The sequence below is a fragment of the Lichenostomus cassidix genome, chromosome 1, assembly GCF_008360975.1.
Source record: "Lichenostomus cassidix isolate B80296 chromosome 1, HeHo_3.0, whole genome shotgun sequence".
Classification (NCBI taxonomy): Eukaryota; Metazoa; Chordata; class Aves; order Passeriformes; family Meliphagidae; genus Lichenostomus; species Lichenostomus cassidix.
In genome coordinates this window covers 90,291,030-90,411,109 of record NC_139479.1, presented here as the reverse complement: position 1 = coordinate 90,411,109, position 120,080 = coordinate 90,291,030, and the positions used below count along the sequence as shown (strand labels likewise).

General features: G+C 47.1%; 2 protein-coding genes across 3 annotated transcripts; one reads left to right on the top strand and one right to left on the bottom strand.

The window, feature by feature from the left end:
* The first annotated feature begins 3,076 nt into the window (after window positions 1-3,076).
* VANGL1 (VANGL planar cell polarity protein 1) lies at window positions 3,077-48,824 on the top strand. Of its 2 annotated transcripts, none has more exons than XM_085070539.1 (8): window positions 3,077-3,207; window positions 11,124-11,415; window positions 13,139-13,265; window positions 16,472-17,079; window positions 36,434-36,567; window positions 39,917-40,049; window positions 41,959-42,193; window positions 43,405-48,824. In XM_085070539.1, the coding sequence occupies exons 2-8, from the start codon at window positions 11,333-11,335 to the stop codon at window positions 43,663-43,665; spliced, it is 1,581 nt and encodes a 526-aa protein (XP_084926665.1). In that variant the 5' UTR covers window positions 3,077-3,207; window positions 11,124-11,332; the 3' UTR covers window positions 43,666-48,824. The 2 variants fall into 2 exon arrangements, with proteins under 2 accessions (XP_084926665.1, XP_084926675.1); XM_085070549.1 differs by lacking the exon at window positions 3,077-3,207 and adding an exon at window positions 8,888-10,321.
* A 9,235-nt stretch (window positions 48,825-58,059) lies between these two features.
* CASQ2 (calsequestrin 2) lies at window positions 58,060-90,162 on the bottom strand. Its single transcript, XM_085070526.1, has 11 exons — window positions 89,692-90,162; window positions 75,640-75,724; window positions 74,151-74,251; window positions 73,081-73,192; window positions 71,629-71,702; window positions 71,031-71,161; window positions 66,490-66,535; window positions 63,720-63,774; window positions 62,943-63,043; window positions 62,466-62,540; window positions 58,060-58,744 (listed from the first exon to the last, which is right to left on the bottom strand). Exons 1-11 carry the CDS (start codon window positions 89,923-89,925, stop codon window positions 58,535-58,537), a joined length of 1,224 nt encoding a protein of 407 aa, XP_084926652.1. The 5' UTR covers window positions 89,926-90,162; the 3' UTR covers window positions 58,060-58,534.
* Between the last annotated feature and the right edge of the window lie 29,918 nt (window positions 90,163-120,080).

Here is a 120,080-nt window from a genome sequence, read left to right as displayed (position 1 = left end):
GGATTTTTTAGCTTTGAGAAGAGGTTTCAGAGTGGAATTGATATGTGTAAATGTGTATCAACATGTATAAATACCAGTTGGAAGGGAGTGAAAAAGTGGAGCCAAACTCAGTGGGATCTTGTGAAAGGAAAAGAGGGAACAGGTGCAAACTGATTTAGATGAAATTGCATTTAAACGTGAGAAGAAAATCCATTTTTACTATGCACGTGTTGAACACTGGCACAGGTTGCCCAGGGAGGCTGTGGGCTCTCTGTCTTTGGGGATGTTCAAAACCCTGGCTGGCACAGCCCCAGGCAACTTGCTTTAGTTGGCCCTGTTCTGAATAGGGAGACTGGACCTCCAGAAGTCCATTCCAACTGAAACAATTATCCTGTGAATCTATGAGACCATCCTGGGTACCTTAAAAAAAAAAAAAACAAACCTCTAATCAACTCAACTATTTACCTATTCAGTAGTGTACAGGAGCACAGCACTTCACAAATTTCTGAACTGTGACCTTACTACACAAGGTAGTTCAACTCATATGAAACGTTTCCTCATGTCTCAGAGATTTAAACAGATGATGAGAGATAAGCATGTAAGAGTGCCTCAGAATCTGCCCCCAAGCCCATCTTCAGTGTATTCCTCCTTTGCTAGTGTTCTGTGTGACCCAGTTGGGTGTGAGGGGGTTTCACTGCTGGGTCTAGCAGGTATCTGCACCAGGTCTGGGCAGGGCATGGGTGCTGGTCCTCACTGAGGTCTGTATACATCCCTCACTCAGATCTCTTAGTAGTCTCAGAAAGGAGACTACTAAGAGATCTAAGTGAGGGATGTTGTCCTAGGTTGCAATATTGATGTAGTTAAGTATTCTATTACCACCAGCTGTGGGCCATTAGCTGCTATCACCCACTCCGGATGACAGGCAATGGGCCATCCGTTAGCTATTATCACTTGCTAATGACCCACCCCGCATGACAGGCAATGGGCCATCAGGGACCCACCGTGTGACTCATGAACTTATCTCATCCCATTGTGAGATGCTCTGCCGAAGAGGGAAGAGCCAGGTGTTCCCACCTGGATATAACCTGGCCCTGGAACTGCCTGAGCTAGCCCTGTCTACTGGGTTCCCAGAGGACCAGAGCTACCACTGGATCTTCAGCTGGAGACTAGACCTTCCCAGGATCACCGCTTCAACTGGACTACTTCAGTTGGACTGCTACTACCACCCTAACAGGGTGTTAGGTTGTATCTGACTTTGTCAGTGCTTTTCCTTGTATTATTTCACTTATTTTTAATTTCAATCTTGACTTGTGATCTCCCACTGGTTTGTTTTCAAACCAAGACAGATGTATACAGATGTGGGGTACTGCAACAAGTCCTGCTGCTCTAAACCATCAAATGAGTACTGAGAAATCCTCTAAATCTTCTTGAGCAGCTGCCAGGGCAACATAGTATGAAAAGAAATAGAGTTAGCAGAGTTTCTTTGTTGCTTTCAAAGAAGTCTAGTTAAAGACCTTTGATAAAGGCCTCTTGTTGATGTTTTCCCCTGAGTTTCCATAGCCTTTCAGCCTTTCAAGGCTTTTCATAGCTCTTCATTTCCCCCACACAGCATAGGTAAAACCTTGCTCCTTGTACTGATTCTCTCCCCTGCCCCAGATGAGTGTCCTGCATAAGCTCGAGCCTGTTGTCTTTTGTTAGCTTGAGCAGGGAGAAAGTGAGCCCATGGAGAGCCCTTAGCAGGCAGTGAGACTGAGGCAGGCTTTCAGCAGGGTGTCAGACACTTTTCAGGGCAGAGACAGTCCCTGGAATGCAGCAGAGTTCTCGGGCCTTGGGCAAGTTTAGACACATGTTGATGCATAATACAAGATGGAGCCTATCAGTTGATATCAGACTCTTCCAGTCAGTCACAGGGCTGGGTAAGCATGTATGCCATGCAAAATAGGAGGTAATGTAACTACCAAATCAGAGTGAAATGGAAAGGTTTCTTGTCATTCCTGGTTGGCTGTTCCGTTGTGAAGTCATTCTGTGGGGTATGGGTGTTGAGTAGGGGGCAAGCACCACAAATATAACTGTGGCATCATTTTGGAAAAAGGGAGTGAAGGCGAAGTGGAGGGGAAAAATAAAAGATGCCATCTACAGAAGCCACAATAATGCAAAACATAAATTAATCTAACTAATCTGACATACACTAATCTAACATACGCTAACTATCTAATAGGAATAACTTCAGTTTCTTCGGCATTTGTTCCATTTGTGACCTGGGCCATTCCTGAGCAGTTCATAGCTCAGGACTGGAATCTAGGAGGTCTAGATTTTCTTCATACATTCCCAGTTGCTAGCTCATTGTATGTCCTGAAAACTTCAGTATTTTTAAAGGGTAAGACAACCCAAAGGTGAAATGAAATAGGAGCAACATTTACATGTAGAAAAAGTGACTTGCACTGATACAGAACTCTCCTGTTTCCTTCCCACCTGCCCAGAGCAAGCGGTGCAAGGAATTTGGTGCCCAAGGCAGCTTCAGGCAAACCAGGCCCTTCTCCCTGGGCGGCAGGAGGTCTTTCCTCATGGCAGTCCTCTTGTGACCAGGAGCGAAGGGCACTGCAGCTGCAGGCTTTCGGTGGAGGAACAGATCAAGCTGTCCCGAAAGCGAGGCGTTACAGTGCCTGGCAATACACTTAGCCTTGCGATGGGATAGCTCCAAGGGGGCTGATCTTTCTCCTGGAGGAGAGGGTGACTGCACAAGGCCAGCGAGGAGCATGGCTGGGTGAAGGGGAGGCAGAGCGTCGAAAGAGCTGCGGGGCTCTGGGGGCAGGGAGGGGGGCGATGGGGAAAGCGGCGGCAGGAGATGTGAAGGGGCGTTTGTAAGCCCCGAGGTGCACAGGAGGCTGAACTACGGCCAGAGGTTCAAGCGTCAAATCAGGCTTCGGGGCTAAACAGCGAGTCCCCCGGGTACGGCTGCGGCAGGCCCGGCTATGGCGGGGATCAGGGGCCTGAGTCCCCGTGGGCGTGAGGGCGGCCGCTTGCCGGGCGGGGAAGCCTCGCCCCGGGGCGGTGGCTCCGGCGGGGGAGGGCCGGGCTGCGGGGCGGTGCCGGGCACAGGAAGCGGAAAGCGGCGGCGGCAGCGGCAGCAGCGACGGCGGCCGCCGCCGGGGAAGGTGGCGGGGAGCGGCGCGGCGGCGGAGGGTCGGATCGGTGCCGGCAGCGGCATGGGACGGCCGCGGGAGGGAGGTGAGTCCGTCCGTCTGTCCGTGCGGCGACGGGCGCGGTGCGGGGGGCAAAGCCGCTGCTCCCACCACGCCCTCCCGCCGCCGGGACCCCGGAGCCGGGGCGGCGGGAGCAGCGGTGTGGCAGCTCCCGGCTGCCGTGGCTGGCCGCAGGGCCGGTGCCCGGCCGGGCGGTGCGGCCGAGAGCCCCGCTGGCTGCGGTGTGCCCGATGCGGGGCCAGCCCGCCGCGTCCCGCTCCCCTGCCCGGCGCTTTCCGGGCTGCGCGCTGCTCCCCGTGCCTGGGCGGAGATGGAAGGCGGGCGAGGGCCTCCCTCCTGCCGGCCGGCTCTGCCCTGCCCGCCGCGAGGCTGCGGGGCGGCGGGTCCGCGATCTCGGCATCCCGGGATAAGCCCGTCGGTGCCGGCCAGGGCCGCGGGCTCAGCCCCGCAGGGCGGGCAGCGCTCTGGCTGCCGAGCCTCGCCTTGCCACCGCTGGGCTGTTCGTGCGAGAGGCTCCACGGTGCTGTGAGTGCTGAGCTGGTGGTGCCTTGCTGCCCACGCCGTGAGAAACAAGCTGCTCTGTGTCCGGGCTCATCCCGCTGGGCAGCGCGGGAGGGGGAGCGCAAGTGACGGGCAGGAGAGCTGCTGCGGAATAACAAAAGGGGTTTGGGTTTTGTTCAGAACATTGTCAAGGTGGTGGACTAACTCTGTTATGCCGAGGGTTGAACTGTTCGAATTGCGGAATCTGTGAGAGCATAAGTGACTTGATGGCAGGGTTTTCGATCTGGGGAGGCAGGCTGGGCCATTCTATGGCTGTGTGAAGCAGTGGGATTTTTTTGGCCGTGTGTTTTTCAGTAATGAGCTGCCCACAAGATCTTTGCACCTATAAAGCATTAAGAAATCAAGTCGTGCTGGCTGGAAGTGCAAATTAGGATGTTATGGAGTATATTCTGTGATATCACTGCCTGTGAGCTCATCCTGACTTGGAGGAGGAGGGTTGTGGAGGAGAGAGCAATGCTTTGCCACCTTTGAAAAGCTTCATTTTGGCCATGCTTGGCTCTTTTCCCCCACTGGGGTTTGGCTGCTTAACTGGCCGCAGCTACGAGGCCAATGTTGGCTCTGTGATCACTTCAGTTGTTAATTTTGAAAAATAAATGTGAATAGAGTCTTGTAGAAAGCCTCCGTTAAAAATGTTCCCTATAGCTGAAATTTTGGAACAATTCCAGGCTGTATTGGAACCAGCCAGGCAAATAAATATCTAACTGCTCACAGTCACTGACCAGTAGCTTCCAGTCATTGCTTCTTGCCTTTGGTTTTTGGTTAGTAGTGGCAGTTGTTCCTGGTGGCTGTTGCCTTATGGATATGTGCACCTGGATAGAGCTTACTGGCATTGGGAGACTGGGATACAGTACTAGGAAAACACTGCCAAATGACTGCAGTTGTCCTAGAAAAACTGCATGTTGTGGTCGTGTTATTGTTGTTGTTGTAGCCTGCCTTCCTTACACCCCTACCTTACGCCTCTTGAGCCAAGGCAAAGGATGGTATCAGAAATGTGGCTTTGCTGCTACAGGGCTTGTTGTGCTGTGTGGGGACCAGAGAGGCAGACCTGAGTGGAGAACTGTGATGTTCTGCTGGTGGGAAACAGTAAGTTCATGTTTCTCCATATCTGGTACCACCAGTCAAAAGAAGAAAGTTTTCACATGGGTTCACTATCTTAGAGCATCTTTTCATTTCTCATTAGCCTGTACTTCAGAATTTTCTGACTTGGATCAAATTAAAAATCACTGGTTGACCCCAGGGGTCAACACCTTTGCCCTCTCTCCTTGCAAGGACAGAATGGCATTGGACTTGTACAGCTTTGAGTAGGAGGGAGATAGAGACAGACTGCATTCTGTGGAGTCCCACTGTGCTGTGTACTGGGATTTGTTCAGGGTTTGTAGGCTTCTCTTTCATTCTGAGTTTAAATAGAAAACGCTGGCAGATATGCAGCATCCTAAAGGAGCAGGTGCTCTTTCAGTAGAGAAACCTTTTGTGGTTCATACCTTGTAATGCTAACTCAGTATCTCTAGGTGCTATGGCTAAAAGTAAATATTGAAAGTGAGGTACAGGTGCTCCCTGCTGGGAAAGGCAGAGTCAGAAGTGTCTTGTGAGGCTCTTTTCGCTGTTTGTTATAGTACAGCTTTAAATGTCAGTATGGAAAGCTGTTCCTGTGCTCAGTCCCAGGTGTTTTGGTGTCATGAGGGTGAGGCCACAATGCCTTGTACCACACTGCATGGCTCTGGGGTTGAGGTGCACTGGAAGATCTGGCAGCACAGGAGAGATGTATGACTGAGGAAGCACAAGCTTTCACCAGTCTGACAGGATGGCACCGAGGTGTAATTTGCATGATAGTCTTGAATGCTCATTGTGCTTCAGAAACGTGGACAGCAGAGATGCGACTCTTGGAGTGGGCAAAGGACATCCTGCAGGGAAGGGCTTCATGGAATGGGCCCCATCTAGAGAGCTTCCAGCTGTGTAACGAGGCTGGGGGTTACTGCTTGGAAACACTGCTGGCTTGGGTGGTGGTGTTTTTGCCTGGGTATTTCTCTTGTCAATTGAAACAGTATTGCTCTGCTTTCAGACCTGTGTTGTTGTGTGTTCTGATTAAACAGTCCTCTCATTGCTTCAATGAACCAAGTGGCTTTTCGTTCTGAAATATCCATGTCATGGACTAATGGTTTTCAGCTTTGGGGCTGGAAATTCCAGCGGATCTATGAAATCTTTTTAAGGAGCCTCTGAGAAGCAAAAGAAAAGAGACCTATTGCTAGAGGGCTTGGATTTGCTGACTAGTGAACAATTTTTTCTTTTTTTTTTTTTTTTTTTTAGAGTGAGTGGCTTGCAAATGAAGAGCCACCACCATAGAGTAAAAGCCCTGGTTTATTTATATATATTGAAGGCCAAAGTTGACCTTATTTAATGACGTGCAAAAATAAATAAAAATATTTTGGAAAAACCTTACTTCCCAAAGTTAGTTGGCCGTTAAAACTGAAAGTCTTGGCTCTGTGAGTAGATTAGCATGGGTGAACTTCTGTACTTACAGATCAAGTTGCTGGACTGGGGCCTGCTCAGGAAATTCAAAAGCAAGAGGTTCCTGTGGCATTGCTCATAGGTCTTACTATGTCTGCAGTTGAACATAGCAAGTTACGCAACTCCTCGTTTTCCTGAAAGTGAATAATGGGAATGTGCTGCAGCAGTGCTGTGCAGCCAAGCTTATGCCAGAGTTGGAAAGGCTTCCTCACTGCTCAGCCGTCTTCTAATTGTTTTTGCTTTTGAATCCTCAGCGCTTGAGGTTCAGAGTGTTTAATTTGCAAAGCTCTTCGTTTCACTAAACGAAGGAGAAGAAGATTTCTCAGTGCGATAGCTCGTGGGCATCCATTACCCCATAGACAGCTGGTGCTGTTTAACAAGTGAGGCTGACAGTGGTTGGAGACGAATTGTGCACACATCCTCACGGACACTTGTGGCTGCTTGTGCTCCAGATGGCACTTCCAAATACATACAGTTTCATCAACTGACTGGTAAATCAACTCTTAATTGATTGCAAGTTTTAAACAGAGTAAGATTGAAACTGTACAAAGATCTCAAAGATGAGCTGCTCTGGAGTTGTTTGCCTCAACTTCACAGGGGAAAATCCATCGGGAAGGCATGGCATGTAAAAGAGAGCTGTTGTTTGCGTTTGCCCTCTTTGATTTAAAGATGTAACTTGCTCTTTTAAATTTCTCTTGGGCTGGGAGCCAAACTGCGCTCCCTTGAAGACGATCACAAAGCAAACTTCATTGGAAATAGGACTGGGCTTCCAGCGTGGAAAATAGCAATTCAAAAGAACTCTTCTTGAGATTTATGAGCTTATGAAAAGAGGGAGTTACAATGAGTCGCATAGCTGTGTAGAAACTGTAATTACAGTGATCTCTGCGGTATTCAGGGGTGGCTACATTTCTTCACTGTCATGCAGGATGCAGCAGTCCTCCTTGCTAGGACAGGGTTCTAAAATTTCCTTTGGGATGCCCTTACCGTTGTTTACTATCTAGTACTTGGCTTCTTTCTGTCATCGGTGAGTAAGGGAAAGGCAGAGTGAGAGTACTGGCCCTACTGGTAGCAAAGTTCTGGGTGTACAGTTTATACAATTGTCGTGGTGGAGCAGAGAGAGGCATTCCCATCTCCTCTCTAGCTGTTCGTTTGTGCTGCTATTCACCCTGGTGTTGGTTTTGATGTTTTGGGCTGTGCTGTGAACTAGGTCACGGAAAGGATCCAAGACAAAAGCGTGGCAGGGGGGAGAAAAGGGATTTTTTGTTTTGTTTTCCAGCAGTGCTGTTTGCTTGCTGAGAATTGTGTTGACACAACCGAGAGTGGTGAGCCGTGGTGCGGAGGTGGAAGCTACTTACACCAGCTTTCTTGTCAGCGCTGAAATACACTGCAACTGTACCCTCAGGCCAAAAGAGCTTTGTTTCACTCAGGGCCAGAAGCTCTGCAAACAGACCATGCCTTCAGCAGAGCCCTGCGAGATGTAGTGATCTTTTGTGAAGCCATTTCATTGGAGTCTGAATCCATGCCTTTCTTGTGAAGGGGTGAGGCCCCAAGTGATGGGGCTGCTGCTTTAAGCAGAACAGTTGTCTTTGCCCAGAGGGGAAGGATAGGAATCATCATTAACAGTGATTTAGCAGTGGAGGTGTGAAAAGACTGTGCTTAGTTTGGATATGGTGTTGCGAAGGACACACAAGGAACTTGTCTTCTCTAGCTCTGCTCAGGCTCTAGCTGTGGGCACTGTTGGGGTGGTGGCTAATCCAGCGTTGAGTTCTGTCTATGCCATTGAAGGAACTCAAACCCAGAGATGTAGTTTAGCATGTTAGTTGTGTTTCAGTGCCATCCTTACCTCTTCCAAAGTGGTTTCAGAAGCTTTTCTGGGGTGAGGCTGTTCTGCCTTGCAGCTGTAAAATATACCAGTAGGTGGGTAACCTGCTTGGCTTGGCTGTGAGGGGTGTGTGTTGGGACTGTGCTCCTCCCTCCTTGACTGGGAGTGGTGTCTAACTAGCAAACCAGGCTGCCCTTTGTTGGGCAAATCTAGGAAGCCTTCTTGACAATCAGCCTCGATAGGGCACCAGGCAAAGCCAGAGGTCTTCTGCTTTTTCCAGCTGAGGTTGGGCAGATAAATTTGGTTCCTGACAGTGTTTTAAGTGCCTTGACAGGAAGATCTATTGAGCCACTGGTGTGCTCTGCAGTTGGGAAAGGAGGAGATGCATAGTCCCTGACTTCATCATAGAGTCGTTTAGGTTGGAAAATACCTCTAAGATTAGTACTGCTTTTGATGGTGATCCAGGAGACTTGATGTTTTCTGGGGGCCGCCTTGTTGACTTTTCACAGAGCTGTGTCAAAACCGTTGCTCTTGCTTACACAGAAAAGGAAAGTTGGCGTGATCCAGCCTGCCCTGACGTTCCTGTGTTGGTCTTTTCATGAGTTTGCCTTCTCTGCCTGGTGCTTCACTCACCATCAAATGGGCACTGCTTGTTCATGCTTCCTGCCCAGGCAGCCTGTGCTGCCTATTTCCATAGCAGCCTCTACCTGCAAAAATGTACCCAGGTGCCTCCAGAGAAGTGTGATCCTGTGCTGGTGGGATGGAGCTCCAGCTCTATTCCTGGAGGAATAGAAGACAAGCTCTATTCCTGGTCCCTGTCTCAGCTCTGGTTCGTTTACCTGGGATTCGGGGGAAAATTCTTTTATGTGGTTAGAGGAAAAGGGTGAGAGTTTATACTTTCCTAGAGGGCTAGGAAAAATACATAACCCTTACTGATGTATGCCAGCAGCTCTCCTTGCTTTTCCTATTCCTGTAATGCAGTGGAATGTGTCTGTGAAGGTAGTGGTTGTTTCCAAAGGGACTCCAGTAACATCTCCAACCATGGTTTGTCACCTTTTGTTCAACTGAGGGTGTTTCTGGTCCGTGGTGCCTAATGACTGTAAAGTCCTGTGTAGCCATCTCCTCACAGTGCTTTTTGAATGTAGGGGGGTCATGGCCTCACCCCCATTTATCAGAGGAAGACAAACACAGAGGAAGGATTTTTCTGTGGTTGCCTAGCAGGACAGTAGAGGTAAAAATCAGCTTTAATGAGTCACAGGCTATTGCTGGAGCTGTAAGCTACAGGCTGTGTGCAAATCTAGGGAGTTAACGAGTGTTAACATCACGTCCTGGGCTGGGGGATTTTTATTCTTGTTACAGTAATGATGCCATTTTCCAAACTGTGCTGTGCCTTGGCTTTATATTTTACTGTATTTAAATCCATCCTCATTCCTTTCCTCCTGAAAATGGGCCTTTTGATCCCATCCTTATTTGTCCTTTCTGTATTTTCTGATGCCTTTAATTTTCTCGAGGCACAGTATCCCCTTAGAGCTTGGGAGTCCTGTGCACAAAAGGTCCCTATGCCTTCTGCTTTCCAAGAGCCCTGGAAAGCCCAAGTGTTGTGCAAATACCTTCTGCTCTCGATGCAGTGGGGGTGCTTCTTTACTTCATTGCAGATTGTACCACCAGCCAAGGAGCCCTGTGGGGAAGAGGCTTCATTCTTTGGCACAGCTTGCATGTGGTAGCGTTCTCTGCTCTGTTATGAGCTTTTCTGGAGGTGTTAGTGGAGGAATCTTACTGGCAAGAATGGTTGGCCAAAGTGCAATTTCTGTTGTTGTCCCTCTGTCTTTGGGGAAGGAGAGGCCTGAAAGCAGTGGTTGCCTGTTTTATTGCTGACAGCTTTGAAAACTGCTGTGAGCAGAAAATAACGGAGGGATCTAATTTAATTTTGAAGTGGTCTTTTGCCCACACTGAAAGCACAGCATGGCTTTAGTCCTGTGTTGGCTGGAGGCAGCAGTTGCCTGGGCAGAAGACACATGAGAGTGCTCCTGTGTGCCAGGGGAGTGCTGGGCTGTGCCAAGGTATCTCTGTCCATAGCTGCCACCCTTCCCTCTTCCCTATTTGCATGCATTTCCCCAAACCAGTGATTAACTCCTTAACTTCCCTTCTCTCCATTTCTCTTCACGCCTAATGCAGGATGTGGGTTTGGAAAGTGGAAAGGTGTCTACCCTTCCTTCCCACACGCTTCAGGGGTTTTGACATGTTACTGTTGGTAATTGTTCTGATGTTGCCCTGCTCCTGTTCCAAAAAACATGACCCTCTTCTGCCCTTTACAGATGTGATTTAAGCTACTGTTCCAAATGGAAGTACTTTGTAAGTAGTGTTGGCCCACATAAGCTAGATGTGATCTCTAATTGACTCTCCCCAGTGTTATTAGTATGTGTATATATAGAGATGCTTTTTAATAAAATGGAATTCTTTGAGGCCCAAATTAGCTTCTGGAGGCAAAGGTTACAAAGAGAGGGAGGTGTTCACGGTGCCATTGATTGTATAGTAAGTAATGCCTGTATAATGGGCACACCTTGCAGTTGTGAAAACAAAGCAGGTTCAGGCATGGTGGGCTTATTCTCTCCAGCATTTCTCCTAGGAAAGTTGCCCTTACCCCCAGCCCTTCCCCCTGTAAATAAGCTATAGTGCTGCTGTTTTGAACCCGGGGTTATTTGGACTGTGTGTCACACAGGACAAGAGAAGTGGTGTCAAAGCTGAGCCTGGTCCTTTTTCTGTGGGTGAATTTTGGTATCTAAGGCTGCTGTGCCTTCTCCAAGTCACTGTCTTTACCAGGTGACCTACACTGTCTCTTCCAGATTTTTAGATGAATTGGCTAGACTCTGCAAAACAGATGCATTGAGTTCATTTAAAGCTCTTCAAATGCATTTATTTCACTAGATCAGAAAGAGAGGTATTGACCCGGGCAGGCTTGATGAGTGGTGATATGAGGCAAGAGTGAGGGAATTCCTGCACTGATGTCTTGCTTTGCTGAGAGTGCACATCCATGCCTGTTTCTCCTTTCTTAGGTCGATCGTGAGGAGCCAAGCACCCTCCCTCCCCTCCCCTCTCATCAAATTCCTTTTAAGTGAAGCTCACACAGTCTCTGAGGACCAGATCTCACCGATGACTGGGAAGCAAAGAGTACCCAGGAAAGCACTTTTACCACGGACTCCACCTCAGGAGCACCAGGAACTCATCTTCTAAATAAAATCTGTGCCCCTTCCGTGCAGACCTGATGTCTGCTGCAATGGATACAGAGTCAACATATTCGGGATACTCCCACTACTCAGGTCACTCCAAAAAAGCTCACAGACAAGGGTAAGGAAATGTTTATTTTTAATTACTTACTGCTCTAAGTTAGGACATGTCCTATGGGAAAAAGACTGTAAGCCAGGATAAAAACAGTGGGCCCACGTCTCTGGAGGAGATACACGTGGAGAGTCTTCATGGGGAACACAGTGAGGAGACTTGAAGCTGCTAATTCAGTGATATTCAACCTGTTGGATGTATGCTGGGGCTATGTATGCCCAAAAAGATTTAAATAGTGCCAGCAGAAAGAAAAGATCACCTAACTTCCCTCCTAAAGAGAGAGTAATGAGTGCAATATCTGGGGAGAAGATGTGTTAGACTCCTGAACTGATAATTGCTAGTTGTCTTCTGATGCCATGTTTTTATTCTATAATAATAAGGTTTCCTGCCTCTCCCCACCCTCCTCCAGGCTACTCTGTTAGTGGTGTTGGGTTTTTTTAAAATAGAATTTGAGTGGTACTTGAGTCGGCAACAAGTCCTTTATCAGCGTTGATTGGATTAGAAGTTAGGCTTTTCTGAACTTGAATAGCAAGTCCTCTCTGTTGTGGTAGTTCAACAGCCTGAAAACCCATCTGCTCTGAAACTTCTGATTATTTGGAAACTTTTTTTTTTTTTCCCTGCATCATCCTTAGTTTGACATATAAAATGTGTGCCACTTAGTGTTTGCAACTTATTACTGAGCTGGTCCAAAATAATTTTGCAATTCGGAAGTAATTATGCTGTGGGGTTGGAAAAAGAATTCTTCCATGAAGTCTCTTTGCTCACAGTCCAGTTATTGAGTAAAACATCTCTTGTTTGCCTTTTTTTCCCTTCTTTAGCATCCAACCCCCAATGCAGATTGCCCTTTTAAACTTAGAATGCTGCGTGGAAAGATGCCTTCCGAGTTCCAAAAACAACATAAAAATCCTAAAGCCCTTAAATTGGAAAAAGTGTCATCATCCCATGAAACCTTTGGGCTTTGGTAATTCCCAGAGAGAGGCAGAGCTGGGATACTCATGAAGTTTAAGCCAGTCCCTGAGCGCAGCGAGGGTTTCCAGTGCAAAGGCTGCTTTCCTGTCCATGTGGGAAGGGGGAGGAAAACATTGGTGAGGAGATTGGTAGGGCTTAATTCATCTTGAGACTTTCTCAGATGAGAAGCTGTGAGGTCTGCAAGGGTATTCTGGAAATAAAGACTGGCCCTGTACCCTTGATGTTCTTGCTTTCTTTGTGAGAGGTTAACTTGAGGTTATTAACCAGTGGAAATGAACTTCACCAATTGTCCTACAGCGTTAAGGTCAGAGATGACAAGACTCTGCTTTGCAGGAACTGAAGCTGTATTGATTAATTCCTTGTATTAACTGTGCATGTCCCTGGGAGAACTCTGTGGACCAGTAAATCCCATGTGGAATTGCCAGTTTGGAGAACACAGACTTCCCTTTGGAGCACAGCACTGATGGAAGCTGTTTTAAGAGAGCATGAGGTGATGGGCATGGATCCCTGTCCTCCCCTCTCCTCTCACTGCAGGGGTGGTCTGTCCCTGCCTCCAGGCTGTTGGCCTCCCTTGGCAATGTCCCTTTCTACCTCCTCCAAAGCTTCTTTTATCACAGCCTGAGTCTGTGTTGATCAAGAGATGGACAAGCTTGACTGATCTAATGCTTGGGGCACCTGTTTCAGGTAGAGGTGCGGCACATTTCAGACCCTGCTCTGGAAAGCAGCTGCTAACATTGTTCTCCTCCTCCTCTCTTTGAAAAAGGAGCCGGGACAGACACAAATCTCCCCGAAGCAAAGATGGCAGTCGGTCTGAGAAGTCTGTCACCATCCAGACACCTCCTGCAGAGCCACTGCTTGGGAATGACGCCTCTCGGGCGGAGGAGGGCCAGGTAAGGATGGTGTGAAAACAAACATGGAGCGTGGAGCAGAGCATGTGACTTACTGGCTCATGAGTAGGAAGAAAGAATTGCTTGCATGCTGTTTAGTAAAGAATCATGAGTTATGGGTATCTTTATTTGTGCATACAGCCAAGGTCTCAGTCATTGCTGTCTTGTTCTGAGAGTGTTATTTTTGACAGCACCAGTGAGGATGTGGCAACTCTTTGGGCACTAATTTGGCTCTTTCTCTAGAGTGTCATCTGCCAAACTCTATAGAAACATCTGTTTCTATCATCTCACTGTGCATTATTCGGGCCAACCCTTTCACCTGTATGTGTGTTTTAGTTTTTAAGCAGGATTTGCTCCAGGTAATAATGTAAAGTGCATTAGCACCAGGATTCCAGTAGAGAAAGGAGTCAGATGTAAAACTGGTGTGAAATAGCTGTGGAGGAGGGTGAACTCAGAGAAAGCTAGTACATTAACAATGGATTAAGTAAAAACTAGAATAATGCTGCATTTGTATTATACCTAAGATGGATCCAGTGTTCTCTCTGTTCTAGCAGGTGATACGAAGGTGCATATTCATTTTCAAAGAATGGCTGATGCTGCAAGACATTCATAGAATTCAGGATGCTTCAGTACCTCCTGGGCTGGATTTGGAGTTTGTTAATCCTTGGCTGTGGGGCTCCACTTCTGCCTTTGGGAAAAAAAAAATATCAGTGTCCAGTTTTGAGCCAAACTGTGTATGGTGGTACTTGTAACAGTATTCATAGAGCTACTGATGTGCTCATTTCATGTCCTGTAATTTAGTATTTTGTAATCCGATGCTTGTTTTCATGAGTCCCAGCTATTACTTCAAATAGTTCAAAGGGTGCTGGTGAATTCTTAAGTCCTTGTTTTCATGCAGACCTGCTCAGGTAAAGCCAAAGCTAAATAAGTTGATGTGTGAGCCAGACTTTTCTCCTGGGGAGCTGAGTGTCCTCAGTTAGGTCGAACAACCATGTACCACTAGAGATTTAGCCTTGTATTTCCTCTCCTGTGAGGAAAGGCTGAGAGAGGTGGGGTTGTTCATCCTGGAGAAGAGAAGGCTCTGAGGTGACCTTATTTTGTGGTCTTTCAGTATCTGAAAGGAGCCTACAAGGGAGCCAGAGAGGGACTTTTTACAAAGGCATGTAGCGGTAGGACAGGGGGAAATGGTGTTAAACTGAAAGAGAGTAGGTGTAGATTGGATATTAGGAATAAATTATTTGCTGTGAGTGTGGTGAGGCATTGGAACCGATTGCTCAGAGAGGTTGTGGATGCCCTTTCCCTGGAAGTGTTCAAGGCCAGGCTGGATGGGGCTTTGAGCAGCTTGGTCTGGTGGAAGGTATCCCTGCCCATGGCAGAAGGGTTGCAACTGGATGATCTTTGAAGTCCTTTTTAACCCAGAGCATTCTCTGAGTCTGTGGTTTCCATAAAATTGCACTTTTTTTTTTCATTAGGCTGTAGTCCTCTTTTCAAAGTGGAAAGAGTTGTGAGGGGTAGACTGTGACTAGGGTTGCCTGTTGTCTTCTGGGATGTAGCCTTAAGCTGCTCTGGTGTTCCTGTCCCTTCTCTTTTCTGCACAATTTTGCAGGCCATCAAATGGAGGAAACTGTGCAGAACTCTTTTATGCATAAACATAGAATAGTTGAAATGCTTAAATTGATTTACTGGAGAAGCTGTTAAAGAGGGAAATATGGTAGGAATATGCTGCCTTTCATGACATGCTACAATGTAGATATCTCTTCTGCAGCCCCTGCTTTGGTGAGAAGTGACTCAAAAAAACCCTCATATTAATTCAAGATGCTGACTGTTCGTGGCTGGTCTGTCTCAAAATCCTACTGCTCTAGGCATGGGAGGTATTCATGTCTTGGAGTGTATTAGAAGTTAAATCCCTTGAGTTGGGAGTTGTTCAAAGCAGTTGTGCTGCCTCAGTCTACTCCTTTCCCAAGAGCTCTTTCCTCTAGCTCTTAAAAATAAGTAAATAAAGGTTTAAAATTATGCCTGTCTCTTTAAAATAGATTGTTTCGGTCAGCCTGTACAGTTGGAAAAGTCTGAGGGAAGTTGTAAATCCTGTTAATGACACAGGCTGCAGGAAGATATTCTCAGAAAAAAAGCAAAAATGTGGTTCTGAATGAGCATAGCAGCTACAAAGGTGTCAGGTGCCAAGCAGCAGGGCACATGCATTGCCACTCTTTGGCATGCATTTGTGGGAAGCATTGGGAGCCTTCATGTGCATGAGTCACTCCAGCAGCAGCTGTGAGTCAAATCCTTACGTGTCAGTGTAACTCTTTGGCTGTGCCAGCACCTGGAAGGAGCAGTTGGAGGCATTACAGCATGGGAGAACCAATGCAGATCTTCTCTGATGTTAGCTAGGGAAGAAATGAGACTTTCAGAACATGTAATGTAATCTGGAACTTGCCTATATGGTGACTGTGTTTCAGGTAATCCTCTTTGTGAATAAGTAGCTTCTTGCAATGGCCTGGATTGTAATACCAGAGCTACTTGGCAATGTAGGATCCTCTAAACTTAAAAGCCCCATATCTGAAAATATCCTCTGTGATCACCTGTAATGTGTTGGCTTAACTAAACTTTTATTAGATTGTCAGCTACTGAGGGCAGTGCTGCTGTAGAGGAGAATAAAAGACAATGAAGTGGAGGAACTTGCTGGAGGTGTGGTTGCTTCTGTTACAGATGGAAAAATAATGTGTGAACATGTTTTTGATTGTGTAATAACAACGACTGGCTTGAAACACCGAAATGAAAATTTCCCTTCCAGGTGCTTTTGTGGTGCAGTTGCACTGCAGAATCTGTGGGCTGGAAGAACGCTAGTCCTTGCCCTGGACATGGGAACTGGTGATTACTACAGTTTCCAAGACTTATGTCATATTACTCGTTAAATGTGCTGGAAGAAGAACCTCTGGGGGTACAGTGAGTGGCACAGCAAGCTGAGCTACCTGCTCTGCAGTTGTGGGCTTTTAGCAGCTAATGTTTATAGTCACTGGTTTGGACAAGTTGCTGTTGTTTCTAAGCCTTTGCTAATTGTTAGGGTTGATTATTCACAGTGGTGAAGGTGTTGCTATATATTTTTTTCTGGGACTTAAGGCTGTCATAGTGATCTTTCCAGGCAAGAAAAACAGAACATCTGGAAGGTTGATTGTTTCAATGTTATTTCTGTTTATCTCTTCGTGCTTCAGGATGACAACTGGGGTGAGACCACGACAGCAATCACAGGCACCTCCGAGCACAGTATTTCCCAGGAGGACATTGCCCGGATCAGTAAGGATCTGGAAGACAGCGTTGGGTTGGACTGCAAACGTTACCTGGGCTTAACAGTGGCAGCTGTTCTCGGACTCCTAGTCTTCCTTACCCCCATTGCCTTCATTCTGTTACCCCAGATCCTGTGGCGAGATGATCTGGAGCCGTGTGGTACTGTCTGTGAGGGATTGTTCATCTCTGTGGCGTTTAAACTCCTCATTCTCCTCATTGGGACCTGGGCTCTTTTTTTCCGCCAACCCAAGGCAGATCTCCCGAGGGTGTTTGTGTTTCGGGCCCTTCTGCTGGTCCTCATATTCCTCTTTGTGTTTTCCTACTGGCTCTTCTACGGCGTTCGCATCTTGGACTCGAAGGACACCAACTACCAGGGGATAGTGCAGTATGCAGTGTCTCTGGTGGATGCCCTGCTCTTCATCCACTACCTGGCCATTGTGCTGCTGGAGCTGCGGCAGCTGCAGCCCATGTTCACCGTCAAGGTGGTTCGCTCCACGGACGGAGAGTCGCGATACTACAGCTTGGGACACCTGAGGTAGGTACAAGCCCTTGGAGTCCTTACCTGTCTGGTGTGGATAAGTGTGGCTCTGCTGTGGCATGAAGCAGCAACTGCTTTTGAGTGTGTGATATTGCTGGTTTCTGAGTCTTCCCCCAGAAGATTCCTAGAGTCACTCCAAATTACCAAACTGAACCTCTTTGTTCCCTCTGTGAGTGTGGGAGAGGCTGACCCTGCCTCAGAGGAGTCCTGTGCATTTCAGTAAATGAAAAAGCTGATGTCACAACTTTGGGATGGTCGTTGGGTGACACCTGAGGAGATCTTTAAGATCCTTCTCTGGGCTTCTTGCCCTGTCTCCTTACTGGGGGGAAGTGGAGAGTCCTCCTTGTGTAGCTGGGGCTGGCTTGTGTGTTTTGTTTGTAAGGGCCAGGTGCTGCTTTGGGAGCATCAGAACCCTGACAGCATGGCAGACTGTGTGGCAGGGGCTGAAGGTTTTGTAGCATGATGCTCTTTTTGCCATTAGTATGGATCAGTTTGCTGGTTTAGATGTATCTGGGAGTATCTGTGTATGACACATGCATGCTGCTTCCATGTTCCTGCTGGCAGTATTCCCTCAGCAACAGTTCAAAAAAGGACAGGTGTCTGAATTGCCTTAGTTCCTGTGTCCTGCGAAGGTCTCCAGAAATCCCTTAGTTCCTGTGTCCTGTGAAGCTAGCAGCTGAGCTCTGGAGATGATTCCCCAGGCTGACTGTGCACTTAAACATCTGTTCAGCTTATCCTGTCCAGACCCCAATGGCATGTGTATCTGTGGCAGATGAAGAGATTAGCATCTGCTGGTTTAAGTGGATGTAGGAACAGCCTCCTGCAGCCGTTAGCTTAGCGATGGAATTGCTTTGAAGCAGATTTAGTGGCTGAAGCTCTCAAGTCTGGGTGTTTTCTCCTGGATGTTTTTTCTAGTTTAATAGAAGAACTTGAGGCCTGTTGGGTGAACTAGGTCGGGGCTCTGCTGTGTTTTCCTTCTCTGTAAAATGTGAAGGGGAGAGCCCCTCTTCTGTAAGGGAAGTGCACCCATTGACTTAATTAAATGTCTGTTTCAGGATTTTTAAAAAATTAACTAATATCTGTTGGTTTTCTTGTAAAGTCAATTTTTTTTTTAACTTAATTGCTCTGTGGTCAATGATCCAGCATAGCCTATAACAGGGCAGAGATGGAAATATGACTACCAAAGTTTCTCTGTGTCACAGAATTGTGCCTTGAGGTGTGATGAGGCAGTTCAATCATAAGTGAATTCTGCAGAGAAAGTTTGATACACGTCTGTATTTACCCATATATACACACACAGCATGCAGATTTGGTTTCAGAGAGTTTGCTTGGTGGTAGATTGTGGGTTTGTGTTCAGAGGAATTGAGATTCTACACTTGCCAAAGTCTGCATGTCTAAATTGTCATTGAAGGCAAAGAATTTGCTTGAGAATCAAAGCCTAAATATTTAATAGTGCATGTGTTAAGAGCAGTGTTTTCTCCAATTCTTTCTTTGCAGCAGGGTTTTGAAATGCCTTGGGTGATGCTAAGGCAGCAGAGAGTTGTAAAACTTAGGGTGAAATCTGAGATGTGTGAAAACTTGTAACTTCTCGTTTGTTGGCAAGCTGATTTCAGTTTTGTTTGGTGCATTGAATCTAAGCCATGCAGCACATAGATACTTCAGTGTCTTGTGGTACAGAAGCGTGTCATCAGGTGTGTCTGATAGTGCTACACAAGTGTTGCTTTTTCCTTAGTTTGACAGTTGAGTATAATGTGTATTGACATGTGTTTTGAAACTTGAGTGTCTTTCCATATTTACTGCTGCAAAGGTAAAACTGTAGGTTTGATCAGGGGCCAGGTGTCTCCCAGATAAGGAAGAGTTTATCCTGTCTGTGTGTTACTTGTGTGTAAATGATAAGAGCTTCTGATCTTGATAAAGAGTGTGGTTCCAATGTGACAAACAGTGTAAAAAGTGAATGTAGTTAATATCTTTTTCAGCTTCTAAGGGTTTTGGATTGTGAGATGTTTGTGAAACATGAAAAAAAACTTTTGATCATCTTCATAGCATAATTTTGCAATTTTCATGAAGGTCTTATGCTTGATGGTGAAATGTAGGTCAGGGTCACAAGATGCTGTCTTCTACCTCTGGTTGACTCTCTGGCTGAGGCATGGGGCTGGAATGGGAAGTCTGTTGATGAAGGGAAATTGTGAAGACATGCAAAGACAGTCTGGATTTCAGAAGACTGGCGAAACAGCCTTGTGGGTGTGCTGGAGAGGTGGTTCTAACTATGATGGAGTAGGTATGTACCACTTGCTGCTGTCTTGGGGCTCTGTTTGCCACTGTGCACTTTTAAAGGGGTGTTGGAGAGGTTCTGAGCTGCCACCTGGAAGGAAGCAGCATGCTTTAACAGGTATAGCAATCTGACTGTCTCCTGAAATCAAAACCTTTTGTCTCTTTATGCTCTCAAATATCTTAAAAGTTTTGATCACTAACATTGAGCCTGTCTTCTTCAGCAGTTTAGTGTGCTCTGGAGAAGCTGGTGGTGAGAAGGGACTTGAGACTTCTTATATTGTTCAGTGTTACTTCTTGGAGTAGCTCTGGCTTTTTTCTTTGCTGCAAAATTGTTGATATCACCCTTTCTAATCCAAGATGGAAGCTTTCCAATACTAGGTCTTTTCTGGTGAGGCAGAGGGAGCTGCTATGTAAGTATGAGAACATGTTTTCTGGGGGAGAAGGGAAGAAAACAATAGCTCAGCCGCCCTTCTGGCAAACCATGTTTTTGTGAGGCAGGGTGCAGACAGGATTTTCCACCCTCCTTGGCTCCAAATGCAGTAAAGAAGTTGAAAGTGCTGACTTAGGTATTCCACTCCACCCCTGAGAGCCCTAGGTCCAGGAGGGTAAGCATATTTGGGAGTAGTTCCCCAAATTCATATTATAATCAGCCTATTAATAGGCTGGCTTGGTCCCACCCCCAGCACTTTGGCTATAACTTTTCTTCTGAGAGACTTGATTGCCAAAACGAACATTCCCTTTGGCATTGATTCAGGAGCTCAGAGGGGGAAGGTAAAAATTAAATAGGAGTCTCAATGAGTGTGGTGCCAAGTCTCAGCTCACTGCCTGCTCTGCTGCTCCTGGTAGGGAGGGTTGCCACGCAGGGCAAATGCTTTCTGGTCGTGTGTGTGGTGAAGTGCAGGAAGCAGTAGAGATGCAGGAAAGGTCAAGCCTGGGAAAATGTGAGAGGTTGCGTGGGAATGCTGGTGAGACTTGAAAGCAGCAATAAAGGGAAGCAAAGGTGGGGGAGCACAAGAGTAGATAACTTTTCAGTTGAAAGGCTGATGCTTTTGTGAGTGGAGGCTTGGATTTGCAGATGAGGCTTTGGTTTGTCCCTATAGATAGGGATGCTGATGACACCTGTCATCCACAGCTCAGTACTGTCTTTATGGCTCAGAAACTGTGTAGGAAGGATCTTGTTGGAGAAACCCCTCCTTTTCAGTAGTTAGGGTGCTAAACATATCGCCTTCCTCTCTGGTGAATACTCCTTCCCCACCTTGGAGCTTTGCTAGTGTAGACAGCTCAAGAAAATGAATGGCTTGTAGTACATGTGATAATTACTGATCTTTCACATAGACTGAGTGCTGGGCTGCAGTGTAGTCTTGGTTTTCTGAGGTTAGAAATGTTTGAGAGTGGGTGCTTCTCCGCCCTTTTGCTCCTCCTTGCTGCAGGTATATGAGGAGCAGGGCTGTGATAGTTTGTCTAGTGTTGGGCTGTTGAAAGTAGTAGGAGTTTCAGTCTTTTCTGTCGGTCATGGTTTAACCCCAGCTGGCAAGTAAGTACCACACAACCCCTCACTCACTTCTCCCCACCTTGCTCCATAGGATGGGGATAAGAATCAGAAAAAACATAAAATCTGTGGATTGAGATAAGAACAGTTTAATATTTTAAGTAATGTAAAGTACAATACTAATTATAATAACAGCAATAGTAGTAATTGTAATGAAGAGGCAAGAGAGAGGGAAGTAAAACCCAAGGAAGGCAAGTGATGCTCAATACAGTTGCTCTCCACCCACTGACTGATGCCCAGCCCGTTCCCAAGCAGTAATTGGTGGCTCCTGGCCAGCTGTCCTCAGTTGATACATTGAGCATGATGTTCTGTGGTATGGAATATCCCTTTGGCCAGTTTGGGTCAGCCGTCCTGGCCGTGCTCCCTCCCAGCTTCTTGTGCAACTCCTCACTGAATGGGCAGAGCAGGGGAAACTGAAAAGTCCTCAACTTAGGGTAAGCAATACTTAGCAACAACCCAAACACCAGTGTACTAGGAAGAAAAGTAGTGCAATCCCAGAGAAAACCAGGACACTGTCCTTTCTGGCGTGGGCTTGCCTTTATGAGCGAGCTGGTGGGGAAGCCTGTGAACACCTTTGGAATCAAGGTTCAGGTTTTGCAGATGGCTGTGAGCAGGTCAGTGTTCTCCTGTCAATCTGATCAAGAGAAGCTTAGTATTCTGAAATAGCAGTTCTGTAGCGTAAAAATGTACTTCAGCATTCTCTGTACCTGTTACCCATCTCCATTTGCATGGATGTTTGCTGAACTGTGGTTGAAAAATTCAGGAAGGGAACAGCTGTTCATCAAAACAAGTACCTGCCTCTGAAAAACCTGTACTTTCCCTGCAGGAATTATCAATACCTTAGTGAGAAAGCTGGTGGCTTGCACACACTCACAAAAGAAAGTAGATGCAGACATGTTCTGTGGAAGGGGAACTCATTCAGCCTGTCTCCCAGCTGCTTTGGGTATTTATTTGGCCTGTTGCTTATAAAGCTGATCTCTAGGTTGTCAGTATTTACTGATTAATCTGATGAGTCCTCTCTTGTCAGGCATCCCTTGGTGCCACTGGTACTTGATTGACTGCTGAGGGAGTGTGTGGAGGGCTAAGGAGTGGGAAAAGGCTTCTCCATATTCCAGTCTGCATTTGTGAGCCTTGACATCTGATCTTGTTGCTCAAATTTGCCTCCCCATATCAAGGGTGAATTTTTTCTGATGAAGAGCACTAGGTCAAGATTTGAACTGTACAGAGTGCTCTTGCCTGGAATTGTGTCAACACTTACACTGTTCTGAAATCTTTCTACTCCTAAAAGGAAAGCTTCCATGGAATATAGACACATTGGTTTCTGTTTCTAGCATGGTTGTAAGCATGGGTTTAGGCAGCTGTATCTCTTCCCTGAGCTGCTGAAATCTTGCTGGTTTCTGGTGAAGGAGCTTCACAATGTGTGTCTAACTGCATTTTGTTTATGGTGTGACTGATCCCACACATACACTTCTGGGATATTTCTGTTTCCAGCAGGTTACTCAGGAGTGTCACTGCAGAACAAGCATTGGTGCACCATAGTGCAGTGCTTACTTGTCCATCTAAATCCTGGTGGAGACACTCCAGGCTTCTCCTTCTGCCCTGTGTGCAGTTTGGTTGGTCTGTGTTCCCAGGGACTTGAGGAATTGCAACTGACCCTCCTTTCTCCTTGGGGTTTCTTCAGCCTCACCATCTTTTGTAGTGATGCACTCTGATGAAAGAGATTGAGCTGTTGAGTTTTTACCTTGTTCTGTGGCAAAACATATTATTAACTGCCCTCCTGCTTTGATTGCAAGAACTTGCTAGAACAGCATGTTCCACAGACTTTGCAGACCAGCTCTGTTGCCAGAGCCTCCAGCCTGTGTGAAATTAGCCTTGTTCTTGAATATATTTTCCCCGTCTTCAAATCGGTAGAAGGCATCCTGGTGCCCATTTGTGTTTCTCCTGTCCCTCACAGGTGTGATGAGCACCACAATTGATCAGTCTCCCCTCCCAATAAGTTCTGGGATAGCCTGCAAAATGGCTGTTAAGTGCATCTGCAAGTGTGAAGCTCCTGGGGAAACTGAGGGGTCACCTCCAGAGCAGCTTCTTTAGCACTGAGAGGTGTCAGACTTGTGACCCCCCAACGCAGTGTCTCTCTGGCAGCACTTCACAAAACTGGGTGTTTACAGCCACCTTTTTGCAACTCTGCAACTTCTTGCAACTCATCTGGGTTGCTTTTCCATGCTCCCATTCCTGAGCTTGCTGAGCTCTGTGTTCACAGTGGGCAGTTGAACATCATTAGCACCTTTCAAACACCCCACGGTCATGGAGCAGGGAGGGAAGCTCTGACTTGTGGACGAATGGGAAGAGACTTTCAGCCACATTCTTAACCATTTTTAGTCAGAGCCATACCTTTGCCTGTGTCTGCTGCCTCGCCTCTGGAGGATGGTGCTACAGAGATATGATTGCTCTAGCCAGGAGGGTACCCGTGCAATTGCAGAAGGGAATTTTCCAGTAGCCTCTAAAAAAATAAAAAAGTGCCGTTCCCTGCTGAGTCGGGAGCAGTCTCCTTTGATGTTCCAGATGAGTTATGGGAATGGTGCCTTGTTCTGTTTTACAAGGGCCTGTTTGGTGGTGCGAGGGGTGCGTTGCCAGCAAAGTTCAGCTAGGACTTAAGTCATGGGTCAAAGCAGCACCTCATTAAGAGGCTGCTTGTTCGTGACAGAAGTGAGCAGCAAGCTCCAGGAATGCCAGGTACTCCTCATTAGAGGTGAGGGGAAAGTCTAGGATGGACCATAAGTATCTGACCACATGCACAACTTGTCTGGGAGTTTCTGATGTGGTAAAGTCTGTCTCCAAAGCCTGGGAGGGCTGTGCTTTTCTGAAAGGAGCATGTTTTCCTAGGCTCTTACCTTTCTGCATGCACTTTCCAGATTTTACATATGGAGCTGCTTCTCGCTTTGATAAAGAGAGCTCAGGGAACTAAAGTGCCCACATCTTTCTACCCTTTTCTCCTCCCTTCCTTGCTCTTGATCTCTGATCACCCCCAGCACCCCAAGTGCACCCACCACCTCTCCTGTCCTCACCAGGAGGAGCATGAGCTGAGTGTACCAGACCCCAGGCCAGGTACCAGTTGTATTTGTGCTCCTGCAGATGCACCAGGCAGCAAGGGTGAGCGGCGCAGGCTGATTGTTATACCCTGCAGCAGTCTTGCATTTTTTGAATACTTAATGCTTTAAAAGTTTACGTGCCTGCTTGTAGGTGAAGTGCCTGCTGTCAATTATTAACCCACCTGGCCAGTACAGTATTACTTGCTCCCTGATGAGGAGCTGCTTGGCTTCATCTCTCTGAAAGAGATGGTGTGGAGGAAATGCCATTGGGTTCATCTGCAGGGATTTCCTTTCTTGATGGCTTGTCTTTCAAAACCAACAGTACCCAGAAGTACAAGAACGGTATGCACTCCAGCCTACCCTGTACTTAGGGGGTTTGTAATGGAATTTCTGTTTCCCGCTGTCCGTGCCCTCTGAAGTGCCTGTGTGTACCACCCACAGAGACAGATGGCCTCCCTAAGCTGCTGAACAAATTTTGTGGCTGTGAAGGTACTTTTATCTTAGAATGCTTAAAAAAAAAAATCCACCCTCTCAACCTTTAACATTTGTTTCTTGTGGTGAATGATGAAATATTCTGCAAAGACGTGAGCTGTGTGCCCTTTGGAGGAAAAGAAGAGGCTTACTTCTTGTTAAGAGGACAAGGAATTGTGAGTTTACAGTTCTCACATGGCACAACAAGTAATGTCCAAGAAATATGAAAGCTAATTCCTGACTCCACCCTGAAGAAGTAAGGAAAAGCTAACAGGGAGCTGTGTGGTAGTAAAAGAAATTTTTTTAATTATTTGTTTTTTAATGGCTATAAAACTGAGGGCAATATTTTCACTTTTAACTTGATTCCCCCTCTAGTAGATGCTTAAATGAACTTCAGTGCTTAAATTTCTTTTGTGCAGTTTAGGTCAAGTGGGGACATCAGCTGACAGTGTGGGGAGAGCTATTCCCTGGCTGACAGGAAAACAGATTCCTGGCACAGCAGTAGGGACCTTGGCTGTGGTTGGGGAGCTTCAGGCTGCTGACTCTGGCTTGCACTGCTCAAGTCGTGGTAGAGGGTCATCTGCATCCTTGCTGGGGCAGGATTTTTTCTCTCAGCTTAGGACTACAGGTCATGTCCCTGTGGCCCCAGAGTAAGTTGTTTGTAGGTTGCTGAGTGCTGGTAATAAAAGGAGGTAGTTTTTGCTTGTGCAAAGCTTGCTGGGGTGGAGCTTTGTGAGGGATGCTGTGCAGGGAGGACTGGACCGTAGTTTGAGAGCTGATACCTCTCTGTGTGCAAAGGTCTGCTAGTGGCTAACATGGGTGCTGCTTTCTCAGGTCTGCATAGGTGTGCAGGAGGGTAACATTCCCAGGTGTTTACAGAGAAATCGTAGCAAAAAGTAAAGCTGCACTCTTGACTCATTCAAAGTCTTGGCACATTAATCCCATCCCTTCCTGGGGGTCAAATAAGAGATGGTCCTCTTTTCTGAGAAAGCAGCCTACCAGGCAGTTGTGGGATCAAGAGCTGAATGCTGATGTTTCATGGCTGCAGCATCTAAATGTGAAGTCCTATTACAGCACTGGAGTTTTGCTGCCAGCTGAAGCTTTGAACACGTTGTCTCTGTTTCCTTGGAATTAAAGTTATATTTCTTAGCTTTGACTTAAAAAACCACCCTTAATCAGCAACTAACCCCTTCTCCCGCCCTCAAAAGAGCTACTAACAAAAAGCCCCACCCTTAGTTACTTCATAACTATTAATGTAGCTTGAAGAATTCCTTGGCTAAAGACTGGCCTTATTTGAATTTAAATTATCTTGTGAAAATGCAGACTCTTATAAACTTCTTGCCATACCTGCCAGTTCCTGCATATACTTTTTTTTTTCGTTTGAGGCTCAGTCTAATCAGAGGCATAGCATGCATGTATATTGGGAAGAGGAAGTGTGCATCACTGTTGTGGATTTTGCTGCTCCCAGGAACTGGAAATGGTGATCCAGGGTCTCATATGTTGCTGACTTCTGCAGGGTTGCTATATGCTTGAGCAGGTCACAAGCTTGAGTTGGAGGCTGACGGGTGCTGTGTAGCTCAGGGCTTGGGGATGTCTGGTATTTCATCCCTCGTGTCTGCACTAAGTGCCTGTTTCACCCTTGCTTGCAGGGTAAGCTCGTGATGTAGCTCCTGGCTCCTGTGTTCAGAAGGTAAAGCACACCTTGGTATTGTTCTGTCCCCCTGGCTTGTTTGAAACTCCCTAAATCCTAAATACAATCTCAAGTGTGTAGAAACTTTTGAAAGAAGTTATGCCTCCCTCCGAAATACTCAGTACACTCCTCAATTACATAAATGTTTGATCATAGTTCCACATCACTTCTTAAGCTAATGCTGAAAAAAAAAACCAAAAACCATCCTATCAGCAGCCTGATCCTTCCTCACCCCTCCCAAAGAAATATTGTCTAGTTGCACAGGGATGCAGTGGTGGAATTGTGGAACTGGAAATTTATATCTCTATTACCCATGTAGCTTTGCAGCTTGTGTGTGTATTTTTCTTCCTGGATCATTTTACTCAGCTTAATTTCTGCTATCTTCTTAACTGTCCTGGTGTTCAGTGATTACAAAGGCTCATGGTGGCAGAGGAAAGGTGTTACGGGACTGAGGGAAAGATGCAGGAGAGAATTCTCTCATGACTGCTGACTGATACTCAACTTGCCATCAACCAGGACCCCCAGATCCCTTTCCATGGCTCTGCTTTCCAGTGTATCTTCCCCAGTCTGTCCATACATCCAGGGTTGCCCCATCCCAGGTGCAGAATCTGTCACTTTCCCTTGTTAAACTTCATATGGTTGGTAATTGCCCAGGCCTGTAATTTGTCCAGGTCTCTCTGCAGGGCCTCCCTGCCTTCAAGGGCATCAACAGCTCTTCCCAGTTTTGTATTGTCTGCGAACTTCCTTGGTATCCTTTCCAGTCCTGTGTCCAAGTCCTTTATGAAGATGTTGAAGAGCACAGGGCTGAAGATGGAGCTGTGTGGAACCCCAGTAGTGAGAGGTCCCCAGTCTGATGTCACCCCAGTCACTGTCACCCTTTGTGCCTGACCTGTGAGCCAGTTTCTCACCCATCACATGATGTGTTAATCCAGCCGAATGCTGGACATCTTGTCCAGCAGGATCCTGTGAGAGACAGTATCAAAAGCTGTACTGAAATCCAAAATCATTACACCAGCTGGCTTCCCTTGATCAACTAGGTGGGTTACCTTGTCATAAAAGGAAATGAGGTTTGATAAGCAGGACTTTCCTCTCATGTGCTGGCTCTGAGTGATGACTGTGTTGTCTTTCAGGTATTTTTCAATACCTCCCAGAATAATCTTCTCCATCGCTTCACCAGGCACTGAAATGGCATTTGACAGGCCTGTAGTTTCTGGGATCCTTCTTCTTGCCCTTTATGAAAACTGGGACAATGACTGCTCAAAAATCAAGAGTGGCTTTGCAATGACATCAGCCAGCTCTTTGAGGAGTATTGGATGAATCCCATCAGGCCCCATGGATTCCTGCAGTCTGCAGGAGCCCTCCTTGGTGGTGCAGGGCTCTGTCTGCAAAAGTCTTCTCCTCTGCTCAGCTTGAAGAAAGGAGAGCCTCCAGTCCTTGCTTTTCCTCCCCAGTCCAGCTGACCTACAGGGGACCAGCCTTGGCCCAAGCATGACGGATTGGTCTTGAGCACCTCAGATTCAGAGCTGGACATGGTGCACTAATGGGTGGCAGATTACTGCTGTGGACTTGGTTTAGAGTTGTATCTCCAGCTGTGAGACTGGACTCTGTAAATTATTATCTTGAGCCATGCAGGTCTCCTTCCACAGGGCTCATTGGCCTCAATAATCTGCTCAGCTGTGCAAATGTTAACTGTAAGGTTCACTTCAGCAGTGTCCCTGACTCTCTCAAACTGGTCACGGGTCTGTGTTGAATTGGGTATGGACAAGTGGATCCTCTTGGTCTGCTGGCAGCTGGATGCAGCACCCACAGTGCCTGGGAAAGCCAGCTTGCCCCTGCTCTGTTGGCACTCGTGTCTTTCTGGTGTGCCTGTGTCTACCATGCCATGCGGGTTTAGGGGGAAAGCTCAGCAGGAGCTTCTAGCCCTTCACCTTTTCACTTAAGTTGTCCCCTTTGTGTTCTTCTCTCACTGCTTTCCTTCCCAAACTGCCTATTTGCTCAAAAGATGAAGAAAGCCTTTCACAGCTTTACTTCAGTGTGAGCAGATGATAGCTGGTGGTTTGTTAGTGGGTTTTTTCTCATGAACAAGCAAGATCGTATTCTCATTAGCTCCCGTGAGGATACCCACCACTTTGCAAAACCATGGCATGGAGACAAATGCTTAGTGTGCTAGCAGTGCATTTGGAAAACCCCTTTCTGAGCTCTAGCTGCTGGATCCAGTAGCTACTGCTCTCCAGGTCCAGTGAAAATACTAGTGGCTGCTGAGGGTGCTGGGTTGGGCTCGAGGTGTGGATGTCTGGCCAGGTGTTGTTTTGGTTCGCTGTAGGTGTCTGGGACATGGCAGATAGGTGGCAGGGCATGGGCAGCTCCTTTGCCTCGCCTCTTTCCTGTCTGTGTTGCAGCAGACCCTGGAGCAATGAGATGCTGGTAGCAAATGTTCTCTTTCTGTTTGATGAGAACGTAGCACCTTTGCCTGTTGGAATGTGTTGTATGGGATCAAAGGGAAGTGGGTGTCTAGTTTGAGAGCTCTTGGGGCATCTGCATGTGGTTATTGGTGTCTGAGGAACTGGCTGAAATGCAGCCCAAGCTGTGAGTGCCTGAAAGCTGCTGTTGTGCCGTGGCTTATCCATGATCTGTACCATTTGGAGTTAGTGGTTCTGCTAAGTATCTGCATGAGGAGTAAGTGCTTGACAACCTCCCCACACACACTGTTCACCTCTCCAAGGGGGTCTTGGCGTAAGAGCATGTGGGCAGTTTGCTTTGGAGCCTGCTCTCCTAGCAGCTGGATTCCTCCTCCTGCTGAGGGAGAAGTTTGTTGCACCACATGTTCAGGCTTTCACAAGCTGCTCTTTCAGAGGCAGCTCCAGAAGCTGCTCTTGTATGCTCACCCATCCCAATGGATGGGCTGAGGCAGTTGGGGCCATGTGGCTTTGCCACAAGTTTAACTCCCTTTTGCTGTTCTGTGAGGGGCTGGAAGGTAGCCTTTGCAGTTGTCTAGGCTGACCTGCTGCAATAAGGCCTAGAAGTGTATACAGGCAACCTGGAAAAAAGCTTAGGCTCAGCAAGGGATTGAATCTTTCTTTTCTTTCGTATAGAGTCCTCTGCCTCCCATAGGAAGCTCTTATGGTGTGCTGGAACCTTTATTGTTTCTAAAACTCATGTTAGACTGTTACAGCTTATTTCATTTACTGTCTGTTAAATATGACGTTGGAGGTAACAAGTGTCCTTATGATCTTTGTCTCGACACTGTATACTTCGAAATGAAATGTTCACTGTGTTACTGAGGAAGAGAAACGTGGTGCTGTCACAGCATCTGGCCTCAACACAGTGATTGTCCTTTCCTGGTCATATCATATTATTGGGCCTTTTGGATCACTCTTTAAATGAGAGGGTTGTGCTTTCCTTCTCTTCCTCCTCACTCTGTATTACCAGTACTGTCTTGGGTTTTTTTCCTGGTCTGTTATGCTAGCTGCCACCTTCAGCTGTTGGAAGTGGAAGGAAGGGCAGTGCAGCTGTTGGGAAAGCATTCATAAAATTTTAAGGTTCTCCCAATAAAGGTGACTGGGGAAAACATTCAGGCTGTGTGCTGGTCCCCTAAAGACCAGTTAACTTCCTGAGGTGTCAGGCTTGGAAGTTTCTCAGAAGGAGAACTGCAGTGGGAGCATGCCATTGGGTTTACTGGGGTTTTATAGCTGCTGGCTAAAACATAGGGCTCTGTACTTCTGTAGCAGCATCTTTTTAGTACTGGCCTGGGAGTATTTTTATATGGTTCACCAGGAAAGCGTAAATAAGTAGCTTGTTTGGGTTGTATGATGTAAAGGAGTTGATTTCTCCCCAGCCCCTAAGTTTTGTCATACCCTCCTGTGTAATACTGTTTTTTAACAATACTCACAGCTTCTCTTCAAAATGAAAAGGTTCAAATGTAACAGCAACATTAGTAGTAGAATTGCAGGGGTCTTTCTCTTTTTCAATTGCACTGGAGGGTTTTGACTAGGCTGCTTTTGAGGTTTGAGGAAAACAAACCAAAAAACCCAACCTGAAAATGAATCCCTCTCCTCTCTCATTCAGAAAATGTTCATGTTGAAATCCCTTCTACATCAGCAGTGAACTGTTGCATTTCTCAGCTGGTGTGTTGATTCTGATTTTTGTCTCGCAAAACAAGAGACTTTGTGGAGTGTCTGTTGGGGAGCACCGACTCTTGGACTGCACAGGGTTGATCTGCAGTTAGAAACTGGGCTGATGCTCTCCTTAAATTTACAACAGTCATGTGTTGTTCAGATGTCCAGTGTTGTATATTGATGGGAACACACTTTATATTCCTGTTCTTTCATTTTAATTCTTTTTAAGAAGGCTGTGAGGGAAGAGATGGAGATGGGCCACTGCAAAACTGTGGGCCAAACCTTGTGTATGTTTGGGTTCCATATAAATTGCACTGGATGGATGTTCTCTTCCTTAGGGGCAGCAGCAGTGCTGCCATCACAGTGACAACCTGCTGCTACAATAAGCTTTTCTTCCCTTCCCTGATGAAGGCTTGACCTTGCAAATTCTTTTCCCTGCTTCACCAAATGCCAGAAGTTGGGTATCTAAAACAAACTTGCTGTGTCTTGGTTGCCTGGTGCCTGTTCCAGGGAGGGTGAGGATTGCGCTTGCCTGCCTTAGCCAAGCAGAGATCTCAGCTGTGGTTGTCTGACAAGAAAATGTGGTTTTCCTGTTCCTAGGGGCTGCGGTCCTGTTCTCTTGACTATACCAAACTGAAAGGCTCTTATAGTTATGATGATCAAAAGGCATTTTTCTGCTCTGCCTGTTTGGCCACAGCTGCTGAAGAAGTTCCTTGGGCTTGGCATCTCTGGTGGGTCTCTGTTTGCTGGAGAGGACAAAACCGTAGCCAAGGCGTTTGTGCTTCTGCCAGCACTGCAAAGTGCTTCTGCACAACCTTGGTCCTTCTGTGAGCCTTGCTGCAAGGTGTTGCTTGGGAAGGCCAGTGAGTACTGAATCCCTTGGGTCCTGCCAGCTCAAGGCCCCAGCCATGGTGTGGCACTGCTGCCCAGGGTCATCTATCTGGGCAGCCTGTGATGGCCTCACCTGTAGCTATGACAGGCAGAGCAGGGAGGATGGTGGAAGTCCCTTCTGCAATGACTTTCAGCAGGAGTGTTGGTGTGGGAAGCATTTTGACTTCAGTTGTCTATTTCCAGTTTCATTTCTGGTTCTGGTGACTTTGCTCTGGGAGAACAGTCTCACATGGGGAAGGATTAGGAGGCCCTAGCTTTGTGGCAGTGCTCTGATGAAAGTATGAGAAAGGGAAAAAAGGGATTTTTCTGGGAGGGGAGATGTGATTGTAGGTGAAGGGAAGGTGGAGAAGTCCTCTGAGCCTGTTGGGTGTGAGCTGACAGCACTGCTAGAGAGTAAGAAGTGCTGTGGATGAGCAGCTCAGTGCTCCAGGAGACCTCAGCATCTCTTGCAGAAAACCTCAGCATCTCGATGCAATTGTAGGCTGGAGACATGTGGTAAGGCAAAGCTGGCTCTCCTTGGAAGGTGGCTTTGTGCCATCTTTTCTTAGCTTTTCTTTGAGGTGCCAAACCTCCCAATTGGCTGTGGCAAGTGCTTTATGTGCCCAGAGACCTAGGCTTGTTTTGATACTTGTGTCTGTTTTGAAGAGTGTTTAAAAAATGTTGTTTGGAGGAGAGGAGTCTGTGCTGGGAACCATTTGATTAAATAACCCCAGGCTTCCTCAGCCCTCAATTAACACAGCAGTCATCAAACCTCTGACTATCCCTGTGTATTTTAGGTGTGTGTGGCTCACTCTAAACCCTGATGCTGCAAGATCTGCATCCATAGCAAGAATGCTCTGGTAGCAAACAGCTCAGCTCTTTCTGGATGTGTACACAGATCTGTTGCAAAAGTACAGGGCACTCCTCTGCCCTCAATGATTCCCAGTGTTTAGCTGATGTTTGGTATAGTACCATGACAGGCTACATTTCTAGCTTAGCAGGAAAGCACAAAACTGCTAAACCCATGTGAGTGACAGGTGCATAGAGGTGTGGCTTCAGTTTTAAATCTTTTTCTTTCCTCCTTATTTTTTATTTTCATCAACCCTTCCCCACCACTTCATAAAACTCAAAACCCTTTTCCTAGAAACCACCAGTGTTCACAGCCAGTATTTTGATGATATAAACAGGCATCTTTCCTTGTGCTTTGCTTCAGTATAGTACTGGCTTGTTTTCCTAGAAATCCACTAAAATAAAGCCAATTTCAGTACTGGGGTCGTTGTGTCCTAAGAGGCAAACACAAAGTCAAAATGGCCTCTGAGGCCAGTGTATGGCAAGACTGCAAATATTCAAATCTTTTGTATCAGCAAATACTCAGGCAAAACTGCTCCTGACTTACCCTTTTGAGAGAAAAAAATAGTTGCTACCTTTGTGTCACATAGTCCCCTCCTCCACTTGCTTGGATGCCCTGTAAAAGTTAATTCATTACTGTTAGTAAAGGGCTCTGCATTTCTCTGCTGCCAAATGCCACTGAGGTACCCTTGATTCTGCTGGGTCTGCTTGTTTGCTTTCCCTCTTGGCAGCATGCTGTGACATGGCCTTCTTCTGGGGAGTAAAGATAATTATAAGAAAAAAGCAACCCTCCAACTACACAAAATGCAAAGCAACAAAGCACAGAGCCTCGCTGACACTGCCTGTTTGCAGTAGGCAGCTGGATTGTGCAAGAGGTTTTCCTCTCATGCCTTAAGTTTTGAATCTGAACTGTTGCATGGAAATGCTTTTTGTGTCCTGGTTTTTGTACTCTGCCCATGGTGGGGGTGGAGGGAGGTGGGGTTAGAACTAGATGATCTTTAAGGTCCTTTCTAACCCAAACCTTTCTGTGATTATTTCTGTGTTTCTGTGATACTCTTTTTCTGCGTTCTGATGGTTTGCTACAATGCCTGAAACATTTTGGGCTGCCAGATCGTCTTGGTGGGACATGAGAAGAATCCTCACTCTGACCTCTTTCATAGAGGCGATTAAGCACCGAAACGTTCAGTTCGTTTTCTTCCTGCCCCTCCCCATTCTTTCAAAGCGCTGAACAAAAGGAGAGCCTCAGCTCAGCTTGCTGAAATGCGGGGTGAATGAATGCAGTGACCGACATGGTGCTGAACTCTTCCCGAGACAGCGCTGCGAGGACGCTGCCTCTCCAAACGTGGCCTCCAGGAAGGCTGCCAGTTTCCATTCCCTTTGGAGCTGACATGTGGGTGGAGAGGCAGCTTCCTGCAGCCTCTCCACCTTGCTCGAAAGGCACACAGGGTCTGCCCTGCAGTGGGAAGCCCAGGAAGCCTGGATTTCTACTGGGAGCCAGCAAACTTCCCAAAATACAAAAGTGTTTTGCTTTGCTCGCACTGATTCCTCTGGGCTGCTCTGGATGCTCCCATTCCTGCGGTTGCCCTCCTCCTAGCGTGTGGTGTTGCACAAGAAATTGGGTGCCCTTGTGCCGTGCTTGGGGTGCTGTGCCTGCTCAGGGTGGTTCTGGTTGCTTTGCAGATCCCGTGTGGGGCAGGGCTGGCTGTCCTGTGCTGGGCAGGGTGAGGCTTCCCCTTGATGTGGGTGAAGAGCTTGAGCAACAGAGCCCAGGAGGCTCTGATTCAGCCTTCTCCTCGCTCTTGCAAATTATTGTGACCCTTCTAATTTACTTGTCTGCAGCTTCTCTCTAATTTTTTTGTGTTCCTGGAACAGAGAATTTGAAGAGTTGTAGTTGTAGCTGTCTTCCTAACCTGCCATGCTTAGGATGGACTATATGGGAGACAGAAATGGGCTGGTAGAAATTGAAGAAACTTGTGTTTAATTACATATCCCAGAGTGCAGACCCTTTGTGTGATTGGGGTATCTCACGTGTGGGTCTGAGCCTGTATTGCATTTGCATCAGCAACAAATAACCTGGGCTTTAATTTTCAAGGCAATGATAGTCGCTTGTTGCAATGCAAAAGCTTTGTTGTGTTTGGATTTTGGGTGCACGTGCCAATGAATTGGTGAGGAAGGTTATTTAATGAGGGGATGGAAGGGGTGTTAGGTGGGGAAAGCTGGCATCCTGATGATAATGCTGTCAGTGGGGTCCAGGGAAAATGTGTGTGTATAAAAATAAATTATTCTGTGCTGTGGAGCATTGTGTTTTGTCCTAATAGAGCTAATCGGTCAGTGGAGCTCCCAGACATTTCCCTCTGCTGGGATGGAAGTTTCAATGCTGTTTGAAACAAGTACAGTGTATTAGCAGAGAATAACTGTTCATTTTTATCTTCCTGTTTTTAGTTGGTCCTAGTTTTCCAAGCATTTTTGGGATGTGTTTTGAGATGAAACTCTGTGATGGAGTTTTATCATCCGGAGAAGCAGACATGGAAAAATTTGATCATGTTTGAATGCAGTCAGAAGGGGGAATTTGTGCTGCTGCCACATGATTACTTTTATGAAATTTTGTTTATAGGCTGCAGCAAATTTACAGCAGAAGTCAGAAGTGTGGCAGGGAGAAAGAAACCAGCTTTGGAGAAAGAAACCAGCTTTTACCTGTCCTGTGTCAGCATCTACGTGTGTCTGGCAGTGGGTCAGTCTGTACTACTCCATCAAAGGAGAATTGTTTCCTTGGTTAACTAGTGGCTTTTTATCACATATCAATAGCTGCGTGCTTAAGTGCAGTTGCTTTTACCAAACCTAAGGTGAGGACATTTGAAGGAGTGGCACCTGAAAGGCAAAGCTTTTTGTTAAGACGCTCTTCCTGGATGCAAAAGACCCACCAAACAATCCTAAAGATTGAACTTGCTTCAAAAGCTAAAATCATCATCTTAAAGGCACACATCTAATAAAATAAATGCCAGTGTACCATAATACTGACTGGTTAAGCTACACAGTGAACAAGTCTGGGTTTGTTCTTCTTTCTCAGAATCCATTGAATGGGCTGGCATCTGTACTTAATTCACTGATCAGTGGGAGCGTGGCAGCTGTAGAATGAGCATGGTGGTGTGTGTGTGTGTTTAAATTACTGGGGTGTGATGCAGAAGTTTAATATTAGCACAAAGCACAGGAAAATTTAAACTGCTCCCCCGGGAACACACGCTGAATCTGTGGTGGCGCTGAGAACTGAATTTAGAGCTTAATTTGTTAATGTTTTATTTTCCCACGTTACCATCCGTGTAATGTTTTCTTCCTATGTTGTACCATGTGTGAGAATACTTTGTTGCTTTCCTTAGGAGAGACCTTGTTGGTAAGTGCGACCTTTCCAATTAACTGGCAGCAAATGTGTTAGCAGTTACACTTGATTTTGAACCCACAAAAATTATTTTAAGTGTGGGTCCTTGGCAAACTCCGTTTGGCTGAACGGGTGATCTTGGTGATTTGCTGAGTGCTGCTTCCAGCCGGATGCTACACTGAGGCACAGAGCCAGAGCAGCATGGAGAGAGCTGTGTCCTGCTCTCTCATTTTTAAACACCATAGCTCGAGCTTGTTTTGAAATGCTGCCCTGTTTGTTGGTAACAGTGCCTACAGACATCTCTCTCTCCGTTGTCAAAATGATCGCAAATGAAGATACCTCTGGGTTGAGCCTTTCCTGCTGCTGGCGCGTGTGCTTGTTTTGCTCCCATGTGTCATCGTTTAATGTAGAGGCATCCCTTCAAAGGGATGGAGGGAGTGTCACTGCTCCTCATTCTGTCCCTAGCCAGGGATTTAACAAGCAATACTGAGGTAATCCTGTCTCTGCCAGCCGTACTCCTCAGGCAGCGATCTTATCTTGCTGTGAAAGCTGGAGAGATCACACTCTTGTCAGTGCTGGGATGGAGCAGGTCTGAGGAGCTGCGAGATGTGGCTGGAAATGACTCTGAAGGAAAAGCATCCATCCTGAGCTGGTGCCTCCATCCAGGCTGGCCAGCTACAGCAAAACCCGTGTGGTGTTCTGGTCTTCAGCCTGAGCAAGGTGTCTGCAGCACAGTGATTGTACTGCTGAGGTGGGCTGAGCTCTTGCTCTGTAGTTTCCCGTGCTGCAGGCAGCCTAGTGCTTCACTTTGTGCTGCCCTTGTTTAGGGATTTCCTGTCATCCTCCTACTGAGCTGAGGGCAGAGACACTTATCTTGCATCTCAAATGAAATTTCAGGTCCTAGAGAGAGTAATTAGTATTCTGTGTATTGCACAGTTCTGTAGGCGTTACAACCCTGTTCCAAATAATATCACTATTCTTCTTTTTCTTTTTTAATTAATATTTCATGGAAACAAGAGAGCTTGTTTCAGTCTGAGGGAGTTTGTCTTGTTTTGTTTTTTCTTCTTTCCCCAGCATCCAGCGAGCTGCACTGGTGGTTCTGGAAAATTACTACCGAGATTTCACAGTCTACAACCCAGCCTTGTTAACAGCCTCCAAATCCCGAGCAGCCAAGCACATGGCTGGCCTGAAAGTCTACAATGTTGATGGTAGGTGAGGTGAAATGTAGTCTCTGAGACTGGTTGGGATGGGGAAGGGCTGGGTTGGCTTTATGCTTTGTTATGCATACATTCTCACCTTCTTGCTTTGCCAAATCCTTGTCTCTTGCTGGAAATCTTCCTAACAGTCCTGAGTTTGCCAGTTCCAGATGACTTTACAGATGTGTTTAGCCCACAATAAGGCTTTTGTCTTTGCCAGGTGAAATGGCCACGTTTTGGGTCGGGCTTAATTGTCACGTGGCTTGACAAACACTTCTCAGCACCACTGCTTGTTTTAAGCAGCCTGTGCTTTTTGTCACCCTTGGGTCATCTCCTTAGTTGTCATAGTACAATAAGCACAACTTTTAACCTAAATGAGTTCCCCAGTCGTTTATTGTGCTGCATTCACATACAGCCTTCAGGAAAGTGAGGGAGCCACAGTACAAGCAGCAGTTGCTGATGAAAGTGATGCTCATCAGCCTGCAGCCTCAGCGCTAAATGAGCGATTTCTGGCTCACCCGTGGCCATGGAAATTCAGAGACAGATAATGATCCCCGTTGAGCTTTGCCGTTCTGCAAACCGTTTTTAAGCTTTGGGGCGTTAAAAAAGCCTTTGGGAGGATGGATGGATGGAAGGAAGGAAGGAAGGATGGATATGTGTATGCTTAAAGCAGTGAAACTCAGCTTAATCATTTGACACTCTTAAACCCCATCAATGAAAGCCAGGCTTGATAAGCAGGGTGTTCCTAGCAGCCTTTATAAAAGTGCACGTTCCTTTGGAAGAGCTGAAGTTGGCAAAGCTTTTATGGCAAAGGGTGGCTGAAGTTCTGTAACAAAATGTGGTAAAGGCATGTCTTGCCTGTGAGTCTGTTAATATTGAAGGGCTCTGAGAGCTGGAAAGATGGGACTAAAGAGACTTAGCTGGACAGGGTGGCTCTGTGTGCATGGTGTGGAGACTGAAATATGAAGAATATCTGTCATATGGAAAACTATGAGATGATTGTTTTGTTTTCAGCAAAGTTTCAGTGCCTTATGGGTGTGGAGTGTTTTGTTTTCATTTTCCCTTTTTGGTTTGTTTGTTTGTTTGGATTTTTTTCATTTTTTGGTCAGCTTCAAAGGCCTTATCCTAAAAGTTTCTCCAACCTCATGCAGCACTCCTGAGTCCATAAAATTAATCGGACGTTTAGATCCTTACAGTGAGATATTCCCATCCTGACAGAGGAAGGGGAAAGTGAGGGAAGGGGAAAGACGAGGTTGCCCATCGTGTGTCCTTTGCTGCCTGGAGTGATGCTCTTGGTTGAGTTGTGTTGTGTTGTAGAGGGGAAGCAAACAGACATGCAAAGAGAAATGCTCTGTGTTCTTCTACAGGTGAAATCATCCATTCCAGCTGCTCCCTCTCAGTGAGGCCTGGGGTATGGAAGCTGAGGGCTTCCTGATCCCAGAGGTGTCTGCACACCATTCAAACCCCACAGCCTGCCAGGCTGGCTGCAGGATGTGCCATTCTGGTTTCTAGCTGGCTTGTCTTCTCCTGCACTGCAGTACCTCTTCAGCAGTTGGCATGCTGTCTTTTCCTGCAGCACCTGCAGGGACAGTGGGACTCCCAAGCTCAGAGGAAAGATTGTCAGTCTGGTAGTGTGAGTTGCTTAGAAGCTGCTAGCTCATGAGACTTTGTTAGAAGAGAAGGAACCAGAAGCAAGCTGCAGATGTGGCTGGCAAGCCTTTCCAAGTGTCAGTCTTGTGATCCTGCCAGGGCTTGGAAACTCCTGCCTCCCCTTCTGGGGCAGTACCAGTTGCCTGGGCTGTTCCTTGTGCAATGCTGCTGCCTTTGTGGACATGGAAATCTCAGGCTTAGAGTAATGTCCTTGAGAAGATTCTGTCCATTTGACAAAGCAGAGTGTAGTTCTGGCTGCAGCTTACCCTGGCAGCCTGACAGTCTCTTATACCCTTCTTGTAAAAAGACAGTAATGCTATTAAGGCAGCCTAATTTGTTGACAACTTTTGTATTTGATACTGCAGCAGCCAGGAAAGAAAAACATACTGCTGTAATCTCTCTTATGCAGACTGGGGAGGTTCACCTTCAAAACCAGGATTTTCATCGCCAGGCATAGTCAACAAGGCAAATTACAGATGTAACCCAAATTTGGGAGCTAGTGTCTCCCTTGAGTCATATCCTCCATTTCAAGGCTGTCAAACAAAGTCTGAGATGTTTAGACCCTTAAGAAGGTATTTGTGTGAGTGCTTGTTCTTCCCACTGCTGAGTTTCAGGCTTCTGTCTTGGAATCTGGTTTGGGCTTTTTAGGAAAAAAAGCGTTGCCATTGCATGACAGAACAATTTCTGAGTGTGTCTGTGCAATTGATTTGCCTTAACCACTGCCAGTGGAGAGTGTGGGTTTTTGTGTGGGCAGTTTGGCACAAAAGCAGCTCTTGGTGGCTTGGAGGCAATCCTAGACTACCAGTTCTCTCTGGGTAGACCCACCTCTTCCCTCTATCTGGATAGAAGGGTTCATAAGCTCTTCTGCAGCAACCTTTTTTCCCTCTCCCTACCAGAAAAGCCAGAGCTGAGGGGTTCATGGGAGATTTGCAGAACCTAGTGCTGTATTTTAAGTTCACTAGTTAAGGTCTTGGAGTAGAGAGCTCTGTCGACTGGCTGGGTGTTACAGAGCAGATTACAGCTTCCCTGTTTGTGTGGCTGTGCAGGATCTGGTAACAGCAGCAGAAGCTCTGATGGCAGGTGCTGCTCAGAGTGCCGTGAGAAGCTACTGCACTTATAGACCCCAGCCCACCCTGTTGTGGGACTGCTGCTCTGACAGCATCTGCCCTTCTGGGAAACCCTATGCTTTGTCTGAAGTTGACCCTGCTGCCCCTGTCCTGTGTTTCCTTCCTGCGAATAACAGTCTGGAGTTTGGCTTTCATTTATTCATCTCCACGTCTCATTACGTTCTTGTGTTTGTCTCTCTCCTCTTTCCAACTTCTCACTTTTTGTGCTCTCACACTGTCTTGATGCTGAAATGTGGTATGTTCCAGCTGCCCTTGCCTTCAAACTGAAAGCATATATCCTGGGGGGTAAGTCGCATCCTTGGCATGTTCACCTCACTCTGCCTTTGTGTATGTTTCGTGAGACCCTCCATCCCAACTAACTTCCCTCGTCCTTGTGCCAGAATGCCCTCTCTAAGCCTGTGCTGCCTTGCAGGGTTTCTACCAGCACTCCTGAGGTCCGGGGAAGGGTGGTAGCTCTGGCTGGGAAGGCTGGAGCCCCAGAGCACAGCGTGTGACAGATGCCGCGGGGTGCCGGTCTGTCCCAGCCCTGGCCCTGTGGCAGTAACACCTCCTTTGTCTCCTCTGTGCCCATCCTCGCCCTGCAGGCCCAGGGAACAACGCGGCAGGGCAGTCCCGGGCCATGATCGCGGCTGCCGCCCGGCGCAGGGACTCCAGCCACAATGAGCTCTACTATGAGGAGGCTGACCACGAGCGCCGCGTCAAGAAACGCCGGGCGAGGTAAAGCCGTGCTGTCCTGGGTGCTGCTGCTTGGTTCTGTGGGGCTTGCCCAGCCTGGTGGATGCCCCCGGCCCACCCTGAAGGGCTGGCTGTAAATCTGTCACAGGGAAGAAGCTTATGAAACCCAGATGCATAAGGGATGTGACAGCTTGCAACTGGAATTATATGAAGCGCATGCATGCAGCTGAGCTCATGTATGTGAGGCAGATAAGCTAATGTAATGGTGTGGATTAGGGAACAGTCCAGCGCTTGACAAGTCTGTAGTTACTTGCTGTAGGAAATCCCATTATTTTCACCCATGCCCAGGCTTGTCAGCTGAAGTAATTCAGGGATGGGATCAGTGGAGTGCTTGGTGTTGCCTGTTGATGGGTGAGGAGACTATTTGTGTTTCCAGGCTAATAAAAGGGACAGTTTGACTGTCTTCCAATGAATTGAGGAGGAAAGACTTGAGCACAAGCAGTTACATTTTATTTTGGAACACTGATATGTCTTCTGCCAGGCTGCAGAGTTGATGCTTTGTTGAGGTGACCCAAGACAGTGCCTCTCTTTGCTCAGGAGCCTAACTGCAGCCTGTAGTTAGCATACCTAACAGTTTGAGGCAAGTTGCTTATGGCAGGCACCCCTGAACTGATCTGTATTTGGAAGGAATGTGTCATAACTGGAAGGAGCTGGCTTGTTTTGAGTTTTCTTTTGGCAGTTTGTTTCACGGGGAAAGTGCTGTCACAACATCCCCTCCTTGCCTGCTTCAGTCTGACCTATGCTCTACAGCCTGTCTTTTAGGCTCTCTTCCAGCCTGAGAGCAATAGGAACTTACACTTTCCCTTCTGTGAAGTGTAGCATCCTAACTTGGGCACATCTCCCCTGCTTGCTGAGTTTGGTTAGAACAGCTGCTTAGTCAGAGGGAAACAATCAGTCACTAGATAAGGCCAGATGTTTAAGGCCTGGAGTTTAGAAACTGACTTTCACCCCCACCTCCCCCATGTCAAATTAAACAGATTGGGCAAGGGTCAGGGCTTCTCATGTTGTTCCTTTTGTATAGTCTGCATGCAGGATGCTTTACCTCTGCTGTGGTGAGGCAGCTGCCCCTGGCTTTAAGATGCATTGGATATTGAGATTATTGTGGACAATCATTGGTGACTTCAGTGAAAATTAAGTGTGAAACAAGTCCTGTCTGAAGGGGCAAAAAAGTTCTGTTGGGTGACTCCTCTATTATTGGTTTTTTTCTCACTAACTGCAGCATAGCCCCTCACTTGCAAGTCAGCCCAGTAGTAAGTAACGAGTGTTATAAGGCATCTGTTCCCCTTTTATGGTGTTGTCTTGGTGTTTGCTCACCTGTGCCAACACAGGAGTGGTTTGCAGAGGATGTCTCCAGCTGCAGTGTTAGGAGTGAAGATGGAGGGCAGTTTTCACGTTTGTTGTTCAGTTGAGGGGTACAGGGCAGTCATTGAGCTCTGCACCCAGCTGGTGCAGATGGGAGCAGACTGCAGCTTGTGAGCACAGATGTGTCCTGGGTCATGCCTGAGTGTGGTCAGCCTCCCCCTGAGTGCTTGCCTGTCCTGTGTGCTGGGACTGTTGTACTCAGACACGCACTGAACACAAGGGCAGCTGTGGCTTGCTTGAGTCATGTAGCTGATGTTTATGATGTGCTGGCAGAACCAAGTGCAGTGCTCAGGGCTTTACAGTCTTAATCCTGGTTTATGGCCCTCAGTTGTTGGATGGCTCGGGCAAGGAAGGAAAATCTGCTGTCTACCCCTCAGACTCTCAGTAGAGAAGATTTTGCGTAAATTGGCGGCAGGCAGTGACTCAATGGCAGATGGGCTTGTAAATCCTGACTCCAGGCTCTGCCTTAACCACAGACCCATCCTGGATTCTTGTTATGACTCTTACTGTCCTGATTTTCCTTCTGCAGGCTTGTGGTTGCAGTAGAAGAGGCTTTCACTCACATCAAGCGCCTCCAGGCAGAGGAACAGCAGAAAGCTCCAGGAGAGATGATGGACCCCCGAGAAGCAGCCCAGGCAATCTTCCCCTCCATGGCAAGAGCTCTGCAGAAGTACCTTCGCACCACCCGCCAGCAGCAGTACCACAGCATGGAGAGCATCTTGCAACACTTGTCCTTCTGCATCACCAACAACATGACACCAAAGGTAGTGCTTTCTCTAACCCTGCTGCAGGAGGGAGGGAGAAGGGGATGGCACATCTGGGTGTGCAAGCGGAGCAGAAAGTTGTTAGGGAGGTGAGTGAGGGCTTTTGTAGTTGCTCCCTGGGAATTGGCCAGCGCAGTGTAGGTTGCATCAGGTCTCAAAGGGAAGTAATATTTCCACTGCACCATCTTCTGTCTCTTTTTATCTGGAAGTGCCTGTGAGACAATTGTTATTATATTCAATTCAGCAAAGGGAATACTAAATAAATGTTTGAAATGGTGGCTTTGAGTCACAGGAAGTTTTCCCAGCTGGCTTGTGGTAGCAGCATGATGCAGGTGGCAACCTGCAAAGGATCTTTTTTGTTTTTCTGCCCCCTCTGCCTTGCTGCATTTTGGACTAATTATTGCCTAAATCTGTCTCTCTGACAGTGTTTCTAATTTGTGAGCTGTTTGGTCAAATACCAGTTTGCTGCTTCGTGCCCATACTGTGACTGTTGACTTGCAGACACAGGGAGGGACTGAATGATAAGGGAAACAGGTCACAATTCCCCTCCCACTCCCTACCTTCCCCTCTAAGAACACTCCACAGTCCTAGGGAAGGGTTATTCCTGGACATTCACCCAGGACTTAATGCAGTAAAGGCAGAAATGCTGTCAAGATCTGGGGCTTAGCACTCTCTTACTGTGAGCCACCTGGGACCTTGCCCAGGTATGCAAGGTTGCCATCAAGATTTCAGAGGAGACTTTAAAACACAAGCAATGTCAAATGCCATTTTGCATTCTACATTCAGCTTTGCAGCTTCGGGCTGAAAACATGGAAACATCTGTTTACCACCTTGGCTTGGCCTGAAGGAGAGAATCAGCCATCCTATCCGACCGTCTGGGACTGCAGTTTTGGGATGGGTTATGGAGCTGGTAGGGAAGAAATGACCTCTGCTCTACTGAACTGCTGCCAGATGGCTGTGCTGATGTCAGAAGTCAGGGCTATAACTTTGCAAGCTTGCTGGGATGGTCTGGAAAAGGATCTCCTTTCATTTGTGTCTACTCCTGGGGTCTGAAAAGCTGGGAGGGACTGGGGAGAAGATGTCTTCTGAAGCGTGAAAGCTGAAACAATTTGCAGCACGGCAAGCCCATGCTCGCGGAGCCGTATTTGGGGATGGTAAGGGAGCAGGGCGAGCTGTGGGGCTGGTGCTAACGTGTGTCCCGCTCTTGGCAGGCATTCCTGGAGCGTTACCTCAACCCAGGCCCAACCCTCCAGTATGACAGGGATCGCTGGTTCTCCAAGCAGTGGACACTGGTCAGCGAGGAAGCGGTCACAAGCGGGTTACAAGACGGCGTCGTGTTTGTCCTCAAGTGCTTGGACTTCAGCCTTGTTGTTAATGTGAAAAAAATCCCCTTCATCAAACTCTCAGAAGAGTTCATAGACCCTAAATCTCATAAATTTGTCCTCCGCTTACAGTCTGAGACTTCAGTCTAAGGGATTTTGAGGGTGGGTTGTTGGGAGATTTTTATTTTTTTTTTTTTTTTCAATATCGTGCTTTTGGGTTTAATTTCCCCAATGCTGACTGAAACTGGCAGATGTTGGACCAGTAATATTTGACCATCTGCACTTTATTTGGAAAGGGGAGGGGGGAGTTGGGATATCTTATCTAGAAAGAAGTATCTTAAGAGGCAACAGGGTGACTTGGCTCAGTTAGCTCAGCCTTGGAGACAGAACAGATTTTTTTCTTTCCCCCTCTTTCCAGGCATCCTGTAAATCTCATGCTCTTTCTCTGCATGGCTGCAGCGTCAGAGTTGTTGTTGGAGCTCTGCCTTACACCACGCACGCCTGCGCCCTTGAGTCTCTGCTTTGCCCTCTGTGGCTGCTCCTGAGGGCTCACTGCTCACCTCTCCCTTACAGAGACCTCCTGGCACAGGGTGCCACAGTCCCTGCTCACTCGGGGAGGAGGGGATATCAAAGGGTGGGGAGGTGAGGGGACTTTTATTCTTTATTCTTCTTCTCTTCCTCTTCACGTGCCTCTTCTGTCAGTGCTGGACCTGTATGGGCATAAAAAGGGATGGTTTCACTCTCTGTGAAGTTGCTTGTCTTGAACCGGATAAGCCCATTTGCAGCTCTTAAATTTTTTTTTTCAATGCTTGTTAGTGAAATTGTTCTTCGTGTCACAGCTCCCTGTTATCTCTCACTTGCTTCCCTCTGTCCTGCTTGTCCACATCTTTCTCAGGCACTCCCAAGGCTTCCTGTTTCTGTCCTCTTCTGTCTGGCTTTCTGAATGTGTTTTTCCAGGCTCTGCCGCTTCCTTTTGCACCTGCAAGGGCTGCGTATTTGCACTGGGACAGGGTCAATAAGTAGCTGGCTCCTCCTCAGATAAATCACAGACCCTCCCTATGTCTGACAGCCTCTTTGAGGGGAAAGGGGTGCAGGCAGGAATGTGCCCCTCCCTCTAGCCAGTTTCACGTTCGTCTGGAGAAAAGACTGGCAAAAACACTTCCCTCCTTCAGGAGAGGAGCCAGGGAAAGGCTGACCTCTGCCACATTCACTTGCTCTTGGAGAGCTGTTGTGCTCTGGAAACACTGCAGTGAGTCCTTCCTCACTGTACGCCTTCAGCTGTAGCTAAGAAATACCAAACAATGCCTGAATGTTGAAAATCTGCCTGCCTTTCTTGGCCTTGCTGTACTGCAGGAGTTTCTGCTCAGTGCTGGGATCTGCTTCTGAGAGGTGCAGTTTTGTTTGTAAGGCTGTCTTTGCCCACCAGTGCAGCTTTCACGTGTGAATTTAGTGTCACCTGAGTTTGGAAGGTTTGTTTTTAACGGTGAGCCTGCTTTGGTGTCAGAAGTCTGATTGCCAGCACAGAGCATGGAGTGACTGGAGCCAGCTGCAAGGCTGGCAGCAACTTGCCTTCAGCCAGGTCCCTCGAGATCCATGTGAATGTAAATGATCAATTCATTCTGCTCACTCTTTTGCCATGCAAATATCCCTTATCGGGCAGGATCTGGCCTGCCCTCCAAATGGATGTCTTAACCAAGAAGGCCCTGATTCCAGCAGTGTGTAAGTCAGTGCCTTTCATTGCCAGCCTGCACAGTCTTCTGAGGAGGGCTGTGACAGCCCCTCCTGTCCCTTTTGGCCTTTCCCAGCCCTTCCCACGGCAGGTGTGGGCTGGCTGGTGCCCACCACAAGCTGGTGGGAGGGAGCAGCCACCTTAAACAGGGATGCTGGGGACAGGGCAGGAGGGTCCATCCTCTTCCAGCTTCAGCAGCAGCAGAGATGCATGTCTGACAGCACCTGTGGATAGTTCTCTTGGGATCAAGGGAGCACCCTGGTGAGTGAGGGTCCAAAGTGATGATTCCCCATCCAAGTGACACCTGCAGTTTCCTATACCTTTCTTACAGGCACGTGGTAGTCTCCTGGATGTTTTTTAGGCTGTGTAATGTGCCAGACGTGGTTGTAAAGAAACAGGATGGCACAGCACATCATGCCCTTTGCCCTTAAAGGATAGGAAGTAGGCAGTGTTTTCACCTCTCTAAACTCAGTGTTGGGGTTTTTTTGCAGATCAGGCTTTCTGGTAGTCTGTGGGGGGCCTCCCTTATTGACTGTGGCCTTTGCAGTATTTTACTTTGAAAAAATAGGTTTGTTTATTCCTTAGAAAAAGAAAAAAAGGAAGGAGAACATAGTATCTTACACTTGGCTCTCCTGAAGATGCCTGCACCTGGCTTTTATGGTGTGCATAACCAGCAGGGTGGGAGAGACTGGGAGTAGCTTGGGAGACTGTGGAGCACTTAATACCTGTGTGGAGGCTACTGCCTGTGGCTGAATTGGCTCATTTCTGTGAAGCCAGAACAAGAACCTCCTGCCGAGGGCTTGGGTGTGCCATGTATGGGAGAGCACCTTGTCACAGGCACATCTGCAAAACTTTTTTACTTTCCCAGGATTTCCTTCCCCTTTCCTTTTCCCTGCCCCACGAGGAGGGGTTGTCTGACAGTATCTGCTCAGGAAACTCATGTCTTAATTTTCTTAAATCCTTTAACACATGGAGAACCAGATGGAAGTGGTGTGTGCTCGATCTGGGTCTGCTTCTTCGTCTTTGTGCTGTGGTTCAACACTGCCTTTTCTGCCTGCTGCCAAAAAGGACACTGTCAACAGGGGCCAAGTCCTACATTAAATGCTCTTCCCTGTGTCAGCAGCGTGAATTCTTTGCCTGATGAAATCTGAAGGAGAAAACTCTCTCAAATGGTCTCGTTAGAGATGCAACCTGCTTAGAGGTGAGGACAGACTGAAAGTGGAATCACGATTCCTGAATATTCCCTGTTCTGGTATTTTTAGTGACATTTTTCAGGGTCTCTCTTGCTTCCCTTCTCCATGCAAAATCAGGGGACCACTATCATACCTACCTCACTGGGGTGTTGTGAGGCTAAACTCAACTTGCTTTCAAGTGCTTTGAGATCCACAGTTGGATCTGTGGCATCTGTAGGAATTCAAACTCTGTAAAAAATACTGAGCGGTGAGTGCAGACTGGTTTGTTTAACTCTGTTTATAGCCAGCTAATGAGTAAGAATGGAGTCATAGGGAACGCAGCTCTGATCCAATTCCTGCAGCCCTTACTTCTGCCAAGCTTGCCAAGAGCTGAGCATAAATACAACTTGTAGAGTTTGCCAGCCAAGTGCAGGCTGTTCCTCCGAATGCCTCTCCTATCCTGCACTGTCTCCTTGCACATATTTTCCTTCTTCTCTCCCATTCTGGATGTTTGTACCTGGTTGGGAATTGTGGGGGTTTTATTAGAATTCAAGTGGTCTTTTAAGACAACCCTGTTTGTGATGAAGTGGTTGGTGTCCCCTTCGGAGATGATCCTTGCACTGGAAGCTGAACCATTTGATAGGGTGCTGTGCTGCCCAGCCAGGAGTGGTGGTGCCCCACTCCTCTCTTCCATGTTGGCACGTTTCCTGTAACTCAAGTATGCTGCTCAGATACTTTAAAGGCTTTGGTTTTTTGCTCTCAGATTTGTTACAGCGTAAATCCAAAGCCATGCTGAGATCTTGCAAAACCAGATGCAGCTGAGACTTTCAAGTATTCTAGAGCAGATGGAAATGGCTGTGGGTTTCCACAAAGGCTGGCTTTCTCTTTCATGGCTATAAAGTGAAAGATCCTGATTTCTTGCAGCTTCCAGGAGTAGAGGGGCAGATACTACTCTAAACACTTTGCCAGTCCTGTGACTAGGCATGGGCAGATGTTGTCACATCTGTTAGCCTCTCATTGCCATGTGGCTTCAGCCATGGCTGCAGACTCTGTGAGGCTGCCCTGGGTCTTAGTGTCCTTTCCCACACCTGGAAGCCAAGCAGGCATCACTCTTGGAAGTGCTGAAGAAAAAAAACTGGAAAGATCCATAACTTGCTAAACATGGAAACCTATTCAAGCCAATTTTATCTTGCTCGTCAAAACTTGTAATTCTGCCCTTTTCAAAGGTGAAACAAAAGTCTTGCAGCAATGCTGTAGTCTGGTCCCAAGCTGGCTCCTCACTTGGGCTCAGTGCTGCCCAGCCGTGTGAGAGCTGCTCACAAAACATGTGTGCAGGTGTTTTCTCGTTCAGCTTGTGTGTGTCTGTGTGCTTTTCCCCCTCTAGGTGTGCACATTTTACGTGTCTGAAGCCTCAAGCCAGACTTGGTGGCTCAGTGTTTCAGCTGTCGTTAAGAAGGAAGTGCTCTTGGAATTGAGCTGGTATTAGAAAACAAACAAAAAGAAGTAAAACCCCCAGATTTCTGTTCTAAAAGAGATGGCTTTGGGCCATGTGGTCTCCTACAGGAGTGTGCATCCTCCTGCTTTCAGGCTGCTGCCTCCCATCGCTGATGACCAAAAGTTGTCATTTCCAACAGCTGTGAGCAGTGCAGATCGCTGTGGGACAGTCCCCAGCCGGGTCCCAGCCATGCCAGCAGTACAGCTGGTGCTATCCACCCCTCTGCATCCCTCCCAGAGACTGCATTTTTATCCCTGTAGCACATGGAACCCTGTGGGCAGCAGGCAGCCGGCACTGCCCTGGATGTGCTCTGCCCGGGGAGGGAAGGGATCCCTCCTTCCCTCTGGCTGCTTCCTGGGCACCTCTCACCAGCACTAATGATGCTTGGGGGAATCTGCTGTGTGCACAGTGGGGAGATGCTGTGGCCACTACCTGAACAGGCATAACTGTGAAGGAATTTTACACTCTTCTGTGCCTGTTTCTTTGATTCAGCATTATTGTGTCTTGGGGAAGGGGGTGGGAGCAAAATGCCCTTCCCCCACCCTCCTTTATCACTGTGTAATACTTTTTCTACACACACTGTGTATAGTAAGAAGGGTTTTGCCAAGGTTTTCTAATTAATAGACACTAACCAGCATTTCTTTCTTTTTTCTCTTCTTTGCACATGTGACTTTAACTGCAATGGTACATGGTCTTTCTGTTCTTTTCTAATTGTGAACTTAAGTAAGCAAATTCCTGGTGTCTGTGACATTAATGCACTGTGGGTTTAGCCTTGTAAATTGTTCTGTTCCAAGCTGGGTTCTCTTAAGTTATAGCTGGATGGGGTTTTGTTGTTTTTTAAACTGAAACATAAAACCGTTTTACACTTTGCATATTTTGTACAGTAAAATTCTGGAAATAAACTGAAACCAGATTTGATTGTCCCACTCCTTTCTCTTACCCTTTCAGACAAAAAGCTCTTCTGCTTTTCAAGCATTCCTCAGCTGTGGGCAGAAGGGGCCCTGCAAACATGTGGTTTAGCTTTTTTGTGGTTTAGCTTGTCTTTTTGTCACCCTCATTTCTAGGCCTTTCTGGTCTGCCCTGCCACAGTAAAATGCAAACTCATTTATCATTCCTGAAGGAAGACTGGTAGGTGACTGCTTTGAACACCTGAAATCTCAAATGATGGGGAGCAAATGCAGCTGGGGAGGAGGGGGGATGCATGACTGGAGTGGGAACAGGTTTTTCTGCCTCCTGTGTTCTCATAGTTTGCACACAAATTATGAAGTGCAGGATTCATTGCCGAGTTCCTTATTTGGCTCTGGTGAGGAGGAGTGGCGAGAGGCAGAAAAGCCAGTGCTCCTTGTTTGTGTGGATGCAAACCTGTGCTCTGCTAAAAAAAAGGTGCAGGGATCTCACCTCAACAGCATCTCCGGGTGTGGCTTTCCCCACCATCACTTTCCATCTCCAGCACACTTGGAAAGATGAAGCAGCTGTGCCCAAGGAAGTGTGGGTGCAGCTCTTTTGTCTAGATGTTCTTGGGTGTCCACTCTTCAGGCAAGGGGGAATACCTGGCCTCACAGCTGTGCCCAGCTCAGCACATCTCCTTGGTGCCTTCAACTGCTGGAAAAATCCACAGGATGCTGCTCTTTAGTGAAAAAGAATGCAGCAGTTGTGGAGATAAGCAGCACAGACATAAATGCCTGTGGAGAGAAACAGCCACATGTGTAATTCTCTGCTTGTGGGGAGACAGATGTGTTTGGGCGAGAGAGAGCTGAACTAAGGCCTGGGAGGAAGCAGGAAGGGTGGGATTGGGGTGTGCTCTGTTCTGCCTCCTGCCCTCCCTTGATCTCTGCTTTTGATCTGTCCCCTCATCCTGCTGGTGCTTTGGCAGTGCCCAGCCCCAGGCTGTTTGCAGGTCAGCGCCCAGAGGTGGCCAGAGAAAGGCAAGAGCACTGCTGCTGCCCTGCAGAGCCTGAAATAGGGGTGCAGCTATTGCTGGTCCCATCCTGCCTCTCAGAGGAGGACCTGACATGCTGGACTGGAGCTGTGTAGGTAAAGGCTCTGTGGGAGTCAGCCACAGGTGTGTCATGGGAAGGTGTAAGCAGCAGGAATTTGGCATAAACAAGACACTGGGCTTGTCAGCCTCGTTCCAGGCTCTTAGCCTTCAGAGCTGTGTCTTTACATGTGAGTTCAGCACACTGTTTCATTTCTGGGGTAGTGCTGATACCAAATCAACACCTGACTCCTGCCGTTCGTGGTGCTTTCTGTCCTGCTGTGGAAGCTGATGGAAGGAACAGGCTTTGCTAGAGGGACTGGTTCCCTTGGCCTTTGCCCAGAGCTCAGCTATCTGAATCATAAAGGGCTGTGGTATGTAGCTCAGCAGAAATTAGAGCTGAGGGAGCTGATCTGGTTTGGCCAAGTCTTTTCACTGAAGTTGCACAGACCTTTGAGGTGTGATGGAGCCTCAGGTGCAACGCTGGGTTAAGTAGTACTGACCTAAACCTCTGACAGAAAGGAGATGGAGGATTTTACTGGAAAAAAACCCCAACATTTGGAGCGACCTGGCGTCCTGAACCAGAGGTAAGCACCTTTTGTCTGAGGGACATAATGGACTTGAGGAGGAGATACTTCTCCTGCAGTGTCCTTGACCATGTGGGCATAAGACACTGGCTGCCCTGGGACAGCACAGCAACAACCACTGCTGTGGGCATTTGTTGTTTGAGCTGTGGCTTAATTCATAAGAAGATCAGTTGGTACCAGGCCTCACAGCTATGGACAGTCAGAAAAAAACAGCTGTGGGGAATGAAGTGGGGATCTGTGGGGTAGAGGCCACATGCAGTCAGGGCATAACAAACAGGGTAAGAAAGAGATTTATCACCTTAGCAACTGCCTCCAGAGCCTCGCTTGAAGCACTAGCAGCACCTCACCATGGGATATGGTTAGCTAAATTAATAGTTCAGTGAGGCATCTGGCTGTGGAGGTCAGCAGGGCTTCAAACCCCAAACCAGCTTCTCCTAGTGCAATGAAGTGGCTCTGCTGTCCCAGATACACACTCCTGGGAAGTACAGGAGGGGTTGAACTCCAGGGCTTCCAGGGGGTCCTGGATCCCAGGGCAGGTGGGGTAGGTGCAAGGGGAAGGGGATTTCTCAGCAGGACATGGTGTCTCACAACAGTGTGCTGGAAGGGAAGGTGTACGGGGAGTTGACCAAGCAGGGTGCTTTGATTTGTCTTTCAACAGCACTCCAGAGTTTATGTTGGATTGGGAAGGCAGGTTTGGGTTACAGTCCTTTCCGGTACTGACAGATAATCCACTGGGGCCAGGGCATCCATTCCCTTTTCATGTGTGCATCCAGGGGCTGCTGGCTCAGGAGGTGCTGAGGGAAAAGAGAGCACTGAGCATAACGTGTCTGCGGAAGCAGGGATGGTGAAGTGAGGTGATGGCATGTGCATCAACCATTATCTATGAACAAGGTTACCTGAGTTGCTTTGAAAAGCTGTAACAAGTTTTACAGCCCTGCTGTGAGCTAGTTTATGCTGGCACGTTGCTAGTAAAATGGGGAGTACCTCAAATGGGAGGAAAGCTGTTTTCCTGTTTGTCCCCATCTCCCTGTCCCTCTCCATAATAAACTTTGAAAATGTTGTGTCTTGTCTAGGTTTCCCCCCTTCCCCAACTACTGCTCACATAGTCTGAGTTCAGGTTGGGGTGTGCTGCAAGACTGCCAGCCTACCCCAAAGCCCTGAGCTGATCTTCCCTTCCTCCAGAATCTGGGGACCTGAATGAAGACTTCTGTACAGGACTTAGGGCTTGCCCTGGTTCCAGCTCGGTTAATGAGGATAACCTGGGGACCCCAGAAGCTCTGCCACAGTGGTGCTGCTGCCTGTTGGCCTCCCAAAGGCCGTGGGTCCTGCCCACAGGAGAGGGAGAGCAGGTGTTTGCTGCAGGGACCACAGCCAAGACACAGGGAACAATCATTCTTTGGGCTCTGCGTGGGCAGCACTAAATACAGTTTCAAAGAGGAAGGAGGAAGATAACTTTTACCTTGTGGATGTGCATTTGGGGTAGTCCCATGCATCCACTTTGCTTATGTATCAAAATATGGAGCAAGAAGCAAAGCCTCAAGAGAGACAGGAACACAAGGCACTGTGAAATCAGTGTAGGAGACCTTAGAGATTAGGGTGTGGGTTTTCCCTCCAGCATCCTTAGAAACATGAAGGCACAGAGATTTAAAAAAACTGAGACACCACAAATTGCTCTAGGCATGAAGCTACTCTGTAAATTGAAACATTTTAAGTCTCTTTCAAAGGAAAAATCAGGCTTACAATTATTTAAACATCTAGTCTTGGTTGTCTTTCCTTTTTCCTTTTTCTTATTATTTAAAAAGGTAGCATGAAGGAAAAGTGAACGCATGGGAAGAAGGGAGTTCTTGACAAAACACATTTGATTCAGCCTCTTTGAAAGTTTTAAGAGACATTCAGAATGTTATAGCTCTTTGGACCTCTCCAGCACAAGTCAGATGCTGTGGGCATGCTTTAAAAGAGGGAACAGGAAGGAGCTGATTATATCTGGGCCACAGATGTGAAACAGATCTGAAAACCTTTTAGGTTCTATTTTGTAAAAGCTCATTCTTGAGTACTCATAATACCAGATCCTACAGTTGATTATAATTTTGCTTGGTAAGTGGTTGTGAGAAACTGGTTTAGTAATTCAGTAACTAGACTGTGGGAAGCTGTGCACATTCCTTCAGCAACTTCATTTTGTGGTGATTAAAGTGTTCCCAAACATTTAGCTACTTTTATTGTTCCATAACCTCTCTCTTTGTCACTAGCAGGAGCAGGACTTTGAATGTTGAATTGAACTTTAAAGCAAAAATCAAAATCTGACACCAGGCAAATTTCAGGGCTGCTCTCATCAAACATGACTTTATTTTTTACCTGTGTTACTGAGGGAAGGACCTGATTCAAGCTGGGCTTTCTCCAAATCCAAAAGCAGATGAGGTTGCCCATGGCTATTTAAGTGATTTACCACCCACGAGCAAGGGAGGGCTCAGTCAGGACAGCCACTGGTGGCTTTCTGGCTGCTGCTGAGTATGGGATACTCCCTCCAGCAAGCCCATCTTATTTAACCCTCGAGGCTTATTTCTTGTATGTGAAGCCTGGCACCTGTCTTCTGCTCAGGTGGTGTAGAGCTGTGATTGCTGGTGGCACTGGGTGTTACTGGTCTCTTCCCACAGTGACAGCAGTCAGGGCTTGGTTGCAGGGTGATGGTTTCTCACCTAGATTTTGGGACAGTGGGAAAAGATGTCCACCAAAAATTTCTGGTACTTCTGCTCAAGCTTCTGAAATAGCTTTTCCTTGAGCATGTCCCTCCTGTCCCCCTCAAAATAAAAGCCAGTCACAGCCATGTCTGGGCATCGTTCTCCTCAGAAATGCAATGTTGTCCCTCCTCGTGTTCACAGTTGTGGGGATCCAGCACAGCCAGCTCGTGACAGTGGTGTGGGGGAGGCTGCTGCCTCCCTGGGCTGAGATGAGCACAGGCAGGAGGGGCAGGGAAGGGCTCTGTCCTTCAGTGACCCTCAGTACCATATGCTGTGCAGGTGTGTCGAGGAGAAGAGGAAAACAGACTACACAGAAATGGAGAGAGAAAATAAACTAGGGCAGCCAGCGAGGGTCAGAAGAGTAGTAAGTCAGGAGGCATGAAAAGAAGGTGGAAAAGGTGTTTTCTTGATTTCCATAGCATTAAGGACACTGCCCTTTGAATGCTTTGCCGATCCCCTTCATCACAGGGGCTTGGCAAGAGAAAGCACAAGGGGGGAGCAAGGCACCGGAAGGATCTTTGCTTCCATCCCAAAGGCAGTTTGTAATCTGATTCCTAAAATGGCTCTTCAAGCTGCAAGAAAGCTCTGTAGCTTGTTTTTTTTCTCTTTAAATAGCTTAGCACCTTTTAAACCTGGCAGAGTGCTCTGGGAGCTGGGCCAAGACTCTGCCCTGGACCCTGCCCCATGGTCCCCATTGTCATTAGATGTCATCTTCTGCCCAAGAGGTGTGAGAAGCCATCCCTAGGCTGTCCCCCAAGGGTGCTAACCATCCAAGGGTTGCTTTGCTAGAGGTCAGTGGCACAGGGGTGTGGGGAGAAGGCAGAGGATGCTGCAGTGCAGTGGGTTGACAGAGTCTTGGATCTCAGGTAGGATGCTGTCCTGCTGGCACAGCCTCGTTACCCAGGTCAATTATCCTTCCTGCTATTTCCAGTTTCTAGCAGTTGCTCTTGCACTGCATGGCATAGATATCCCTGGGGTGTAAAACAGCCAGAAGGCAGTGAGTGAGTTTTGTCTCAGAGGACTGGGGTGCTTCTTGCCTGTTTGCCTGTTCCTCCTCTTCAGCCCCCCAAGTCCATTCACTGGTGTGCTACTCGCTGTGTGTGGGACTTCCTCAAAGCCAAAGCTTTGCTGCAGTGGAGAGAAATCCAGATGCAATCTTGGCCTGTATTCACAAGACTGTAAATAAGTGGCAGCTGGGAAGTGATATGTTCCTGTCTAATTATTTTCCTGGGAATAAAAGGTGATGTTTTTTGTTTGGTCTCTGTAATGAATCAATCATTTCTTTAGGTATGATGTGCAGACAGACATGGAGAAGCAGCCGGTGTCCTCAGCCCTGTGTTCATGTTGGTGTCTGGCTGAGCAGCTTCACTCTGGGATGGGAAGCAGCTGAGGTCTCTGGTTTCACTGTGGGGCCATTTCTCTCCCGAGAGAGACAGGAGACTCATCACTCCTCAGAAACATCACAAAAACTGCTGACCCTGAAAACATGGAGTAATCTGCAATTTCCAGACTACCTCCCTTGTCTTCTCCCCCTGCAGCTGTTTCCTAAATGGTTGACATAAACTCAGAGCAGTTTTGGGTTCACAGAGCCTCTATATCAGTGACTGCTGCAAAGGCAGAAACTTTCTCCTCCCTGCTGCAGTATGAGAGCTGCAGTGTGTTGCTCCTGGTGGGTTTCCCTCTCCCTTGGTTGCTCATGAGCAGCACAGGAAGGGCTGTGGTTCAGCACCCCAAACAAATCCTTGGGCTGTGGCCTCCAGCCCTGTGTCTGGGAGGAGATGCTGCATGACTTGGTGCTCCTGCCACACATCATGTCCTCGCTGTCACTGGGGACTGATAAGACCAGGTTTTGGAGTGCTTCGGGTACTTACTTGACAGTGGTGGGTTAATGGTCAGGCTCAATGATCTTAGGGAGTCTTTTCCAATCAAAATTATTGAATGATTCTATGAAGAAACTGATCACCTTGAAACACATGCAGCTGGATGAGGATAAAATACAATTCCTGTCTTTATGTGAATTAAGAATGTCTAGTTAACATGCTGGAGAAAAAAACTACTTGTGAAGAGAGACGTGCTTGTTAAACACTCAGTGCTGCCCACGTACACTTTTTTTTTCAAAATAAAAGGTTTTTTTGCAGATTCCTCACCCAAATGTGCTGACCTTTTGCTTCTCAGTGTAGAGTGGGCAGGGTTAGGCTGACTTTGCTCCTCAGGGCCACCAGTGCCTTTCAAATGCCAGTTGCTCCTACTTGTGCCAGAGGAGCCCAGGAGTGCCTGGGCTCCTGTGTGTCATCCCCATACCGTTCTCTTACCCACCCCTGCAAGGAAAACACTCAAATTTAAGCTGCCATCTCCTTCCCAAGGGGCATTGTGTCATTCAGCAGCCTGGTGATTAGGATCCTGGGGCAGAGGAGGTGTTAGGGGTACATGGGAAAGGCTTTGCTGCCCACCCATCCTCATGGCTGCAATCCTTCCTCTGCTGCAATGCTTTCCTAACTTTTTATGTGCTTATCCCAAAAGCTGACCATAAACAGTTCCTGTTTGTGGGCAAAGACAACGAGGAGAACTGTAATGGCAGAGTGAGGGAGGAGAGAAAGGGCAGCCCCATCCCTGGCACCGTGAAGGAGTGGCAGCTGTAGGATTAGCTCTTTCTTGCATAACTCGAGGGAAACTTTCCATAAACCACTGGAACCACTCCCCAGTATGAGTTCAGCCTCTACACATCTCCATTATTTATTTCTTTTCCCCCTAGAGGTCTTTTGCTTTGAAGTGTTTAAGTGCCTGTGAAACACCTGTGCACTTGAACATGTCCCCAGTGCTGTTTGCAGGGTCTGCCTGGGTAATCTGTGCCTCAGAGCACCCAGAGTGGGGCACTTCAGAACAGAGGGGCATCCACAGTGTGAGAGGAGAAGGCAGAAAGCACCCAGACGATTGGCATGTCTGGAGATTGTGCTGGTTAGGAAGGGCAGTAGAGCAATTTTTCATTATTCTCCATGCTTGGAGTGACGGATGTGGAGGCACACGGCCAGTGCAGGCTGTTGCCTTACACAGAGTGAAACTGTGTGTTTTTCTCCTGGGAACAGACCAAAGGTAAAGATAAGCCAGTACTTTTCTCAGGTCAGTAGGGGTCCCTAAATCACAGCCCAGGAGACTACTAGAGGGCTAGCTCTGCTTTTTCTTGCTCCTTACCAGTGTGCATGGATGAGACCTTGAGTCCTGCTTGCTCCCTCTCTGAGCTGGGGTCTTCCAGCAAACCTCTTGAGGAAAAAGCAGAAGGAGAATGCTGAGCACCCTGTTGGCCAGCAGAGAGTGGGGTGTGAGTGAAAGAGAGGATGGGATCTGAGGGCACACTGAATTTCAAGACTTTTGGAAGTTGTTCATCACCCCAGAGCAACCAGGGGAATGGTCTCCCCAAACAAACTTGATTCATCTTCCAGACAATGCTTATGCATCATAAGGGAAGCAAGAAAGGGCAAATGGTTGACCTGAGGGCTTTGCTGCCTTGTCTATTCTTCTAACAGGCTGTGTCTGAAAAGCACCTGTTGAGTGTTTGATGCTCAACAAGGAGCTAACTTGGCCTGCAGTCATTTACCATGTCAGCACAGTGCTCATTCATGTGCACAGAGACAGAGAGATATTCAGCTATGTGTTGTTCATACTGGCACTTTCCACCAAGGGGATATGGCACACATGGCAACATATCAATAATTCAGCTTTTTATGCCAGTAGTTTCAAATTTCTATTTCAGCTAATGTAGAGAGCATCGAAGAAACTGATAAACAGGCAGGGAAAAAAAAAATCTATAAAATCTTGCTTTGCAGTTCATCTGATAAAGGAAATATATAGTGTGTAAACCTTGTTTCTCATCAGGCTGTTTCACATTTGTGTAACGAGCTCTGATTCTTCTGTCCCTCACACTGTTATTTCCTCTCACATCATGTTCCTCTGTCCTAAGCCAGTATAAGGATGGTCAGAACAATGTTTTTTGTTTGTAGCAAGAGAGGAGATATGTACACTACCTACGCTAACAACTCTGAGCAACTGGAGAACATCTTTATAAATGTATTTATAAAGATAAAACCCTCTCCAAACTCTCCATTCATTGCACTATTGCTAAACCTAAGAAGCTAAGACAATTGAAATCTGCTGGCATGGGAAAGCAGGCAGACCTAATGCTGCCACAGTGACCTGCACATGGATGGTGCTGCACTCTCCAGGACTGTGTTACAGACCCTTAGCTGTGTGAGTGACCCCCTTGACTGCAAACTGAGTCTCCAAGCAGGGAGTAACTGTGCAACTAAATACTCAGAAGCCAAACAGCTTGAATGCATCTGCTGCTCATTCCCCAATGCACCTCATCCACTATCTAATATGTTTGATGGATATGTTCCCTCCCAAAGTCTTGATCATGGGAAAAGATGCTACACAGGCTTTGGGTGAAGAGTCAGCTAAAGATGGAAGGTCATGGGGAATAGGAGTGCTTCAGGGTGGTTCCCTATGGATGTTTCTATTGGCTTGGCTCAGTGCCATGATCTTTAAACTCAGTGAATTGGGCTCAGAGCTGGATCAGCCTGTCCAGCAGATTGTGAGCTTTGACGTCTCACATCAGGCAATGACCCCAGCTCTGGCCTGAGCTTTCAAGAAAAGAGCTTCAGACAGAGGCCACGGTGTTTGGTTTTGCACTGCACTGCCAGACAAGAATCTCCTGTCGTTATGTGGAGTCACTGAAAACTTTAATAGCATCCCTATAACCTCCCTCCCCTCCCAAAGCATTTGGCTGCTCTTAGCATGTTACAGAGTAGCTATGGACTCCCGCAGCAGAACTTGCAGGATTGAGTGGTCTTGGCAGAGTAGCTGCAAAGGGCATTGTGTTTAATAAAAGGGCTAAACTTTACAGTTAGGGTTTTCCCTATGTCTTGAAGTGATATTTGGTCTTTGGATGTTAAGTGCTGGGCTGATGAACACAGAAAATACAAACCGGCTCCCTGCGTCGCTCTGGCAGCAAGCAGGCAGGCACTTTTCTCCTGCCCTGGGACACTCGGGGCAGATTCCCTGCAGATTCCTGCTGTCCTTACTTGGGAGGCATGATTTGCAGCGGTGCTGGGTGCCTGCAGGTGCTGCCCTCCGCAGGGGCAATCCCGGTGGCTCAGCACCGCTGGGAATCAGGCGAGGGGGTCCCGGCAAGGGCGAGGGCAGGGGGAGCGGGGCAGGGGGGAAGGAGGAGCAGCGGTGCTTGCTGATGCTCAAACTTAGGTCTTCCGATGGAGGGACCTGCCGCAGGGCGAGGGCTCTCGGGGCCCACAAGTCAAACTGCACAGAGGCACAGTTAGTCATCGTCATCGTCGTCATCGTCATCATCATCGTCATCATCATCATCGTCGTCATCGTCGTCATCGTCGTCGTCATCGTCATCTTCATCGTCATCATCATCTTCGGTGTTTATCTTCCCAGAAAGCACATCCTCTATCCAGTCCTCCAGCTCCTCGGCTGTGGGCAGGTCATCATCATCTCTGATGTCCATCCAGACGCTGTCAGCCTGCAGGGACAGGGGATGGGGGATTAGCTGCCCTTGGGGACACAGGGAAGAGACAAAGTACATGGCTGTTGTGGGGGTGAGGGTTGGACCACGGGATGCAGGGATGGTGGCAGCATTAGCTGCCTCTCTGCTACAGCCTGTGGGCAGCTCAGCCAGAGTGTCTGCCCGAGCTTTGGGACCACCATGTCCCCCCAAAGTGCTGCTGTGTCTGCCCAGGGGCAGTGGGACTGGTCAGCAGGTTTGCAGTGTGGTGCTGTGTGCCCTGGGGAGATGTGTGCCTGCTGTCTATACCTGTGAGCAGGAGTGCTGCTCACCTGATGCATCCCTCACTCCATCTGGACAGTCCTGGAGACTCCAAGTCTACGTAAAGAGATATCAAAGAGACCTCTGCCAGCACCCACTGCACTGCCCTGGCTCACAGGACATCACCATGTTTCCCTCCCATCCAGAGACCTTCTGGCACCTCTTTCTGGAACCTTTACAACCCTCTGTCAAAACCCTTTCTCCCCAACCTTTTACAGTCACCTTTGCCTCAGGACCTTGCTCTGGACTCTCTGTGTGAGATAATGGTTCCTGCTCTTGGAAGAGCCTTTCCTCAGATCATCTCAGCCACGCTCCCATGCATCTCTTCTGAGGAATGGTGAGAAACACAAATGCCCTGGACTGCAGGTGCCCCTGCTCTTTCCCTCCAGCTCTCTGCATTACTTCCATAAACCAGAGGGGATGGGGGAATTCAGCAAGAAGACAATGACTAAGTTGTGGCTGTTACCCAGGGATGGAAAGCACAGCTTAGATGGTCTCTGAGACCTGGAAATGAAAGTTTTTCTCTCTACTTTGCTATGGGTTCCTTGGGTAAATGCCTGGAAAAACGCCTTTCACTGTCTCTCCTCCAGGATCAAAGCCTCCTATTTTGCAGAGGAGCTGTGATGTTATCTTATTAAGCATTTGATGTTGCAGAAGCAAGTGATCTTCACATATCAGAAGATAACTACCAGCTTTGGCAAATGCATCCAACTTCTTTCCCCTAATGTGGTACCTAATTCTCTTTGGTTTATGGCTTGCTAAAAAGCCAGACCAACTTCTGTTCAAGGAAAGCTGTGTCTCTCATCATAATTTAGGATAATTTTCATCCTAAATCACCAAAACTGCAATTAAAAAAGCCATGGAGAGGCATGCACCTCTTGCTTCATTCAAATTTTCGTGTCCTTAACCTCAGGACTGTTCGTGCGGCAAAAAGTGACACTTTTAAATAATGGGAAGAGGAGTGGCAACATTTCACCTCAAGAAGGTGCTGTGCAAATAAAGCAGAGATATTTTGCAGGGCATCATGGCCCTAGTCCTGAGCCACAGCCACCACAATGTGATGAGCCAGCTGGGGCTGCTGGGAGCTCTGGTGTTTGCATTGGCAGGTTTTTACAGAAGTGATGGGGTCACAGGGGTTATGTCCACTGAAGCCAAGAGTGGTGTTTATTTTCACTCCGTTGTGTAAGCCCCACTTTGTACCTGTGTAACTTGGCTGAATGCAGTGATGTAACACTGAAATAACAAAATGAGCTCAGTGTTTGTTTTAGATATCACCCAACAACCTAGAACTTTCTTAAATCTCTCTAGAGAAATAAAAAAAGGACTTAAGAGGAATGAAATAAAACCTGCAAATACTATAATCAACAACCTGGAACATTTACTATGTCAAAGCCAGATAATGCATGAGTTTTTACAGGTCTCTGAGTGACTGCTGAATAATAAGGCATAAGTTCTTACCTAATTCTGCTTTCCATATGATTCTCATGTTGCTGACAATGCTACATCCATAAATTTCCACTGATTGCTGTTTAGTGTAGCTTTGCCACGACTTAAACATGACCAGTCACAGTAAATGTAATGAAGGGAGATACATGTAATAAGGGCAAAAGACTGGAAGACTTGGGCTCTCCTTCTGGGTTATCCATTCATTTCTCTTATGATCTTAGGTGACAGATGCTATTTTGGCCCTTTTCCCTTTTGTCTCTCCCTTAACAATTCTGCTAAGAAGCTTTAACTCACTGGGTCCTCACTCTCCTGGTATCTCCCCCATGGTCTGGTGGAGTACTGCCCTATTACAGGCAAAAAGCTCACATCCAGCCAGGGCTGAAACTACTCTGTGACTCCCAAGTCGGCCTCTCAACCCCCTAAATGGGATGGGAAAGATCCAGGGGCTCTGCTTTCTTCATGAAACCATTGCTTTGCCTTCCTCATCACGTCTCCTATGTTATGGTCTTGCAGCATCTCTTTTAACAGGAGGCACAACTGTCCAAAACACCCTTGCTGTCCCTCTTTTTCTGGGGTGACACAGGTGAGAGGATGTGGAGGCTGGAAGCAAAGTCAGTGTTGAGCCAAACCAGCATCCAGCCCTGCACACTCATCCCAACTCACAGTCCCTTGCTGCTCTCTTCTAATGAAACATCAGATTCACTTATGACTCAAATTTCAAACACAAAGTCAAGCACCAATTCACAAACACTTCTGTGGTGGAGAGATCTCTACTTCCAGAGACACTTATATACCCACACAGGTTCATTTTGAAGGGGTTAAAACAAACAGCCAGCACTTAAACATTAAAAGTAAACTAAGGTAATAGGTGAGCCAGGCAGGAACACACTGCATTACGGGCTCTCTGATCATCTGGACTGTTATTGTGAGAAAGAGGAAAGAATGGTTTCTCTCTGTGTCAGGGTGGTGAAGCATATCACACTGCACTCAGTAGCTGTCCCGAGATCTCCGCTGGTGAGGGTCAGATGGATCCCTCTGGGCAACACAGGATCAGTCCCATGGCTTGCTGGCTTGAAGATAACCACAGTGAAAACCAGAGAGTTGTCCCCATAGCACAGCTGTGGGTGCTGTAGGTGCTGTAGGTGCTGCTACTCCCTCAGCTGGGCCAAAGTAGCCTCTGACTTTGCAGGGCTCTCTCTGCAGCTGCTGCCTGTGGGAAGCTGTGGAAACCTTCACTGCCAGCAGGTGTGGGGCAGGCAGGTCTCCTCTTCCCACACAAATCGCCCCAGCACTCCCTGCACAGCGGTGGCTGAGGGGGAGGAGGGCCTGGATGAATCCCAGTGCACCCTCCTCACCACAGCAGGATCACTCCATTACCAATTTATGCTGCACTTCTCTTAAAGCTGTGTATTTATTTAGCTTTTTTCAAGCTGTGCAGTTTCTCCCTGTCATCTGCTGGGGACCATCTTTCCCTCCTACACTCAAGCTGTGCCCTTTTGCTTCTGCAGAAAAAACAACTTCCCTTTTCTCCTCCTCCCTTAAGCATGGCTTTCTTTTCCCTGTACACACACTTTTCCTCCACAAAGCCACAAAGCTGTTGGAGCAGGGAATAGACAAAGGTGCGTGCTGTGGATCGAGGTGGAAATGTGAGACCTTGAAACCAAAGCTGGGCAAAGGCCTGAATCCCAGGCCACAGAGGCCGGTCCTGTCCTCAGCAGACGTGGTTTGTGTGTGATTTGTCAGCAGAAACACTCAGATCAAAGCCCTCAAGCCCAACCTTGGAGATGTCAGACACCCTGTGGCAGGTGTTACAAACCCCTGGTAAGATCTTCCTATTTTTTCCCCAGGGAAAAAGCCTGTTCTACCTGCACTTAACAGCAGAAATCCCACTGACTCTAGCAGACCTCAGGTCCCACCCTTTCTAGCACCCTAATTTTGGGATGGCTGGGTTTTCTGGGCACAGGCTACTCACGTCCGTGACGTTCACCACCCCGATCTGTGGTCTGAACAGGTCGATCTTGAAGGTCTTCTCCCAGTAAGTGATGAGCTGCAGGAGTGAGACACAAAGCTCAGACAGGGGTGCTTGCAAGGCCCCGTTGCATGAGCTCAGCCAGCTGGGCTGTGGAGCAAGGAATGTGCATCCATGCGTGCGCGGGAGAGAGGGGAGGCTGAAGGGAAGCTGGGGCTGCCGCACATGGCAAAGGAAAGTGCCAACTCCGGGGCTGTTCCCAAGACAACGCCTTCTTGAGGCAGACCCAAACAAGCAGCAGCTTTCAGGGAGATGGCCTGTGGTCCAGTTTCCCATCCTCGCCTGTCCCACATTCCCTGGGGCAATTCCTCCACTCGTGTGAGTGCACACACACTCCCCCCACACCCTCACACCCACCCCATCCCTGAATTAAACCTGAATTAAACCCTGAATTAAAGGCAAAGAGCCTCTGCCACTCACCAGGGGAAAGTCGTCAGGGTCAATCCAGACAATGCTCAGGTCGGGATTGTCAGTGTTGTCCCTGGCAACCTGCTTCAGGATTTCCAGGAACTCAAAGCCATCTGAAATGATATATGAAGCACTGCAACTCTCCTGCAGACGCACAGGCACTTTTTGCTTGTGGGGTTTCCAGCTTCCCTGGCTCCCCTGTGCACATAGGAGTTGTTTATAGTTCTCATTAAAATGCTGTCTCCCAGCGCTTTCTTTTGATAATAAGGCTTTTAATTTCAAGCATCCTCCTCGGGTATTGAAATTAGTTACACATGAATTAAGCCCCGTAATCCTTCCGTGGAGTGGAACAATGTCACTATTTTCTTGTAGTGAGGGAGGAACTGAGCCCCCAAGAGGCCACAGCTTTCCCATTTGCTGATGGCTCTGAGAAGCACTGATGCCACGGTTTTTCAGAAGTTGGTGGCCTCGGGTTTCCCACATTCCTATCCCACACCCACCTCTCAGCACTTTCCCCGAGCCACACAGCTAGATGGACGCAGACTTAGGGAGCAAATCCTGGTACTGGGGTGGAGGGAATGGCTGTTTTCTTCCCAGGCAATCATTTATATCCAAAATTTGAGTCCTGGCTAGCACACATGCTAGCATAAATGCCCAGAAGCATCCCAGCTCCCATCCCAGCAGGCTGGGGTTTCCCATCCTGCTAGGCTCCACAATGTAAACAAAGCATGTGAAAATACACCTTCTTGAAGGATGGAGAGTCACACAGGGAAGAAAATGGTCTCCTACCTGGGTCATCTTCCTCAGCAAAGGCTACGATGTGGATACCCTCCATGTCATCCTCCTGGAAACAACACAACAATTACTGACAGGCTGGGGAAGGCAGACAGAGTCTGGGTGGTTGCTGGAGACAAGGAGCAGTGGGATGCCCTCAAAAAGGACAATTGCAAAGGGGGGTTTGACTAGAACCCCACTGAGACACCAGAAATGGGAGCTGAGGTAACGCTGAGTCATGAAGGTATTAGGTGCTGAACAGGGTGGTTTGGGTAGGGCTGCTGAAACTCTTCAGATAAAAATGAAATGGGGACCATGATGGCAATAGCGAGGGAGCTTCTGATGGTGTGAGGAGAAAGCTTCTCTGCAGAAAAGGTCAAGTGCTCTCTAGCATGAGAACAGAGGATCCTCCTTCATGCCTGAGGCCAGCCACCCTCATAAATGTTCAGCTCCCAGGAGACGGTTTACAGGGAAATAAATATCTGCCACCATGCTCAGCCCCAAAACATGCTCCTTTGGGGCCAGAAAGGGAGGTTTTCTCACAATATGAGAGGCAAGGTGACTCATTTGGGCCCCTTTTGGGAGGTGAAGGGTCTCTGCTTTAGGTGAGGATCTCTGTGAGCAGTGAAGGAAATTGAGTGGGGGGCTTATTCCAGGGCTCCAACGAGTGGAGGACAGCAATTACAGCCTGGTGGATTACTTTTCTCCACGAAACACGTGAGTAATGATATTGGCAAAGGCCAATGGATCTGCTGGCCGGTTCATCATCCGCCTGCTATGAATGTCATCTCTGAATTATCCTATGGATCGGTTTCGCCTTCCTCACCCGCTGTCGGTCCCTGTTTCCATTTCAATTGGTTTCAATGCAAAAAAAAATTCCCATCTAAATGCTAATTTCTTTTCCCTTCTGAGCCCAGAGGTGACAAAGCCACCATCAAAAAATGAAAGGGGAAAAAACCCCTGAAAGATTAAGTGGAAAACATTATCTTTAAAAACAATAGCGGATGCTGAGCCTTTGTGGACGTCTTCAGGGAATATGTTTTCACCGGGACATTCTAGTCAGATTTACTTGGGATTCAGACCACTTACAGCAGGCAAAATTTATGCTGTTGCTTTTTCTTCATATTTGCCAGCAGCACTGTCAGACAGCAACATAAAAAGTATGTATCTATATGCCATATATAATTATATGTGTATACCTATATAATACAGCTCTATTCTGGCCTACAAGGCAGCAAATAAAACTGGACTAACTCCAGTGAAGGCACTGAGGATGTTGTGAACTTGCAGCAAATCCAGCCCCCTGTCTTCTGTAGGTAGGAGTCCACTGCTAGCAGCAGAGGTAAGATCTGTATTCCCAGGCTGCTGGTTGAGCAGCACCTGTGCATTCCCACTTTTCCTGAGGCTGCTTTAGAATATGTTCAGTACGAAAGCAAAACCACTGCATGTGAAATCTGGGTCTAACTGAAGCTCCATTAATAACCTTGGAGGGGCTTCAGTGGATCTTGGAAGCTGTGTTCTATACAGAATCTGTATTTCAAAACAAAATGAAAAGCCATTGTGCCTAAGTGACTCATAACTCCTGGTTCAGTTTTATTACCTCGTGCCTTGCTGTATTAAAGACTCCCAAGGTTTTTTCCACTTTGGAGTCCTGCAGCGTTTCATGTTACACAGCCAAGAAGGGCAGCATCTGAATGCTGTTACAAATGTGTTGAGCCTTTTGGAAGAATGACTGCATCTTCCTTGGTGTCTGTAAAGCACCTGTTCAGCTTTGTTTTTCAGCATTCACTCGAGGGCCCCTGACTAGCTTTTACATCATATTCATTCACAGTGAAGGGATATTTTTTACACTCAATTTTTCTTTCATTTTCACCCTTCTCTTCTTCCTCACCCCTGCAGACTGTGAGAGTCTTCTGTGTGTGATAGGGGCCAAAATGCTGGTTAATTCTTCACAGCTCCTGATTTGCAGCTTGCTTGCACCCTGAGAAGTGCAATCAAGGCACAGTCTACTTTGAAATCTATGTAATTAACTGTACTGCCTGCCTTCACTTGCATTTTGAATTGCACAACTGCTCTGGTACTTTTACAAGGACCTATAGTGACATGATGAGAGAGAATGGCTTTAAATTTAAAGAGGGTAGACTTAGGTGGGATATTAGGAAGCAATTCTTTACTGTGAGTGTGATGAGACTCTGGAACAGAGAAGGTGAAGAGAAGCTGTGGATGCCCCAGTCCCTGGAAGTGTTCAGGGCCAGGTCAGATGGGGCTTTGAGCAACCTGGTCCAGTGGAGATGCCCCTGCCACAGCAGGGGGGTGGAACTAGATGATCTCTAAGGTCCCTTTAGAGATCCAAACCAGTCTATGGTGCTGTGAGTTTCCGTGGGACATCTGCACAATCTCTGTAGCTCACCCAGCAAGCAGGCCATGGAAATCACCCCACCCCAGCACTGATGTCCCTTAGCTGAGATGGAGCATCCTTGGACAGGATCACTACACAGTCCCAACACCAGCCTCACCCACTGCTTAGCTTTCCCTCTTCCCTTTGTGGGGCAAGCAGGAGCCAGCCCAGCTATCCACAGCTGTTGAGCAAAGCATCTGAGCACCCTGTTTCAACTCAGGCACTAGGCATCACAGCCAAGGCTTTCCCTTTTTTCCAGGAGAGAGAAAGTAGCCTTGCAAGGAAGAAAAGATGATGTTTTGCCCAGGCAGAGGCTGGAGCCCTTGAGCAGCAGTTTCTTGTTGGAAGCTGGCAGGGGACACAATGCTTCCCACCACATGTGCTTACCCACGTCTCAAACATGTCCTCTGGGCGCAGCTTCCTCAAGGTGGCCCTGAAAGGAAGACAGAAAGGCTCTTTGAGGACAAATCCAGCACTGCCACACATTATGGAAAAAGTCACCATGGCACGTTTGGCTGGTGGCTGGAGTCAGCCATCACATTTTGAATGCAAGCACGAGGGCACTGTAGGTCAACTTATGTCTTTATTTATGGTGATAAAACCCTGCCCCTGGCCCCACTGGAGTCACTGCAGCCACTATTCCTCCTTGGGAAGATGAGTTGCCTCTCTGTGCTGGGATGTGCTGATGAATTAGCCCCTCACATGCCAGCCAGCTCTGTCTGTGCTGAGAGCACGAGGTGACCCATTCACTTCTGCCTTGCAGTCCCTGGGATATTCCTAATGGGCTCTGTCCCCCCTTTCTCCTGCTTTCACCCCAGCATAATTTCAACACAGAAATCCTTCCCACCTCTACTGAAGCAAAGACAGAATAAACTCTGGGAAGATTTAGATCCTAACCACTGTTGACAAGAAAATTTAAACCCTAAGACTGGTGAAAGCAAATTTTTTGAGAAGTATTTCATAAAGGATAAAAGATTAAAAGCATATATTTTCAGACACATCTCTATCAGGAAGTCTGTCAGAGAGCCTGGCAGGCCGAGAGCTGACTGGGGTGTTAGAGGGGCACCCAAGGAACACAGGGCCATGGCAGACAAGCACAAGTCATACTTTGCACATCTGCTAGCTGTGGCATCAGCTGTTCAGGACCCCAGCAGAGCAAGTCTCCCTGACTGACCTGCCCCAGGACCTGCTGCAAAGAGAAGTGTCAGTCTATAAAGTTTCAGAACAGATTTGTAGAAGGAGTGGCAGCCTGTCGCCAGAACCTGGTGGAATAAGTGAGATGTGTAACCTGTTGCTTGAGTTTGCCTCACCACCAGAGCCATGGAAACAAGAAGGATTTTTTAGAGGTTCCTAAAGGACCTGAGGAGCCACAGAACTGAGCTGCAGTTAGATCAGAGGAGGGGATTCTCCTGTGGATTAATAACATTGAAGGTAGGGATGAATGATCAGTTTTCATGACAGAGGGAATGAACCAATTAAGATTCACACCATATTCTTTGGTGTGATCATATGCATAACATATTCTCACACAATCTGAAAAGGATAGGAAATAGGAATATTGCAGCATTTGCTTATCATATCCAATTCTTTGGCAACCAACAAAAGCCTCACTATGAGTTGATACAGAGGACCTCCTGAGACTTGAGTGTCTGCATGATACAGACATTCAGCAAGTAACACTTGCAGAAAACCAACCTTGATTCTACACGTGCAGCAATGGGTTCTAAATTAGCTGTAATTAATTGTTGGCTCTCATGAAAGGGGCCCAGGTGTCACAAATCAAGAAAGCATCAGCTCCAACTGAAGAAGGCAAAAAGAGGATTACAAACAGTTGGGAAATGGCTGAGGAGTAGAACATACATTATGGCAGAGGACAGCTACACTGCCAGCCTCCACAGGGAATGTATGGGTAGTTCTGGTCATCCCATCATGGAGATTACATGGACAACTGAAAAATGCACTTGGAAACATGGCAGTGGGGAGTGAAGGTATGGAATAATCTCTATTTGATGAAGATTAAATAGAAAAGCATTTATCTTGTGAAAGTAGCAATTGAAGAGGGATTTGGCAGGTATTCTAAAAAATTTGGAATGGTAAAGAAAAAGTGAATATCTTAGAATATGGCCAATATGCACAGAATATGCACAGGCTGTTCACTTAAAAGTTGGACTTGATGATCCTTGTGGGTCCCTTCCAACTCAGAATATTCTGTGATTCTCTCCCTACATATTACCTTAAGTATTAATCATTGTTCCTCTTAAGACAAGAGTTGGTAGGTATTATTAGGTGGGTTGGTAGGTAATTATTAGGTAGCAGGTATAAACTAAACAAATAAGAATGGTCTTTTGATGAAATGCATACTGCTGAACTCATTACAATTTGGTACTTTCAGTATCAAAATAGAACTAAGGTGGAAACAACTATAGAAATTGAAGAAATAGCCACTAAACACAAGATCAGGGATACAATTTTTGAACCAGCAAGTCTCTCATTGTTGATGGTCCAAAACTAGGATTACATCAGGTGAATGCACATAATGAATTTAGGCTTGTACTTGGCTTTTAAGACACTTTCCCCTCTATTCTCTGGGGGAAGCTCTTGGAGAAATGAAACTCAGTGGGAAGGAGCTGACCCCACCCACGTATAATGATTGCTGTGTTGTTACTCTGGGTACTTTTCTTTTTGTGTTGGAGGGAGTGAGGGAAGTGGGCTTTGGTTAGCATAAGTGAGAGAGAACACAATTCAGCCCCCGTGTTGCTACACCATACTTGAAGAGAAGTGGGGCTGCAACCCCAGCATTTTGCACATGAAAGAGGAATCAGCCCTGAGGTCTGTACCATGCAATTTGTGTTTGTGCAACTGAGAGCAAAATCTGGGCTGAGTCCTTGGAGTGGCAGTGGCCACCATGCCCAGATGGACACCCATCTGTGCAGCCTTGGACAAGTCACTCTGTGCTGCTGAGCACTGTCTTCCTGACCTTCTGTGGAGAGGATGAACTTTCCCATCACAGCCTGCAGCTGCCCAGGGAATCCTCAGCTGAGAGGCTGTGCCTGAGCTCCTCCTGGGCTTCAGCTCCTGTCTCGAGGCTGCAAAGAAAGCTCAGCAAATCCCAACTTCTGTGCAGGGCTGGAGGAAGTGGTAGTGAAGCCTGCCTGGGCACAGTAGTGGGAAAGCTGATTTTGGAAGGGCTGTTGAAGGCATGCCAAAGAGTCTGGATAGAGCTGACCAGTGGTAGCTTTTCCCAGTGATGTGATGGGGTTCCTTCAGTGGGATAGAGAGATGGCAGTGGGGCTTTGCCCCATATCTGTGTGAAGGGGAGGAGGCCAGTGGTCCTCTATTCCTTCCTTCAGGGAATATCCTGCTGAGCTGTCTATAGGGAACTGGCACATAGCAGCTGCTGAGGTTGCTTCATTTTAATCCACAGATCATCTCCTTGTCTGACTAATTCCAGCCTGTGGCTTTAGGTCCTTTACTGGTGGCAAGGCAGGATGAAGCGCTTCTGCTCTGAGAAGCTCGGCATTAACTACTGGGGACATATTGCTGTCACTTCAGGCTTCTTCCCCTGCCATGGCAGCACCTTGGCAGGTTTGGGATTTCAGATATATGATTTTATGGACTCCATTTAATTATTTTCTGAGCTTTGGTGCTTGCAAAATACATGGCTCACCCCCTTGCTTCTACCAAGTACCACAAAATGTCATGAAATATGTGAGACCTTGGGGCATTCCACTGCAATTTTGTGCTGATGAAGAGTTTGCCTTATTAGGCTAGCATTTAGATGGTTGAGTTTAATCAGCCTTCTGATGCTATGGCTTGACAGAAAGAGTTTGGGGAGAAAAAAATGGGAAGGACTAAGGTCAAGAAGCTCAGGAGGCCTGCAAAGTGAATTGCAGGTACACAGAAGATAGACAAGCCCTTCATATTTCAGAAAAATCAGAGAACTGTTTCTGGTGAGTCTCGCATTCTGAAGATGATCTCCTGTCTGTGTGAACCCAGACCTACAGCTGAGGCTGGTTTGAGATCCCCCTCTATATAGATGGCCCTACTTTCCTCAGACTCATCTGGTCCCTTGATTGTCTGCTGGGAGATGCAGTTGCAGTGGCAGCAGGTAGCCTGTGTCACTCCTGAGAGGTGTCTTTAAGGGTGTAAAAATACAGCACCTCCTGGGTAGTTTTGCCTTTATACTTAACCCTATGCTTTTACACAGGATCTGCCTCTCTGGTGACTTCCTGACTATTTTGGTAGCTGAGTCCCTAAACAACTGTGCAATAACCCTGATTGCAAAAAGCACGAGCATCCACAGCTCCTGCTGAGTTGATCAAACACTGTAGGTGCTCATCGCCATCCCCACATGAGGCTCAACACAGCCACAACAGCTGTGGTGTCTTCTCTGTGCCTATGGTCAGCAGGAGCCTCCTACTCCTTAGTGGTTCCTGTGAGCTTGGTGTGAGCTCAGAGCCTGCCTCCAGACATATCTGACATCAGGAGAGCCACACACCCATCAGTGAAGCTGTTTTCAGGAAGGAGGTGACTGGATAGGATTTGGATTTGGCTTGAGGGGCCATGGAGAGGATTATCTTCTCTACAGACCTAAATTAAAAGTATGTGTAATTAGGGCAAGGATTCCACTCTACACTGCCTAGAAGTCTCTGCTTTTTGAGTGAGGACTAACCAGGGAGGAGGAAGAGCAGGAAGAGGGAAGCTCTGTTATCACAACTCCATTGTGGTGAACTCTGATTGCTGTGCAGATACTTGCACTTCTGGGAGTAGGAAAAAACCAGCCACAATTTCAAACCTAGGTGAGCAAATCATCAAAAGGTGGTCATCATCCGAGTTTTTTTGAGGGTGATGCCCTAGAGAGGTAAGGTCATGATGATAGACACCTTTATCCACCTCCCTTGTCCAGGAGCATCCTGTATGCTACATACCTCCTGTGCTCTCTCACAAAATCCACCAGCTCCTCTTCTGAGTAAGGCTTATCAGGGATGTGAACAGGCTCATCCATAAAGGGTTCATAGAAGTCCACCTCATTCATCTTTAGGCCTAGCTTCTTGGCAACCTGTTGCAGGGCAGACAGTCACAAGTGAGGGAGCCTGATGTGCCTCTGCCTACCCAGAGTCTTTGCTGGTGGCAGGGCTGAGATCATGGCACTTGCTCTCTCTCTCTCTCGGAGCATGCACTCCCAGGGGTGGCCCACAAAAGAGAGTGGAACTTTCCTTGTTTAAACCCCCCCCGATGCCCCCTACACTACTGGTGTCAAACACTGGGACAGAGCAAGGCCAGAGTCAAGGCCCTGCAGACCTAGAGGGGCTGGTTTCCAAACCCATATCAGGGTCTGCCTCCATCCTGCAGAATTGGCTTTTTATCTTGCGACAGGGCCAAAACATCGATGTGGACACCAACACAAAATCTAGAAACACTGAAAATGAGAAGCCAAAACCAGACAATAAACCTGGGAACCTCCTGAGCTCTTGGGAAACAGGTGGTGGCATATGTGAGCTCCCATGGAGGTCAGTGGATGCTTACCCCTTTGTCAAAGGTGGCAAAGAACTTGACGTATGGCTGGAATTGTTCAGCGGCTTCTTCAAATGACTTGAAATCTGGAAGGAGAAAAGGGGAATGAAGAAGGTATTTCACAGAGAGCTGACCACACTCTGATCAGCCCAGAAGGTATGGAAGGGGAAGAGCAAATATAAATTACTGCAAGCTCCATCAGATGACAGCCCAGTGTTTTTTCCACTCTTCCAGGATTTACAAAGAAGGATGATTTCATGTGGAGCGACATGCTGTGCAGCCCCACAGTGTTCAGAAAAGCTGCAGAGCCCAGCGTGGCACACTTAACTGGGGCTGAAATTAGCAGCCCTGTGAAGCAGGTCCAGTTGTAGTTCAGCCTCGGAAACACATGGAGTTGCTCCAGCAGTAATGATTCCTGCCATTCCCTAAACAGTAACCAAGTGTGATTAGACATGCTTCCCCTGCTGCAGGAGGATGAGGCAGGAACCAGGTAGGTTTTTGCTGTAATTGCTGTCAGGTCCTCCTGAACCTCAGGGGTCTGGAAAGATGATCTCAGCCTAGCAGGAGATTTTACAACAGACATTTCTCACCTTACTTTCAAGTAGTTATTACTATTATTATTAGGGTCACAGCCCTGCCCAAGCTGCTCTGCAGCCCAAATTGAGAAAGCTGAAGAGGTGAGAGGTGGGTGGGCTGTTGCATTGCAGCAAACCTGGTGATGCCTTGCTTGTTCTTGTAAGAATACCTTCTTTCTGCTAAAGGCAGGACATGCCAAGGTAGGGTGGCGCACTGCCTGGGGAGCAGGGGGAACATTTAGGGCTGGCAGAGGACATTGCAGGGCTTGACAGGGAAATTCTCAGGTGAGGATTTCTCTAGACTTGTGAAAGCTGGGTTTGCCCGGAGTGGTCCCTGAGTTGCACATCCCTCAGGGTGTGGGACCATCCTCTTCCCAGTCTTGGAGATCAGCAAGGAGGAGCAGGTCAGTGCCACTGCCAGGCTACCCCAAAGGGCTTTGCTTACTGCTGCTTTATATTCACCAAGCTAGTATTTAATGTGTGTCCCTATTTCCCTTTACCTCCCCCCTTGCCTCCCTCCTTCTTTGATCCTTTGGGCTCACTGCTCTCAAGAAGGGCACTTTGCTCCTTTTAGCTGCTCTCTCAGTGTAACTGTAACCTCAGCTGATTTTTGGGTGAGGTAAACTTACTTTTCTACCAGAGCCCCTGGATTATGGCCCTCTTCTCTTGCCAGCAGCCACCTTGCAGAAGGGTCAAGGTGGAGGAATGGGCTCATGCAGTGCACCAGTGAAAACTTGCCTGCAAACACATTCATCCTCCAGCAATTTTCCACGCTGTCACAGCCTGCCATACACCACAACACCCTTCATGTTCATGCAGAACAACCAGTGCTCGGCCCCCAGAGCTCCCAGGCAGGCTCCAAGCCCCACGAGGAACACGTTTATCTTACGTTCTGAGTCTTCTCCCTTGAAGTAGCCAATGAGTTTGATTTCGTCGTCGATCTGGTCGAAGGCCTGAAGCTCCAGCTTGCTGTTTATGACCTCCACGGGGTCTTCTAGCAACTGCCATGACAAATGCATGTGGTAACGCAGTGATTTGCAGCACCAACCTATGCCTGGCAGGGTGTGTCACAAGCAGCCTAAGCGGGGAGAAAGAGGTCACCCAATTTCTCTGCTGTTGGAAACCCTACTTAGTGCTCTCTGCCTTAATGTGAGGAGCCAAGAGAAGTGGGTCACCTTCAGAGGGACATGTTAGTAGGTTCACTGCAGAGGTGGAAGCGTCGAGAGGGAGGCTGATAGAGGACTGGGTAACCCAAATGGATGCTGAGGGACATACTGTGATGAGAGGTAAGGGATAGCAATTGCAGCTGGCATTAGGGAGGCTGAGAAGAAGGATTTCTTTTGCGTTCAGGCTCAAAGGTGAGTACATCATTGTGCCCATGCACAAAAAGAGCATTTCGTTCTAGGGCCTTGATCTCCTCTCACTCATGGCAGTGCAATCTGGGGAGTTCACTGATGATACAGTATGTTATATGTGTCTAGGAATGGGCAAATAGTTTGCAACACAAGCCTTTTTCAATGCACTGAGCTCCTTTTAGTTGCTCTGTGAGTATCCTACTTCTTGGGTATTCTTTGTTTAAAAATACCTCTTCTTTATAAAGAAAAAAAAAGCATGCAATATTTTGCAAAAGGCAAAGTGTTTGCACACAAGCTTGCCCACTGAGGTGGGTGACCAGCAGGCAGTCATGTGGGATTGTTGCTTACTTCCAAATACTCCATAAACAGGAAAGAGGACTGGATGTCTCTAAGATGTACTGGGTAGTGGCATGTAAGGGTATCAGCTTTTCTGGGAACTCATGGTCAGACAAGTATTGGGGAAGATGTCAAATGCCATCTCTACCAGTGAACAGCAAACAGGGATGAAATTTCAAACAAAGATACACTCATTTTTTAGCAAACTGAGTATTTGCAAAGTCTTCTCTGAGAGGTTTTATCTAGCTCTGAGCTTATCCGTGCTTACATCCAAGAGGAATTCCACCAAGACATCTGCGGACAGCTCCCCATCAAATTCAATCAACCGCTCATCCTTAAAGACATAGAGACTTCCCTCTTCAAGCAAGCCTGAAAGAAGAGAGGAAACCATTTGTGGTTAACCTGTCATTAAAAGCATGTTTAGTGCAGAGTGTCTTGCTTGTTATCCCAGTAATTCCTCCTGGGAAAATGCAATTGGCAGTTCACTGTGTTGGTCTATTTAGAAACAACTTGAGCAATACCCTGACGGGTGTTTCATGAGACAAGGGACAGACTTCAGCAAGAGCTGGTGCTGACTTCTTCCCAGATGGTAAAGTTTTCATTCAGGTCATAGTTTGGTCTCAGCTGGAAAAATTCTGCACCAGGAACTTGTTTCAACTTGGCTGTCTATCTTGCAATAAATACTGGGCTCTAACTGACAGCTCAGATTTTAACAACCTGTCACTATATGGAAAATGGATTTTGATTTGGGTTGTGCTCACTGTCCAGAGAAGGCTGAACTATGTGAACGTCACCAGTGACCTGAAAGTGAGCTTCAAACTGTCTGAGGCTTAGCTGGCCTTGGCAAAAGGGTTAGAAACCAATGATAGAGATGCCACAGACTGCAGGGTGACAGATTTCAATGCTGTATCACTGGACTGAGGGCTGAGTGCCACAGAACCTTGTTGGAGGCTCCAAAATCAACAGCACTGGCCTCCTGCAATGCAGGGTACCACTGGCCAAGGTGGTTGGTATTTTGTTCCTTCTTGGAGAGGCAGAAGCTCTTGTCTTTAGTTTAGCTCCCATGACTGCTCACAGCCTCTAATTGAGGGAAGAAAATTAGAATCCAGAATGCTTAAACATTAGGTTTAGTGGTATATTTGTGTACTGTTGTATTAATGGGACACAGTATTTCCATATTACTTTGTGGGCTAAAATATGAAGGGACTGCCAGCCCCTGGAAGGCAGCTGTGTCCAGGGGTGGGCAATGCAGCAGCCTTCCACCTTTAGAGCTGGTTTCTTCTTTTGCTCTGGGGAACAAGCTGGAGTGATGGGCACCTGGCTGCCTGGTGACATTTGGGGGACTGTGTGATTTCCCCATATGTTCTGGTTCTGCACTGCTGTGTCAGTCCTGTCTCTGTGTAGGAAGAGCATTAAGTTACTCCATGGCACCTATTTACTGTTTCTGTACAGAAAGCTGTGAAGTTACATCCTGTCATCATTACAGCATGAATTGCCTTTCTTTTTCACTTGGTTTGGTTTGGTTTGGTAGACAGACCCTTTTCCTGGAAGGGTCTTGGCTCATCTCTCTCATCCTCACTCCCACCCCTCGGCTAGATCCTGCCCATGTTGCCGTGGGCAGATGGTCAGTGTGCAAGTGCCACCATCATCCTCCTCCCTGGTAACAAGGATTTGGCTGTCCTCTATGGGGTTGTCTGTTGGACATCACTTCCACAGTCTCTCCAAGGTCTTCCAGAGATATCAGACCCAAGACTCACCTAACTTTTTGGCAAGTTTGGCATCCTTCTTGGAGTCCACCATCCCAAAGCCAATGCTCCTGGGTTCCAGGACCTGAGCTGCCAGCTGTGGGAGGAACCAGAGAGCCCAACATTAGCAGCATTAACACCACAGGGTAGCTAAAGGGCAGAATGCCCTGCTAGCATAACATGACAGACACAAGTGACCCATATTCTGCTTTTGAGCAGCACCAATGGCTTGTGTCACATGCTGCCTCTCTGCTGAGATAACCCAGAGGTCACAAGGGTTGGGTTTCCTCCCATTGTGTTGCAGCAGGGAGCTTGCTGGCACTGCCAGGTGCTGTTCACTGCTGTTTGACACTGGCCTCAGCCTGACTGATCTGGGGACACCAAAGCAGTGGGGATGGCTGGAAGAAAGTCCTGTGCCACCAACACAAAGCAAAACCTGTTTTCTCTGTGGTGCCTTGGCATCCTCCTGCAGGGGAGTGTGACATGTGGACACCACAGACATTTTAACTCTTGGAAGTGCATGGTGCCAGGCAGCAGTGGGTGCAGGATGCTGCAGCAACATGCTTTCTTCATGCATGTGATGGGGTGGCCAAAGCAGGCTCCTTGTCCTATGAAAGGCTTGAAGTCATGCCTCTTGCCCAGGCTTCAGTAACCCCCCAAATCCTGGTCCCCTATTTTTGCAAAAGAAATGCATCTAAGCCCAACCATGCTCATGTTCACCTTCTTGCAGCTTTGCAAAACCAGTGCAAAAGAAGTTTGCAAAACCAGTGCACCCTGTTCCCACCATTTTTGATGAAGGGGCCTCTTGAAGATATCGAGTTCCTGCCTGTTTTGTGAAAATAGATATGTGAGGAAAGGAGAGACGCTCTGCAAGGGCCCTGTGGTGGGAGCGACCCTGGGTGAGACCCTGTGAATTCCAAATTGGCTCCTAGAGATGCAGTGACCCTGGTAAATGGATCCACTTATGCACTGGATGACTGACAGCGCCACCACAAGCATGCTAGAGACCCTACAAGGCAGTAAAGATGCTCTGAGAACCACCAAGCAGCTGCAAGAGCCTCCTCCTCCTCCTCCTCCCTCTCCCTTCCTGCTCCACAAATGCCTCTGATGCTGATGATCTTCTTGCTGTTCCTCCTCCCAGCCCTGCCGGATGGCGGGGGATGATGGAGATGAGGGGTCAGGAGCCTTTGGGGCAGGAATGTCCCTATTAGGGCACAGCTGTCAGTGCTTGGCATCAGGAGGCCGGAGTGGGGCAGAAGAAAAGCTATGGCCAGAGAGATGGTGGGCTGATTTATGAGGAGGCTCCCCCTCCCAGCTCGTTTTGGCTCCCTTCCCCAGACTCAAAGCCAGCTTGAATGTCACCCAGCAGTGCTGCCACTGTGGCCACGTGGCCCCATGGCTCCCCTGCTATAAATAGCTTCTTCCTGTGCCAGGCTGCCATGAGAGTGAGAGGTGATTAGAGGCATTGGGGAGCAAAAGCAGTGGGGCAGCCACCTTGCCTGTGCAGTGGGGTGTCATGGGCCCAGCCAGCTCCCTGTGCTGTCAGCCCACAGCCTGGCCCTGCAATTCTGGGGGATGGTGCCAGGCACCCTGGCGATCAGGGCTCACAGACCTTGCTTGAGCAAAGGGGAGAGATGGACAATGTAGTTGTTTTCTCCCTTCTACCAATTACACAACCTCAGGCCTGTCCCAAAGCCCTACAGACCACCAACGACCACAGCATTGCTGCAACCTTGATCGCCCTGTTGTCTTTAGGGGCAAATGCCACCACGGGAGGCAAAAGGAGTGCTTGTATTACACAGGAAACAGAGGTCTCAATGCTCTTTCCTTGCTCTTTGCCAGTGCTTTGAAATGAAGGTAAGGCTGCCTGTTCAGGGCTTGTGCTTTCAAAGGACACTGCCTGAAAGGGGCAGAGCACTGGTTAGTGTTTGCACATCCATAGATAAGGCTGATAAGGCACTGCTCTGCTCTGGCATCCCATCTGCTGGCTCAGGCCACCTTAGAGCACCTGAGAGCAGCTGGTACCCCATATTGCAATGAGATGGACACCTCTTGTGAGCTCTCTGGACATCTGCAAGTGAGCGGTGGTAAGAGAGGCGACTTTCTGTTTCCCATTAGGGGGATCTGCCATGACTGGACAAAGGGATGGATCCTGTAGGGTCATCAGCTTTCTGGGACATTGTCAGCATGTCCCTGCTTGATGGTGGTTGTGCACACCAGCAAGAGGCTCCTCAGAGTGCCCACTTGAGAATCTGGCAGCTCTGTGACCAGAGGAAAACACAGGAAGTCCAAGGGAAGAAGACTTGTTCAGTCATGTCCAGTCCAGTCCATACTTGATTTGGTTATTTACAGCTATATCAGGCATGTGCCACACAAAGTCAGGGCAATTTAAGCCCCATAGTTCCTGACTCCTGCACACAGGAGATGGTTAGAGTTTCTTGTGGGTGTTTGAAGGTCAGAAAAGTGCAGAAAAGCTGCAACACCTGCTACAGACAAGTGGTTGGATGTGAGCAGGGATGTTTGCAAGAGAGGAGGCATTGATCAGGCGTCATGTGTGTCAGCATGCAGCGTGGACAAGTTAGCTCTTCAGAGGGGTGTGGATGCAGTTGAGTAGCTGCGAGCATGGAAGCTTGCTGGAAAAGAGTAAATGCGCCAAGAAAATGTGGGTGATGTGATGAAAACCTCTTTGTGGGAGGCTGGGAGTGCTCAGCAGTCAAAAATGATCTCAGTAATGCTGGAGGTGTGCCTGCTGGTGTGACAGGGCTTGTGTAGCTGTGTCTAGCAAGACTGTCTCCTGGAGGTGTAGGTATGGTGGGTATGAATGTTTGGAAGTGTTCCTCTGAAGAGGCTCATCCCCAGGGATGTGCAACAATTTGGACATATAGGGGAGTGCTTGGTGTGGTGTGTGATGTGCCTGATGGGACAGAGCTGGGAGCTCAGCAGGCAGCCTGCCTCCTGTGCTGGGACCTTCGTGCCAATGAGACGAGCAGTACAGCCTGTGCTCATCCCCAGAGCAGGGTCTCACAACAGGGAACTCTTTGTGCAACATGAGACTCTTGGGAGCCCTTCCCACTGTGGCAGAGCTTGCAGGGAGGAGACTTTGCAGAGTGTTTATGGTGGTTTTTGCAAGTGCAAGCTATGCAGGGCCTGAGCATTGCTCCTGACCTTGCTTTCCCTGCTTTCCACTGTAGCAGGTGAGTCTGACCCATGCATAGGTGACGATATAGTCCCACACCTATATTTGAACTCCAAAAGGCAGCAAAATATGGAGTATGCCAGAGGCACAGCAATTTGGCTAATTGCCCCCTACTCATTACAGTATCAAGCATTTATATATCCCCTTACAGTATTTTCTGGTTCCATAGTGCTAGTGGGATTTGAATGCAGATAATGTTTCTAATCTTGACAATCCTCTTGGCTCAGGACCTTGGGACAGAGGTATCTGTAATCTAAGAGCACAGCCCCTCCTCCTCCTGCCTTTAAATTCATATTGCTCCAAGTCTTGGCCAGCTAGAGCCTTTGCCTTTGTGTCAGCCTCTATCTCTATAGCATGTAATTTAGCCTCAACAGCTGCATGGGGACGTGGAGGGTAGAAACTGCCCTGGAAGAACTGGACCTAACTGATCATGCAGTCCCTGAGGTAGATTTGGCCAGGCAGAATTGGCTGAGAGCATGAGCAAGGAGCCCAGTAGCTTGTAATCTCACGTCCCATGCACATTTTGCAGCCTCATTCTCTTGTGCATGAAACCTTTGCAACGCATACTTTTTACCCATAGGATCCCAAGCTATAGCCTGTGCAGCGCTGGGAAAAGGAGGTGTGAGTTTGGCAGCAATCCTCCTCCTTTCTCCCATATCCCTCAGGTAATAACCGTACTTGAATTTGGGTAAATGTGAGGGAGTGAATGGCCCTTTGGGATGTGTGAGAGGTCCAGCCCAAAGTGAAGCTTGAGTACCAAGTCCACAAGAAGCCTTGAATGGTGTCAGCAGGTACAGGCACTCTGAATAATGGGTATGGAAAGACACAACTCCCTGCCTAACACCTCAGCTTCACACCCACTATACCTATCTGAGCCTAGGTGTGATGCTGGGAAGATCTGGGAGATTTAAGAAGTCCCATATGGTCATCCTGAATTCCTAGGTTATACAGCAGCAGCCATGTCACTGTCTTCCTAACCATGCTCCTATTCCAGCTGCAGACAGCACTGATTGTGCCAAACCTTGCATTTGGTGTCAGTTTTGCTGCTAAATGGCAGACAAAATCCCTCAGAGAGGGTTAAAAATGGGGGTGGAGGGATGACTGTCTCAGCATGGTGAATTTTCATTGTGAAGTGACATTATGGCATTCTGGCCTGCATTTTCTTCCCACTTCTCTAGCACCTGCCCACAGAGAGTAAGGCTCATCTTCCCCAGCTGCTCAGGCTGGGAGGAAGGGGGCTGGGGGCATTTGAGTGTCTCTGAAAGCCATCACAAGTAAACTTCTCTTAACCAGAGGGAGCTTTCTCTTTTGCTGTTTAGCAGTGGAGAAAGAACAAAACTCCAGCAATGCAGGGAGAAGAGCAGCAGGAGATGATGAGGAAAAGTCCCTCAAGCAATCTACACTTCTCTGCTTCTTGTCTCTTACTCGCTTTAATGTTGCAGTTGATAGTGGTGGTCAGAACCTGGTTGATGAAATTATGATGATTTTTATATGGCAAAATGTTAGGGTTTTATTTTCATAAACAGCAGGAGGAGATGGCAAGCATTTAGTGTATTCCCCCAAAAGTTTTGAATCCTTATGCAGGACTCCCACCTGCACCCCATAGTTGGTTTCTGTGTTGTTTGAGACATCGGGCATTTTCTTGGAGAGCTGAGAGTGTTATTTCTCTTTCCAAAAGCTGTGCTGTCCCCACTAGCACCCCCTTGCATACCACACTAGTTATGTCTTAGGTTCTTCCATAATTCAGGCTGTCCTGAAGCACTGTGATTATCAAAGAGCAGGGCCAGAAGCATGCTGAACAGCTGCCACTAGAAAAGTCACTCTGCTGGCAGTGCAGACTGAAGGAGAATGCATTGGTCGCACCTCACCACACTTTTCCACCACCTGAGCTGCTTGGAGAGGCTGAACCTCCCCTCCTAGGGATCACTGCTCCTTGGACTAAAAGGCAAGTGCCCAAATACAGAACACCAAAAGGTCACTCCCTCAGAGCTGGCTTTCACAGGTAATGCTTCAAAAATGCTGCCCTGGAGCTTTAATTGTTGCACAGCCGCTCAGCGGGGTCAGACATACGGCAGCGTGCTCTTTGGCTGCCTCCCTAAAGGTTTCACATAGTTAAGGCTGTATTTTTATCTGCTCCTGGCATCCCTAATTTTAGCAAGCTGTAAGCCAAAGCACAGCCTCCGCAGCCGTGAGCTAACCGAGGCTGGTGCCCGTGCCACCGAGCACCCATGGGTGCAGGGGCCACCTGCCACTGCTCCCAGCCAGTCCCCGCTGGCACTACATCACAGATGTTTTGACAACTCAGCTGTGCAGCTTGCACGTCAAGGGCAGACAGGGACGTGTGTGTATGTTTGTGTGTGTGTTTGTGTGTGTACTACCCTCAGGTTTGGGGTCTGGGACTGGGCAAGGGCCACCCTCCTAAGCTGCCCTTTCCAAAACAGAGACTGATGGTATCATTTGGGGGCTGTCCCTGACAAAAGTGAGGCCGTCGCTGCCTGGTTCTCTTTCTGGCCTCAGAAAGGCTGCTTTGGAATGGAAGGCTGGATGTTGCTGTGAAGTCCTTGCAGGGCAGATAGCTGGGTGCTTTCAGTGGGTGCTGGAGGAGGGAGGCACGCTTGGTATTCAGCCTGTTCACCTACACATGCCCATATCATTCCTACGCCTCTGGCTCTCAGAAACAAGCCAGATTTCTCCACTTTCTGACCAAGTGGGTGTAAATCAGCACCTCTGAAATCCCGGAGAGTCCAGGATGCTGCAGGCAAGAGCTGGGAGCTCCCATCCTGCATCCACAGGAAGGATCAGTGAGACAGGGCTCTGGGGTAACAGAGTGGTCCTTGAGGCAAGAAAGACCTTTTCCCCAAGGAACGAGCAGAGAGAAATAAGAACTGAAGAAAGCTTTAAATATACACAGCCCTCCTTGCACAGGGTCCGAGGTGTCAGAGGTCTGCTAGCTGATGGCAATGTCTCCTGCCAGGCTGACAGGGTTCCCAGAAAAAGAACATATCATGTACAGCAGCTGGCCTTCACCGGAGCTGTGTCAGAGAGCATGCAGGAATGAGCACCATCAGCACTGCTCAGGAGGGAGTGCTGACCCTCTGGGGCGCTGGGGAGGGGAGGAGTGACTGCCTGGGAATTGAGTTCTTGGTCGCTGCTTGCTCTATTTTCTTGGACAAGTTTTTTTTTCTCATGTAAGTAGGTAAATCCCAATGTGCAAAGGAGAAAAAAAAAAAAGGAGAACTTGGACCTTGCTAAGTCACTTCTTTCTGAGTCTGTGGATTTTGTGCCTGGTTGCCTGTTATTTAGGGACAGAGGCTGCAAAAGGACATCTTTGGTCATCAGACTCAGAATCCTGTCATTCAATCTCTGTCACAAAGCAGTCAGTGTCCATTTAAAACTCATTGGACTGTTCTCCCCTTCCTCCTCTGGTGATTAGGGACTTTGTAGTTCCAGACTTGTTTTATTCATAGCCCATTTGTCCTTAGGCTTTGTGCTTAAATAGCTCTTCTCCCTCCCGGTTGTTTAAAAAGAATTATCATATCCCCTTTCCATTCTTCCCACATATGAAGCTCAGGCATGAAGGAAGGGCAGTCATGGACTTTGATTAGTTTGGTTTTAGATGAAGGGCACTGGCAGATCAGGCTCTGGAGTAAGGTCAGGGTGGGCGAGCATGGTGTGGCCACTCATACCCAGTCTGCCTTGCAGAGCAACAGCTGCCCCAGCCTGTGGTCAGCTCCTGAGAAATGTCAAGGTCTGGGGCAGAGAACACGAAATGGTAACTACAAACACCACACATACCCACTGAGTAGGCCAGTGCAAGCTCAAGCTAACCCTTCTTGGGCCTCCCCCTCAGGATAAGGCCAAGAAAAATATTCTCCATTGTGACATTGGTGAGACACTCTAACAGGTTGCCCCGAGAAAATGTGGATGCCTCATCCCTGGAAGTGTTCAAGACCAGGCTGGAAGGGCCTTTGGGCAACCTGGTGTGATGACCCGCCCCTAAGAGGACGTCACACCTGGTCTAGGGGAAGGTGTCCCTGCCCATGGCAGGAGGGTTGGAACTAGGTGATCTCTAAGGTCCCTTCAAATCCAAACCATTCTGCTTTTCTATGAAAGGCACCTTATTATACAAGAGTGAGACCCTGCCTCCTGAGAACCAGCTCAGCAAGAAGGCACTGGGAACCCTTGCTGTCACTTTTAGGGGAACCTGACTAGCATGGCATGAGGGCCAAGACCAAAGGGGATGGACTTTTCAAGATTTTTGCTCTATTGCATTTCTGAAGGGAGGAGTGACTCAGAAAGAGTCTCCATGCAGTTCAGGGTCTTGCACAGAAATGGTCTCAAATTGCACAAGGGGAAGTTTAGATTGGATATTAGGAAAAATTCCTTCATTGAAACAGTGGTCAAAACTTGGGATTGCTGCTCTGGGAAGTGGTGGAATCACCATCCCTGGAAGTATCTAAAAGACAGCTTCATGAGGCACTCAGAGATATGATTTAGTGGGGGGCTGTGCTGGCTTAATGGTTGGACTTGATCTTAGAGGTGTTTTCCAATCTAAATGATTCCATGATTCTTTGGCACCTACAGAGATTGTCTGCAACAGCTGGACTGTGATAAGAGCTCCACACTTCAGGGCCAAGAACGGCCACAAAACCTGAGCAGACTTGGCTTTGCACTCTATCAGCAAAGTGAGCCCAAGCTCACAGGGGTCTGCCATGTCTCCAAGTGATGTTTACATTCTTTAGATCCTGGGATTGCAGCTGGTCTCTGCTCTAAGAACTGATGTCTGTACAATCCTCTCAAATCATAATTTAGCAGATGAGAAAGGTGCCCTTCAAAGTGCAGTTATGGCACTGAAAGTGGGGTCTAATGCTAGATGCTGCTCATGCAGCCAGTCCAAAGTCACCACTGGGAACAGACAGGGGGACTTCAAAGAAAGAAACATGGCAACAGTAGGTAATTCAGCCTTGGAAATTATTTTTGCTACTGTTGTACAGGAAGATCAAGGCACGTGGCTGTCCCTGGATGTCAGGGTGCCCATCTGTGAAACAGAGAGCTTTCTTTAACTTGTTTTTGTGACGGGCATATCAGTGAGTGAAATCCCTCTGGGTGCTACTGCTAAAAATCAGTGCTCTGCTGGCTGTTGATGATTTGAGACCTACTTATGTGGCCTCAAAGGCCAAAGTAATCAATGCACACTTTTTCCTTTTCCTTCCGCCCTTCCCTCTTTCTTTTGCATTAAAACACCCCTTTTATTACAGGTATGTAAAAAGCTCTTGCACTCTAATCTTCTGCACATACCTATCCAGCCAGGTGACCCTCATCTCTCACCTTGAGGGATTGTTCTGTAGGGACCCAGAGAACTTAGTTTCTGTGACACTCATTGAACATGTCTTGTATATCCATATTTATACACATGCCTCGACACTAAATGTGTTGAGACACTGTCCCACAAACATGGCCATTTTCAAAGAAAAAGTCTGAAATCTGAGTTTGTGAAACAAACATAAAAGGGTGCTTAAAGAAAGGGTGTGGGTTTATATTTCTATTTTTACTAATATTTTATATCTTAAAAATAATTTATATTTATATAAAATAGTGATGGGGATGAATCAGAATCTTGTCTCCTGGTCCCTATGGATTTTTGGGATAAACTATACAGACCTAAACTGGTAAAACTTTATTCTATGTTGCATCAGAAGCACAGAGAGACTTTTTGCTCTGTATTACATGGCTCTGAATTCTCATGGAAATATCTGCTCTCAAAAAGTCCAAGACCATATGGGTGAAATTACTCTCAAACCAGCTGATCTTGTATTACTTCTTCCATCCTGAGCTGGAAGCTGCAGTACTTTCAGCACTTGGAAATAAATTAATTGGAAAGTTAAGCTGACACACAGTTTAATCCTTCCATTTTACTGGACTCAGAATCTTTCTTTCCCTTTCGCATCACGGGGAGAGTTTCCATGTGTTACAGAATTGGCCAAATATGTTAAAGAGTTTCACTTTGTTCTGCCATTCATTGCTAGAGGCTGGACTGATCCTCGACCTCATCTGAAGAGGAGAGTACCACATCTCTCATCTCTTACCTGGGTTGTGCTAGGGCAGTTCTTCACGAACTTTCAGTCTGGGGGCACTGTTGCACTGAAGGGACTAAAATATCTGGGCTTGATGAGCCTCTCTTTTTTAGGGATATTACACATGCACACAGATGGCAAGGGTAGAACGGCAGGGGAGCCAGGACTGAGGGAGTTTCAGCAGAAAGAGGATACTGGACTGCATTTCAGGCAGCCTGCTGTGGTAGTGAGAACACCTCAGCTGCTGGAGAGAGCTTCTCAAGTGCAAAAAGAAATCCCCTAACACCAATGCTTATTTATTCTTGCTACAAGATTCTTAGAGACAGGGGCTGGCCTGCTGGAAGGCCAAATTCCCTATTTAGGAGATTCAGAGGGGAGAAAGTCTGAGAAGTGATGGTATGAGACAGGGTGAAATATGGTAGGGGGATAGAGAGGAAAAGTAGAACAGGTATTTCTCAGCTTCACTGCTTTGATATTTTCCCCTTTTAACCCTTCTTCATTGAAGTAGGGACCCTTTAAAACAAGTCACTTATTCTTTTACTTGTCTGTTAAATAATTATTGTGACTGCTAGGCTGTTTCATCTTCTTCACTGTGCTCACCTCATGGAGCATGCAGAGTTCTTGTAAACATCACCACAGGGTAGGAACAGCTACTGTTATCTCTGGGACTGCCTGGTTCAAGCTCTGAATTGTCCTGTATGGAGGCTTCTCCCTACTCAAGATGCAGGTGCTTTCCAGTAACCAGTGGTGCAGAGTGGAGTCATAGGAGAAAGGTACACAAAGGAAAGGAAACCTTTAACCTGAGCTGCCAAACAGCCTGTGCTCATGATATATCTGCCCTAGATTGTTTTAGGACAGTCCTTCCCCAGCTCTTTTCCATTCTAGCCAGAAAGCAGTGGGCATCTCCAATCATCCCTTTGGCTATTTTTCCTGACCCAACAGCCCCCCTCTTTCCCATGTGGACCTGAGGGGCTGGCACTGCCACCCTTGGAGCTGTTGTCATGAACAAACAATGGTCCAAAGAAGCTGCTTTTGCTCCCAGAGAGGTCCAATTGTCCCTGGACCCTGTTGTTACCAGGTGGCAGCCAGCAGTGTAGGTAGCAAGAGCTGTCAGGGCTGCTTCATAAGGGTCTTCATTTTCATTTCCCTTTTAAACCGGAAAGTGACCCTGGGCTGTGTGGGAATCTGTTGATCTAGTACACCTGGATACAGGGAGCTGAAAACCCCATGTTCTCTGTCAAATGCAATATCAGCTTAATGATGTCATCCCTTTTCTTGTGATACTGGGAGTGCACTCTCAGCTTTCAACAGTGTCAGTCAGTCCTAAATGCTGGTCTTTTTTCTTGGGAAGGATATTTTTCCTATCCTGTCACTTCTCAGTCTGCTGTTCATAGCTTATGGTTTGGTAAAGTCCTTAAATAAGTGCTTAATTTTACTTATGTGCTGTCAGGTTTTCCGTTTGATTTCCTAAGTATATGAGAGCCTTGTGATTATCTCTTCTCTCTCCCCTCAGGTCTGTCTATCAGCTACTTCCCCTAGTGAGCTTTCTATCGATTGGCCCTGTTCAACCAAATTTTCCAGAGTCAGTGATCTCAAACATAATAAAGCTATTGTAAGTTTTGTGAAGAGCAGGGACTTGGAAGGGAAAAGGCTGAAGTGCCCTGAAAGAAGGAAATGTTGCCACATGAGGCTCAACCCCCAAGGGACACCAAAGGACTCAGTTAAGAGAGAACTTCATGTGCTCTTCACTCCAGGGAGAGGCCCCAGTAAGAGCTTGTTACTGATGAGCTACATATTTCAAGGAAACCATGGTGGATCTCTCTTGCTCTTTTTTTTAGTGTCTAAGGTAATTCTTCATGTCTTTGATCTTTGGAATTGTACATTTTTTATAAGGTACATGTGAGAGAAGCAGAAAGGGTGGGCTATTTGGGGGTTTTCTGGACTCAACATTCACTTAAGTCCATGTGCCCACCCACGCATGCCCATGAGACAATCTGGTGTAACAACCCTTAACCACCAGCTCAGACCTTTGCTTTGCTCCAACCTGCCTGTGTGTTGGATGGAGGCTCACTGTTATTCCTGAAGATGGAGACTGATGACATTGTATGGAAAGAGGCTAAGGACACAATATATTACCAGGCTGTGAAAGCAGAATGTCTCAATGCAGGGAGAAAATTGTTGGTAAAGTAATATCTAAAAACATGAGGTGCTCCAGAAAGGAGCATCTTATCACAGGCAGCACCCTATGCTAGGAACTTCCCAAGCCAGCTGGCAGGGAATAGTGGGGGCTGGAGTATTTATCTCTTAGATACCTCATTTCAGGTATAAAGGACCTTCAGCACTCAAAGTTCTGATCCCTCTACTGAAATTAGATATGTCAAACCTTCCTGAGTGAACTTTTCTCAGGTTTGGCTGGAAGGAGAGCCCTGTCCCTGCTCCTGTGCCTACAGAGCAGCTTGCTACTCCAAGTACTTGCTCAAATTACAGGAGAGCTGGATTCAGCTGCTGACTGCTTCCAGGGATACTGATCCCAGGCAGTTCATCTGGCAGGTGAACAGCTCCACATCTCAGCCAAGGAGCCACTACAGACATTTCTTTCCTTCTCCCTTTGCTGGTGAACATGCAGTGAAGTCCGGCAGCCGAATGAGCTCCGGCAGGGAAAATTGAGAGTGACCCCTATGGCACAGCACGTTATGGCTTGAGGTGAGGGCATTGAACACTGTTACAAGAAGGAGCAGGTTACAACCTGGCTTGCCCACTCCTTTCATGGTTGAGTTAGTACAGAAATTGGGAGCACTAGCACCATGCTGGGCTGTGTCCTATGCAGAATAGGACATATCCTATCTTCTCTGTTGCCTTCTGAGACCCTCTCCCCCTCTGATTCCCTTTGGGTGACAGAGGCAAAGAAGTGCTCAGTCTGCAGATTTTTCTTGTGCTTGGGCTGTCAGATTGCTGCTGCTGCAGTTCCCAGTCCAGGGGAGGGACTATTCTGAAACTGTGAGACATGAACTGAATCAGCACTGCAAGTGCTTTGGAAATTTTGAGGTCAAAGCCACAAGTGCCAGTTGATGTGTGGCACAGTTAGCTGGTAGCTGAGGATTAGAGGACTGGAGCACTACAATTATGTAAAGTCTGCTGCAGATCTAGTCCTCAGTCTCCTGCCCAAGGTCACATAAGAAGTCCATAGCAGAGAGCAATTGGAAAACAAATAAATCACCAGAATCCTAAGCTAATGTACTCATGGCTGAATCCAATCCTGGAAAAGAAAAGCTTAAAGCCAGATTGTATTGCAGATGTCACACCCTTGATATGGGTCATTGTTAGCATGGCTAAAGGTGTTGTGGGGACTCAAACTGATGGTAGACATCAGACCGTATGTCTACCATCATGGAAATAAAAAATAAAATAAATAGAATAATGGAAACATAGAATAGCATGGGTTGGAAGGCATCATAAAGATTATCTAGTTCCAAGTCCCTGCCATGGACATGGACACCTTCCACTATGCCAGGTTGCCCAGTACTCCATTCAACATGGCCTTGAACATTTCCAGGGATGGGACATACTTCTGTCAGGTTTCTATAAATATGGATCTAGTAACTGTTTGACACATATCAAGCACAAAATAGCTATCCTATTCAATAGAACTGTGATTATACTACCAAAAATACTCAGTTTAGCTGGAGTTCAAGCATTACTTTTTTCTTTTCTTTGCTGGATGTTATTTGATCACTCACCTGCAGAAAGTAACTGCTGCCTGACAGCTGAGTAAAATTTGGTTAGTTTTTAAATTTTTCTTTCTGGCAGTCATCAGGCTTGCTGAGGAGGTCAGCAGACCTTGAGCTTGACACTGGACTTTTTTGGGTCCTAGCCCTCAGCAGGAGTATTTTCTTATTCACATTTGCTACGCTCTCAGGGGTGCAATGCATTTTCTCTCTAGATTAGATAAATAAAGCTAAAATGTTTTTTTCTGCAACTCACACTTTCTTTCCAAATGTGACTTTTAGTTAAGAGGGAATATTTGCATGCCCTTGGTAGAAAATGTGCACCTAACAATCCAGGCTTGCAGCTGTATGATTCCCTAGATTACAGCTACACTACAAGAAAGAATGCTACGAATCTACATTGTCACTTTAGCCATGATTTATTTTACTGAGGATTAATGAATCATTCGTTCACCAAAGAATTAACAACACTCTTTTTCCAGCACAGAAGTGAATGGTTGCATTAACAAGCAGCTATAGACTGATTCCAAGCAGGCAACCAAGTGTCAGAAAAACAAAAAGGGATTTAATGCTGCACCAACAGGGAGCTTTTGAGATGGGGAGCTAGGACACCCATTTGCTGCACAGCTTGATAAGGTTTCTTGGCTGACTGCTCCTAGTGGCATAAAAAATGGGACTGAGTCCAGAATACAAGTGCAAATACTGGCTTGCACAGAATGAGAAAGGATCAAAAAATTTCAAGCTACAGACTCAGGTGCTGAGATTTGGGAAAGCTCAGCTGAGCTGAATTCATGTTGCTGAGGTGCACAAGGTTACTCACTATTGCCTGGGTTTCTGACAGACAATCCAGAAAAACTATTTCCCAGCAAACTGAGAAGAGCACCAAAGAGGCTTTCTCCTGGGCTTTGCAGAATTCAGGCAGGGGCTAACTGAAATCCAACTAAACAAACTTTTGGATACTCAGCCCCCCCGCATGAGACCATTTGGCTCTCCTGTCCTGTGGCTCCTCTCCACGACTCCGAGCAGTGCTGTGGTACTGACCCCGACTGGGACATGCAGCGGCACTTACCTCCAGGACCAACTCTGTCATCTGGAACTGCTTCTGGGAGACCTTGTCAGAGCCCACAGGCTCGTGGAAGAGCAGGCAGAGCATGTCATACTTCTTCAATGCCTGCTTGTAATTCTTCTCGTTCAGGTCGATCACTCGATCTTTTCCATCGTAAGTGGGGAAATTCAGTCCCTCTTCTGCCTTGCAGCAGAAAAGCAGGTAAAAACCTGCCAGGATCCAGCAAATTGCCTTCATAGGGGCACCCTTGGAGTGCAGCAAAGGATGGGTAAATGCCCCCTCTTTCTTAATTTGAGAAGAGGGGGAGACCAAAGGCTTCAGGTGAAGTTTGAACTAAGTTTCCCAGTTTCTGTAAGTTTCTCTCTGCTGCTTTCCTAGTGTTCAGCCCAAACACTGCAAGGCTGGTGGGGAGCAGCAAACTTTGCTGTCCTGTACTCACAACAAAGAGAGAGACAGACAGGAGAAGCTGTCAGGCCAAGCCCTGGATACCTTACATAGCTGTGTCCAGCTCCCGTGTCATTAGGAACTCCATTTTTAGGAAGCAGTTGTTTCAGGCTAAAAATAAACCCTGCAATGAATAAAAAGGACAGATATGACACCATTGAGGGACTTGCTGGCACTCTGCATCATCTGAGAGAGAGGGAGTGGGCAAGAGGGAGGGAGTGGAAGATGTTAGTCCTGGGAATATGCAGGCAGGATTTGAGAAGGGACAGACTTCTCTCATAGAGGGAACCAAGGCACAGATTGTCCTACTGGGAATTGACAAAAATAGAAGGTATTTACTGCAATTTATAATAAGGGTATCTCTCTTTACCTCCCTTTGGGCATCACAGTGATTAGGCTTTTGATAACAGATTTCAGGTTAAACAGTTTCAGAGCCTCATCTGCACCACTTGAGGAAAAGTCCTGTTTCCTCAGCAGCAAAGGAGGTGAACGCTCCTGGGACTTCTTTCTCCTGCCTGGAGCACCATTTGAAGCTGCTTGCTGGCATTCAAGGTGCTTTCTCAAGCACATTCTCTGCTTGTAGGGCAGCAGGAGAATTGCTGGCCCTTGGACCTGTAATCCAAAAGCAGAGGGAAGCTTATGTTGCAACCTCCCATTTTCACAGCAGTTCTCAAGCCCCATACATTGCTGGCAAGTGGTTAAACCTTATTGTGTTGAGGGGTTTGAAAGGTGGGAGGCACATGCCCAAGGCAGTGTCTTGGGGCAGGAGGCAGGGCTGGAGCAGGCTTTTCACACAACCCTCCTGCATTTCCCAGCAAGCTGTCCTGCATATTCCTTCTCTTTCATGTCCCAGGAATGGTGGCCAGTTCCCCAATCTGAGGGAGCTCAGCAGCAGCTGCTGCTTTTCAGTATCACCTGCACAGCACTGCTGGGGGAGAGTGGTTCAGAGGCACAGTCCCTCCTCTGACCACGGTGTCACTTCTGACCCATGACTGGCAGCAACAGGCAGGTGGAGGCAGGCCAGCTGGCCACAAGCCAGCACCGAGGCTGGCATGGATCCACTGGAAAAGGCCTGCTGAGGGGCTGGCAAAGAAGAGCTTGATGGGGGCACGGCTCCCTCCCTCCTGCCAAAGTGATGTGCAGACAAGTGGCCTTATCAGGTCTTTTCCTTGCATGCTGCTCCATTACAGCTTTGCTCCATCCACACCAGGGAAGAGACAATTCTTAATGTCCCTTTCTAAGGCAGTCATTCCCATTTAATTTTATGTCTGGGATTATTTCAATATTTGGGGCAAAAGGTGAGCACTACTTAGCAATTGCAGAATCATAGAATCATCTAGATTGTAAAAGACAAGTGAGATCATTGAGTCCAGTCATTAACCAAACACTGCAAAGTCCACCACTAAACCATGTCCCTCAGCATCACATCTACACGTCTTTTAAATACCCAGGGATGGTGACTAGAACACTTTCCTGGGCAGATTAAACACATCTCTGGGGTGATTTAGGAGGACACATCCTTTCACTTCTATGTCAGCATGCACTTCCAGCCTGAACAGCCCACAACATACTGACTGAAACCCTCTGAGTAATAGTTTCCAAATCTGTCTTATTTCCAAAGCCTTTCCAGAAGTTCAACATTCGCTGGCAAATTAAAGTCCTAACAACAAAACCTGAGGAATCTGTGTAAAAGCTAAAGCAAGACAGCCTCCAAAATATACTTCTTAAAAGCAGCCTTCAGGGGCAGTCATTTTTAGAGGGAGAGGTAGGTCTGAATAAGCCTGATTGCTTTTAGTGGGAGACACAAGACTTGTGTCACAGTGGGTGGCAATGGCTGGTTAGGTTTATGCTGAACGTTTAGGATGCAAAACACCAAACTGAGCTTTGTGGGATGACTAGGCATACATTAGGCTGGTTGGTTGCCTTTGAAGGACCCCCATGGATCTGGGGTGCAGGAGCAGTCTTTCACTGGCATCACAATATGTTTTAATGCAGGCACACATTAGACAGGGTGTAAAAATGAAACGTTCACAGCTACTTCAAAAATTGGCTTATGAAGCTCCTGACCTCCTTTATTCTTGTAGATCTTCAGCAATTGCTCCACTTTGATATTGCTCAAGTTTTTTTTGATGTGTTTTTTCTGAAAGTCTGAATAACTTTTTAATCTGCCTAAAAATAGATATAATCCAATTATCATTTTCCTCCTCTTTTTTCTATTAAAAAAAAAGTAAGAAAAATGCTTCTTATTCACAAGAATTGATGCTTCATTAGCCCCACATGAATCTCATTTATCTGCCTGTGGCATGAGTAGCAAACATCTGTGATTGTTAGACTTCACCCCTGCATCAAAGGGAATTCCTCCAGCAGACCAACACTGGGTGCCATGGTCACCAGAGTCCATCTCTTTGTGTCTCCACTCAGAATCTCAGTGGGGCTGTTAGGGCTAAATCTAGTAGATATTCTCTGTGGTCTTCTAGCTCCAGCTGTATCTATATGAAATTCAAGACACCTTGTTCACCTAGTCAGAAGTTAAGGATGAATTCCTCAAAATCAGAACAACTGCCTCAATCACCTGAAATTCTAAATTCCAATAAACTTTAGTCAAAGCAGATGTTCTCCTTGCATCCCTGCCAATACAGATCTGAAATACTGGATTTGTGTGTTTTGGGATGTTCAGAACAGCAGTTGAATGCTTGAATCTGAGCAGAGCTGCTTTGTTTTTTCCCTGGGGAATAGCAGAGCTGGGACTGAAGCAGATGCTTCCACAACCTGACAGAGGCCATAAGTATTGTGTCTTTCTCTTCATCACCTCTCTTGGTGCTTATAGCAGCACACTAAAATGTGCTTATCTCAATCCCAGAAGAAAAACTCCTTGGAATTTCAAAGTTTGTCTCTCCACTCTCAGATAATGTTTTAAATTTGGAATTTTGGGCCAGGCTCACTGTCAAGAAAAGTACAGTGTGCAGACTCCATGCATTTGGGGAACCTGAGTTTTGTCAAAGGCCCATTTCTACAGGTTTCTGACATAAGTTTTCTCTGTATGTCAGATCCTCTGTTTCATAGGGTAGGAGCAATAGCAGTTCCCCATGGGAGGAAAGGATGAGGGGAACAAAGAAATTTCACAGACTTCTCTGTGGAACTTTGGATTTTGCACTCACCTGCTCACTGCAAATACTTTGTGCTATCTTCCCACATAGTCCAGTGTCTTCTTGATCCCATTTAACTGTTTGTGGTTTCAACACATGTGTTTCTGTGGGCAGTGTCACACGAGGGAATGATATGGTCTGAACTAAATCCTGGGACACTTGCCTTTCAGCTCAGATATCTTATTTCTTGGCAAAGCTGGCATCTGTTAGTCTCTGATATAAACTGACTGCAAGGTTCAACCTCTCAGCTCTCATTACTTAACCATTGACTCCTTCATCTATTCTGTTGCTGCATCTCTCAGTCCTGCCTCAAGAAACTAGTACAGTGCTTCTCCCCAGCTAACATCCCAGAGATGTTTCCCTGAAAACTTTCTGAGAAATGAGGTCATGGGGCTCACTGCCTGTCCACTCTGACAGGTGCCCCTGTTGTTTAAACACCTTCAGAACCGGCCCAAAACTTGAGGCAAAGAAAGAGATAAAGAGGAAATGCTTGCTGTTGGTTTATTCACTACCGTAGGCTTTCTGGGCTCATCCATCAAGCAAAATCCTAGCTCCAGGGATTTAGGTTGTAAAACCACCCCTGACATTCATTGAAGTAGGATTTTACTTTATTTCTTCCAATTTTGTGAGGATAGGTAGTAACAGGGCTCAAAAGAGTACAATCTCACCCCTTCAGTTCAGGCTTGTAGAAATGCCAGGTGGGAACATAGGATAAAAAAAAAAGAAATCTTCTTGTTGATTTTTTTCCCCTACTTGTATTATAAATTAGGGACATACACTTGGTGTTTCTCCCTCCTGGCCACTGCAGCCGCACTCCAAGCTGCTGTTCTCCTTCATTGTCCTTTCTATCTCACACAGTAAAAGAGGTCCCCAGCCACTGCTGATCCAAATGCTTCAGTGAGCCTTTTTTCCAGGATTTAGGGTTCTGCTTTAGGTAATCTCTTTTCAAGCTTCTAAGACCTTGTATGTTTTGCAAGATAGGAGTATTCCGAAAATATGCCTTTTGCCACCAGCTAGCCAAGCAAGGTCACAGCGGGTAGTAACTTGCAGCGTAGTGCTGTGACCAGGGTGGGAGCCTCAGAGACCCACTGAACCTTCCTAAAGAGACCTAGGGGAGCACTACCATCCTGAGAAAAGCTCTGCAGTGTAAGAAAACCTAGTTCTCTCTCTCTTCTCTTCAGCCCTGAGAGGCGATAAGTCCATCATGGTGCTTTATATTGCTTAAACTCCAATTCATTCATGCCAGTGATGGCAGGCAAGAACAAGGCAGAGAAGCTATATCATTGGCACTCACTCCCTTTTTTGCCTGCTACAAACTGCCAGAGGTCTTTATAGTACCTGACAATACTTCGACTGAGGTGCCTTGAGACCTGTTGTGTGATAAGAAGATGCTATAAACCCTTCTGTTTTCTGACTCATGGGCACTGGTTTGAGGAGGAAAAACAAATATAGGACAGACAAAAACACTTCTATGAAACTATTTAGAGGTTCTAAATGGAAGGTCAGGAAGATAACTCAGGTGTCTTAACTCATTCTCAGTTGCATAGACATTTCGAGAGAATCTTGTGGTTTTAGGCATTGTGTACCCCAAAGCAATGTTGCTCTGTGCCACCTCAGGGGAATCATTGCACCTCTCTGCCTTTGGGATCTGGTCTGGCACCTGTGACTTGTACATATAAAAAAGTACTTTAGAAGGTCAAAACTGGGACTGCCCCAGAAGGATTGGTATAGTTACCTTCTAATGAGCTAATAATCCCTGCACAGCAAGAAAGGATTTAACTAAAACCTCACTGTGGCCAAATGGAAACGGGCCCACTGGCATGCATGGAAGTGGGAGGGAAAGAGAAAGAAATTAATTGAAAATGAAAAGCATTACGAGAAATTCTGAAAGGAGACAAGGCTGCTGCTTCATGCAGAGATCTGACAAGGGACATCTGAGGGCAATGTGTTGTGGTAGTTGGGGGACCCATCAGGTGGACTGGAAAAGGTGGCAGATAGTTTGCAACAGGACACACAGGCAGTGACCTGCCTAACCCCTCCCAGCTGGGCTGGGAGCTCTGCCAGTCTGTGGGATCAGAGTAGTGCTTGTCCACATGCAACCCACTCTGGAAAGGGTGGAGGGGCTCCCTGGGGGCTTTCTGCAGGTAGCACTGGGATGGGAGAATTTTGTGCATGTGACAGCCATAGGCTGGTTAGTAAAATCTTTGCTTTGCTGGTAATCATAATGAGGTGGGGCCCTCCAGCTGTGACTCGGAATTATTCCAGTTACGCTGCACAAAGCAACCCACACAGAGTTCTGACCACACTGCTGCCTTGTGACCTTCTTCCCACCTCATCTTCTGCAGGACCTGGGAGCAAGAAGGGGTCTGACACAGCATCTGGTGCTAGGAGCTTCAGCCTTTGTTTGATATATAAACCCCTGAAATATGCTGGTCTTAGTGTAGATCCCTGCACAGCAATTTTAAGCTGACTGATGAGAGATCTTTGTTTCCCCCCCGGATAACTCTAACGCTTCTTCTACTTCAGAAGAACCACCACAACATTTCACTGCCACCCTGCCCTGTTTTATGGCACTCTCTTCTGCTGAGATATCACAATGTACGAGTTAAAGCAGTTGCCCCTGAGACAGTGGTGTCATCTCCCCTTTGGGGGGAAAGTGTGGGCAAGCGTTTCATGAGGGGTAGAAGGTGACTGTGGGTAGGAGTTGGATGTTCAAGTTTTCCACAGTCACAGGCTTCCCACAGGGCTTTGGAAAAATCTTTCCTTGTCTCAGTTCTCCATGTGAACTGTGCCAGCAGGGTCCAGGGATGATATGATGCTGCAAGGTGCTTAGACACCAGACTGATAGGGATTAGCGCTTTAGGCAGGCAGGGAGCCTGAGCCAGGTCTGGGCTCCTGAAGGTTTTGGCATCATGGAGAGCTGGAGAAGGAGATGCAACTGCTGCTGACCTTGTTTTCATGAGAGATGGTTCAGAGACCGAGCCAGCCACTATGAGGGGTGCTGAGATCTCTGTGAAAGCTCAGTGATCCACAGCCAAGCCCTGAGCCAGTGTGAAAGTGTGGCTCAAAGACGGTGCCCCAAGAACTGGCATGTGAATGGTGCAGACTGAGCTCTGCCCCAGGGACCTCAGCAACCACAAATGATATCATAATAATGTTATCAATTAAGTAAAAGAAATAAAACCCATAATCTGATGCAGTATGTTCCCTTCTGGAAAACCTTAGGGCACATACAGTCTGGCCATTCCCATCAGTCCCCTGCCTTTTTCTTGGAGGAGATGGGATCACTGGACTCCTGCCCAGCCTTGGCCATGATCGGTATGTCCGAGCATGTGTCCATGTGTCTGTCTGCACGCACCCATGTACGCATTAACCACTGGCACTGCTCCCACCCAGCTCTGCAGGGCCAGGCTCTAAAAGAAGGATCCCACATGGAGCACACCCTGTTGGGGTGGACAGGTCTGGGGTGACACTTGCACCTCAGGTTTCTCCAAGCCACGAGAGCATCAGCATATTTAATAACATCTTGATGATTGGAGGGGTGTTTAATTTAGTGGTGTGGCGCCTGCTGCTGCTGACACAGCTGTTCCCAGCAGATTTACACCTGTTTCAGTGGAGTGGCTGCTCAGCTCTCCTTTGCTCCTGGCCTCTCGTGCTGCCCCTCAAAACCATACCCCTCCCCTGCCTGGACAGTGATGCCTGTTGGGGCACAGCTGACAGGCTGGGAAGTGCTGGGGTGAGCTCACTGTGCCACCAGGAACCTCATTCCTTTTGGATGATGTGCCAGACAAGCTTAGAGTGCTCCTTAATTTTGTAGAGAGACAGAGAGGATACACTGCTCTTGAATTTCTGCTCCATTTTTACCTTCTCTTCTAACTGGGTTTTATACAGTCTGGGACAGCCCTGAGTCTCTCCAAAAAGTTCACTCATCAGGCACTCTGTGTTTCCAGGTGGTCCAGATGTCTTCCAGGCAGTCCAGAAGTCTTCCAGGCAGTCCATTATGCATGCTCTGGGCATGCTTTCTTTTTTTTTTTTTTCTTCAGTGCCGGCAAATTTGAGAAATTTTTCAAATTCTTCTATATGAGTAAGTCCTACTGGCAGGAAACCCACCATGGATATTGGTATGTAGCTGGGGTACAGTTACACAGTGTTTCCAAGAATTCAGTAGTAATGACTCAAGTATCCCCTTCCCTTGGATCATTAAGTCAGCCTAGAGATATGGAGATCTGAAAAGTGTCTTGCTTGTGACATCTCTCTCTGGCAGCTTCAGGGTGCCTGTGCTCAAGCGTTTACCTGCAGTCACAAAAGAGACAAAAGTTTCTGTTAAAGCATCTCTGTTTGAAAATTGAAGTGGAAATGTTTGGCTAATAACATGAAGCATGTCATGAAGAGCCACAGAAGGATCTGAAAATCCCAAACTATATGACAAAATGGTGGAAGTTGGCAAAAAAGTTAGAGACCTCACCTTGCTCCTTAAGGATGGCTGAATACTGCTCTTTAAGCTAATGGTGGGAAGAAGCATGTCCTAGAATCACAGAGTCATAGAGTAGTTTGTGTTGGAAAGGACCTTAAAGATCATATAGTTCCAATCCCTCTGCCATGGGCAGGGATACCCTCCACTAGACCAGGTTTCTCAGAGCCCCAGTAAGCCTGGCCTTGAACGCTTCCAGAGATGTGACATCCACAGCTTCTCTGGGCAACCTGTGCCAGGGCCTCACCACTCTCAAAATAAAGAATTTCTTTCTAATACATAATTTAAACCTACTCTTTTTCCATTTAAAGCCATTGTCCCTTGTCTTATCACTACATACTCTTGTAAAAAAAAAATCTCTGCCTTATTGAAAGAATGTCTCTGCCATACTGAAAATCAGTCACTACCCACAATTCATGTGGTTAGCAGAAACATTTGGGCAGCAGAAACATTTTGCAGCTTCTTCTGAATCTTTTTGCCCCCTCCTTAGAAATAGCCACCCACTCTTGAAGAAACATTGGCTTGCCTTGATGAAGAGTCTCCTCGTCCTGGGACACAGCCCTGGCCCATTGTCTGTGTCTGCTGTGGGAGGCTGAGAAGCAAAGACAGTCTCCACCTGGATAGACTGGATGCTCAGAGGAGCCCTGCTAGAAAGGAGATACCTCAGCAGCAGCTGCCTGCACCAGCTCTGTCCTGAGACAAAAAGAAAAAAACAGTCCAACACCCCCAGAACCATATAGGCAATGCTTTCCTGGAGAAAAAAGCAGTAGCTGTGTCTCTCCAAGCCTAGGGCTAGCGGGGTGTATCGCCAGAGCTTTGGTTTTTCAGTTTTCTTTCTTATCTGAGGTTTCTAGTTAAGTACCACTTGGCAGCACTCCTGAGCTGCAGCCTGGGTCATGGTTTCCATAAAGGGCTGATGGGTTCACTCATATTTATAATGCTTGCCCCTGGCTCAGCGTGTCAGCTTGCAGAGGTCAGCTCTCCCCAGGGAGTGGGGAGTCATTCCACAGGCTGTGCTCCTGTTTCCATCCCTGCCTGCCAAGGGGCCTCCCACCCCCTGGCAGATGGGGTGGCTGGTTGAGGGGTTAGGGTAATGGTTAGAATGGTCTGAGTGGTAAAGGGCATGATGAAAGAGGGTGCACAGGAGATACAGTGCCTAATTTCTAGTGTAAACTCTAAGAGGTAGGTGTGTGGCTTTCTTTAGTGCTCCAGGGAAAGTGAGAACCACTACATCCCTGTGGATTAAAGGCTGTTTGCAGGCAGGTGAAGAGTTTTCTTCTACAGGTGCATTTTAGTTGGCACTGCGGGTAAGGAGGATCACAAAAACTAGGGCATGGCTCCAGCTTGGACCCTTCTCTGAGTTCATCAAAGATGACTTCAGACTGATTTGTGGGGCTGCCAGCTGTACCACATGGTACACTCCAAATGGAGTTGTACCAAAGAGAAGATCAGACCACCAGATGCCAGCCTGTGGCCAACATTCAAACATTCCTCATGGCTTGGCAGCAAGCCATGACATTGCTCTCAATGGGTCCCTTACTGGGTGCTGTGGTCCCAGTGAACGCTGAACCTCTCTGACTGAGGGGTATTTTGGTGGGCAGGAGACAAAAGCCAGCTTGGAGGATGTGACAGATTTTAGGTTAGAAATCAAGCTGCATACTGATGTCGTTCTTCGTCCTCTTGTGTCTCAGAGCACGTGCATGGTGACAGGAAACCAGCACTGCCAGCTCGGCTCTTCCGCCTCTCAGGAGCCGCACGTCACAGCTGTGTGTAGCACCCGCACACTGACGGCTGCAACTAAGCTCCTACAAAGCTCCCTGGATTAGCAGGTGTGGATATACAGGGCAGGGATGCGGTAATTTGAGCTGGAGTAGTTAGTGCAGTCAGGCAAATGTCATATGTAAAAAGAGGATCTAAAATGATCTAGCACAGCAGTTTGTACTCAGCTCTTACTGGCCAGTAGCAGGAAAATAAGATAGCTTTATTTTAGTAAATATAACTGATCCCTATTCATCCTTGGTCAATGTATTTTTCTTGTCTTTTTATTTTTCCTCCTTTATTTTCTATGTCTTTCTTTCTTTCTTTCTTTCTTTCTTTCTTTCTTTCTTTCTTTCTTTCTTTCTTTCTTTCTTTCTTTCTCTCTCTCTCTTTCTTTCTTTCTTTCTCTCTCTCTCTTTCTTTCTTTCTTTCTTTCTCTCTCTCTCTTTCTTTCTCTCTCCTTCTTTCTCTCTTTCTTTCTTTTTCTTTCTCTCTCTCTCTCTCTTTCTCTCTCTTTCTCTCTCTCTCTCTCTTTCTCTATTTCTCTCTTTCTCTCTTTCTTCCTCTCTTTCTTTCTTCCTCTCTTTCTTTCTTTCTTTCCATTTCAATCCGGTACAGAGAGAAAGATTCCCAGGAGGATTACAGACCTTTCATAATGCTGTCTTGGATATTTTGACGAAAATACAAATGCCTGCCGTACCATAAAATGGTGTTTTCTGGACTATCTCTATTACTATTTTGCCAGAGTTAAGGCCTGCAAATTTATGAACACAATGCCCTTTTAAAGACCAATTTCAAGCTGTAGTCATTTCAGGATCATTATTTCATTTGCAAGTAGAACATTTTCTGGGTTTAAACAGCCAATGAGATAATTAAGGCTAGTCTTGTGAGGATGTGAAACTTGGATGTTTTTTCCAGTTCCTAGAGTTTGTTCTGATTATTATTGGTCCAGATCAGAGCCACAGAGGAGAGATTTAGCAGCTGAATGAATCAGAACAGGGCTGGATTCATTGATGCATTTAATTTTTTTCAAATCTGATGACCCTAAGTATTTAAGACTTAAGTTAGTCCTTTTGACTTCCATGTGTTGTGATCATATACAGAACTATGGGGCTGAACAGCATCATTTATCCTGACAATGTCAACCCAAATAACTACACATGCTGAAAAGGGGAAGACTACACAGCAATCATCTCAGCCAGGCTTTCAGTGACATTAATTGAGGTGTGATTTGAAAAAACCCAGCTAAAACTCTCCAGTGGCAGAAAGAACAGATCCTGCAACATAAAGGACTTTAAATATGTGTTTTAATTTGACAAAGCTGTTTGGAGTGAAAGTATTTCTTTTGATGTTTTGAACTGCAATATTTTAATTTTTATCCAAAATTCCCTTTCTTTACCTGAACTGTGTCTCATATGAGAGCTGGGAAACCGCTGCTTGAGGATCAGGCCCTCACATGCACAAACACACAGACACATGCACTGAAAGAAACCTGGGGAGCCTGGTACTCAGAGAGAGGTTGCAAGAGCAGCCATACTTGCCCAGAGTCCTGAGAGATTTCACTTATTAAACTCTAGTGAGCCAGCTGCTTATAGCTATCCAGTGACAGTAGCCTGGCTTATTTTTCGGCCTGTAAATTACTGTACACAAGTGGGGAATTTATTAGCATAAGTAAAATTAGGAAGCAGCACTCCATCCATCTCCCCAGTGACACTGACAGGCTGTGAGATGTTGACCTTCTCAGAAGTGTTAGTTTGTATGGCCCTGAACCCAGCAAAAACACTTAGGCCTGTGCTTAATTTTGCATCCCATTAGGTCTGCCCTTGTGCTAGAAGTTAAGTATGTGGGTCACTGTTTTCCTGGATCAGAGCCCAACTCCTGAAGGTCCTTCAAGATTTAGCTAGATAGAGCTTCTTAAATGATATGATGCAATTAATATAATGGGATTCTGCTCCCTTTTCTGTTAGTGGCTGATTTGTGATGGGGAAGCTGGGCTGGTCAGAAGTGTGCATCCAGCCATCAACAGTTTCTCACAAACTATCAACTATAAACACAATAATAATTTTTAATTATCAAAGTCTCTTCTGGGAGATCAGCCTTTCTGTAGCTGATCAAGGCTGTCTCTCTTTGCAGACCCAGCGTCCACATGCAGAGGTCTAAATTAAGACCTGAACTCTGAAACTCAGAAGTGACTGTTGCTGTAGCTCAGAGTTGTCAGAAGACAGAGAGCAGCTACTGCAGGATGATCAGGTCTTCAGACTGAGCTGGTGGCTCTTGATTATCCTTAATGGTGGAATGGAGCTCCCTGTGTCACACACATGGCAGTGTGCCTGCCCACAGCAGGAGACAGGGACTGATCTCTCCAGCTCTTCTGACATAGGCAAAGGAGGTGACCACGACCTAGAACCATAGACTCACAGAATGCTGTGGGTTGGAAGGGACCTTAAAGATCATCTAGTTCTGGAGATCTGAGGAGTGTCTTGCTTGTGACATCCTTTCCCAGCATGGCAGTTTCAGAGGGCTGGTGCTCAAGCTTTTTTACCTGCAGTCACAAAAGAGAGAAAAGCTTATTTATTAAATCATCTCTGCTTGAAAATGAAAGTAGAAATGTTTGGGTAATGTCATTAAACATGTCATGAAGAGCCACAGAAGGATCTGACAATCACAAACTATATGATGATACTGTAAAAGTTAATAAAAAGTTGGAGACTTCACCTCACTCCTCAGGGATGGCTGAAACTGCTGCTGAAGCCAATGGTGGGAAGAAGCATGTCATAAAATCTCAGAGTCATAGAGTAGATTGGGTTGGAAATGACCTTAAAGATCATCTTGTTGCAACCTCCCTGCCATGGGCAGGGACACCTTCCACTAGACCAGGCAGCACAGAGCCCTATCCAGCCTGGCTTTGAGCACTTCCAGAGATGGGGCATCCCCAGCTTCTCTGGGCAACCCGTTCCAGCGTCGTATTTTTGAGACCCTCCGCTTTTCCCCAGCTTTAGACACTTGTCCCGCTTTCCCCCTCCCGCTTTTCGTCCCCTTCCAGCGGCCGCCGCCTCACGGGGAGCCTCCGCCGCTGCCTCTGCCAGCCGCCAGGTGGCGCTGCCGCCCCGCGTGAGGCGCCGCGCGCCGCTCCCGCCTTGCCCCGGCAGCCGCGCGCGGGCCGTGAGGGGAGGCGCGCGGGGGGACACGGGGACAGCCGGGTGTGACCGGGGACAGCCCGCCATGGGACAGCCGGGTGTGACCGGGGACAGCCCGCCATGGGACAGCCGGGTGTGACCGGGGACAGCCCGCCATGGGACAGCCGGGTGTGACCGGAGACAGCCCGCCATGGGACAGCCGGGTGTGACCGGGGACAGCCCGCCATGGGACAGCCGGGTGTGACCGGGGACAGCCCGCCATGGGACAGCCGGGTGTGACCGGGGACAGCCCGCCATGGGACAGCAAGGAAACCCGCGCCCGATTCCGTATGTGCGGTGCCGTGGCCTGCCTCGCCCGCTCAGCGCTTCCTGAGCCCTGCGCAACCCCGCTCGGAGAGCGGCTCCGGTGCTAGAAGAACCTTCGATTTGGTTCGCTGGATGGTGCCATTGTGCGCCTGGGGACAAGAAGCCCGGTGGGATGCTGGGGTGCTTTGGGAAGAGCAATGCCAGCAGGTCGAGGGAGCTGATCTTATCCCTCTGATCGGTCCCAGTGAGGCTGCACTTGGAGTGATGTGTCCAGTTCTGGGCTCTCAGGACAAGAGGGACATGGAGCTCCTGGAGCAGGTCCGGTGGAAAGTGACAAAGATGATTAAGGGACTGGGAGCATCTCCCTTATAAAGAATGGCAGAGGAAGCTGCGCCTGTTCAGCCTCAAGGAGAAGACAGAGAGAACCTTGTCAATGTATTCAAATACCTGAAGGGAAGATGCCAAGATGATGGAGCCAAACCCTTCTCATTAGTGCCCAAACCCTTCTCAGTAGTGCCCAGCAATAGGATGAAGGGCAACAGGCCGAGACTGGGATGTAGGAAGCTCCACCTGAACATGAGGAAGAACTTCTTTACTGTGCAGGTGACTGAGCACTGGGACAGATTGCCCAGAGAGGTTGTGAAGTCTCCTTCCATGGAAATATTCAGGAACTGTTTGTACATGGTCCTGTCCAGTGTGCTCTAGGATGACCCTGCTTGAGTGGGAGGTTGCACCGGATGATCTCCAGAGATCTCTTCCAGCCTTACATATGACGAAATTCTGTGTTTTAACCAGGACCTGTACAGAGGTCTGGGCTCCTGAGTGGTGCCCTTGGACAGTGTTCACGTAGCTGACAGAATGTCTGCAGTATGAGAAGGAGTGGTGGGGAGTCACAGGATTTTAGAGGTAACTGCTGAGGTGAAATTCAGGTCTTGGCTTTCCATTTTTAAAATCTAAGGCTCCCCCCTGGCCCCAAATGTTGCAGAATACAGCTTGAAGCCATGATCCGTGGCAGGGTTTTAAAGGGTCAGGAACCAAAACGTAAAAAAGCGCACACTTTCCCAACCAAATACACGCAAGAAAGTCTATTTATGTAAATTAAATCTTATGGTTTAACAATGGTCACGTAACTGACAGCTACAGTTTTTGAACAGGTAGAGATGGGTCTGCTGCATTTTAGAGGTGCGATAAACCCTTCTCCCAAGACTGAATCCAGCAGCAAGGCACAGCCCCACGATCCCCACGGTGGGATGCTTTTTGTACGCTCTTCGAGCCCTGACGGAAACACGGCTACATGGCCAGTTGGACTCAGGTTTAGCATTGTCTGCTGGGGCCCCTTTTCACACCAATTCAGACAGCCTGGCATCACTCCCCCTCTTTGTACACCAGCGAGGGGGGCAAGTCGGGGCACACAGCACAGCGAGGAGCGGCGGGGTCTCCAGGCAGCGCTCGGCGAGTGCTGGCGGGCACAGATGGTGTTATTTCCCCCCGAGGGCCGCAGGGTGCCCGCAGCGATGCTGGTGTGCGGCTGAGCAGGGCGCTGGGATTTGCATGTGCCCTTTGCACGCCAGGCGCCGGCTATTTAAATGACAATGGGGCGAGGGGCAGGTTAGGTGGAGAGATATTTCTCTGTCTGCATGGGCTGCTGCTGGCAGCTGCAGTCCAGCAGCCATGCTCGCCTCCCCTATCAATATCCTTTCCCCTGAGCTGGAAGGACTGAGGGATAATTTAGTCTTTATGCTAGTTTGGACTTTGTCTGATTACCAGCTGAGCCTGATTACACAGGCCTTGCTGTCCCATCTGGGAAATAGTCCAGACAGCACAGAGGGGACACTGCTCCTCCTGCCAGTATTGCCACTGCCAATCCCTCTGATTTTAGTTTGGATTGCTGGAAGAGTGTCTTGTTCTCTCTGCTGTCCTCCCTGTGCACCCACCATCAGGGACCAAAGGACCTAGTTTTTCTTGAGGACCATAAATCACATTCACACACAGGACTTGAATACAAACATACAGAGCCAGCTGCTGCTGAGGAGCTGAGCTCTAGTGACTACTGATGACATGGAGCTGGGTCCTACAGCAAGGAGCAAAGTGGGGGCCATCTTCAAGTGGGCCTCCTTACCCACCCCAGTTTCCCTTTTCTTTCACAGTTTGGCACCTTAGTGTGTGTCAGTGGGTGCCTTAGGTGTATGTGTAACTGGGAGCAAGAGTGAGCTGTCAGGTAGAAACCAGTCCAAGCAGCAAAGCTGAAGATTTATTCCAGTTGAGCATCCCAGCTCCAGCTATTTCACTGAAAACAGAGCAAGTGTCGGGCCAGGCAGAGCTGAAGTACTGGGACCTGACAGCAGCCAGCAGTTGCAGTCCAGCAGCCAGCCCGTCCTCCCCCACCAATTGCCACTTAGGAGCGCTTGGATCAGCCAAATCCAAGATTCAGATCTCCATCCATATCTGAAGTTCTGCAGAGTTCAGAGGAAGTGAAGTTTTGGCTTTGGACTTGTGCAATTTTCAAATCTAATGAACAGATGGTGTTTTACTTGCTGTCTCCAGCCCCTTTGTATTAGCTGTGATCCGAGTCTAAACACCATAGATGAATTAGGATGGTCATGGTCCCACTTTCACTTGGAAAGGAATAATGTAGAGAGAGGGAGGGACATAATGCAAAACTAGAGACAGGACCAGTTTAAAAACACCTCTGCACAGCTGAGCAGCATGTGTTGCACAGAAGAGTTACCACAACTTCTGAAGCTCAATGAAAACACTTGACCCTTGACTTGAACCGAGACCTCTGGTTATTGATCCCAGGGAAACTTTAGAGAGAGGGCAGTTGCATTCTGCCTGCAGCAGCTCTGGCTCCTGAATGGCTCCTCCTGTTTTTAGGAACTCTCACACTGAGAGTTTGAACACACTGAACTCCCCCTTCAGCCTTTTTGCATTGTCTCCACTCCTTGAGGGTGACTAGCACTGCATGAGAGTTTGGCTCCATCATCTTTGGGGCTCCCTTTCAAGTAAGTGTAGGCTGGTTTTATATTGCCTAGCAGCCTCGCTTCAGCAGAGTACAAGCCCAGCTCCTAAAACCTTTTCTCTTAGGTTATGTGCTCCAGGCCCCTCACCATCTCAATCAATTCTTCCAGGTTTTTCACCATCCCTCTGGAACCTGGCAGGTCCAAACAGAACAGAATATCTAGGCACAATCTCACCATCACTTAGGAGCAGATTAGGATAATTTCTCTCAGTCTGCTGGCCACCTTCCTCCTCATGTAATCCAGCATGTGGATGGCATTATTTGCAAGGAGAGCACTCTCTTTGACCTCCATTTGTAATCCCTTGGTCCTTTTCAGCTGGGTGTAAACAGGTATATCTACACTGACAGACCATATGGGCCCAAGGAGTGCTCCTGGTAGCATTGGTGAGCCTCCCCACTTCTAGGTGGTATTTGGGATTTGACCCTGAGTCCCACTGGTGGTGGCACCCTGGGCATTTTTCCACATTCTGTACATGAATCTGAAACGATATGAGAGCTTGGGGAACAGCAGGGTGCATCCAGCTGCTGAGAGCTGATGCAAGCAAGTGTCAGAGGATGGAGCTCAAGCAGTGGTTTGTCTGGTGGCACCAGGGATGCTGATCTCTCCCGTGGCATTGCAGGCTCAGGTAGCACAGTGCTGTCTTGTGCTGTGAGGCACAGATGGTCTCAAAGAGACTCTCTTGTACATGGTGAAACAAAGCATCATACATAATGTTGTGACAACTCTATTGGACCAAAGAGCTGTCTGTCAGCATCCTGTTTCCAAGCATGGCTAGCAGCAGCTGTGTAGGGAAAAGGTATAGCTACCAGGAGGAGGATCACTTTCAGGCTTACCTTTATAGCTTTGGGACATTTTGGAAACACCCACAGAGGGGAGTTTCATCAATCTTCCCATAACTCAGCCTAACTGAAGCAGGATGACTCACAGCCCAAGACATTTCCTGATTTTGCAGTGGCACTCTGAGCCCCTTTTCATTGTACACAGGTACTTGTGCCCCCACAGGTAATTTAAAAGTGGAACATCTCCAAGTTATTGAAATGCTCTGTATTAATAGTTCATTTTCAAGCAGCTTTTTGCTTAGTGTTTATTTTTAAGGTGAAGCAAAATATTTTCATTGATTTGAAACTCATTTCAAATGCAAAAGAGTTGCAAAGAGTTTTTCCTAGATGTCTTTTTTCAAATTCCAGGCTGCTTTTCTGGTATGGGTTAAATACAAGAATTGAATTTTTAAAATTACCTCTGTGGAAAAGACAGAAAAAAACTAAGGAACTTTGATACTCCTAGACTTCAGTTGACCCTTTTGTTAAGTTTGGGGGTGGGGGGTGTTATTGTAATGGTCTGGGTAAAAGCATTGCCATTCCTTGCTGAAAGAAGAGTGAAAGCTGCTGAGCTGTGTCATGTTTGCCAAGCCCAAACTTCAGGTCGTCTGTTTTGAAGAGCCTGGGGGCCTGTGTTCCTTGGTTGGCTAACTGGGATTTTAGGAATAGAATCTGTTTTCTATAAATGATGCCATGTAGACATGCTAATGGGCAAAGTGTCAGCCTCCAGATAACAATGTTGCTCTTACAGCTTGCTGAAAATGGTAGTTAGTGGTTTGGTCTCTCCTGCTAACCATGGCTTGCAATTAAAGCTGATGTGAAGTCCAGTCCTGGGCTGGGAGCACTGGGAGGTGTGCTACAGAGATACAGGGGTTACTCCTGAACATGCTTTGTACCAGATGATGTGTCCTGGCCCTGGCTCCTTTTGGCTTGCTCTTTGTGGTGCCATCACTGTGGAGGGCTGTGCTACACCTGCTTGCTGCTGCTGTGGGCCCCTCCAGGTTCATTAGTTGAGCTGTGCACCCAGTAAGTGGTGCTGCTGCAGGACACGAGCTGTGCTTCAGCTACTGAGAGCAGTTGTGCCTGAGGTGCCATGCTGTGGGGCTTGGCGTGGCACCTCCACCTTCATGGTGCAGCTCACCTGCAACCTGGACCCACTGCCTGCAAGCCTTTAGCTTGCTCTGTACTGGTCCATGGTTGGGCTGCAGGGAGGCTGCATTGGGCTCTGCCCCGGCTGCTCTTATTTATGGAAACTGGGCAACTGTGCTTGGAAAAAAGCTGGCAGAAGGTGCCTTGCCAACTGCTCATCTGCTGGCAGTAACCTGCAGAGCACGTGTGTTTGCAGTGGTGTTCAAAGGAGGTGCGCGGCTATGGAAACCTGCCTCTGCACGCCCAGTGAGCATGTGAGAGCCTGCGAACAGAGGTACTAATGCTCCTCTGCCTTGGCTCCCCTGTGATCTTCTGCAAACAGCCCTGCGGGGAGAACCACTTCATTTTCTGCTCTGCATTCCCTATGCTCACAATACCTGGGGAAAAAATGACAGCTCTCTTTTCTTGAGACTACATGTCAAATGCCCGGGGCTGTAATGAAATATAGATCTACCTGATGCTGGACATAATACACGGGTGTTTCCTTCTACACTTGAGGAAGGAGCCTGCCATGTCTCCAGCTCACTGCAGCCTACTGCAGCTGGAGGAGAGCTATTCTCTAGCTTCATTCACTTTGCTACCAGACAGCTAAATAATGATATGGTGTTCTTTAGGGTATAGCAAGGCTCCTTGGGAAATATGATCAGCTACAAAGATCAGTCAGGAGCTTTAACCAAAGACCCTATTTGGGGAATTTGCTCCTGACCACTCATTTCACCAGTACTTGTTTCAGAGCCACCTTGGTGTCTGTTGTGCTGATCTGGGAGGTCCTTCTGAAGCAGCTGCAGAAATGTGGCTCATCTTCCTTTCAGACCTGACCCATTTAATTCTGGGGAGGGCAGGTGAGCACAAGCTGAGCCAGAGCTGACCTGGAGAGGAAGAAAGAGGCGGGGAGACCTGAGTTGCCCAGAAATGCTTTCCTCACTGCTGAGAGGGTCACCACTCAGAAAGGGGAGCAGGGGAAATTCTGTATCTGGAGGAGCTTGCCATTCTCAGATGGAGACCCATTCTGCTGCAGCTCCAAATGTGGTTTGAATCCAGTGTGTGGCTGCAGTACAGCGCTTAATGAGTTGCCACATGCCAGCCACACTGTAGTAGCCATCTGTGTGTGATCGATGTGTGGTGTGCAGTGGGGTGCTGAGGAAGTCACCCTTCTTCCCCATCTTCCCTATTTTAAATGGCTTTGAGTTTGTCACAGGCTGAGGGCATTGATATCTGCTCAGCTGCTGTGGGGTGGTGAGCCACCAGGCTGCAGAGCTTGGAGCTGCTTGCCCTTTTCCAAAGTGAGGAGTCAAGCTTTGCTGGAAGGAGATGTTTCTTCACGTACTGCCCATGAAGGCATTCACTGTGACAGGAGATCACTGAGGTCAATGACTATGCCTGATTCAAAAAAACAGCAAATATTTGTATAAATCGTCCTTCCAAGTGATCTATCAGTAAATATGCAAAAATATGCAAGAACCAAGGGAAATTGAAGAATCCAGCTTTGAAGTGTTATAGCCTACCCTGGCCACAGAGTTCATGAGATATTCTCAATGGACAGGTAGTCCATCATGGATGACAGCAGGTTTTTGAGCACCTTTTCCAGATGAGGTAGCCTTGGCCCATGCCAAGGTGGCCCATGCCAGGTGACTGAGCTACATGAACCTTGTCCTTAGTCTGGCAGGTTCAGCCTGAAACCTCTTCACATAACTCACATCAGACCAAGACAAAACAAATGCTCCCAGCTCAGGTGTTACGCTGATTTGATAACAATCTTTCTTTTAAAACAACCTCAACACTACATCGGTGAAGGTTATTTTTAAATTGGGCACCTGAAAAAAAAAGGAATGACCTATGAGGACTTCTATAAAAAAATTTTTTTTTAAATAGTTGGTGAGGAGTCATCTTTGGTAAATGCCTAGTAGCTGGCTCGACGTGGGTCTTCTGTCTGCCTTTGTGTGAGGGTACATATGGTCTCAGTGGATATGTGTGGAGTGGAAGCAGTCCTGTTCTGTAGGTCCCCTGTGCTCAGGTTTGTGTTTGTGTACTGGGAGCGTTAATGAGAACAGACTGCCTTTCTTTCCCTTCGTTCCCCAATCCCATCTGTTCAAACAAAAGGCTGAAAGGGAGAGAGAGCCGAGACCCTGCTGGTCAAGAGGGGATGGATAATAACACATATCCTTGGGCTACATTTCAGCACATGCAACCCTTTCAAGCTGTGCTAAAGCTTTTATTCAGGCAAGAGAAAGAACAACCAATATAAAATAAGGATTTTTTTCTTCTTTTTAAAAAAGCTGCATCAGGCCTGAAGGATGCTACATTCCGTTCTTTCCCTCCAACGTTTTATAATGATGGATTATAAAAAAAAAGAGTCTAAACCCTCACTGATTATATATTTGTGTGTGTACAGACAGAGCAAGATATTGGGCTAGAGCGAGTGACATATGCAGAGGGGCCGGGGATGGCTTAGAAAGTCAATTTTCACTCTGTTTGCACATGGTAACAGTTCCAGATTCGTGTAATTAACTATACATCAAAAGGGTGTGAAGGAAGATATATTCCTCTCCACCTTGGGGATTTGATGGGTACTTTGCAATTCATGGTTAACCCCCCATTCACATATTTGTCATTATGGTCATGCCAAACAACTCATCTGAAGATCAAAACAGCTTTCTTGGGGGCTGTTACAGCGAGAGCAGCACAAGAGATGGCACCTCGAATCCCAGAGCGGGTACCGAGTGGCAGAGGGGGATGCAGCCCTGGATGGCAGAGCTGGTGTTCAGCCTTCTGCCAGCCGTTCCAGGGACGTCATAATGGTTTACGGGAGAAAAATGGTCTCAAGTGCCATTAGTTTAATGCTTCATAATGTCGTTGTGTCTGTTTTAAATGCAATCACCGAGCTCAGGGGACACCCAGGACTAAAATAAAAAAAGACGAAAAGAGCTTCCAGAAATATAACGATGGAAAAGGAGGCAGGGAAATCTTTGGCGAGTGAAGAAATGAGATTCACTGGTTCTTTTCCACTGAGCAGGTAGCACATGAGTAATCGGTATAGGACGGCTAAAGGGATATTCATCATGAGAACTGATTGCACCCAGGTTGTAAAAAATATACCAAAGTAACATCATCAGTCTGGAGGCAGAGGAGAGTTTTGCAAAACATGAGACCTGCTCCTGGCCAAGATTTTCAGAAAGAGTAATTTCAAGTGAAATTTCTAGTGCTGTGTTACTGGCTCTGCCTGGTTTTCAGCTGTGGTGCACAACAGATCCCACTGAATGCATCCATTGTCCCCTACCCATCCAGCAAGTTTATTCATGTGTGTGTGGGTGCCTAACTTCAGGGTGCACTGTCTCAAGGAGAGGAAGCCAGAAGAAATGAAACATACCAAAAATGGTGAACAAGCTGAATCAGACCTGTCCACACCAATAGAAATGGAAATAAATAAATTGGAAAAGCAATGAGTACAAGCAGTGGTTATGCTCTTGCAAGCTTAGAAATCTTTCTAAGTGTCTCTTGTCTTATTTCAATCACACAGGTGGAGCTGTTTCCTTAGGGATGAAATCCTCCCTTCGTTGACATTTCCCACTCCAAGTGAGGCAGGTATATGCTCCTTTCAGATAGGAGCTGTTTGGTTTCAGCAGTCATCAGTTATTCTTCTCCAGGGAGGGATTAAACAAGGTGAAGGGATCATAGGACCGTCCAGGACTGGTCCTATATGTTGTTGTCCTTTGGAATCCTAGCAATTGGGAGCAACCTGCTTCTGTGCATTGATGCTGGCAGCTAATCTAATGTAGAAAATTTGCATGGGCAGCACATGCCCTCTCCTCTTTACACCTCTTCTCACAGGGCATCCATCTCACACGTAGGTTGCAAGCTGTGGCTGCTCTCGTGTCTATCATTAGAAAGCAGACCCTTGAGCCTGGCCCAACCATGCACCACTGATGTATTAGCAGGACAGGCCTCTGCTGAATTCATCCATCAAGCAACCACAAGAAGTGATTTCTATGGATTAATGTGCTGGTGGGAGCATGCAGAGGTTGAAAGAGGAAAGGTTCATGGTAGTAGCTGGCTTACTGAAAAGAAAGAGAAATGAATGTGGCAGAAATGGGGTCCTTAGCATTGCAGATAGGTACTGATCAATATGTTGTTGCTTTCAGCTTTTGTATTTGCTTTGTGCTACAGCTATTGGTAGAAGACAAGGAAAAGGAGTTTTTGATAATGCTTTCTACAAGGCTGTTTATAAAAGTCTGTTCCCACCGTCTTATAACCCAGCCAAATTGTAATTCTGGAGGCTGAGATTTGCCATGGTGGATGTCTCTGGTGGTTTGGGTTGAGAGAGCTGAGTTTAATCTCAGAAGGAGGTTAGAGAAAAAGAAACAGATGTATCTGTAGTTTAAAACTGACTAGCATTGCCTTTCTTTGAGAAGTTCTAAAGCTTCTGGGGAGCAGAGATTAGAAATCTGGCTTGAAAGGAGCTCCACTGCAGGGGACTTCTGTCATACCCTGAAAAACTGTCCCAGTTTGGCCAGATTGTGAGTCTCCAAAGAAAACCAGAGTAAATCTCATTGGCACTTGGCAATAGAGTTTTGTCAGAGTTTAACAGCTGAACTGCTTGTCCATCCTTGACAGGTATGACCACAGTGCCTGACTCATCCCTATGTAGCACAGCCCTGAGCTGCATTTTCCTTGGAATGCACTTAACCATGTGGGACTGCCTTGGTGATGGGTACCACAAGAGCAGACTGTGGGAATACAGCTGAGAGGTGCACACAGGAAAGTTTCTTTTACATTTCACCAATGGCTAAAAGTGTAGCCAGATGGACTTAGAGCATCAGTAATCACTGAGCAAGAAGAAAAGTCAATGAAGTACTTTTTTGCTGTCATGGATGAAATAGATAAAATTCTTCCTTTAGTTTCTGATGTGAAGCAAATAAGCTAAGGAGAATGTTTTTCACTGCAGGCCATCAGAGACATTTTTTGTTATCCTCAAATATATTCCCTGGATATGACGTATCAGCAGGCTTCCAGCACAAGGCTTTAGAAAAACAGTGTTTGTTGGCAATGTGTTCAACACCCTTTCTAGGTAACATCCTTTCCTTCTACTGACATCCAGGTAGTGTTTCATATCTTACCCTGCTTCCTAGGAAAATGACAGCAAAATTGGTGATATTAAGATACTTAGGTCTGCAGAGGTGGTATTTAAATATGGGAAAGATCAGATGAATAGCATGACTGGTGGCTTGGAGTAACTTTGGAAAAAGCTGGAGTTTCCAGATGAACTAGCAAAACTGTCCATTTCTTATGATGGAGATGATGTGTCTGAAAGAGAACTTAACACAGCCAGGTAGGCAAGAAAAATATGTTCAAAGAGTTACATCAAAGGTATTCAGGAACTGAAAAAATCAAAGAGAGGAGCCAAAGAAGTTTCATGCTGGCATCAGAAGGTCAGAGGCATCAAGGAAGCTGATGAAGCTTGTCAAATATCTAGGGATAAGTAACAGAAATAGTAGGGTTACCATGAAGATATAGTAAGATTACTGTAAATGAAACATGAACAGAAATACAAGTTTGTGTGAACCCAGAAGAAGCAAAAAGTAGTGCAGGGGTTGTAAGGCTGGTCTGTATTGAGCATCCAGGGGTATGACAACAGCAATCAAACTTGTAGACACTGAGAAAGGTGCTTCCACAGAGCCCCAGCACAGACAATTCCTCAGCAGATATCAGCTCTGATAAACAAGAGGATGGCTGCAAGTTTGCAGCACATTGAATGTGCCATTATTCTTCCCATTATCCCAAAAGGAAGGCAGGAAAATAACCATGAGATGCTCAAAATTAGAAATTAGACATGTTGTGTGCCAGCTGTGCCTAAGATTTCATGGAGGCTGAAGTGAACACGACTCTGAAGGAAAAACTGCTCCTATAGATTCTGCTGACTCTGAAAAGGTATAAAGGACCCATTCCAAAACCAGTTAATTGTCAGCCAGCAAGAGGATTCCATATGCATGGAAGAAATTTTTCCTGGATACAGTATATCTGACACCAAAATATCTGTACTCTACAATCTAGTGGACTAAGTACTAAAGTACTGACTGAGGAACGACACAGACCCAAATTCAGACGGATGATTAGCACTGTTAAAATTCAGAGTTGTACCTCAACAGTGTGGCTATCACATAGTCAGTAGGAAGCTGAACAAGAAAAGTCCTGACAAAAACGCTGGGAATCAGAATCCTTGATGACTCTAACATAGAAAAAGCCAGGACAAAACAAGTAATATGTGAATCATGGACCCAGGAGTTGCTATTATGCATCCTCATGATAAGAGGTAAAGTCGCAAATTATGAGATTAGCCCTGCTACCATGGAAGACAGGTAGATACATCCAGTGAAGAAATGATCCCCTTCTCACAGCATGAGTGAAAATGAAGCTGGAATGAGGCACTCTCCATTTTGGAAGGGCCTCAGACAAAGACAGCAGGATTATGAGGAGACAGTTGATGTTACATGGCCACAACAAGCAGACTTAGTGATGCTTGCCAGCCGTGCCATTGCTCTCTCAAAGGAGACATTAGGACACAATAGACTCAGCATTGTTGAATCAACTAATCCAGAGGCTCAGTGGATATTTGTGGTTTTTGTAGGTATTTTTTCAAAGTTCTGTGCTGCAGGGATGTCAAGCAGGGATCCCATTATATGGTGAAGCACATTAGTAACTGGCTTTTGTGACAAGCAGGCAAGAACAGCTGTGGTGCAGTGCATATGAAGACTAAGGTCATCCTGTACCATCCCCTCCACGAGAGAATGATGGTAACCTCCTTGCTTCTGAGTGCTTGCTGAAGGGTGCAACCTTTTACTCACACTCCATAATTAGAGACAGTTTCTGCCCTCATAAAGCGGTGGCCAGCAATAAAGCAAGGCTAACCCACAGCTCTGGATCAAAACAGCCTGGGATGTTGATCCGTTTGAAAGCTGGCTCCTAGTTTGGTGGATGAATGTAACAATGCCTTAACAAACTGGCTGACAGCAGATGGGCTTACACAGGCTTCTCAGCTCCCTTTTTCATCTTTTTCAGATGTCACTGCTGGGAACAGTGATTAAATCCCCATGTGACTACTCTCAAACCATAAGAGCAGGTCTTCTTTCTCCAGAGGCATGTACCAGAGTAGCTCAGTCACCTCATGGCATTGAGAGAGCGCCTGTGTTAGCCAAGGGTTTAGATACTTCTCATGGTGGGATGAAGCTAGATGGGACTGGTCAGCTTCACAGACAGGGTGGGACTGGGCAGGTTGCAAATTCTCCTGCTGCATGGGTCAGGTCCTTACACTGGTGACAGCATTTACAGTCTAAACACGTAAAGGGTGGAAAAGGGAAGCATATGTTGTCTCCCAGGAGGATGTGAGACACAGAGAAAGACCAGACTGGCTGTGAGATTCAGAGATTTAGAGAAATGGCTTTCCTGGTGTCAGTCAAGCCAGAAGCTGCAACTGTTAGAGAAACTCAAGGAGCTGCCATACAAAGGAAGAAGGAGCCAATCTGGTGTGGACACTTCTCTGAGGGTGGCAGTCGTATAACTTCCACATAACAGAAATTCCCCTGCTGAAGATGCTATTGTTTTGGACGCAATTATCTTTTACAAGGTTCTTCCAATCCACCTAATCATCTTTATCTTAATGTGCTTTTCCTTTCTACATTGCAACGTAAAATCCATTTCCTTTCAATTTACTTCAGATCTATCTGCATCCAGATTACTGTAACTTGGACGCACGGTAATTAAATGCGGTTTGTCTGACTAGACAGGCACTGAATGCTATTACAGCTTGTTTATGCTAGCAAGCAATGCAGGTTTCTCTGTGCCATCCCACCAGTGTGACTTAACCCTACCCTAGAGAGACTGTGTTTTAGGCTGTGTGCAAGTTTCACTGTGCTTTTAGTCCTTGGTTCATCTAGTGACGCTGGTAATTAACGCTCCTTGGGTTTCACATTCTGAGATTGCAAAATATTCATCCCACTAGGATCTGCCTCAATAGTGCATCCTGTGTCAGCTCTCACCTGAACCTCTATTTCTGGTGCGAATATTTAAGAGACAATATCTGCATGTTTAAAAAGGATACAAGGGTTCTACCCTCTGGCTCTACAATGGAGCCTTGTGCTAGAATCCCTGTACAACTGACAGGATTTGACCCTGGCCTTGGCCCCTTATAACACGATGTACTCTGGGAGCTTGTTAAATATGTACTCTGAATCCTGTTTCATGTTGTTCTTTCACCTTCTGGGTGCTACTGAGAGGCAAATTGTGTGGTAGCAAGAGTCCTGCATGTCTTGAAATGATACAGAGGAGGTATTATGAGTGTCTGTAGTTCAAGCATGCACTGTAAATGCACCATCGAGAGTCACTTGAATCACTTTAAGAGTGATTCAAGAAAAGGTCATGTGAGGTAAATTCACCTTTACAGAGCAAGGTTCAAATCAGTTCAAATCTTGGATACAGTTACAGGGCAAATGGAGTAGGAAAGTCTTGTGCTCATTTACTCCGCACATTGTCAGAAGATACTTCATGGGTCAAGAAATCTGGGAGGTTTCCTTTAGAAATCCTTTGGCACTGATGAGCCTTGTGTGGGGAGCACTGAACTTTGAGAGACAGGGGAGCTGTTCTGCAGTTTTTTAAGACACTTGCTTTGAAAGTAATGGTTTCTATGATAGAGCCTGAACTACAGAGTGTAGTCTTTGAGACAGTCATATGATTATGTACAGCAAAGTGACTTTTGCATTTAAAGATAATTTCTGAATATCCAGATCTATTTTGTGTTTTGTGTCCCCATCAAGAAAACGGGATGAGTGCCTCCAAACCACTTTTGAAGACTCCACTCCTAGCTGGTCAGCAAGACCTGTCTCATACTGGAGGTGGCCTCTGGCCACAAGATGTAGGCTGATCCGTACTGATATTGTCTGAATAACTGCATATGGTGTCTGAGACTGGTTGTTTGTCTGAGACACCTTTGGTCACCCAAAAAAGCCCCAGCGGGATGAGCTGTGATGGTTGTCCATTCCCCCCATAGTTCATGTACACCACTATATTCACTCTTCCTGTCTTTGTTACCATTTTAACCTCTCCTTCCTTTTCCATGTTTCTTTCTTATTTTTGAGGCTGGAATCTAAAGTATGTCAAAATTTGCTGGGTTTTGATGACCACAATGGATGAATCAAAACTCTTCAAGTCTCTCAGCATTCCTTTCTTCTTTCAAACATTTCGCTAGATCAATATTGTTTGAGGTCTCCTGCGTTTAAGTCTTCTTGGGGCAATTCAAGCAAGATAAGAATTTGTGACCCTGACTAATAGGACTCTATGTTCAGAAGGCAGTCCAGTCAAAGTAAAGTCTGAAAAACATGTCAGGACAAAGAGAGTGGGTTCAAATTCAAGGCAGGAGCCCATCCTAAATTTGACCATCCTATGATACCATGATTTTTTTCAGGATACTTCTTAGGACTTTTACTTTAGTGACAGCCTTTAAGTAACTCCTTTGAGATCAGGGAACTGCTGTAAGCTTACCTTTATGTGTTTGACATCAAACTCCAACCCTTTGACTTTCAGGAAAACCACATTTGTTATGCTTGTTGCCCCAGGGAACTAGTCTTCTTCCCTCCCTATCTGAAAGATCATATTTATCATGTCACATTGGCCCATTGAGGACTCATCATACAGACAGCTTTTGTGGACAGCTTTTGTGGTCAGGTCCAAAGAGACCAAGGCTTGAAAGATGTTGGGATCTGTCAAAGGTCTGTTTCCTTCAGATCACAGAGATGTACACTGAGCCAGACTGAATATCCATCTATCCCAGAATCCCAGTTCAAATGGGAGCCAAAGCAGATGCCTGGGGAATATCACAATAACAGAGGTATATATGATACTTCCTGCTAGAAGTGTGCTGCCCTTCAGCCATGGATTGAAGAGAGCCTGAATGGGGAGGAACTTTAAAAAATCCTCAGCAGATTTCTATTTTGTGAGCTTTTGTCCTTCACTTGTATAACATTTTTGCTTTCACAATATCCTGAGGAAGGAGCTCCACAGCTTTACTACACATGGTGTGATGAGACACCTCCTTTTGTTTGTTTGGAATCTGGCATCCAACTGTTTCATTTGATGCCTCCTGGTATCAAATTATATTAGAAGAGACAGGGAACAACTGATCCCTCTCCACCATCCCCTTGTTAACTGGAATATGATGGCTTTGTGTAAAATCACTGCTGGCTCAGTCCTTTTCATGTAGTCATTTGCTGTATGGAAGCTATTCCATGCTTTGGGTTACCTGTGCTGCCATTCTCAGATGCTTTAGGACTTCTAGTGTATTCTTACTGAGGCTGAACCAGAGCTGCACATGGAGTTCAGGATACAGACTTTGGTTTTATGCAATGGCATAATGATGCTCTCTGCCTTGCTCTCTACCTGTTCTGTTCTCTCAACAGTGATAGTAATATCTTACATTTCATTTTCTTTTTCCATGACACAAAGACCCAAGCTGATGTTATCATGAAGCAATATATCATAGCTACGAGATCTCGTTTCTGTGCTTGGCTCAGGACCTATCAGTTATATGTGAAGTTAGAAATATTCTTCACTGCATGCATCACTTTATCACTTTATTTATATTGAATTTCTTGTGCTATTTTATCAGTCTCACACAGTTCTTCTGCAATTTTTCGTGGTCAGTCCTTGTCTTTATTATCTCGAATAACCAAAGTCCAATACCGGTTTGTGGCTCTATCCTATAGGAATAATTTCTGGGATAGTCTTGAAGCCTGCCTTAAATCTTGAAATTGCTCAAATGGTCAGAAGACCCTTGGTATTGGGCCTATTGAGTCTGATATGTGGGAAAGAGTTGTCTTTGAATGCTGTGACTATGCACAGTGGAATTCTGCTTTCTCCTGCTCTGTTTGTTCTTTGTTTGTTTGTTTGTTTGTTTCTTTCTTTCTTTCTTTCTTTCTCTCTCGCTCTCTTTCTCTCTTTCTCTCTTTTTCTCTCTTTCTTTCTTTCTTTCTCTCTTTCTCTCTTTCTCTCTCTTTCGTTCTCTCTTTCGTTCTCTCTTTCTCTCTTTCTCTCTTTCTCTCTTTCTCTCTTTCTCTCTTTCTCTCTTTCTGTCGTTCTCTATTTACCTTTTCTGCGAGTCCTTGCTGAGCTCTAGCCCTGGGGTTCGCAAATCCTTCTGCCACTTCTATGCACAGAATCATTTTGAGCAAGGAAACTTCTCTGCAGGATAGATGTTATATGACAAACCCCTTGTCTTTTGGTCCTTGAAGAAATGTTAGTGTGCCACTCCATCCCTCTGGCCATGACTAAAGTTGTGGTGATCTTTCCTGAATGTCTAGTTAACAACTCCTTCCACATCCCTTCCTGCCTGGTGCCTGTCTCTTCCTTGACTGAACTCGTTTTCAAGCCCCAAGCAAGCTGCTCCTTCTGACTTGCCAGAGCATCTTCTCCCCATCCACCCATACCAGCAGCCCTACCCAGCCACTCATATCCTTCTCCTTCCTCACACTTCCTGCTGCCATCTTTTTCTGTGTTTGCTGCCTGCCTTTTCAGATGCTTTTTGTTCCTCATTACGCCCTGGTGTAGATCCCAGTTTCATGTGTACCTCTCCAACCCCCTCATGGAAAATCCTTGATGTTATGCCCAGTCTCTGACTGATGAGGTCCCTCCACCCATGTGACCTGGCTTCTTCTGCCTTTCTTTCACTCCATGCTGCTTTTGCTTTGATTTAAGCACTTCTAATGGCGCCTTTTTTCATGCACCGTCTTCCAAATCTCCTCTGAATTATCCCCAGAGCAGCTTTTTCTTCTCTGATCATTTTCTTGTTTCAGTGAGGAACAGCAGAACTGTCACCTGTTGCTTTCCAAGTGACTCTGTGCTCAGCCACTCCGAGAGCAATCATTAGATACATCAATGTGTGTGCATCTGTGTGTGTTTGTGTGTGTGTGCACATGCATGTCTAGGAAAGTTTGGGAGAAAAAACCAGCAAAAACAAGGTGGAGGGTAGGGTGAAGTGGATGGGGGTCTTGTATTAATTTGCTAGGAATGCCTTAAGCAAATAGGTGGATTTGAGAAGTGTAAGTTCTGTAACATAACCTCTCTCAGATCAACTGAGTAGAAGTCTGCACGGATGAGAAGTG

Excerpts from the sequence above, each read along its gene's own strand:
- CASQ2 (XM_085070526.1), bottom strand. The coding sequence starts at position 89,925 with ATGAAGGCAATTTGCTGGATCCTGGCAGGTTTTTACCTGCTTTTCTGC. Across the intron at positions 74,252-75,639 it reads CAAACTTGCCAAAAAGTTAG|GCTTGCTTGAAGAGGGAAGT; the intron begins GTGAGTCTTGGG and ends CTCTTCTTTCAG. Across the intron at positions 71,162-71,628 it reads TTGCCACCTTTGACAAAGGG|GTTGCCAAGAAGCTAGGCCT; the intron begins GTAAGCATCCAC and ends GCCCTGCAACAG.
- VANGL1 (XM_085070539.1), top strand. The coding sequence starts at position 11,333 with ATGTCTGCTGCAATGGATACAGAGTCAACATATTCGGGATACTCCCAC. Across the intron at positions 13,266-16,471 it reads CTCGGGCGGAGGAGGGCCAG|GATGACAACTGGGGTGAGAC; the intron begins GTAAGGATGGTG and ends TTCGTGCTTCAG. Across the intron at positions 40,050-41,958 it reads GTCAAGAAACGCCGGGCGAG|GCTTGTGGTTGCAGTAGAAG; the intron begins GTAAAGCCGTGC and ends TTCCTTCTGCAG.